This window comes from Bombina bombina, chromosome 6, assembly GCF_027579735.1.
Source record: "Bombina bombina isolate aBomBom1 chromosome 6, aBomBom1.pri, whole genome shotgun sequence".
In the NCBI taxonomy this organism is placed as follows: Eukaryota; Metazoa; Chordata; class Amphibia; order Anura; family Bombinatoridae; genus Bombina; species Bombina bombina.
In genome coordinates, this window is record NC_069504.1 from 34,471,051 (window position 1) to 34,615,229 (window position 144,179).

Genomic DNA, 144,179 nt, shown 5'->3' on the forward strand with positions numbered 1-144,179 from the left:
TTTAAGACAGTGTTTTAAAATGTCTAATATGCCTGATTAAAACAGCAATAGTGACGAAAAACGCGTTGCAATACTACACTGTTTTAAACTTCTAATTTTTAAGTTCTTTGGTATGGTTTTATTTGATTGTTGTTTTATACAATACATGCTTTTACAAGATACCACAATCTAAACTTTTACTTTTGAGCACCCTGTTACCATATGAGATGGACCGTCTCCACCTACTGTTACCTGTGATCCTGCTCCAGCACCAGGGATCAGCTAGCTGGTTAGCTGCTATAACCAGCCTGTGCCTACAAGCACATTGGTGTGCTCCTCATAAATGTGAGTACCCTGTGCTCATTTTCACATTCTTACGTTTTGATCCATCTGATACGCACATTTGGCGCCTCTCTTTGTTTTGATCTTGTTTAGATATATGGCTTTGTCATTGCTTTTTGGTAATTAGAAGGCTGCTAATTGCAGCTGCGCACCACACGTTTATTATTCCCAGCAGTTAAGGGGTTAATCAGGTAGCTTGTAGGGTTAATTTTAGCTTTAGTGTAGAGATTAACCTCCCATCTGAAACTTCCCACCCCCTGATCCCTACATGACCCCTCTCAAACAGCCTTCTTCCCTCCCCCGCCAATGGTCACCCTGATCTTAAGTAATAAATATATATATTTTTTCTATTTTCTGCATTGTAGGATCCCCCCTGTGACGGACTCCGGCTACCTCAACTGGGTAGCTCCGCCAAAGGATTCTTCCTATACCTGGAACATGCCATTATATAGCGGAGACAAGTGATTTTAGCAATCTCACCCAAATAACTAGACAGACTAGCATTCAAGGGAAAACAAGAAGTTCCTCTTTATTGGGAAAACACACAGTTTATATACACAAACTCATCTTGATAAGAGCCTTATCAGTCCTTCAAATCTCCCACCATTCCCGCAAGGATGATGCATTCTGGGTGTTCCCGGGGGAGCGGCGTCACTTCCAGGGTGTCGTTGGAAAGCCCTTGGTCTCCAGCTGCTACAGTTCAAAAAAGCTCCCCCAAAGAGTGGAGCTCTAGGACAAGGGGCCTCTAGAGCGACCTGGGGTAAAGGACACCAGGAAAACCGGGATGCGGTGCCCTACCGGCAGTTCCATGGGGCCGGCCAGCCAAAGGTGTCTCAGGTGGATAGGGCTCGGGACCCCTGGTTTCCAAGGAAGCTTCCCTCCGGCAATTGGCCAACGTCTTGCCCTCCCCAAGGGGTACCATTTCCCAAGAGAGCGGAGTTCTGGGGCAAGGAACCGCTGGAGCGCTCGGAGGTAAAGTTCCCTGGGGGTGCAGGGTTATGCGGCCGACCGGTTGTTCCAGGAGCCCGGACGGCCGAAGAAGGATGTGACAGTCAGAGACCAGCTCTTTCAAGATGATGTTCGAACACAAAAATACAACAAAGGGAATGTCTGGGAGATTGCGAACACTGGCCCTCTCTGCATCAGTAACTCATGGGGCATGCAGAAATAGGGCAATCTTGCTACTTTTAGCAAGATTGCTGCAGAGAGAGGCCCAGGACAGCAGCGTTGTACAGGGTATGACACTGGTCCTTAAGGACATAACTGGTCATTAAGGGGTTAAAGGGATATTGAACCCACATTTTTTTTCTTTCATGATTCAGATAGATCATGTACTTTGTTTGTTTTTTTACATTAGGGTGACAGAAACCCGCCAAATAATACATATGAAAAACAATACAAGGAAAACACAAAATTGTTTCCCATGTCCTTGGGTAAATCAAAATTCATAACATAGAATTAAAGCCCAATCCTCAATCTATCATCACAGGCCAATACAATTATTGTTTATCATTAACAAGTATATAATAAAACAACATGAATATGCCTGTTGCTACAGTGCTAAAGGAACTGCTGTAAATTGTTCAAACTTATGTTTTCCATAAAACAAAAAACAACAGACAAACAAGAATTAAACAGAACAACTAAAAAGTAAGCAAAAATGCAGTGTAGGGCTTAGCATAAGCCTGGAGCAGTCTAAGGGTTAAGGCTGTAGGAGAGTGGGTTAGAAGAGAGAGGGATGGTGCTGGGGTGCAACATTGTTGCTATTCAGGGTAGGCCCCTCCTTACCTGTAGAAAAGCTGAATCTCCCCTTGCAACTTCCTCTTCTTCTCCGGATCCTGGCTGAAGCAGTTTTGTTATCATCAGTGCAGACATGCATCGTTCAAGACGTTCTACTTTGCCTCCCAGACGTTTTCAGATGGATCAGGGAACTTCTGGACCTGCAAATGAGAACAGACAGATAAGTGCTCCATCTGCTAATATGGATGATGTAGATATTATTCCCCCAACTCAGTTCATTACAGTGGTTTCAGCTCAGGTTCATAATCTAGAAGAGCAAAGGCCTGTTACTAATGAGCAAGCTCAGGAAACATCCATGCAGCAAGAATTACAGGTGCAGCAATTTAATTTACCCCTTGACAGTGTGCAGGCCTCATTTATTAGTGCTGTGCCCCCCTCTGCTATGTCAGCAGTCTCAAACCTTTTACAGAATATTATTGCAGCTATGACTGCATCTTCCCCATTACCTAACATGCCACCTGCCGAACCCCCTGCCACTCCTGGGCCTCAATTAATTTCAACTCTGGCCCCATCCATTACTAGGCCTCAAATGCCATTCTCAGTACCCACCCCGCAAACCGCCACACCACCCTTGCTGGGGCAACAGGTCTTAGCGACCCCCAGCAGGCCTTACCCCATGCTTTCTGATTTAGCCCCCCATGCTTTTACGGCGCTCGGCGGCACCCGGCCTGGTCGGGACAGGGCCTTGACAGCCGCCACTCCTACCGCCACACCACTCCGCAATAATACTGCCCCCCAATTGATCGCAGGGCCTCCAGCGGTGATAGCTGGGCCTAGCGGCCTACTCACACACCAGCCGCGTGGTCCGGGCCCTTCTTCAGGTGAAAACGCCATGTCTGTGACGTCACCGGAAGTGGCCAGCTGCACTTCCGGTTCGGCGATAACCCATGCGGTCACAAGGACTACGGGTCCCGGTGTTACACAGGATGCAGGTGAGCACCGAGAGTCGTCCTTGGCCGTCTATGGTTTACCAGTAGGGGGCCGGATGGGTGATAGCAGAGCCAGCAGTCAGCGCAAGCGAGCAGTACACGTTGAGGTTTATCCTCAAGGGCCTCAAAGGGGTCGCTCCCATATTAGAGGTGGTAGTACCAGGCACACAGCCAACGAACGGGGAAGGGGCGCTCGTAGTGTTAACCCTTCAAGGGCAAAGAGGCCATTACAATTTGTGCAAGGGGGAAATAAAAAAAGTTCAATACCGCCTCAGACAGCCAATCAACAGGCTGGTCCCATTAGCACTCAATGGTCAGAGGGTACCTTACATATACCGCACCCTCAGCATGCCGTATTTAACATTAACCCCCAAAGGGCTGATTGTGGTTTGCATGGGATTCAGGGCAGGGAATATCATGTATCATCTTCCATTGGTGTGAATGCAGTTATGCAGGGTGTGAATGTATAGACAGAAAGTCAGGGACATCATACCCCCACTGCAGGAATGCTTAGTGTGAATGTGCAGGCATCAGGCCAAGGACAGCATACCCTCATGACAGGCATACATGGTGTGAATGTACAAGCAGTAAGTCGGAGACTTCATACCCCTATCGCAGGCATGCATGGTGTGAATGTACAGGCAGGTGTGAATGTACAGGCAGCAAGTCAGGGACATCAGATCCCTATAGTTAATGCTGCAAACAGTACACATGTTGCCAATGTGCTTCAGACTGCTAATGTTATTGCACAACCTCCTGCTACTGATAATCCAGACACAACCATTGGACAAAGTGCTCGCGAATTGTTATCTATTTTGCAGGGAGTACTTGGCTCAAAAAAATCAACAAAGGCCCAGCAACCCACCGCCACAGTAATGGACAAGGGTGATGCAGGAGCAGTAGCAACCACTTCCAATGGACAGCAGGGGTCACCCGACACCATCGCTCTCCAAAATCAACAACCAGGCCAGGGCGTTACCACCGTGGATCAGGGACCTCCCGCAAATATTCATGGTGAGAATGCTTTATTTACACACAATGTCCATTCTTCTTCTGACTCATCCACCTCTGACTCAGGGTCAGAGAGTGACTCTTCCATGGGTTTGCAGGGGTCAGGGCAGAAGAAAATGTTTAAAATGAAAGAGGGAGGTTGCGCCAGATAGCAAGCAGGATAGCGCGAAAACTATTGCTCCGCCACTTCCAGCCACCTCTACAGAGGTAACAGCTGAACCCCTTCCCCCCAGGGCCATTTCAGAAAGGCATGTGGCCCTTTATGGGGATGCAAGCCCAGGTAAAATCTGTTCTCTGCATAGGCATTTATGCAAAAAAGTGGTGAGCAGGATACACCGTGGCAAACATGTTAATATATTTGATCTTTCGGTGGAGGCTTATAGGCAGAGGGAGAAGAGCGCCGATGGAATAGGGCCTAAAAAATGTAAGCGCCCTGACACTTTCGATGAATGGCTACAGTGCTTCAGAGTGTTCTCCTCCTGTTATATAGAGAAGTACCCCTCTCAGAGTTTGGCCATTCTGAAATACACTGACACCATTCATTGGATTCAGCGTAACCACAGTGACGGAGTATGGAGGGAATATGATGCGGAGTTCAGAAGGAAAATGGCAGGGAACCCTACCTTAACTTTTGACTCCACAGACAACCAATTATGGCAACGGATGGACCCCAAGGTGGGCGCATCCGCTGCTGTAAGCACACCGCAGCAGTTATTTCGCCCCAACAGAAGTAGGAAAAGGGGGGAACATGCTGGCCCTTTCAAGATAAAAAATGTGACAAGGGTAGCGCATGCGCCTTCAGACATGTCTGCAGGTCCTGCTCTGGTCCACACCCGGGCAGTGAATGCAATAAGTGAAGGGACAATACCACAACCAATAAACCCTCTACCGCCAACATGGGCCAAAAAGGCGGAAACGCCAGTTAAAGTTTATGCGATGACACCCTGGTTGCGGGCCTACCCAGATCAAGCTTCTGCTCGTATGTTATGGGAGGGGTTTTCATTTGGCTTTAAAATGCCAACTGTCAGGCTCATTAGGGGTAAAAAATGTAATAGAAATCTCATTTCAGCATATCAGCACCCTGACGTAGTGAGGGAAAAAATGAATAAGGAGGTGGCTTTAGGCCGCATGGCCGGACCCTTTCCTTCCCCTCCTTTAAGCAATTTGGTGATTTCTCCACTGGGGGTGGTTCCTAAAAAAGATCCAGGGAAGTTTCGGCTCATTCAGCACCTGTCGTACCCTAAAGGTAGCTCAGTCAACGACTCCATTGACCCACAACTAAGCTCGGTGTGTTATCAATCCTTTGATAGCGTGCTCGATCTGGTTAGGAGGGCGGGTCCAGGTGCTTTATTAGCGAAACTAGACATTGAGGCAGCATTTAGGCTTCTGCCACTTCACCCTTCAGTTTTCCACCTTATGGGTTGCAAGTTTTCAGGTTTGTACTATGTGGATCGTTGCCTGCCCATGGGCTGCTCTTTGTCATGTGCTTTGTTTGAAGCCTTTAGCAGTTTCCTTCACTGGGTTGTGGCTTCAGAAGTGGGTAGCGATTCCATAGCACACTACCTGGATGATTTCCTCATCATGGGGAGGGCAGGTTCTGATGAATGTATATCCATAATGAACAGAATGCGCAGCATTATGAGCCATTTCGGGGTGCCCCTGGCAGAGGACAAATCTCAAGGCCCCACTTCATGTTTAGTTTTCCTTGGGATCGAAATCGATACCCTGGCTATGCTCTGTAGGCTGCCATCTGATAAAGTTCAGGGCATGTTAGAGTCGGTTAGAGCGGCCGTCTCTAACCCGGTCATTTCCCTCAAACAGTTACAATCGTTGTTAGGTCTGCTTAATTTCACCTGCAGAGTTATCCCTATGGGTCGGGTTTTTAACCGTAGACTAGAGAGACAGCTTAGCGGTAGGTCCAACCCAAACTCAAAAATAACACTAGGGGGTGATTTGCTAGCAGATCTGGTAGTTTGGGAAACATTTCTCACTTCTTTAACGGGGTACGGGTTTGGCGGACTCTTTCCATGTCGTGCCAGTTATTGCATCTTTTCACAGACGCAGCTGGATCGCACAGCTACGGGGCTTACTTCCAGGGAGAGTGGAGCGCTGAGCCTTGGCCTAGTTCCTGGGCCCCAGCGGGCCTTACCCGCAACTTAACTCTCCTGGAGCTATTCCCCGTGGTCTTGGCGGTCGAGCTGTGGGGAAGAAAATTAGCAGACAGGACGGTTGTGTTCTGGACAGACAACATCAGTGTGGTATACGCAATCAATAACTTGTCAGCCACCTCTGCGAAGGTGATCACTTTGTTGCATCACTTGGTGTTGCGCTGTCTGGAATTTAACATCCAGTTCCAGGCTCATCACGTCCCCGGGGTGAACAATGTAGTGGCTGACGCCCTGTCACGTTTTGAATGGGTGACCTTTAGGCAGTTAGTTCCCAGGGCAGCCGCAGTAGGTTTACGCTGTCCTGATTTCCTTTGGCAGCTCGTCCTTCCTGGATAGCCTTACTTCCGTTGGTTCTCTCCTCCTTAGCACCATCCACTTGGCACGCTTATGTCCGCATGTGGTCCGAATGGGACAATTTCTGTGCATCCAGGTGAGTCAATGCTGCTCGGGGGTCTCAGGACACGTTACATGATTGGCTGGTGAGTTTACACACTTCTGGGGTTCGTCAAGGGGCAATGCAGTCCATATTGGCCGCTCTATCATTCTTCTACAGGGCCTTATCCATTCCAGACCCAACAAATTCCTTTTTTATCAGACAGGTAGTAAAAGGTTGGGGCAGATCCCAGCAGCGGAAACATGACACTCGCAAACCCATTACTCGCGAGCGCCTGGGGTGTTTGGCCCTGGCGCTTGACAAGGTTTGTATGTCAGATTTTGAAGCTCTGCTCTTCAAAACTGCATTTTCTTTGGCCTTTGCCGGCACACTTAGAGTTAGCGAGTTAGTAGCACCCTCTAAGCAGAAGTCCAGATCAGGGATTCAATTACAGCACATCAGGGCAGCCCCAGGGTCCCTCCTTCTTTTTCTCCCACGTTCCAAAACGGACCAGGAAGGAAAGGGTACCTGGATCCCCTTACAGCCTCAGGTAGACAGCGCATGCTGCCCAGTTAAATGTGTTAACCTTTATTTGACACGAAGGCCGCAAGTCCCGGGACAATTTTTGGTCCACGCGGATGGCAGATCCCTTTCCAAATTTCAGTTTGGTAGGGTTCTGAAGTTGGCGGCAGTTCAGGCAGGGCTAGACGCTAGCAGACTGGCTCCACACTCCTTTTGCATAGGGGCAGCGACAAATGCGGCGCAAGCAGGTTCCTCGAGCGAGGATATAAAACGTATTGGGCGTTGGCGCTCCAATTGTTTCAAAACCTATGTCCGCCCAATTGTTTAATGTTTATAATGTTTATTCCAAATACTAAAATGTTTGTCTCCATAGGCACTACCCCCGGAGTGAAGAGAATTGTGATGTCCTGTTTTATGCAGGAACTTTTGCAGTGTTATTGAATTAAGGGTTTGTTGCTCTTTTAATGAATAAAACAGGCAGTATGATTTGAACTACCTGTTAGATCACTGGTGAGACTTTTACTGGTAGAAAACTTCATAGATGCCAAATAGAGGCAAGGAATATTTAGGTAGAAACAATTGTTGCAATATAAGTAAGGAACATAAAGCAAACAGTTCTGATTAAATGATAAAAGAATTATGTATTTTGATACACTTTGTGAAAGCGTCAGTAATTGATTCTTGTTGTAGCAATGGTCAGATATGGCTTCACGCACTCACACACTCATTCATAAAATATATATGTCACAGACAGGCTATGGTAATAACCGGAAGATTCAGCAAGGTAATGCGGATGGTTTCCAGAGAGTAACAACGTAAGAACAATCCTTAGTAAATGGATTAAATATTACCTTGAGTTTGAAGAGAGCGGTTTTACCTCTGTGACCGGTATATAGCTTCAGTGAGAGTGCGGCTTCCAGACGCTGCAAGTAGTTCCGGTGCTCCTTGATTCAGTTTGTTTGTTAAATTAGAAATCCGAAAGAAAGAGTAAATACTTTGAAAGTAAAATGTGCAACAAAAGATTCTAGCTTACTAGTCCTGTTTAGAGAGAAGAAATTAAAGCAAGTTAGGAATTTTCAAAGTAGAATCACAGCAATAGGGATGCGGTCAAATAAGCTGCAAAGGGAAAACAATTTTCAGGCAAGGAATAATGGTTCAGGTGTGCCTGATATAGGGTGGAGGAAAGGTAGGCGGGATATACCTTAAAGGTATATCACACACTCCCCCCACTAAGGGGTCCCCCAAGTGACGAGAGGGATGGCTTCAAAGGATATCTGCGATGAAAGGATCTAATTAAACGGGGAGCAGAAATGTCCGTGCTACGATGCCAAGAATTGTCCTCAGGACCAAAACCTTTCCATTTTAATAAGTACTCTAAATGATGATTCTTGATCCTAGAATCCAGAATATGTTCCACCTCAAATTCATCGTGGTCATCTATTTGTAACGCAGTAGGAGTCTGAAGACTGGATGGTACGGTAGAAGTATAAGGTTTAATTAGAGATACATGTATAGTGGGATGAATCCTATAAGCTGCAGGAAGAGTTAAACATACTGTCATAGGGTTCAAAATTTTATTGATTACAAAAGGTCCAATGTATTGATTTGCCAATTTCTTAGAGGGTACATGGAGTTTTAGATTCTTTACAGATAGTAATACTTTGTCACCCACTTTATATACTGGACTGGGTCTGTGACGTTTATCATAATAAGCTTTCTGGTAATTCTTTGCGTCAGATAAATGTTTTTTGACTAGGGCTAGTCTTGCTTCTAGTTGTAAAGAATAGTCTTTAGCAGCTGGAGAATTTACATCAGTTTTAGATAGAGTCAAAGTTGTTGGATGATAGCCATAGGTTATATAGAACGGTGTCATCTTTGTTGAAGATGATACTGAATTGTTGTAAGAGAATTCCGCCATTGATAAATAATCTATCCAATCATCTTGCAAATGGGAAATGTAACAACGAAGATATTGTTCTAATGTTTGGTTTAGTTTCTCAGTCATCCCATTGGTTTGGGGATGGAAAGCTGTTGAGTATCTTGGTGTAATTTTTAATAATTTGCATAATGATCTCCAAAAGGATGAGGTGAATTGTGTACCTCTATCTGTTATAATATCAGTGGGTAGTCCATGAAGTTTTACTATGTGATTAAGAAAAACATTAGCTGTAATAAAAGCGGAAGGTAACCTTTTTAGAGGTATAAAATGTCCCAACTTTGTTAGATGATCTATTACAACTAATATAGTGTTAAAGTTCCTTGATTTTGGTAGCTCTACAATAAAGTCCATCGAGATCATGGACCAGGGTTTATCCGGAACTGGCAATGGGGTCAACAATCCGATGGGCCCTTTATGATCTATTTTATTTCTAGCACAAATGTCACAGGAATTGACATAATCTTGAATGGTTTGATTCATGTGGGGCCACCAAAAGTTTCTTCTTGTTTTTTCAATGGTTTTTTGTATTCCGGTATGACCGGATAAAGGTTCGTCATGAGTGTGTTTCAATATTTGTTTCCTTAATGAACTGGGTATATACAATTGATTTTTATGATTTATCAAACCAGTATTTAAGTTTTTGTGACAGGATTTAGGTGTATTGGTTTCTTTTTCTTGTGCCCTTTTAATCTCCTCCTCTAGAGGTGTTAGGGCTCCAATAAATTTTTCGATTGGTACTATTGGAGTCATGGTCTCTTGAGGTGTCATTTCCTGTACTCTGGATAATGCATCAGCCTTGGTATTCAGACTTCCTGGTCGGTAAGTGATCAAGAAATTGAACCTATCTAAGAATAGAGACCATCTTACTTGTCTGGAAGTTAGAGTTTTACTTTTCTTCAAATATTCCAGATTCTTATGATCTGTGAAGATTTTAAATGGTTTTTGTGTACCTTCCAGTAAGTGTCTCCATTGTTCGAGGGATACTTTGATAGCAAGGAGTTCTTTATCTCCTATGCTATAATTATTTTCAGCGGGTGTGAATCTTCTTGAATAATAAGCTACAGGAAATAATTCTGATTTGTTATCTACTTGTTGAGATAGAACTGCTCCTATACCTGAACTTGATGCATCTACCTCTAATACATATTGCAGCTCAGGATCTGGCATGTGTAAAATGGGGGCTTTGGAAAATTGCCCTTTTAAGTAGTCAAAAGCTGATTGGGCCTGTTCGGTCCATTTATATCTTTGTTTCTTACTAGTCAACTGAGTTAAGGGCTTTACTATATCAGAAAAGTTTTTTATAAACTTTCGATAGTAGTTGGCAAAGCCAATAAAACGTTGTAGTGCACGAACTGATTTTGGTGTAGGCCATTCTAATACAGATGAAACTTTATCTGGATCCATTTGGATCTTATTAGGAGTTATTATGTATCCCAGAAATTTAATTTTGTTAACATGAAATAAACACTTTTCATGTTTGGCATATAACTTGTGTTCCTTCAATCGCATTAAGACCCAACGTACATGTCTTTCGTGTTCCTCTTCTGTCTTGGAATAAATCAGAATGTCATCTAAATACACTATAACACAAATATCCATTAAATCTCGGAAGATTTCATTAATAAAGTGTTGGAAAGTGGCTGGAGCATTGCTCAATCCAAAAGGCATTACATTGTATTGGTATAACCCATATCGAGTCCGAAAAGCGGTCTTCCATTCGTCACCTTTCTTTATTCTGATAAGGTTGTATGCCCCTTTTAAATCTAATTTAGTAAATATTTGTGCTCCTTTTAACCGTTCTATTATCTCTGGTATTAGTGGTAATGGATACCTGTTTTTTATGGTTATAGAGTTTAAAGCCCTGTAGTCAATTATAGGCCTTAGAGTGCCATCTTTGTTTTTTACCAAAAACATGCCTGCAGCAGCAGGGGATGTGGAGTGAGATATAAATCCCTTTCTCAGGTTGTCATCCAAATAGGATCTTAAGTATACTAACTCATCTTGTGATAGAGGATAGATCTTCCCATGCGGTATTGGTGACCCTGGAATGATATCTATAGGGCAATCGAAGCTTCTGTGGGGTGGTAAATTTTCTGCTTCTTTCAAATTGAAGACCTCTGCCAAATCCTGATATATCCCTGGTATCCCTATCTCAGATGATGAAAGAATGCTATGAGGGTAACAGGTGTTCATGCAATATGTTGAGTCTAGTTTAAGCTTTGAATGTTCCCAATCTATTTTTGGATTATGTTTTTGCAGCCAACTATATCCTAAAATAATAGTATGTAATGATATGGGGATCACATCAAATGTAATATATTCTGTGTGCCCCTTGTTTATCATTGTGAGCAAAGGTATTGTTTGGTGTGTAATGGGTCCCTTATTTATTAAAGTACCATCAATTGATTTAACAAACACAGGGTTCTGCTTGCAAACCAGAGGAATTTTATTATTTACAATATATACAGAATCAATATAGTTCCCAGATGCACCTGAGTCAATCAATGCCTTGGAGTGTATATTTTCCTGATCCCACTGCAAAGAGAGAGGTAAAGTCAATTGCATTGTATCTGAGATATGATATATGTTTTGATAACCTGTTTTCTTACCCTTCTTTTGTCTTTGTAATGAAGGACAGCTTGAGACGTTATGTTCTTTTTGTCCACAGTATAAACATAAGTTTTCTAATCTTCTTCTCATTTTTTCCTCATTACTTAGTGGCCCCTTGATAGTGCCTATCTCCATAGGGGTTACACTTCCTTGATGTTTCTCAGATGTTGTAGTGTAAGTAATCTGGCGCCTGGGTATTGTGTCTGAAGTAAATCTCTCTGCTCGCCGTTCCCTGAGTCTTCTATCTATGGATGTGCTTAATTTTATAAGTGCTGGAAGAGTATCAGGCATTTCCTGGCGAGACAGTTCATCCTTAAGGTTTTCAGATAGGCCCAGCCTAAACTGATTTTTAAGGCTAACTTGGTTCCATAGTGAGTCTGTTGCCCACATTTGAAATTCAGTTGTGTACTCCTCCACCGTGCGCTTACCCTGTTTGAGTGCGCGTAGTTTAGATTCTGCAGTGATTTGTGTATCTGTGTCTTCATATAAATTAGACATAGCTTGAAAGAAATCCTGTAGTGACTCCAAAATTGGGTCATTATTTTCATAAAACCTGTTAGCCCAGGTCCTAGGCTCTCCTTGTAAAAATGAAATAGTGGTGCAAACCCTGATGCGGTCTGAATAATATGTGCGGGGTCTCATGGTGAAAAGAAGTTTACAAGCAGTCTTGAAATCTCTGAATTCATGTCTTTTGCCAGTGAAAGGTTGAGGATATTGAATATGGGGTTCAGGTACCTCAGTACTTTTATGAGACATATATTCTTTAACAATAGCTTTTAATGCGGTATTATCTGCTTGTACTTCTGTTAAACCTTGTGCAAGATAATCTAATTTTCTTTGTATGTTAGAGAACTCAGTTTTAATTTCATTTGCATCCATGATATTAAAGTTTTGTTTACCAGTAACAAACCCTTAGAACACTGTGGCCTGAAAATTATGTGATGTCCTGTTTTATGCAGGAACTTTTGCAGTGTTATTGAATTAAGGGTTTGTTGCTCTTTTAATGAATAAAACAGGCAGTATGATTTGAACTACCTGTTAGATCACTGGTGAGACTTTTACTGGTAGAAAACTTCATAGATGCCAAATAGAGGCAAGGAATATTTAGGTAGAAACAATTGTTGCAATATAAGTAAGGAACATAAAGCAAACAGTTCTGATTAAATGATAAAAGAATTATGTATTTTGATACACTTTGTGAAAGCGTCAGTAATTGATTCTTGTTGTAGCAATGGTCAGATATGGCTTCACGCACTCACACACTCATTCATAAAATATATATGTCACAGACAGGCTATGGTAATAACCGGAAGATTCAGCAAGGTAATGCGGATGGTTTCCAGAGAGTAACAACGTAAGAACAATCCTTAGTAAATGGATTAAATATTACCTTGAGTTTGAAGAGAGCGGTTTTACCTCTGTGACCGGTATATAGCTTCAGTGAGAGTGCGGCTTCCAGACGCTGCAAGTAGTTCCGGTGCTCCTTGATTCAGTTTGTTTGTTAAATTAGAAATCCGAAAGAAAGAGTAAATACTTTGAAAGTAAAATGTGCAACAAAAGATTCTAGCTTACTAGTCCTGTTTAGAGAGAAGAAATTAAAGCAAGTTAGGAATTTTCAAAGTAGAATCACAGCAATAGGGATGCGGTCAAATAAGCTGCAAAGGGAAAACAATTTTCAGGCAAGGAATAATGGTTCAGGTGTGCCTGATATAGGGTGGAGGAAAGGTAGGCGGGATATACCTTAAAGGTATATCACAAGAATCTGGATTGTGGGCCATTCCTTTGTCCACTGGGCCTCCCTCCGCTGTGCGTCCCTCCCAATTGGCCAATCCCTAGGCTTCCCTTCCAACAAAGCATCTATTAGGTGGTTGGGTGATAGGGGGATGTGCTGGCCACAGTTAGCGGGGACAATATCTGAGGCCCTGGTACATTGGGGTAAGCCTCATATTCTAATCCTTCATCTAGGGGGTAATGATGTGGGGGCCATGCCAGTTTTCCAGTTAATAAAAGTTATGCAGGCAGACATTGGGTGGCTGAGAGTTTGCATCCCGGGGGTCACAATAGGGTGGTCCCATATAATCCCCCGTCTCCACTGGAGGCATATGTCTGCCCATATGGCGGCATATCGGGTTAGGAAGAAGATCAATGCGTCATTGGCAAAAACTGTCACAGGGTTACGTGGCTTTGTGGTACGGCACAAAGCCATTTCGGCTGATAGAACTGAACTTTATAGAAGGGATAAAGTTCACCTTTCTGATGTGGGGCTGGATTTATTCATAGGGGACATTCAGAGAGCAATTTCACCCCTCCTTTAAATCGGGCTGTGGGTCATGGCAGCAAGGGTACCATTAAAATGCTTCCTTGTGGCGGGAGATCCCGGTCCTGTTGCGTAGGAGAAGGTCGCTAGGGGTGAGTGATGACCAGACTTCCGGGGAGGAGTTGTAGGCCCTCACGTGCACGTGACGGTAACCCTCCTTCCTCCCTTTTGAGGGATGTTCCCGTGATCTCTGCAACCTCTCAGCGTCATCCCCTTAGGGCAGAGATCCCTCTGCTGCTGTTCCCGTTGGGCCGTGATCTCCTTGCTGTTCTGGGTTAGCTGGTCTCTATGCCGCCATATTCATTTCTATTGGTTCTAAAAGTTTATTAGGTTAATAAAATTTTCTGACCTGTGACGGTCAAAAATTTTCCCATACAAAGTTGTCTGTCTTTATTTCGCACAACATGCACATGTACATAGTTATTTATGTCAAGTTATGGTAAATCCCCCTCCTCTGTTGGGAAGGATCCGGTAAGCGTTTAATCCCTTAATGCAGTGTAGGGCTTAGCATAAGCCTGGAGCAGTCTAAGGGTTAAGGCTGTAGGAGAGTGGGTTAGAAGAGAGAGGGATGGTGCTGGGGTGCAACATTGTTGCTATTCAGGGTAGGCCCCTCCTTACCTGTAGAAAAGCTGAATCTCCCCTTGCAACTTCCTCTTCTTCTCCGGATCCTGGCTGAAGCAGTTTTGTTCCTCCTTCCCTTAGTTTAATGTTTTTGCAAATTGACGGCAATTCATTGGCAGGGCTATGGCTACTCGGCCTAGGCCCCTATAAGTCCATTGCTGTAAGATATGGATCTCCTCTCCCTGTTATGCGGTTCACACGGCTTGGTAACAGGGAATCATTATCTTAGGTGGAAGATCTTCTTGCACCCTGGCGGCGGGAGATCCCGGTCCTGTTGCGTAGGAGAAGGTCGCTAGGGGTGAGTGATGACCAGACTTCCGGGGAGGAGTGGTAGGCCCTCACATGCACGTGACGGTAACCCTCCTTCCTCCCTTTTGAGGGATGGTCACGTGATCTCTGCAACCTCTCAGCGTCATCCCCTTAGGGCAGAGATCCCTCTGCTGCTGTTCCCGTTGGGCCGTGATCTCCTTGCTGTTCTGGGTTAGCTGGTCTCTATGCCACCATATTCAGTTCTATTGGTTCTATAAGTTTATTAGGTTAATAAAATTTTCTGACCTGTGACGGTCAAAAATTTTCCCATACAAAGTTGTCTGTCGTTATTTCGCACAACATGCACATGTACATAGTTATTTAAGTTAAGTTATGGTAAATCCCCCTCCTCTGTTGGGAAAGATCCGGTAAGCGTTTAATCCCTTAATGCAGTGTAGGGCTTAGCATAAGCCTGGAGCAGTCTAAGGGTTAAGGCTGTAGGAGAATGGGTTAGAAGAGAGAGGGATGGTGCTGGGGTGCAACATTGTTGCTATTCAGGGTAGGCCCCTCCTTACCTGTAGAAAAGCTGAATCTCCCCTTGCAACTTCCTCTTCTTCTCCGGATCCTGGCTGAAGCAGTTTTGTTCCTCCCTCCCTTCCCTTAGTTTAATGTTTTTGCAAATTGACGGCAATTCAATGGCAGGGCTATGGCTACTCACCCTAGGCCCCTATAAGTCCATTGCTGTAAGATATGGATCTCCTCTCCCTGTTATGCGGTTCACACGGCTTGGTAACAGGGAATCCTTATCTTAGGTGGAAGATCTTCTTGCACCCTGGCGGCGGGAGATCCCGGTCCTGTTGCGTAGGAGAAGGTCACTAGGGGTGAGTGATGACCAGACTTCTGGGGAGGAGTGGTAGGCCCTCACGTGCATGTGACGGTAACCCTCCTTCCTCCCTTTTGAGGGATGGTCACGTGATCTCTGCAACCTCTCAGCGTCATCCCCTTAGGGCAGAGATCCCTCTGCTGCTGTTCCCGTTGGGCCGTGATCTCCTTGCTGTTCTGGGTTAGCTGGTCTCTATGCCGCCATATTCATTTCTATTGGTTCTAAAAGTTTATTAGGTTAATAAAATTTTCTGACCTGTGACGGTCAAAAATTTTCCCATACAAAGTTGTCTGTCTTTATTTCGCACAACATGCACATGTACATAGTTATTTATGTCAAGTTATGGTAAATCCCCCTCCTCTGTTGGGAAGGATCCGGTAAGCGTTTAATCCCTTAATGCAGTGTAGGGCTTAGCATAAGCCTGGAGCAGTCTAAGGGTTAAGGCTGTAGGAGAGTGGGTTAGAAGAGAGAGGGATGGTGCTGGGGTGCAACATTGTTGCTATTCAGGGTAGGCCCCTCCTTACCTGTAGAAAAGCTGAATCTCCCCTTGCAACTTCCTCTTCTTCTCCGGATCCTGGCTGAAGCAGTTTTGTTCCTCCCTCCCTTCCCTTAGTTTAATGTTTTTGCAAATTGACGGCAATTCATTGGCAGGGCTATGGCTACTCACCCTAGGCCCCTATAAGTCCATTGCTGTAAGATATGGATCTCCTCTCCCTGTTATGCGGTTCACACGGCTTGGTAACAGGGAATCATTATCTTAGGTGGAAGATCTTCTTGCACCCTGGCGGCGGGAGATCCCGGTCCTGTTGCGTAGGAGAAGGTCGCTAGGGGTGAGTGATGACCAGACTTCCGGGGAGGAGTGGTAGGCCCTCACGTGCACGTGACGGTAACCCTCCTTCCTCCCTTTTGAGGGATGGTCACGTGATCTCTGCAACCTCTCAGCGTCATCCCCTTAGGGCAGAGATCCCTCTGCTGCTGTTCCCGTTGGGCCGTGATCTCCTTGCTGTTCTGGGTTAGCTGGTCTCTATGCCACCATATTCAGTTCTATTGGTTCTATAAGTTTATTAGGTTAATAAAATTTTCTGACCTGTGACGGTCAAAAATTTTCCCATACAAAGATGTCTGTCGTTATTTCGCACAACATGCACATGTACATAGTTATTTAAGTTAAGTTATGGTAAATCCCCCTCCTCTGTTGGGAAAGATCCGGTAAGCGTTTAATCCCTTAATGCAGTGTAGGGCTTAGCATAAGCCTGGAGCAGTCTAAGGGTTAAGGCTGTAGGAGAATGGGTTAGAAGAGAGAGGGATGGTGCTGGGGTGCAACATTGTTGCTATTCAGGGTAGGCCCCTCCTTACCTGTAGAAAAGCTGAATCTCCCCTTGCAACTTCCTCTTCTTCTCCGGATCCTGGCTGAAGCAGTTTTGTTCCTCCCTCCCTTCCCTTAGTTTAATGTTTTTGCAAATTGACGGCAATTCAATGGCAGGGCTATGGCTACTCACCCTAGGCCCCTATAAGTCCATTGCTGTAAGATATGGATCTCCTCTCCCTGTTATGCGGTTCACACGGCTTGGTAACAGGGAATCCTTATCTTAGGTGGAAGATCTTCTTGCACCCTGGCGGCGGGAGATCCCGGTCCTGTTGCGTAGGAGAAGGTCACTAGGGGTGAGTGATGACCAGACTTCTGGGGAGGAGTGGTAGGCCCTCACGTGCATGTGACGGTAACCCTCCTTCCTCCCTTTTGAGGGATGGTCACGTGATCTCTGCAACCTCTCAGCGTCATCCCCTTAGGGCAGAGATCCCTCTGCTGCTGTTCCCGTTGGGCCGTGATCTCCTTGCTGTTCTGGGTTAGCTGGTCTCTATGCCGCCATATTCATTTCTATTGGTTCTAAAAGTTTATTAGGTTAATAAAATTTTCTGACCTGTGACGGTCAAAAATTTTCCCATACAAAGTTGTCTGTCTTTATTTCGCACAACATGCACATGTACATAGTTATTTATGTCAAGTTATGGTAAATCCCCCTCCTCTGTTGGGAAGGATCCGGTAAGCGTTTAATCCCTTAATGCAGTGTAGGGCTTAGCATAAGCCTGGAGCAGTCTAAGGGTTAAGGCTGTAGGAGAGTGGGTTAGAAGAGAGAGGGATGGTGCTGGGGTGCAACATTGTTGCTATTCAGGGTAGGCCCCTCCTTACCTGTAGAAAAGCTGAATCTCCCCTTGCAACTTCCTCTTCTTCTCCGGATCCTGGCTGAAGCAGTTTTGTTCCTCCCTCCCTTCCCTTAGTTTAATGTTTTTGCAAATTGACGGCAATTCATTGGCAGGGCTATGGCTACTCACCCTAGGCCCCTATAAGTCCATTGCTGTAAGATATGGATCTCCTCTCCCTGTTATGCGGTTCACACGGCTTGGTAACAGGGAATCATTATCTTAGGTGGAAGATCTTCTTGCACCCTGGCGGCGGGAGATCCCGGTCCTGTTGCGTAGGAGAAGGTCGCTAGGGGTGAGTGATGACCAGACTTCCGGAGAGGAGTGGTAGGCCCTCACGTGCACGTGACGGTAACCCTCCTTCCTCCCTTTTGAGGGATGGTCACGTGATCTCTGCAACCTCTCAGCGTCATCCCCTTAGGGCAGAGATCCCTCTGCTGCTGTTCCCGTTGGGCCGTGATCTCCTTGCTGTTCTGGGTTAGCTGGTCTCTATGCCACCATATTCAGTTCTATTGGTTCTATAAGTTTATTAGGTTAATAAAATTTTCTGACCTGTGACGGTCAAAAATTTTCCCATACAAAGTTGTCTGTCGTTATTTCGCACAACATGCACATGTACATAGTTATTTAAGTTAAGTTATGGTAAATCCCCCTCCTCTGTTGGGAAAGATCCGGTAAGCGTTTAATCCCTTAATGCAGTGTAGGGCTTAGCATAAGCCTGGAGCAGTCTAAGGGTTAAGGCTGTAGGAGAGTGGGTTAGAAGAGAGAGGGATGGTGCTGGGGTGCAACATTGTTGCTATTCAGGGTAGGCCCCTCCTTACCTGTAGAAAAGCTGAATCTCCCCTTGTAACTTCCTCTTCTTCTCCGGATCCTGGCTGAAGCAGTTTTGTTCCTCCCTCCCTTCCCTTAGTTTAATGTTTTTGCAAATTGACGGCAATTCAATGGCAGGGCTATGGCTACACACCCTAGGCCCCTATAAGTCCATTGCTGTAAGATATGGATCTCCTCTCCCTGTTATGCGGTTCACACGGCTTGGTAACAGGGAATCCTTATCTTAGGTGGAAGATCTTCTTGCACCCTGGCGGCGGGAGATCCCGGTCCTGTTGCGTAGGAGAAGGTCACTAGGGGTGAGTGATGACCAGACTTCTGGGGAGGAGTGGTAGGCCCTCACGTGCATGTGACGGTAACCCTCCTTCCTCCCTTTTGAGGGATGGTCACGTGATCTCTGCAACCTCTCAGCGTCATCCCCTTAGGGCAGAGATCCCTCTGCTGCTGTTCCCGTTGGGCCGTGATCTCCTTGCTGTTCTGGGTTAGCTGGTCTCTATGCCGCCATATTCAGTTCTATTGGTTCTATAAGTTTATTAGGTTAATAAAATTTTCTGACCTGTGATGGTCAAAAATTTTCTCATACAAAGTTGTCTGTCGTTATTTCGCACAACATGCACATGTACATAGTTATTTAAGTTAAGTTATGGTAAATCCCCCTCCTCTGTTGGGAAGGATCCGGTAAGCGTTTAATCCCTTACAGAACAAAGCATAACTTAACAAAGCATAACAACAACAGAAAACAAAACTTAACAACAACAAATAAAAATAATACATAAAAAAAAAACGGAGATGCATGGAGACGGCAGGTTACCACAGGCCCAGCAAGACCAGATCTGTTTCTAAATGGATAGACTAGATAGTCGATTTCATTAGGTGGAAGGACTTTGATAAAGACCGACCATTTAATAAAAAAACTCCATTATGTCCTGATCATCATTTAGTTTAGTGTCAAGCTGTTCTAAGATACATTGTTTCTTCAAACAGTTCTTAATTTCTAGTATGCTGGGGATCACTCTCCCTTTGCATTTTTTAAAAATTAGATATCTAGCAGCTAATATAACCATATTAACAATTTTGTTGTTAACCTGCTGCTTCCCTGAGTCAATCCAAAGAAACATTATATTTATCAATGTCAGAGTCAGAGGGGAGATACCCGGTGTCTTATTAAGCCAGTACTGTATTTTAAGACAAAAGTATCTGATTTTTGGGTAATCCCATAACATATGAACAAGATTGACTGATACAAGCGAACATTTAGGACAAGTGTTAAAATTGGCATTTCCACATTTGAAGCCTTTATCAGGCGTGAAATAAGTCATAAGAAGTATTTTGATTTGTTGTTCTCTCCAAGAAGAAGAGAGAATAACTCACATAATTTCTTGAATTGATGATTGGGGAAGCCTGGTATCTAGACAGTTTTGTAGTGTTGCTGCAGCCCATTTGGACAAAATATTTTCCAAATTAAGAGCACCCTTGGAAGAGCTCAGAGATTGATAACAAAAGGAGATTGACATATGCCCGTTCTTAACTAGTACGAGCCAATTCTCAATGCTCCCCAGAGACCAATTCCAGCCAAAGTCACTTATTAATTTAAGTGCAAAGTGTCTTGCTTGTAAATAAGCGAAAACATTTTTTTGAGGGAGATTGAACTCCCCCCTAAGGAAGTCAAAAGTTTTGATACATCTCCTATCAAAGTCTAACATCTGAGAAACATTGCCAAGACCTAGATTATTCCACTTTTGAAAAAGTGTTGAGTGTAGCCCCACTTTAAATTGGGGGTTACCCATCAGCGGAATGTGTTTAGAAACCCTATGTTCTACATGTAAAGAGTTACAAATCCTCCTCCATGCCTGTATAGGGTTGTAAATAGTTCTCAATTTTTTCACTTCACAAGGAATTAAACTATAGTTACAGTGAATTAACGTCAGCAGAGAAAAAGGATGTTATACTTTTTTCCAGCTCGTTATCTGTGACATAATCTCTGGAGAAAATCCAATCTGTTACTATAGCACAAGAAAAACCTGGTTGTAGAGCCGAAGATCTGGGAGGACAAACCCACCATATTTCCTAGGGAGAGAGAGTTTAGGTAGTGAGATTCTAGGTTTTCTATTTTGCCAAATAAAACATCTCAATGCAGTGTTGAACAGCATAATATCTTTCCCCTTCAGAATCAATGGAGTGTTCTGAAGAATATAAAGAAGTTTAGGGAGAAGAATCATCTTGTATAGGGCTATACGCCCTGAGAGAGAAAGTGGGAGGTTTTGCCAATTTTTCAGACTTACTTTCATTTTATTTAGCACCGGGAGAATATTTAGCCTGTACCAGCTATCGGGATTAGAGGATATTGTAATGCCGAGGTACCTGAATGAATCCATGACTACACTAAAGGGTAAATTTAATGGTGAATCTTTGGTTTGTTTAATTCACAGGAGTTCGGATTTTGCAGTATTAACCCTGTATCCAGAAAAAGATCCAAACTGGTCTATAATTGAAAGGAGCTTCGGAATGTTAAAACGAGTATTTGTGATATAGTTAAGAATATCATCGGCGTAAAGTGCTATTTTAAGCTCCTTTCTGCCTATCTTAATACCTTCAAGTTGCTGTCTAATTAAGATAGCAAGGGGTTCAATGGAGATATCGAAGAGAAGAGGAGAGAGAGGGCACCCCTGCCTAGTTCCTCTTCTTAGTACTATATCATGAGACATAAAACCCATTTACTAGCATCTTTGTAGAGGCCTTCCTATAAAGATTATCAACAACATTAAGAAAATTACCTCTAAGGCCAAAACGATGTAGAGAGAATAATAAGTGGTCATAGTGCACCGAATCGAAAGCTTTTTCAGCGTCAATAGAAATAATTGCTAGATCCAGGGTGTCTCCCCCCCCCCATATCCCAAACTCTCTATGGTTTTAAAATAATATATGGTGAGAAAGACTTCCCTTATTTTAGCTGACGAGTTCCGTTTAGACATGAATTCAGCTTGATCTTTGTGAATGATACTAGGAAGAAGAGATTGGAGACGTGCTTAAATAAAGCTAAGTCATTTATAATCTGTATCCAACAGGGCTATAGGTCTGTAAGATTCTTTCTTACCCGGGTCCTTCCTTTGCTTTAATATTAGGGTGGTATAGGAAGCTGCAAAATTAGATGAGGCCACATTTCCCTGTTTGTATATATCATTGAAGAGTGTAGTTAAGTAGGGTACAATTAAAGGAGATAGTAGTATTTTATAAAATTAGTTGGGGAGGACATTTGGGCCTGGAGCTTTGTTTAAAGAAAGATCCTGAATTGTGCTAGACACTTCTAACTCAGAGATGGGAGAATTAAAAGTTTTGGCTAAATCGGGTGTAAAGGTTGGATAGGAGATTTTACTCCAGAACTCCTCATGCTCAAGGTTATTTGAGATCCTGAGGGAGTATACATCTTGATAATAGTCTGAGAAGGCCTTCAGAAGCTCTTCTGCTGTCTTCAGAGTTTTACCTTCACTTTGAAGGGAGTCGATCAGAGGTGAGCCTTTATCTCTGTTAACTAACGCCTAGATTTAGAGTTTGGCGTTAGCCATCAAAACCAGCGTTAGAGGCTCCTAACGCTGGTTTTGGGCTACCGCTGGTATTTAGAGTCAGTCAGGAAAGGGTCTAATGCTCACTTTCCAGCCGCGACTTTTCCATACCGCACATCCCCCTACGCCATTTGCGTATCCTATCTTTTCAATGGGATCTTTCTAACGCCGGTATTTAGAGTCTTGGCTGAAGTGAGCGTTAGAAATCTAACGACAAAACTCTAGCCGCAGCAAAAAGCCAGGAGTTAAGAGCTTTCTGGGCTAACGCCGGTTCATAAAGCTCTTAACTACTGTGCTCTAAAGTACACTAACACCCATAAACTACCTATGTACCCCTAAACCGAGGTCCCCCCACATCGCCGCCACTCTATTAAATTTTTTTAACCCCTAATCTGCCGACCGCACACCGCCGACCCCTATATTATATTTATTAACCCCTAATCTGCCGCCCCCAACGTTGCCTCCACCTACCTACAATTATTAACCCCTAATCTGCCGACCGGACCTCACCGCTACTCTAATAAATGTATTAACCCCTAAAGCTAAGTCTAACCCTAACCCTAACAAATTAACTCTTATTAAATAAATTATTCCTATTTAAAGCTAAATACTTACCTGTAAAATAAATCCTAATATAGCTACAATATAAATTATAATTATATTGTAGCTATTTTAGGATTTATATTTATTTTACAGGCAACTTTGTATTTATTTTAACCAGGTACAATAGCTATTAAATAGTTAATAACTATTTAATAGTTACCTAGTTAAAATAATTACAAAATTACCTGTAAAATAAATCCTAACCTAAGTTACAATTAAACCTAACACTACACTATCAATAAATTAATTAAATACAATACCTACAAATAAATACAATTAAATAAACTAACTAAAGTACAAAAAATAAAAAAGAACTAAGTTACAAAAAATAAAAAAATATTTACAAATATTAGAAAAATATTACAACAATTTTAAGCTAATTACACCTACTCTAAGCCCCCTAATAAAATAACAAAGCCCCCCAAAATAAAAAAACCTTGCCAGCCCTTAAAAGGGCCTTTTGCGGGGCATGCCCCAAAGAATTCAGCTCTTTTGCCTGGAAAAAAAAACATACAATACCCCCCCCAACATTACAACCCACCACCCACATACCCCTAATCTAACCCAAACCCCCCTTAAATAAACCTAACACTAAGCCCCTGAAGATCTTCCTACCTTATCTTCACCACACCGGGTATCACCGATCCGTCCAGGCTCCGATGTCTTGATCCAAGCCCAAGCGGGGGCTGAAGACGTCCATCCTCCGGCTGAAGTCTTGATCCAAGCCCAAGCGGGGGCTGAAGAAGTCCATCCTCCGGCTGAAGTCTTGATCCAAGCGGCGGCTGAAGAAGTCCATCATCGGGCAGAAGAGGACATCCGGACCGGCAAACATCTTCATCCAAGCGGCGTCTTCTATGTTCTTCCATCCGACGACGAGCGGCTCCATCTTCAAGACCTCCGGCGCGGATCCATCCTCTTCTTCCGACGACTAGACGACGAATGAAGGTTTCTTTAAGGGACGTCATCCAAGATGGCGTCCCTTGAATTCCGATTGGCTGATAGGATTCTATCAGCCAATCGGAATTAAGGTAGGAAAATTCTGATTGGCTGATGGAATCAGCCAATCAGATTCAAGTTCAATCCGATTGGCTGATTGGATCAGCCAATCAGATTGAGCTCACATTCTATTGGCTGATCGGAACAGCCAATAGAATGCGAGCTCAATCTGATTGGCTGATCCAATCAGCCAATCGGATTGAACTTGAATCTGATTGGCTGATTCCATCAGCCAATCAGAATTTTCCTACCTTAATTCCGATTGGCTGATAGAATCCTATCAGCCAATCGGAATTCGAGGGACGCCATCTTGGATGATGTCCCTTAAAGGAACCTTCATTCGTCGTCTAGTCGTCGGAAGAAGAGGATGGATCTGCGCCGGAGGTCTTGAAGATGGAGCCGCTCGTCATCGGATGGAAGAACATAGAAGATGCCGCTTGGATGAAGATGTCTACCGGTCCGGATCTCCTCTTCTGCCCGGATAGGATGAAGACTTCTGCCCGAAGATGGACTTCTTCAGCCGCCGCTTGGATCAAGACTTCAGCCGGAGGATGGACGTCTTCAGCCCCCGCTTGGGCTTGGATCAAGACATCGGAGCCTGGACCGATCGGTGATACCCGGTGTGGTGAAGATAAGGTAGGAAGATCTTCAGGGGCTTAGTGTTAGGTTTATTTAAGGGGGGTTTGGGTTAGATTAGGGGTATGTGGGTGGTGGGTTGTAATGTTGGGGGGGGGTGTTGTATGTTTTTTTTCCAGGCAAAAGAGCTGAATTCTTTGGGGCATGCCCCGCAAAAGGCCCTTTTAAGGGCTTGTAAGGTAAAAGAGCTTTTCTATATTAATTTTAGAATAGGGTAGGGCATTTTTTTATTTTGGGGGGCTTTGTTATTTTATTAGGGGGCTTAGAGTAGGTGTAATTAGTTTAAAATTGTTGTAATATTTTTCTAATGTTTGTAAATATTTTTTTATTTTTTGTAACTTAGTTCTTTTTTTTGTACTTTAGTTAGTTTATTTAATTGTATTTATTTGTAGGTATTGTATTTAATTAATTTATTGATAGTGTAGTGTTAGGTTTAATTGTAGATAATTGTAGGTATTTTATTTAAGTAATTTATTGATAGTGTAGTGTTAGGTTTAATTGTAACTTAGGTTACGATTTATTTTACAGGTAATTTTGTAATTATTTTAACTAGGTAGCTATTAAATAGTTATTAACTATTTAATAGCTATTGTACCTGGTTAAAATAAATACAAAGTTGCCTGTAAAATAAATATTAATCCTAAAATAGCTACAATATAATTATAATTTATATTGTAGCTATATTAGGATTTATTTTACAGGTAAGTATTTAGCTTTAAATAGGAATAATTTATTTAATAAGAGTTAATTTATTTCGTTAGAATAAAATTATATTTAACTTAGGGGGGTGTTAGGGTTAGGGTTAGACTTAGCTTTAGGGGTTAATACATTTATTATAGTAGCGGTGAGGTCCGGTCGGCAGATTAGGGGTTAATACTTGAAGTTAGCTGTCGGTGATGTTAGGGAGGGCAGATTAGGGGTTAATACTATTTATTATAGGGTTATTGAGGCGGGAGTGAGGCGGATTAGGGGTTAATAACTTTATTATAGTAGCGGCGAGGTCCGGTCGGCAGATTAGGGGTTAATAAGTGTAGGTAGGTGTCGGCGACGTTGAGGGGGGCAGATTAGGGGTTAATAAATATAATATAGGGGTCGGCGGTGTTAGGGGCAGCAGATTAGGGGTACATAGGGATAACGTAGGTGGCGGCGGTGTACGGAGCGGCAGATTAGGGGTTAATAATAATATGCAGGGGTCAGCGATAGCGGGGGCGGCAGATTAGGGGTTAATAAGTGTAAGGTTAGGGTTGTTTAGACTCGGGGTACATGTTAGGGTGTTAGGTACAGACATAGGAAGTGTTTTCCCATAGGAAACAATGGGGCTGCATTAGGAGCTGAACGCTGCTTTTTTGCAGGTGTTAGGTTTTTTTTCAGCTCAAACTGCCCCATTGTTTCCTATGGGGGAATCGTGCACGAGCACGTTTTTGAAGCTGGCCGCGTCCGTAAGCACCGCTGGTATTTAGAGTTGCAGTGGCGGTAAATTATGCTATACGCTCCCTTTTTGGAGCCTAACGCAGCCCTTCTGTGAACTCTAAATACCAGCGGTATTTAAAAGGTGCGGGGGAAAAAAAGCCAGCGTTAGCTACGCGGGTCGTTACCGACAAAACTCTAAATCTAGCCGTAAATTTGCAAGGATTTTCCCTGTTCTATTTCCATACCTATGTAATTTATCCTGGAATCTTAGATCTTTCTGGGTAGCCCTATATAGAAGGAAATAATCTCTTTCTTTTAACTCACGAGTGTATCTTGTCCAGTTCTCTGATGTTTTCTCCAGTAAGTATTGATTATACGAGTTAGATACTGATCTCAGGACTTCTCTTTCCCTTAATTTTAGTTTGTTGTCCTATTAATGCTGTAGGCTAATATCTCCCCTCTGAGGATTGCTTTTGCAGGTTCCCAGAAAAAAGCGGGACGACCGGTATATTCCTGATTAAAAAAAACATACTCCTCGAACTTGGAATTGAGCCAGTTTTTAAACTTAAAATCTGACGACAAATATACGGGGAAGAAGAACCGGCGTTTCCTGTTTACAAGATCACTAAACTGAAAATCAAGAAAGATAGGAGCATGATCCGAGATACAAATAGGAAGAATCCCTGCCGAAACTCTCATTTTACACAGCCTTTTATCCAGGAGCAATAAATAAATTCTAGAAAGTGCCTTATGTGCCTTAGAGAGGCATGTCAAATATCTAATATTAGGATTTTGTGATCTCCAAAGGTCACAAACCCAAGATTCCGAAAAAGCCTGGTAAACAATTTTGATTCCAGATCATCTCTTTTTCTTTTGGGACACAAGGGGCTCTGTCTTAATCTATCAAGAGGGTGCTGTGGTGCCATATTAAAGTCACCCCCTGCATAAGAGGTAATTTTAGCTTGCAATGCTTCCAAAAAGGCTAAGTTAAAGACATTAGGCGCATATATATTACATAATGTATAAAGTGTTTTAGCAAGTTTAATTTTTACCATTAAAAATCTTCCCTCTAAGACCTCTAGTTATCAAGCCGTCAACCTCAAATACGCTGGAATTCCGCAGCATATTTGTGGCGAGGCTGATTTGCCTAAGTTATCAAGCCCTACACACCGGCAAAAGTAGAATATAGTGACGTAAGCTTCAATCCGCCGGACTCAGTCCAACACAGATCGATTCTTACGTCACTCCAGATGTTCCGAACGCAAGTTCGGCACAATCTGACTACTTTTGCTAGTTAACAAATTCCTACCAGGTACGCTCGGCACTTTTCCGGCCCAGCGTACCTGGTTTTCAATCCGCCGCCCTGGAGGGGGCGGATCCCATAGGAATCAATGGGAGTTTGACCATAGCGAAAGTTCATGTTCGCTGCTGCCCGACATCCCATTGATTCTTATGGGAGATGTCTGCACCTAACACCCTAACATGTACCCCAAGTCTAAACACCCCTAATCTGCCCCCCCTACACTGCCGCCATCTATATTAAACATGTTAACCCCTAAACCGCTGCTCCCAAAGCCCACCGCCACTCTAATAAACTTATTAACCCCTAAACCGCCGCTCCCGGACCCCGCCGCCACCTACATAATACCTATTAACCCCTATACCGCCGCCACCTATAATAAATTTATTAACCCCTATCCTGCGGATCCCGTACCCCGCCGCAACTAAATAAATTGTTTAACCCCTAAACCGCCGCCCCCAGACCCCGGCGCCACCTATATTAAACGTATTAACACCTAATCTGCCCCACCTACACCGTCGCCACCTATAATAAATTTATTAACCCCTATGCTGCCGCCCCTATACCGCCGCAATCTATATTAAACTAATTAACCCCTATCCTGCCCCCCTATACCGCCGCAACCTATAATCAAATTATTAACCCCTAAACCTAAGTCTAACACTAACCCCAACACCCCCTAACTTAAATATTAATTAAATAAATCTAATTAAATATTACTCTTATTAAATTAATTATTCCTATTTAAAACTAAATACTTACCTATAAAATAAACCCTAAGATAGCTACAATGTAATTAATAATTACATTGTAGCTATTTTAGGATTTATATTTTTTTTACAGGTAACTTTGTATTTATTTTAACTAGGTACAATAGTTATTAAAAAGTTATTAACTATTTAATAACTACCTAGCTAAAAGAAATACAAAATTACCTGTAAAATAAATCCTAACCTAAGTTACAATTAAACCTAACACTACACTATCATTAAATTAATTAAATAAATTACTAGCCAATACCTACAATTAAATACAATTAAATAAACTAAACTAAATTACCAAAAAAAAACAAACACTAAATTACAGAATATAAAAAAATAATACAAGTTAATATTTAACTAATGTTTGCGAGGCGGGAGTGCGGCAGTTATGGGGTTAATATATTTATTATAGTGACGGTGATGTCTGGTTCGGCAGATTAGGGGTTAAAAATTAAATTTTAGTGTCTGCGATGTGGGAGGGCCTCGGTTTAGGGGTTAATAGGTAGTTGATGGGTGTTAGTGTACTTTTTAGCACTTTAGTTAAGAGTTTTTGCTACAGCGTTGTACCAAAAAATTCTTAACTACTGACTTTAAAATGTGGCACCAGTCTTGACAGGAGAGGGTCTACCGCTCACTTTTTGTCAGACTTGTAATACCGGCGCTATGCAAGTCCCATTGAAAAAAGAGGATACGCAATTTACGTAAGTGGATTTGCGGTATTTCCAAGTCTGGCCAAAAAAGTGAGTGGTACACCTGTACCTGCAAGACTCGTAATACCAGCGGGCGTTAAAAAGCAGCGTTAGGACCGGCCAACGCTGCTTTTTAAGCCTAACGCAAAACTCATAATCTAGGTGTAGGTTTTTTTCACTATAGACATCAATGGGGCTGCGTTACAGAGCTTTTGTTTCCGCGATCGTAGGTGTTAGGTTTATATTTAGCCGGCTCTCCCCATTGATGTCTACGGGGAAAGCGTGCATGAGCACGTCAAAACACTGCTTGTTTTTGGTGCGGTATGGAGCTCAAAATCTCCATATCGCCCGCGCAAGCCGAGTTTTGAAAAACTTGTAATGGCAGCGCTATAGGGGATTAAATAACGCAACTTTTGTTGTGTTCTTTATTTTCCCTATAGCGCTCAAAACTCGTAATCTAGCTGTTATTTTTTAATAAAAATATGATTTTTTTCACACTTTGTATTGTAGATTTCTCAAGTCATGATATACACATATAGCAATTGTATAGTTTTATTCTGCTGAAGAAAAACAAAATATAGTTTGTGTGGATTCCTCACAGACAAATTTCTTTCTGTTGTGCCTAAATTTGAGCAACTTTTAAACAGCTCAGCAGGGCTAATGGGGCTTTATACATACAAATATATCATACATATAGATTTACAAAATATTGTGTGTGTATATATACTGTATATTACAGGGAAAAATAGAAAATATATACAATATACATATGTACCTTTGTATAACTGACTATCTACACAGGAGCAAAGAGAAAACATGGAATATGAGTGGACATTAACAGACTTGTGTGCTATTTCTTTAAGATTTTGGCTGCCATGGACTAATGTGTAAACAGACAGGGTTTCTGTCATGCCCATATTTACATATGTACATCTTGTTTGTGTTTTTCTTAGTTGTTAGTGCTCCCTCTAGTGTTCTGTTTTATTTTTGCATTTATGCCTTTGGGCATGGCCATCTCAGAAAATACACTGACAAGTGGGTGTTTAAGCTTGAATAAAAAGAGCATGAATTCCATCTAGGGGAACACTTGTCCCTCTCTTGCACCCCTTTTTGGACCATCCATGGTTTTTGGTAGTGTAGGAGGCCCATTTATCAAGCTCCGAACGGAATTTGTGGGCCCGTGTTTCTGGAGAGTCTTCAGACTCGCCAGAAACAGCAGTTATGAAGCAGTGGTCTAAAGACCGCTGCTTCATAACCCTGTCCGCCTGCTCTGATGAGGTTGACAGGAATCGCCGGAAATCAACCCAATCGAGTACGATCGAGTACACTAACACCTCCTTGCTGGCAGCCGATTGACCGCGAGTCAGCTCTTGTGAGCTGCTGGTGCAATGTTAAATGCAGAGAGCGTATTGCTCTCCGCATTCAGCAAGGTCTTGCGGACCTTATCCGCACTGTCGGATCAGTTCCGCAAGACCTTTGATAAATAGGCCCCTAAGTGTTCAAGATGTGCAGCCAAAAGAGCCAAGTGTAAGAGGCAAGCTGAAGTCAAACCATTCAAGTCCACAGATTAATGGCAGTGTTACAGCTCTGTACTATAGTTGAGTGACCCAATCATAGCCTGCAACCCTGAGATTTTGCATAAAATAAATTTCTATTATATAGGTCCTTTTAGACAAAAATACTCAGATTTAAGTGTTTTTGTAAAAATAAGATATATATGTCAGGTGTTTGTTTTGGTGTCTTCTGTAAGAAAACAATCTTTGATATAACTGGATCCAGGTAGTTTTCAGTTAATAAGAAATGGATCCATAAGTGCTTTGCTTATGTGATATTTAGATATGGGTCTGTATAAGTGTAAGAATATTATGTTATCTAGGTATCATATACATACATTGTATCATTATGTATATCTCATTACCTTTAATTACAAATGTATCTGATGTATTTCTTGTATCTTTATTGTATCAAAATACTATAACTTTTTTATAGTATTTCTTGTCAATTCTGCAAATACTACATAAGTACTTTTGAACCCTTGAGCTATGTGCATAAATAGGGGCCTATCTATCAAGCTTCGAATGGAGCTTGATGGACCCTGTTTCTGGTGAGTCTTCAGACTCGCCAGAAACAGCAGTTAGGAAGCAGCGGTCACAAAGACTGCTGCTTCATAACGCCTACCGCCTGCTCAGCCGATCGAGTACAATCGGGTTGATTGACACCCCCTGCTGGCGGCCCATTGGCCGCGAGTCGAGCTGCTGGTGCAATGTTAAATGCGGAGAGAGTATTGCTCTCCGCATTCAGCGATGTCTTGCGGACCTGATCCGCACTGTCGGATCAGGTACGCAAGACATTTGGTAAATAGATGCCATACTGTTCATGTAAGCAATTTCATTAGGTCAAATGTAGCTATACATCTAATTAGTGTATTTTGAGATTTTTACATTGTTCCTTTGTCATGTCAGTCATAAATGTAAAAGAATATCAGACAAGGATGAAATACAACTTACAGGACACATCTGTACTTCTGTATCTTAAAATTAGCTAATGATTATGTGTTTCAATGTATGTCTGAAATGTATATAAACTGGCAATCTTGACATAATAAATCAGAGCTGTTTTGCAAACCCATGTCTCAATGTGTGTTCTGTAGGACGGTTCTCCAAGCGTTTGTCATTTAATTTGCAGTGCTATATCAGAGTCCAGAGGGAAAGGGAGACGTGGATAGCTGCAGGTGTTTAAAGGGTCCTGGGTCCTGAAAAATTGCCTTATCAATAAGTAAATAAGAGTAAAAAATACTTGGTCCGTAAAGAATAAAAAAGATACATCTTTTACCCACTGCTCTAACATATGACATTTCTCTTTAATCAATTTCCTTCTTTAAATGAATCAGGGTTTCCATAAGGGGAATATTTTCATTGTCCTGTTCTTTTAGTTCTTCTTGAAATTCGTGTAGAAAGTTAAGGATCCATGTCTTGTTATAAGGCTTCCACCCACCATTGGTTAATTCTTTAGCTGTCTCAAGTAAAAAGTTATAAAATCCCTTGTCTTCAACAATAGACAACACCACCTTCAAGTCTTTCCGTATTTGTTTTAATTCTTCAATGGCTCTCAATCCTCTTTCAGAGAATCTGTTCATGCACAACCTATAAAATAAATAAGTATTAAGTGAAAAGTGATATTTGTAGCAAAATTTAACAGGATTAAAATATAATTTAACATATATCATGGTGCGGACAGACATGATCCGCTATAGCGAATCATGTCCGCCGCACATCGATAAATGCCAACAGCATAGGCTGTCAACATTTATCATTGCACCAGCAGTTCTTGTGAACTGCTGGTGCAATACCGCCCCCTGCAGATTCACGGCCAATTGGCCGCTAGCAGGGGGTGTCAATCTGCCAGATCGTATTCGATCGGACTGATTGCTGTCTGCCACCTCAGATGTGGAGAACGAGTTAAGGAGCAGCGGTCTTAGGACCGCTGCTTCTTAACTTCCACTTCAGTTGGAACGCTGCTTCATAAATCGACCCATAGAGCTTTATTTTAAAAATGTCAAATACAGCGTTGGAGCACCTTTGGCTGCAGGAAAACTACCCCTAACCCATTAACCCCCTAACAGCTAACCCCCTAAGACATCTAACCAAAGACTCATTTAGTTACAAAAGAACCCCCCAAGACCCCTAACCTAAGCCCACTAAATAACAGAAGAGTATCAGAGCAATACACCTCAAGGCATCAGTAGCCTTAAGAACAGTATCTGAGCAGTACACCTCATGGCATCAGTAGCCTTAAGAACAGTATCTGAGCAATACACCTCAAGGCATAAGTAGCCTTAAGAACAGTATCTGAGCAGTACACCTCAAGGCATCATTAAAGAACAGTTTCTAAAAAAAATATCTCAATGCATTAATAGCCTACAAAAGAGTATCAGAACAGTATATCTCAGAATATTAGTTTTCTACAGAAGAGTATATGAACAGTACACCTCAAGGCATCTTTAGCCTACATACCAGTATCTGAGCAGTACAACTCAAGGCATCTGTATCCTACATACCAGTATCTGAGCAGTACAACTCAAGGCATCTGTATCCTACATACCAGTATCTGAGCAGTACAACTCAAGGCATCTGTATCCTACATACCAGTATAAAAGCAGTACAACTCAAGGCATCTGTATCCTACATACCAGTATCTGAGCAGTACACCTCAAGGCATCTTTAGCCTACATACCAGTATCTAAGCAGTACAACTCAAGGCATCTGTAGCCTACATACCAGTATCTGAGCAGTACAACTCAAGGCATCTGTATCCTACATACCAGTATCTGAGCAGTACACCTCAAGGCATCTGTAGCCTACATACCAGTATCTGAGCAGTACAACTCAAGGCATCTTTAGCCTACATACCAGTATCTGAGCAGTACAACTCAAGGCATCTTTAGCCTACATACCAGTATCTGAGCAGTACAACTCAAGGCATCTGTATCCTACATACCAGTATCTAAGCAGTACAACTCAAGGCATCTGTATCCTACATACCAGTATCTAAGCAGTACAACTCAAGGCATCTGTATCCTATATACCAGTATCTGAGCAGTACAACTCAAGGCATCTGTATCCTACATACCAGTATCTGAGCAGTACAACTCAAGGCATCTGTATCCTACATACCAGTATCTGAGCAGTACAACTCAAGGCATCTGTATCCTACATACCAGTATCTAAGCAGTACAACTCAAGGCATCTTTAGCCTACATACCAGTATCTAAGCAGTACAACTCAAGGCATCTGCATCCTACATACCAGTATCTAAGCAGTACAACTCAAGGCATCTGTATCCTACATACCAGTATCTGAGCAGTACAACTCAAGGCATCTGCATCCTACATACCAGTATCTGAGCAGTACAACTCAAGGCATCTGTATCCTACATACCAGTATCTAAGCAGTACATATCAGTGTATCAGTAGCTTACATACCAATATCTGAGCAGTACAACCTAAGGCATACATTGCCTGCAGAACAGTATCTGTGCTTAAGAGTAATATTTAAAGCATCAGTATCTTACAGAATAGTACTTTTCACAGCATCAGTATGCTACAGAATAAAACTTGAGCAGCACATACCAGCAGCCTACAGAACAATACCTGTAACAGTACACTTCAGAGCAACAGTAGTCCAAAGAATAGTATCTGAATAGCACATCTGACGATATCAGTACCCTAAAGAACAGTGTATGAGCAATACAGATTTAGACAGCAGTAGCCTACAGAACAGTATCTGAACAGCACAACTGAAGGTAACTGTAGCCTGCAGAACAGAATCTAAGCAGTACACCTTAAGAAATCAGTAGCCTACAGAACATTATGTGTTCACTACACTTCAAGGCATCAGTTTCCTACAGAATAGAACTTGAGCAGTACAAATCTGTAGCCTACAGAACAATAGCTGTATAGTAAACTTCAGGGCAACAGTTGCCCAAAGAAGAGTATCTGAGAAGTACAGCAGTAGCCAACAGAATAGTATCTGAGCAGCTGGCATCAGTAGCCTATAGAACATTAGATAAAACAGAGCAACGCTCTAGGAAGAACACCTTCCCCTCAGTAGGTAGCCACTAAGATTCAGCCGCCTTCATGGTCAAACGCAGCTCAGACACATCTACCGTACGCTCATAACAAAAATGGTCCCCATATGATGACGTCATTCACTGGTGCTCAAGTAAGTGCTCCATCAAACACTTTGAAAATATAGGAGGCAGCATGCAAGGAAAAGCACCCAACATCAGACGACTCAAGAGTTATAAAAACATATTTTAATTAGCTTACACCAAACGTGATACACTTCACAACAGGTCAAACATGTTTCATATATTCCATACTGAACTTTCTCAATGACCCTTGAGTCCTGTGATCATCTGGTTTCCTTGGATATTGCCGCCTACAGAACATTGTCTGGACAGTACACCTCAAGGAGTCAGTAGCGTACAGAACATTATCTGATCAATATAACTCATGGTATTAGTAGCCTAAAGATTATTATCTGAGCAGTACACCTCAAGGAGTCAGTAGTATATAGAACATTATCTGAGATATACATCTCAAGGTATTAGTAGCCAACAGAACATTATCTGTTCACTACACCTAAAGGTGTCAGTAGCCTACAGAACAGTACCTGAGTAATACACCTCATACCATCAGCAGCCTATAGAATAGTATGGGAGCTGTACCCTTTAAGGCATCACTATAGACATCAGTAGGTCATGGAACAGTATCTAAGTATACCTACATAGCAATAACTGAGCAGTACACTTTAGGGCATCATTAGCCAACAGAAAAGTATCTGAACAGTACACCTCAAGGCATCAATAGCCTATAAAACATTATCTAAGCTCTACAATTTAAGGCATCAATAGCTTACAGGACATTATATAAATGGTAACCCTCAAGGCAGCAGTAGCCTACAGGAACAGTATCTGAACTGTACAATTTAGGGCATCTATAACTAATAGAACAGATAATGTATCAGTAGCATACATAATAGTATCTGAGCTGTACAATTTAAGGCATCAGTAGCCTACAGAACAGTATCTGTGCTCTATAATTAAAGGCATCTGTAGCTTACAGAAAAGTATCTGAGCTGTACAATTTAAGGCATCAGTAGCCTACAGAACAGTATCTGTGCTCTATAATTAAAGGCATCTGTAGCTTACAGAAAAGTATCTGAGCTGTACAATTTAAGGCATCAGTAGCCTACAGAACAGTATCTGAGCTGTACAATTTAAGGCATCTGAAGCTTACAGAACAGTATCTGAGCTGTCCAATTTAAGGCTATAATACCTTACAGAACAGTATCTGAGATATACAATTTAAGGCATCACTAGCTAACAAAACATTATATGAGATGTACAATTTAAGGCATCAGTAGCCTACAGAACAGTATCTGAGCTGTACAATTTAAGGCATCAGTAGCTTACAGAACAGTATCTGAGCTGTACAATTTAAGACATCCATAGCATACAGAGCAGTTTTTGAGCTGTACAATTTAAGGCATCAGTAGCTTACAGAACAGTATCTGAGCTGTACAATTTAAGGCATCAGTAGCTTACAGAACAGTATCTGAGCTGTACAATTTAAGGCATCAGTAGCTTACAGAACAGTATCTGAGCTGTACAATTTAAGGCATCATTAGCTTACAGAACAGTATCTGAGCTGTACAATTTAAGGCATCAGTAACTTACAGAACAGTACCTGAGCTGTACAATTTAAGGCATCAGTAGCTTACAGAACAGTATCTGAGCTGTACAATTTAAGGCATCATTAGCTTACAGAACAGTATCTGAGCTGTACAATTTAAGGCATCAGTAACTTACAGAACAGTATCTGAGCTGTACAATTTAAGGCATCAGTAGCCTACAGAACAGTATCTAACTGTACAATGTAAGGCATCAGTAGCTCACAGAACAGTATCTGAGCTGTACAATTTAAGACATCAGTAGCTCACAGAACAGTATCTGAGCTGTACAATTTAAGACATCAGTAGCCTACAGAACAGTATCCGAGCTGTACAATTTAAGGCATAAGTAACTTACAGAACAGTTTCTGAGCTGTACAATTTAAGGCATCAGTAGCTTACAGAACAGTATCTGAGCTGTACAATTTAAGGCATCAGTAGCTAGAAGAACAGTATCTGAGCTGTACAATTTAAGGCATCAGTAGCTAATAGAACAGCATATGAGCTCTATAATTAAAGGCATCAGTAGCTCACAGAACAGTATCTGAGCTGTATTATAAACAGCATCTGTAGCTAATAGAACAGTATCTGAGCTGTACAATTTAAGGCATCAGTAACTTACAAAACAGTATCTGAGTTGTAAAATTTAAGGCATCTGTAACTTACAAAACAGTATCTGAGTTGTACAATTTAAGGCATTAGTAGCTTACAGAACAGTATCTGAGCTGTACAACTTATGGCATCACTATCTCACAGAACAGTATCTGAGCTGTACAATTTAAGGCATCAGTAGCTTACGGAACAGTATGTGAACTGTACAATTTAAGGCATCAGTAGCCTACAGAACAGTATCTGAGCTGTACAATTTAAGGCATCAGTAGCCTACAGAACAGTATCTGAGCTGTACAATTCAAGGCATCTAAAGCTTACAGATCTGTATCTGAGCAGTACAATTTAAGGCATCAGTAGCCTGCAGAAGAGTATCTGAGCTGTACAATTTAAGGCATCTAAAGCTTACAGATCAGTATCTGAGCAGTACAATTTAAGGCATCAGTAGCTTACAGAACAGTATCTTAGCTGTACAATTTAAGACATCAGTAGCTTACAGAACAGTATCTGAGCTGTACAATTTAAGACATCAGTAGCCTACAGAACAGTATCTGAGCTGTACAATTCAAGGCATCTAAAGCTTACAGAACTGTATCTGAGCTGTACAATTTAAGACATCAGTAGCCTACAGAACAGTGCCAGAGCTGTACAATTTAAGGCATCAGTAGCTAACAAAACATTATATGAGATGTACAATTTAAGGCATCAGTAGCCTACAGAACAGTATCTGAGCTGTACAATTTAAGGCATCAGTAGCTTACAGAACAGTATCTGAGCTGTACAATTTAAGACATCCATAGCATACAGAGCAGTTTTTGAGCTGTACAATTTAAGGCATCAGTAGCTTACAGAACAGTATCTGAGCTGTACAATTTAAGGCATCAGTAGCCTACAGATCAGTATCTGAGCTGTACAATTTAAGACATCAGTAGCCTACAGAACAGTACCAGAGCTGTACAATTTAAGGCATTAGTAGCCTACAGAACAGTATCTGAGCTGTACAATTTAAGGCATCAGTAGCCTACAGATCAGTATCTGAGCAGTACAATTTAAGGCATCAGTAGCCTACAGAACAGTATCTGAGCTGTACAATTTAAGGCATCAGTAGCCTACAGAACAGTATCTGAGCTGTACAATTTAAGGCATCAGTAACTTACAAAACAGTATCTGAGCTGTACAATTTAAGACATCAGTAGCTCAAAGAACAGTATCTGAGCTGTACAATTTAAGGCATCAGTAACTTACAAAACAGTATCTGAGTTGTACAATTTAAGGCATCAGTAGCTTACAGAACAGTATCTGAGTTGTACAATTTAAGGCATCTGAGGTTGGCGACCGCTGCCTTAAATTGTACAGCTGAGATACTGTTCTGTAGGCTACTGATGCCTTAAATTGTACTGCTCAGATACTGATCTGTAAGCTTTAGATGCCTTAAATTGTACAGCTCAGATACTGTTCTGTAGGCTACTGATGCCTTAAATTGTACTGCTCAGATACTGATCTGTAGGCTACTGATGCCTTAAATTGTACAGCTCTGGCACTGTTCTGTAGGCTACTGATGTCTTAAATTGTACAGCTCAGATACAGTTCTGTAAGCTAATGATGCCTTAAATTGTACAGCTCAGATACTGTTCTTTAGGCTACTGATGCCTTAAATTGTACAGTTCACATACTGTTCCGTAAGCTACTGATGCCTTAAATTGTACAGCTCAGAAACTGTTCTTTGAGCTACTGATGCCTTAAATTGTACAACTCAGATACTGTTCTGTAGGCTACTGATGCCTTAATTTGTACAGCTCAGATACTGTTCTGTAAGCTACTGATGCCTTAAATTGTCCAGCTCAGATACTGTTCTGTAGGCTACTGATGCCTTAAATTGTACTGCTCAGATACTGATCTGTAAGCTTTAGATGTCAATTACTAGAATACTGGTGGGACATGGCTAATCTGATGGATGGCCATTACTGGAGTTCAGGTGGAATGGCTTTGTGCATGGGAAAATTATTAGAATGAAAAATAATTAATATTTAATTTAAAAAAAGAAGATGGAGGGGAGGAAGACAAACAGTGATTTAAGTCCATCTGAAGGAATTAGGAAAACTACAAAGAGACAGGTAAAGGGAAGAAAATAAATGAAATATGAGAAAAACATTTTTAAGATTTACTTTTTGTATATACTTTACTTCCACTATTTCAAGCCAAGACTATACCAATCTCTGCTGGCTTTAGAATGGAAGCATCTTCCTCTGAACAGCCTGCCAGACAGGAGGAGTTAAAAATACAATCTAGCAGTACAACGCAACGTGCGTAGGGAGATTGTAATTTAACTCCTCCTCCATCAGTTTTCACTGATGTCCAGCCAGGGGGTGACACCATCAGAGGAGATTAATTCCTGCTTGATTATGTCAAGGACCACCAACATCTTCTCATGGACCAGAGCTGTACAATTTAAGGCATCAGCAGCCTGCAGATCAGTATCTGAGCTGTACAATTTAAGGCATCAGTAGGCTACAGAACAGTATCTGAGCAGTACAATTTAAGACATCAGTAGCCTACAGAACAGTATCTGAGCAGTACAATTTAAGGCATCAGTAGCCTACAGATCAGTATCTGAGCTGTACAATTTAAGACATCAGTAGCCTACAGAACAGTATCTGAGCTGTATAATTTAAGGCATCAGTAGCCTACAGATCAGTATCTGAGCTGTACAATTTAAGACATCAGTAGCCTACAGAACAGTATCTGAGCTGTACAATTTAAGACATCAGTAGCCTACAGAACAGTATCTGAGCTGTACAATTTAAGGCATCAGTAGCCTACAGATCAGTATCTGAGCTGTACAATTTAAGACATCAGTAGCCTACAGAACAGTATCTGAGCTGTACAATTTAAGGCATCAGTAGCCTACAGATCAGTATCTGAGCTGTACAATTTAAGACATCAGTAGCCTACAGATCAGTATCTGAGCTGTACAATTTAAGGCATCAGTAGCCTACAGAACAGTATCTGAGCTGTACAATTCAAAACATCAGTAGCCTACAGAACAGTATCTGAGCAGTACAATTTAAGGCATCAGTAGCCTACAGATCAGTATCTGAGCTGTACAATTTAAGGCATCCGTAGCCTACAGAACAGTATCTGAGCTGTACAATTTAAGGCATCAGTAGCCTACAGAACAGTATCTGAGCAGTACAATTTAAGGCATCAGTAGCCTACAGATCAGTATCTGAGCTGTACAATTTAAGGCATCCGTAGCCTACAGATCAGTATCTGAGCAGTACAATTTAAGGCATCAGTAGCCTACAGAACAGTATCTGAGCTGTACAATTTAAGGCATCAGTAGCATACAGATCAGTATCTGAGCTGTACAATTTAAGGCATCAGTAGCCTACAGATCGGTATCTGAGCTGTACAATTTAAGACATCAGTAGCCTACAGAACAGTATCTGAGCAGTACAATTTAAGGCATCAGTAGCCTAGAGATCAGTATCTGAGCAGTACAATTTAAGGCATCAGTAGCCTAAAGATCAGTATCTGAGCTGTACAATTTAAGACATCAGTAGCCTGCAGATCAGTATCTGAGCTGTACAATATAAGGCATCAGTAGCCTACAGATCAGTATCTGAGCTGTATAATTTAAGGCATCAGTAGCCTACAGAACAGTATCTGAGCTGTACAATTTAAGACAACAGTAGCCTACAGAACAGTATCTGAGCAGTACAATTTAAGGCATCAGTAGCCTACAGAACAGTATCTGAGCTGTACAATTTAAGGCATCAGTAGCCTACAGAACAGTATCTGAGCTGTACAATTTAAGGCATCAGTAGCCTACAGAACAGTATCTGAGCAGTACAATTTAAGGCATCAGTAGCCTACAGAACAGTATCTGAGCTGTACAATTTAAGGCATCAGTAGCCTACAGAACAGTATCTGAGCTGTACAATTTAAGGCATCAGTAGCCTACAGAACAGTATCTGAGCCGTACAATTTAAGACATCAGTAGCCTACAGAACAGTATCTGAGCTGTACAATTTAAGGCATCATTAGCTTACAGAACAGTATCTGAGCTGTACAATTTAAGGCATCAGTAACTTACAGAACAGTACCTGAGCTGTACAATTTAAGGCATCAGTAGCTTACAGAACAGTATCTGAGCTGTACAATTTAAGGCATCATTAGCTTACAGAACAGTATCTGAGCTGTACAATTTAAGGCATCAGTAACTTACAGAACAGTATCTGAGCTGTACAATTTAAGGCATCAGTAGCCTACAGAACAGTATCTAACTGTACAATGTAAGGCATCAGTAGCTCACAGAACAGTATCTGAGCTGTACAATTTAAGACATCAGTAGCTCACAGAACAGTATCTGAGCTGTACAATTTAAGACATCAGTAGCCTACAGAACAGTATCCGAGCTGTACAATTTAAGGCATAAGTAACTTACAGAACAGTTTCTGAGCTGTACAATTTAAGGCATCAGTAGCTTACAGAACAGTATCTGAGCTGTACAATTTAAGGCATCAGTAGCTAGAAGAACAGTATCTGAGCTGTACAATTTAAGGCATCAGTAGCTAATAGAACAGCATATGAGCTCTATAATTAAAGGCATCAGTAGCTCACAGAACAGTATCTGAGCTGTATTATAAACAGCATCTGTAGCTAATAGAACAGTATCTGAGCTGTACAATTTAAGGCATCAGTAACTTACAAAACAGTATCTGAGTTGTAAAATTTAAGGCATCTGTAACTTACAAAACAGTATCTGAGTTGTACAATTTAAGGCATTAGTAGCTTACAGAACAGTATCTGAGCTGTACAACTTATGGCATCACTATCTCACAGAACAGTATCTGAGCTGTACAATTTAAGGCATCAGTAGCTTACGGAACAGTATGTGAACTGTACAATTAAAGGCATCAGTAGCCTACAGAACAGTATCTGAGCTGTACAATTTAAGGCATCAGTAGCCTACAGAACAGTATCTGAGCTGTACAATTCAAGGCATCTAAAGCTTACAGATCTGTATCTGAGCAGTACAATTTAAGGCATCAGTAGCCTGCAGAAGAGTATCTGAGCTGTACAATTTAAGGCATCTAAAGCTTACAGATCAGTATCTGAGCAGTACAATTTAAGGCATCAGTAGCTTACAGAACAGTATCTTAGCTGTACAATTTAAGACATCAGTAGCTTACAGAACAGTATCTGAGCTGTACAATTTAAGACATCAGTAGCCTACAGAACAGTATCTGAGCTGTACAATTCAAGGCATCTAAAGCTTACAGAACTGTATCTGAGCTGTACAATTTAAGACATCAGTAGCCTACAGAACAGTGCCAGAGCTGTACAATTTAAGGCATCAGTAGCCTACAGATCAGTATCTGAGCAGTACAATTTAAGGCATCAGTAGCCTACAGAACAGTATCTGAGCTGTACAATTTAAGGCATCTAAAGCTTACAGATCAGTATCTGAGCAGTACAATTTAAGGCATCAGTAGCTTACAGAACAGTATCTGAGCTGTACAATTTAAGACATCAGTAGCCTACAGATCAGTATCTGAGCAGTACAATTTAAGGCATCAGTAGCCTACAGAACAGTATCTGAGCTGTACAATTTAAGGCATCAGTAGCCTACAGATCAGTATCTGAGCTGTACAATTTAAGACATCAGTAGCCTACAGAACAGTACCAGAGCTGTACAATTTAAGGCATTAGTAGCCTACAGAACAGTATCTGAGCTGTACAATTTAAGGCATCAGTAGCCTACAGATCAGTATCTGAGCAGTACAATTTAAGGCATCAGTAGCCTACAGAACAGTATCTGAGCTGTACAATTTAAGGCATCAGTAGCCTACAGAACAGTATCTGAGCTGTACAATTTAAGGCATCAGTAACTTACAAAACAGTATCTGAGCTGTACAATTTAAGACATCAGTAGCTCAAAGAACAGTATCTGAGCTGTACAATTTAAGGCATCAGTAACTTACAAAACAGTATCTGAGTTGTACAATTTAAGGCATCAGTAGCTTACAGAACAGTATCTGAGTTGTACAATTTAAGGCATCTGAGGTTGGCGACCGCTGCCTTAAATTGTACAGCTGAGATACTGTTCTGTAGGCTACTGATGCCTTAAATTGTACTGCTCAGATACTGATCTGTAAGCTTTAGATGCCTTAAATTGTACAGCTCAGATACTGTTCTGTAGGCTACTGATGCCTTAAATTGTACTGCTCAGATACTGATCTGTAGGCTACTGATGCCTTAAATTGTACAGCTCTGGCACTGTTCTGTAGGCTACTGATGTCTTAAATTGTACAGCTCAGATACAGTTCTGTAAGCTAATGATGCCTTAAATTGTACAGCTCAGATACTGTTCTTTAGGCTACTGATGCCTTAAATTGTACAGTTCACATACTGTTCCGTAAGCTACTGATGCCTTAAATTGTACAGCTCAGAAACTGTTCTTTGAGCTACTGATGCCTTAAATTGTACAGCTCAGATACTGTTCTGTAGGCTACTGATGCCTTAATTTGTACAGCTCAGATACTGTTCTGTAAGCTACTGATGCCTTAAATTGTCCAGCTCAGATACTGTTCTGTAGGCTACTGATGCCTTAAATTGTACTGCTCAGATACTGATCTGTAAGCTTTAGATGTCAATTACTAGAATACTGGTGGGACATGGCTAATCTGATGGATGGCCATTACTGGAGTTCAGGTGGAATGGCTTTGTGCATGGGAAAATTATTAGAATGAAAAATAATTAATATTTAATTTAAAAAAAGAAGATGGAGGGGAGGAAGACAAACAGTGATTTAAGTCCATCTGAAGGAATTAGGAAAACTACAAAGAGACAGGTAAAGGGAAGAAAATAAATGAAATATGAGAAAAACATTTTTATGATTTACTTTTTGTATATACTTTACTTCCACTATTTCAAGCCAAGACTACACCAATCTCTGCTGGCTTTAGAATGGAAGCATCTTCCTCTGAACAGCCTGCCAGACAGGAGGAGTTAAAAATACAATCTAGCAGTACAACGCAACGTGCGTAGGGAGATTGTAATTTAACTCCTCCTCCATCAGTTTTCACTGATGTCCAGCCAGGGGGTGACACCATCAGAGGAGATTAATTCCTGCTTGATTATGTCAAGGACCACCAACATCTTCTCATGGACCAGAGCTGTACAATTTAAGGCATCAGCAGCCTGCAGATCAGTATCTGAGCTGTACAATTTAAGGCATCAGTAGGCTACAGAACAGTATCTGAGCAGTACAATTTAAGACATCAGTAGCCTACAGAACAGTATCTGAGCAGTACAATTTAAGGCATCAGTAGCCTACAGATCAGTATCTGAGCTGTACAATTTAAGACATCAGTAGCCTACAGAACAGTATCTGAGCTGTATAATTTAAGGCATCAGTAGCCTACAGATCAGTATCTGAGCTGTACAATTTAAGACATCAGTAGCCTACAGAACAGTATCTGAGCTGTACAATTTAAGACATCAGTAGCCTACAGAACAGTATCTGAGCTGTACAATTTAAGGCATCAGTAGCCTACAGATCAGTATCTGAGCTGTACAATTTAAGACATCAGTAGCCTACAGAACAGTATCTGAGCTGTACAATTTAAGGCATCAGTAGCCTACAGATCAGTATCTGAGCTGTACAATTTAAGACATCAGTAGCCTACAGATCAGTATCTGAGCTGTACAATTTAAGGCATCAGTAGCCTACAGAACAGTATCTGAGCTGTACAATTCAAAACATCAGTAGCCTACAGAACAGTATCTGAGCAGTACAATTTAAGGCATCAGTAGCCTACAGATCAGTATCTGAGCTGTACAATTTAAGGCATCCGTAGCCTACAGAACAGTATCTGAGCTGTACAATTTAAGGCATCAGTAGCCTACAGAACAGTATCTGAGCAGTACAATTTAAGGCATCAGTAGCCTACAGATCAGTATCTGAGCTGTACAATTTAAGGCATCCGTAGCCTACAGATCAGTATCTGAGCAGTACAATTTAAGGCATCAGTAGCCTACAGAACAGTATCTGAGCTGTACAATTTAAGGCATCAGTAGCATACAGATCAGTATCTGAGCTGTACAATTTAAGGCATCAGTAGCCTACAGATCGGTATCTGAGCTGTACAATTTAAGACATCAGTAGCCTACAGAACAGTATCTGAGCAGTACAATTTAAGGCATCAGTAGCCTAGAGATCAGTATCTGAGCAGTACAATTTAAGGCATCAGTAGCCTAAAGATCAGTATCTGAGCTGTACAATTTAAGACATCAGTAGCCTGCAGATCAGTATCTGAGCTGTACAATATAAGGCATCAGTAGCCTACAGATCAGTATCTGAGCTGTATAATTTAAGGCATCAGTAGCCTACAGAACAGTATCTGAGCTGTACAATTTAAGACAACAGTAGCCTACAGAACAGTATCTGAGCAGTACAATTTAAGGCATCAGTAGCCTACAGAACAGTATCTGAGCTGTACAATTTAAGGCATCAGTAGCCTACAGAACAGTATCTGAGCTGTACAATTTAAGGCATCAGTAGCCTACAGAACAGTATCTGAGCAGTACAATTTAAGGCATCAGTAGCCTACAGAACAGTATCTGAGCTGTACAATTTAAGGCATCAGTAGCCTACAGAACAGTATCTGAGCTGTACAATTTAAGGCATCAGTAGCCTACAGAACAGTATCTGAGCCGTACAATTTAAGACATCAGTAGCCTACAGAACAGTATCTGAGCTGTACAATTTAAGGCATCAGTAGCCTACAGAACAGTATCTGAGCAGTACAATTTAAGGCATCAGTAGCCTACAGAACAGTATCTGAGCTGTACAATTTAAGGCATCTAAAGCTTACAGAACAGTATCTGAGTGGTACAGTTTAAGGCATTAGTAGCCTACAGAACAGTATCTGAGTGGTACAGTTTAAGGCATTAGTAGCCTACAGAACAGTAGATAAACAATACACCTTAAAGCAATTGCCTACAGGACATTGTTTGAGCTGTACGCCTCAGGCATTAGCATAGAGTTTAAAGTTTCCTTTCATAACTTAAATTTATTTGTAACAAACCATTTAGTACACTATTATTACTGTAATCAATCTTCACCCCATCTCCACACATACAACTTTTATAGACTTATGGATTAAGCTTTATAAATAAAGCTCACACTGATGTTTTGATACATTGAATACTCACAATAATCTCTTCAGAGTTGTGTTCTTGTTTAGGCTCTGAACCATCTCTTCAGTTCCTTCATCACTTATTCCATTGAGACTCAGGTTAAGGGTCTCAAGGCTTTTATTCTTCTCAAGAGCTTTCCAGATTTTCTGAGCACCATATGATCCCAATTCGTTGCTGAAAAGACTGCAGTGAAAAAATATAGTATAAGAAACCTGTACAACCCATAATTCTTCTAATTGAATTTTAAGTGGTAAAATTTGTATCATAAGGATTATTATGCAACAAAGTATCCTAATATTTTTTTTTTTTAGATATGTCTTTATTTTTTCTCAATCTAAACAAAGCTGTATTATTGGTTAGAACTGAATGTCCACGACTAATGTTCAATAGAAAGTGGGGCTTAGTAAAAAATTAAACTACTGTTATTTTTAATCTACACTCAAAGTAATGTTTATAGAAAAAAGTGTCTAACCTTTTAACATGAAAAGCCACATTTTGGGCTTGATTAAAAGTGGAGTCCAAAAAATATTAGCAAGGTTGTGCGCTAACACAGCTCAAGTGAAATAGCGCTCATTTTCTTGCATCATATTTCAATATGAAAGTGAAACATTTGTGCTTGAGTGAAAGCCTCAGCCACTCTAACACAGAAAGATAGATAATAGATAGATGTTAGATACATGATAGATAGATTTTTTTTTTTATAAGTAAATTTTTATTGAGGTCGAAAGTCATAAAAATAACAAGGTAATGATCAAACATCCAAAATGAAATTAGCTATACCGATGCTCACTGTACATAGCAAAGCGATGCAAACAATACATGAAAGCATACAGATTGGAAATAATAAACAACAGACGACCTCAGCTTTTTCAGTAATATTGCGGTGTATCATATATCTGTGAATAAGAAGGACAAATAACAATGTCAACAAGTTATTTAATGTACAGTAATTACTGATGATCTAGATGACCCAAACAGGGGGTGGTAAGGAGTGAGGAGGGAAAGGAAGGAAATGGAAGGGAGAGGGTGGGAGAGAAAGAGAGCCAGGGGAAAAAAAAAAAGGGGGTTATATATTTTCAAAGGCTTCTAGCATAGGAACCCAGTATTAATCACTGATTAGTTATACTTAAGGTACATATTGATTATTCCAGACTCCTGGAGGATAGGGTACTACCTTAGGGCCCTCTCGGTGGGTCTGTTAGCAATCTCCAGGAGTCCCAAATCTGGGAGTGTAGGGCTACCTTATTCTGTTGAGTGAATATTGGGCATTCCATTTGCTCAAAGTAGGACATGATCTTGACTACGTCTGCCCATCTTGGGGCTGTCTTTTGTTTCCAGAGTCTAGCAACTGCCAACTTGGCAGCCGAAAGTAGGTAAATGCTCAGGAAAATGTTAGAGATAGAGCGTGACTTAATGCCTATATGAAATAGCAGAGTTTGCGGGGAGTTGCCAATCAGGGGGTCAAGCGCCAAGCACTTGTTTAGGATAGTGGTCCAAAAAGGTTGTAATGTCGGACAATCCCACCAAATGTGGGCTGGCGATCCCACCATCCCACATTCCCGCCAGCACAGCGGGGAGTTATAATGAGAAATTTGGAATAACCTAAGCGGAGGTGCCATTGGGTGCAAAGTTTAATATAAAGCTCTAAAAGGGTTACGCAATGAAGCGCTTGTTTAGTTCGCGTGGCCGCTTTGGCCCAATCAGCTGGGTCAGCATGGAATTTTAAGTCTCTTTCCCAAGCTATAATGTAAGCTGACTTGAAGAAAGGAGGAGGGTTCAGCAGGTCCCTATAAGAAGTCGCGAGCGCCCCTGGGATTTTGCTCGCCCATCTTTTTTCCCATTCAGTGACTTCCCGAAGGGGGGAGTCGAGAAAACCCCAGGATTTTAAGAGGCTACGGATCCTCCAGAATTCAAAATGCAAGAGGGGAGATGGGTTGTAGACCGAGATGAAATGAGATGTGGCTATAAATCTGCCTCTGGGAAACAAATCAGCTATGCAAGTAATACCGCACTCACGCCAGGATTGTGGATGTGAGTCTCTGAGGGCTAAAAGGAGTGCCGATAGGGAGTGTATGGGAGAGGGATGTGGGGCAATTTGCTTCAACGAGCGTAGTCTATCCCAAAAATGCAAAGAGTGCATTATGATAATATTATGTATGTTATATAGCGATCTAACATGTTTGGGAAGCCAAATGAGATCTGGAAGTGATATAGACTTAGGCAAGGTAGCTTGCTCCAATGTACGCCAACCACAAGCAGTGGAGGCGACATTCCAAGCGAGGATATGTGCTAGGCGTGAGGCCTCATGGTAAGTAGCAAGGTTGTTGCATGATGCGGGTGGCTACTCTAGGGCGTTTGTTTCTCCAAATAAACTTATTGCAGACCTGTTGAAATTTACTAATTAGGGATTTAGGTATCGGGATAGGGAGTGAGCGGAAAAAGTAAGTCAATTTATGAAGTAGTACCATCTTAAAAGCCGCTATCCGGCCTAGCCATGAGATGCAAGGTACACTCCATGTATTCACGCTCTTCTGGAACTGCTGTAATAATGGATAAAAATTGGATTCGATAACGGTAGATATGTTAGAAGAGAGATAGACTCCTAGGTGTTTGATTTTCTGTCTAGACCAATTGAACGAATATATCGCTTTTAAAGACTCAAGTACTTCGTCCTTGTATAAGCTTCGGTTTTGTTTAGGTTTAGCCTATAGTGGCTCAGTTGACCGAAATAGTCCAGTAATCTAAATAGGGCAGGGAGAGACCGAACAGGGTCGTTGAGAAAAATAGTTAAATCATCTGCAAACAGTGCAGTCTTTTGTACGGTTCCCTCAATCTCAACTTCACCTATCTCTGGGTTGCTCCTAATGGCCTCCGCAAGCGTTTCCATTACCAAAGCGAATATCAACGGAGATAGAGGGCACCCTTTTCGGGTACCGTTTGTGATCTGAAAAATCGGACCTGGTGATTTATTAGGCTTTAAGGATTTGATCGTTAAGGCCACTTCATCAATAGTGACAGGAGAATCCAGCATTAGTTTTTGAGGGTCAGATAAAACTGGTAGGGACAAGGATTTAAAAAAATCCTGGATGTGTTGAGAAGACGGGGCTGGGGTGTCTGAGGAATTTTGTAAGTTATATAGGGAGGAGTAATAGTGTGCGAAAGCATTACCGATATCCATTGGAAGGCGGACAATACCCTTTGATGTTACTAAATGAGAAATACGGGCTTCCGCGGTGCGTTGTCTAAGCCTGTTAGCTAAAAGTCGGTCAGCTTTATTGCCTTTGGCATAAAAAGTTTGTTGAAATCGGCGAACCTGTGACTGGTATCGCTTAAGCTCTATAGCCTCTATTTTTAGTTTGACGTCCTCTATTTGGGAAAGGGTCTGCGGGTCTAAGGAATTCATATGAGAGACGGTTAGCGAGCGGAGGTTTAAGTGTAATTGGGACAGAGATCCCCCTAATTGCTTATTGTGGTCTGCTTTCAATTTGAAGAACAATCCTCTAGTGAAAGCCTTTAGCGTATTCCATAGGCAGAAATCACTAACAGAGCCATTATCATTTATCTGGAGAAACTCGTTAATGTTTTTCTGGAGATACAGAATCTGCTCCGGAGAAGAGAGTAAGTGCTCCGGGAGTCTCCATGAGGGCCTAGAGGACATACAGGATGGAGCATTTAAGGAGAACTGAATCGGGGAGTGGTCAGACCAAGGACATCCCGGCATAGAGACCCGCTGAACAAGATCAAGAAGCCTAGGCTCACAATAGACCTGGTTAATTCTGGTATATGTATTATGCACCGCGGAGTAGTAGGAGTAATCTCTAGATGTAGGATGATGGGACCGCCAAATGTCGAACAAATTATACTGTGCAAGAAGGCTGTTGAATTGCCTAGCCGAACGTGAGGTTTGAGGGTCACATGGTTTAAATTTAGGAGAGCGTCTATCTGATATGGTATCTGTAATCATGTTGAAGTCACCTGCAAGAAGGAGGTTTTGGGACCTCTTGGAGGCTAAGAGTTTTAGAAATGTTCTGAGCATTTTGGTTTGACCCGAATTAGGAGCGTAGTAACTAGCCAAGGTGTATGGAATGTTGTCCAATTTGCAATTCAAAATTAGGTATCTGCCCTTACAATCTGAATAGGAGCTGATTTTTTTCATATAGCCCTGACTTATGGATCATGATTGCCACGCCTCGAGACTTAGAGTCAAAGGAGGCTGTTTCTATTATTGGAAAATGTTTACAGTGTAAGGGTATTGGCGTTCCTTGAACCCAGTGGGTTTCTTGCAAAAAGACCACTTTAGATTTGGCATGATAGAGGTAGTTTAACAATCTGCTTCTTTTGTTAGGGGTATTAAGACCCCTAACATTCTGAGAGGTGCAGATGAAGGACATCCTGTAGTTTTGATTAACTTAGGAGGGAGGGGAAGAGGAGAAAGAAAAAAAAAAGGGGGGGAGGGGGAGGAAGGGGGGGAAAGGGAGAGGATGAAGGGAAGAGAGAAGAACAGGGGAAAGGGGATAGGGAGGGGAGGTGAATAAGGAGTGGGATACTGTGCAGCTGTAGTGTGGGTCAACTAGTACTTAAGAACAACAGAAGAGAGTAGGCAAATTCAAATATAGTAGTAGTACTTCTAAACTATTGATTGCGGTATAAACAAGAAAAACCGCTCAGGTAAACCCCCTTCAAGAGGGGGTATTTTGTATATGAAAGGATAGAAAAGGATGTTTCAAGGAGGAAAATAAGGGGGAGGAGGAGGAGGGCGGAGGTGGGAAAAAATGGACAGTGTTAGTTATATTATCGTGTATTTGTGGGAAAGTAAAATAAGAATATAAAATAGGGGCAGGGTTGCTGTTGGTAGAAGAGAGGAGTATAAATCAAGGCGGCCATGTGGCCTGCCTCCTGCTATATATGACTAAAAAATTGTAAATGTGTCAGTGTATCTACCAGTTAAATAGGGAGAGAAAGCAAATAGGGAGTACTATTAATAACCTCTGGCTGGGGAGGAATGGTACAGCGTAGAAAAAAAGAACATAAATAAACAAATTGCTGTCAGTAGCAGGACTAGTGAGGAATACATTAGTGTAAACACAAAATTCAACAATAAACAATTTAACATTCAATTGGTAACCAATACAAACTCTACCAGGGCCCTACATAGTTAAATGTGCACCTGGTAATGAGAGCGTTCATCTAGAAACACCGCTACATAGGGGTGTATACACTGTAGGAAAGCTTTAACCTAAAGGGTGTGAGGAAAAGGATGCTTGGCCAAAGGGACATAATACAATACTGTAAGGCTAAACTCAGTTAGGATGAACCTCAACTATAGCATCAGTGGACGGACGTCTACATCCACTGTAACAACCGGTCAAGTAAATTCTTGAGGTGCGAGTCTATCTAGGCACTATGGTCTTTATATAAATTACTGGCGAACCCCTATGGAAGTTAGAATAGAACTAGGGATGTGAACTTAAAAGTATAGCTCTAAGTGCGTAGACACATTGTCGCACAACAAGCAAGAATGCTGAGGGATATATAAGGGGTGTCAACAGTTCTGGCTAAGGGGACCAGGGGGCAAGCAATATTATTAGTGAAGGGGGCAGTTGTAGAGCATCTAAAGAATCACCTTTAGGTTGGGAAATAGGGGGAACAACCAGTATCCTTGAGGGTAATCTATATATGTGTCATTGACATAGCATGGGTCGGTATACAAACAGGCATCAAAACAATTTAGAAAGGATCATCAAGCTATCATATACATACAGCATCTCAGGAGGCAGTCCATAGGAATGAAACTTACAGGTGTTGAAAACATAGGTAATAATAGAATGTCAAAAGGTAACACATGTAGTCAATAATCAAAGCAGATACGGATTTATCAGGATGGGCCAAAATGTCCATAACTAAAGACTAATGGGTCCCCTCATGATTTAGAGTCTGAAAGGCATATACAGGGGGTGTCAAAAGTTCTGGCTAAGGGGATCGGGAGGCAGGCAATATTAGCAAACTATATTAGTGGGGGGGAGCAGTTGTAAAGCTTCTAAACAATCACATTTAAGTTGGGGAATTGGGGGAATAGCCAGTATCCATGAGGGTAATCTATACATGTGTTATTGACATATCATGGGTTGGTATACAAACAAGCATCAAAACAATTTAGAAAGGATCACCAAGCTATCCTACACATACAGCATCTCAGGAGGCAGTCCATAAGGATGAAACTTACAGGTGCTGAAAACATAGGTAATAGTAGAGTGCCAAAAGGCAACACATGTAGTCAATAATCACATCATTACATATACTTATCTGTCACCAGGTGGGCTCACACAGATAGAGTTCAGGGTAGACAGCTAGCAGATGAGGATTTATCGGAAAGGGCCAAAATGTCCATAACTAAAGACTATTGGGTCTCCTCAGGATGCAGAGTTTGAGCTGTGTCTTGGTGGAAGAACCCCCCACTCATGCCTGTCAAGCGGTTGTCTGTGGCGAGCAGGGCCATGGGGGTCTGTAGTCGGCCACTCTGGGTCAGCAGGTCTGTGCGACTGCTGGGAGGACTGTCGATGTGGTGAGGAAGGCGCTGATGACCATTCATCAGAGGAAGCTCGAAGTTGGGTGTGTTGAGGCTTGGGTTTCTCCTTACCTAGAGGGAGTAGATTCCACCTCTGAAGAAGTTCATATCCTTTGGCTGGTTGAAGAATTGTAAACATTTGGTTGTCCTTAAAGATCAAAAGCTTAATGAGGTAGCCCCATCGATATCTGACATTGTTCTTTCTGAGTGCATGTGTGATTTCTGTGAAAGTTTTCCTCTTTTGCAAGGATCTTGTAGATAGATCGGGAAAAATTTGAAGGTTTTTAAACTTGTCAGGCAATGCAGCTTTAAGAAAGAGTGCCCTTTGGATGCGCTCCTTATAAGTAAAGTAGTGGAGGCGTACTATGACGTCTCTGGGTACATCATCAGATAAGCCTTTAGGTTTGAGTGACCTGTGCGCCCTGTCAACTTGATCTTCTGACTTTGAAGTTGGAGGTGCTAAGGTGTGGAATAACTCTTGGAGGAATGGTTGTAGGTCTGCAGTGGAGACAGACTCAGGCACACCCTGGATCCTAAGGTTATTGCGCCGAGATCTGTCTTCCAGATCCGCAATTTTATCCTTGATGACATCAAAATGGTCAGATAGACGTTGGGCAAAGCAGAGAAGATTGGATTGCTCTGTAGAAAGGTCTTCTTGTCTCCTCTCTAGAGAGTCAATGCGTTCATTTGTAGAAGATATTTCTTTTTTGAGCTCCGCTGTAGATGCTGCAAGTTTAGCCGTAAATGAGGCATGATGTTGATCTAATAGATGTTTCAAGGAATCCATGATAAATGAAGGAGTAACTTCCTCTGTTGGGAATTGCTGAAAGTTCTGTATAGCAGCTGAGGTTAATTCAGAAATGTCAGATCTTGGTGAATCAGGTGCCTCTGTCTCAGTTAGGGGCGGCGTACCTGTGGGGCCAAAGTGATCCATAACTGTTTTTTTCAGAGGGAAGGTCTGCTTGTTCTTTTTTCTCGCAGATTGTGACATTGCCGGAAGTCAGTAGGCAAGAATGCAGTAAAAACAATGGGAGTAGATAGATTGGTTTCCCCAATTACATAGATAGATTAGGACTTTGATAGAGGTCAATGTACACTGAGTGGTAGGCAGGGATTATAGGCCTAAAAGGGCTTACTCCATCTCTCAGTTAGATGTGCAACCCTAAAAAGGGCAGAGTATAAGGAGAAATCTGTGATGTTTCACCCCTGGATGTAGCCAGCTGTATGTTAGAATAAGGATGTATGTGTGACTGAAGTAACAGCGGCCAGCTGGGTCTCAAAAGTGTCTCTCTGAGTTTAAACACCTAGAATAATTTATTGTATTGCACCATGAGGACTGTCATAAAGTATTCTGGCTATAGCTCCCAATGGACCATAAGCAGCAAGAGAACCTTATCAAAAACACCCAGGCTGGCTTAAGATAGGAGTAGCGCCATATCTAGAGGTATGTAACCTTCTGCGGCAAATTGAGCAAAATTAGTGCCAGAAAGTGACTTGCCGGAACAGCAAACAGGGACCAGATGCTAGAAAACACACAAATATGGCTGTAGCGATATGTCTCAGCAAAAGCCCGTGAACAATATTTACTGTCTTGTTGGTAGGTGTAGAGCTTACCTATTATGAGTGCTCTATGCTAACGTAGTAGTGAAAGACAGCACCTTTTTCTGTCTGGGGCACAGGAAAGGGTTAGCCAAAACCCAATATCGAATCCAAAGAAGTAATTATCCAGCCTTCAGTAAAATTTAAAAGACCTTTATTGTTTCCTTGCAGGGTCCATCATACAAACAACGTTTCAAACCATAACTTGGTTCTTAATCATGTCTATTGAATAGTGTACAGGTGTGCCTTTATTCCTGACTAACATTTATCAGACTACACAATTGCGCCATCTTATGGTTGAAATTTAAAATTACATGTGATAAAATAAAATATTCAATTTTTGTAGCTTCAGACTTTTGTGAATCTGTGTCTTCTTAATATTCCATATTTATCACATGAACATTAAAACCAAAATTATATACATATTCAAATAAAACCAATACACATAAATAAATCAGAATCAAAATGATGCTACAGATAATGCTACAACCTTCAATCAGAAAAATAATGACCAATCAAAATCTTTGTTAAGACCTTCAGGTATTAAAGTGTTTAATTTATTTATCCAAAACATCTCCCTTCTTTTTAGCAATTGGTCCCTGTCACCTCCCCTCCTGGGTCTGTCAACTTGTTCAATAACTTGAAATCTAAGTTGACTGATGTTATGACCCATGGAGAGGAAGTGACAGGAAACAGGAGCTTCTGTGTTATTATTCCTGATGTTGGATTCATGTTCAGTTATCCTAGTTCTGACTTCCCTACTCGTTTCCCCTATGTAAATTATGGCACAAGGACATTTGATAAGATATATAGCATATGTGCTTCTACATGTTAGATATTTCTTTATTGGGTATTTGGTCCCCTTAGTGGGATGAAAGAAATTTTTCCCTTTTATCATGGTGCTGCAATGACTACAATGTAAGCAGAGATAACACCCTATATTGTCAGATCCTATTATTGTTTGTGATACCTTCTTTTTACTACCAATATCTGCACGTACTAATAGGTCTCTTAAATTTTTAGTTTTTTTGTAAGCCACCATCGGTATGTTTCTAAAATCCTCAACTTGGGGATTGCAATCCCTAAGTATATGCCAGTACTTATTTATGATGTGTGATATTTTAGATCCTAGGGTGTTATATTGTGTTACAAATATCATCCTGTTTTCTTTTGTATTGTCTTTTTTTTTTTATCTTCCTTGTTTTTAAAGTATTTCAATTGTTTTGTAATTAATTCTTCTGGGTAACCTCTTCTTTTGAATTTGTCATATAGACATTTGACATATAGATCGGTTTTTAAAAAACCTTGTTCAATATAGACAAAAGTGTCTAAAAAGGCCACCCCTGTTTCTTCCATATAAAGTGTGAATTTTAGCCCAGCAACAGATGAATTGAGATGTTGAACAAATTGCAATAGGCTACCAGCGTCTCCCCACCATATGCCAAATATGTCATCCACAAATCTCCACCATGCTGCACCATATTGTAAAAATAATGGATGTGAATATACAAATTTTTCTTCTATGTGGGACATAAAAATATTGGCATATATACAATTTTTAATAGATTTATTATCTATCATTCTATATCATAATTATTTTCTCTTTCAAGACACTTTTGTTTCTGAAAAAGCAAGGCACGGCAATGGGCTCCAGCGTCGCCCCAACATATGCCAATATTTTTATGTCCCACATAGAAGAAAAATTTGTATATTCACATCCATTATTTTTACAATATGGTGCAGCATGGTGGAGATTTGTGGATGACATATTTGGCATATGGAAGAAACAGGGGTGGCCTTTTTAGACACTTTTTGTGATGAGAGCAGGATGTGATGTCACTAGTTTGGGGGCGGGGCTTAGGTCCGGTAGTCTGTGTCGCAGTTAGTTTAGTACAATCAACCTGACTAGATGTGTATTGCTATGCTCTGCAATAAAATAGAGTTGTACCATCATTGCTGTGACCTGCATATGTCCTGCATCTCATGACATGGTGTCAGAAGTTCTGGACTGCGCTTCTGTTCCTGATCGATTGCAATGTCAAAGTTTACCCCACCTGAGCCTTTTGACTTCTCTCAGCCTGCAGCTTGGCCCACATGACGTCAGCGGTTTCAGCACTTCAGGATTGCATCCAAACTGAACAAAGAGAGTGGTGAAGTACAAGTTAATTCTCTTTTATACTCTATGGGGAAAGATGTGGAGCCAGTGTTCAATGCTTTTACTTTCCAAGAAGGGGAAGAATTTAACTTTGATATAGTTATGGATAAACTTAGTGCCCACTTTGTGCCCAAAAGAAATGTGATTCATGAGAGAGCTTGTTTTCACAAAAGTAATCAGCGTGTGGGAGAATCTGTGGAGTCATTTGTGCGCAGCCTGTATGAACTAGCTGAATTCTGTGAGTTTGGTGTTGCTAAAGAAGAGCAAATCAGAGACAGAATAGTTATTGGAATTGCAGATGCTGAAGTCTCACTAAAGCTGCAGTTAGAGCCTGATTTAACGTTAGATGGGGCTATTAGGATGGCCCGCCAGAGTGAACTGGTGAAAAAGCAAAGTGCTGATCTGAGGTCTGAGAGTATTGTGGATGAAGTGCAACAGTCTAGGAAAACTGCTAGTGAAAGGCACAGTGTGAGCGGTAGATCTAAAGTACTGGAAAGGCCTAGAAGTGGATGGGCGCAACATGCCCGATGCACACGGTGCTACCGGACCCATGATCAGAGTGTTATATGCCCGGCCAGGGATAAAAGATGCAGAAAATGTAACAGAATGGGCCATTTTGAAGTGGTGTGTAAAACTGAATACATTAAGGAGATGCAGGTGGACGGTGACCAGGAGGGTCAGGAAGTGTCTTTTGTGGGGTCCGTTGTGGAACGGCCAAGCTCAGAGGAAGATTGGAAAGTTACTTTTACTGTAATGGGAGACAAAGTTGATTTTAAGATTGACACAGGAGCAGATATCACTGTAATGTCTTTTGCTGAATTTATGAAACTGCCTCGACAGCCCCAGCTGGCGAAGGTTACTACAAATGTCCATAGTCCTGGTGGCCGCATTGATTGTGTGGGGAAATTTCTTGCCAGCTGTGAGTACAAGCAAAGAAAGTTCACCATGTGGGTGCATGTGATTCGAGGTCAGTGTGTTAACAATTTATTGAGCAGAAAAGCAGCCTGCGACTTGGGCCTCGTGGCCAGGGTGAATGAGATTTCCGAAGATATGTTTGACGAATTGGGCCTACTGAATTGCAAACCAGTCCGTATAGCACTTAAAAGTGACCCAGTCCCATACAGTATTTCTACTCCTCGTAGAATTCCGTTCCCGCTCATGCCTCAAGTGGAGAAAGAGCTTATGCGCATGAAGTCTATGGGGGTTATTGAAGAGGTTGTTGAAGCGACTGATTGGTATGCCCCCATTGTTCCAGTTGCAAAGAAAAACGGAAAGGTGCGCATCTGTGTGGACCTGAAAAGGTTGAATGAGGCAGTGAAGAGAGAGAGATTTGTGCTGCCGACATTAGAAGATATAGCTCCAAAGTTGGCTGGGGAGAAGTTCTTTTCCACATTAGACGCTTCTAGCGGCTTTTGGCAGATCCCCCTGGATCCAAAGTGCCGCAAACTGACTACCTTTATCACCCCGGTAGGTCGGTTCTGCTTCTGCAGACTCCCCTTTGGGATATCCTCCGCTCCTGAAATCTTTCAAAGGGAAATGAGTTCTCTCCTGAGTGACCACGTGGGCGACATTCTAGTGTATGGGTCTACAGTGGAGGAGCATGATCAGCGTTTAAGTTGTGTGCTACAGGCTATCAAAGAGTCTGGGCTGAAGCTGAATAAAGAAAAATGTCATTTTAGGAAAACTGAATTATGCTACTTTGGGCATATCATCAACGGGGATGGCATCAAGCCAGACCCCGAGAAAATTTGTGCTATTGAACAGATGAAAAGTCCTTCTGATGTACATGAGCTGAGACAGATATTGGGCCTTGTAAATTACGTGGGCAAGTTTCTTCCAGATTTATCAACAGTTTTACACCCTATCACAGAGTTGCTTAAGAAAGACGTTGCCTGGGTCTGGGGACCTTCACAAGAAAAGGCTTTCATGCAGGCCAAGTCCCTGCTGGGGTGTGCCCCAGTGCTGGGGTTCTACAACCCTTCAAAAAAGACTGTGGTTAGTGCCGATGCAAGCAGTTATGGGTTGGGGGCTGCACTCCTGCAGTTAAATGAGAATAAACTACAACCCATCGCCTACTGTTCCCGCACACTGACGGCTGCGGAGTCAAAATATGCTCAAATTGAGAAAGAGTGCCTGGCTGCAGTTTGGGCCTGTGAGCGCTTTCAGCGTTATCTAGTGGGTTTGGAGAAATTTAGTCTGGAAACTGACCACAAACCGCTAGTCCCTCTAATCAACTCTTATGACATTGACAAAACACCCTTGAGATGCCAGAGACTTTTAATGAGACTGTTCAGGTTCAATGTTCAGGCAGTGCATGTGCCGGGGAAACAACTGGTTGTGGCAGATACACTATCCAGGCTCCCGCTGGCTGCTGCTGAAGAATCCTCCACAGAATCGGATGTGAAAGTGTATGTTGATTCAGTTCTGGCCTCTAAGTCCATTTCTTCAAGGAAACTGGAAGAGATAAAGAAAGAGACATATTTGGACACAGATCTGCAAGAGGTTATAAAGTACATAAAAGAAGGCTGGCCCTAGAGCCGGGCAGCCTGGATGTCTTTAAGTGCTTACCAGCCAGAGAGGTCACAGCTCACGGAGCTGGAGGGGTTGGTGCTGTTCCAAGACCGCATTGTAATTCCTGTCAGCATGAGGAAAGAGATGTTAAACAGGATTCACGATGGCCACTTAGGCATTACAAAGAGAAAGGGCAGCTACAGCTGTGTGGTGGCCTGGGATCAGCTCCGACATTGCACATCATGTGTCTAAATGTGCCTTTTGCCGGGAACGCCGGCCTACTCAGAGAAGGGAGCCCTTGATTTCTACTCCGCTGCCTGCGGGGCCGTGGCAGAAAATAGCTGCTGATTTGTGTGAACTGCACGGGAAAAGTTTCTTGTTGTGATCGACTACTATTCCAGGTATTTGGAAATTGCACCCCTGAATGATATCACAAGTCAGGCCGTTATCATTCGCCTGAAGAGCTTGTTCGCCCGCTGGAGCATTCCAATGGAGCTGGTGAGTGATAATGGTATGCAGTTCGCTTCTACAGAGTTCAGTGCTTTAAGCAGGGAATATAATTTTGTACATTAAACATCAAGTCCACATCATCCGCAGGCCAACGGAATGGCTGAAAGGGCAGTTCAAACAACAAAATTCATTCTAAAGCAATCTGAGCCGTACCTAGCCCTCTTGTCATACAGGGCGACGCCCATTCAAGCCACCGGGTTTAGCCCGGCACAGCTGATGCTAGGACGCCAGATTCGCACCACTTTACCCTCAGTGGGTGTCTTCAAGCCGCCTGGCCCTGTTCCTCGGGACGAAGTCCTTAGGAGGGATGAAGAGGCCAAAAAGGGTTATTGTTTCTTCTACGACAGGAGACATTCTGTCAGGCCTTTACAGGAACTGAAAGCGGGCCAAAGTGTCAGAATTAAACTGGATGATGAGAAGAAATGGAAGACGCCTGCTACGGTAGTTGGCCGCTCTCCAGAACCAAGGTCTTATACGGTCCTTACTGAGGGAGGGACGGTTACACGCCGTAACCGAAGACATCTTCAGCCTGTACCTGAGAGTCTGGAACTGGATGCCTCAGTACCACCGCCAGTGGGATCCCCTGTTCTAAGAGAGGTGCCTTCCCCTCAGCAAGATCACAGCGGGGATATATCTTTGCCTCCAGCAGACTCTAATTCACCATCCTCTGTATCAGAGGACAGTTCATACAAAGTTACATCAAGCGGAAGAGTGGTGAGACTTCCGGCCCGATATAGGGACTGACTTTAGCTAGAACAGTGACCGGAAGTATGGGCACAATAATCCCATGGTCACTGTGGACTAGGGTAGTCTACCCCGATGTCCAAGTCAGGATGTAATTTATTTGTTTATATATTGTTAAAAAAAAAAAAAAAAAAAATGTTGTTGTATACTATGTTCGTATACCTTGTTATTTATTATATTTTAATGTATGCTTCGCCTTTGAAAAAGGGGAAGATGTGATGAGAGCAGGATGTGATGTCACTAGTTTGGGGACGGGGCTTAGGTCCGGTAGTCTGTGTCGCAGTTAGTTTAGTACAATCAACCTGACTAGATGTGTATTGCTATGCTCTGCAATAAAATAGAGTTGTACCATCATTGCTGTGACCTGCATATGTCCTGCATCTCATGACACTTTTGTCTATATTGAACAAGGTTTTTTAAAAAACGATCTATATGTCAAACCCACAGACAAAAACAAAATATTGCAATATCATAGCTTCCATTCAAATAAAACAATAGAAGCCATACCCAAAGGTAAATTTGAAAGAGTGAAAAGAATAGTGACAGATAAAGACAAATGGGAAGTAAGATTAAATGAAATGGCAGACAAATTCAAAAGAAGAGGTTACCCAGAAGAATTAATTACAAAACAATTGAAATACTTTAAAAACAAGGAAGATAAACCAAAAAAAGACAATACAAAAGAAAACAGGATGATATTTGTAACACAATATAACACCCTAGGATCTAAAATATCACACATCATAAACAAGTACTGGCATATACTTAGGGATTGCAATCACCAAGTTGAGGATTTTAGAAACATACCGATGGTGGTTTACAAAAAAACTAAAAATTTAAGAGACCTATTAGTACGTGCAGATATTGGTAGTAAAAAGAAGGTATCACAAACAATAATAGGATCTGACAATATAGGGTGTTATCCCTGCATACATTGTAGTCATTGCAGCTCCATGATAAAAGGGAACATTTTCTTTCATCCCACTAAGGGGACCAAATACCCAATAAAAAAATATCTAACATGTAGAAGCACATATGCTATATATCTCATCAAATGTCCTTGTGCCAGAATTTACATAGGGGAAACGAGTAGGGAAGTCAGAACTAGGATAACTGAACATAAATCCAACATCAGGAATAATAACACAGAAGCTCCTGTTTCCTGTCACTTCCTCTCCATGGGTCATAACATCAGTCAACTTAGATTTCAAGTTATTGAACAAGTTGACAGACCCAGGAGGGGAGGTGACAGGGACCAATTGCTAAAAAGAAGGGAGATGTTTTGGATAAATAAATTAAACACTTTAATACCTGCAGGTCTTAACAAAGATTTTGATTGGTCATTATTTTTCTGATTGAAGGCTGTAGCAGCATTTTGATTCTGATTTATTTATGTGTATTGGTTTTATTTGAATATGTATATAATTTTGGTTTTAATGTTCATGTGATAAATATGGAATATTAAGAAGACATAGATTCACAAAAGTCTGAAGCAACAAAAATTGAATATTTTATTTTATCACATGTAATTTTAAATTTCAACCATAAGATGGCGCAATTGTGTAGTCTGATAAATGTTAGTCAGGAATAAAGGCACACCTGTACACTATTCAATAGACATGATTAAGAACCAAGTTATGGTTTGAAACGTTGTTTGTATGATGGACCCTGCAAGGAAACAATAAAGGTCTTTTAAATTTTACTGGAGGCTGGATAATTACTTCTTTGGATGCTCTATGCTAACCCTATTTCCCAGCACCACTTATAATCAGATGGTGTGTAATCTCCGTGCAAGTTAGAAAGTCTTGTTGCTGTAAGGTATGTCCCACGTGGGAACAGTGTAGCGATAGACTGTAGTGCGGGCTGATAGGAGAGGCACAAAAAGCATCCAAAATATAGTTTATAAGTGTTGAGCCAGCTTGTATCAGGTAATGTTCACACTGAAAGACCTCTGGGCTTATATGGAAAACTTTAATGCCTGTAGCTATGGATGTTACACGCTGCCGTGAGTGGCCAGGAGTTAGAAATAAAGATGGCGTTTTCGCGCCACAGCCCAGAGAGCAACAAATAGTAATACCGCCACAGGTTTGCTTCACAGTGTCCCCAACTTAATCCCTTCTAGGATGTGGAGGTCTAGGTGTAGTGTATTGGACCTTGACCAGTGTCCGTCTGGTGCGTACTTACTATCGCCTTTTTAGATGCGGTCCTGGGGGACTTGCAGTGTCACTGTCTCGGGAGCAGACCTTCTCCTTGTGATAAGATGCGCAGCTGAACTCAGGAGCGGAGCCCCGACCCTCCAGAGTCAGATGCGATATGGAATTTGGAGCTTTTCGGGTGTTAGTCAGGCGGATCGTAGGTAATAGACGGCCCCAACATTCTGTCCTGCTTGCGATCACAGGGCCTGTAGATATTGCAAGTTCGGCGTCGAACCAGCCTTAGCCGAAAGCAGCACAGTGTGGTCAGAAATTTTGGTCAGCGCAGACCAAACAGTTAGAGAAGTTCAGCTAAGCCCCCTAATAGGCGAAAGTTTCTTATTAAGCAGTTGCAGATAGAATCTATACTTTGTAAGGCCCAGGAGCTCAGTGAAGTGGCGTCTGCTCTGTTTGATAGTTGGCTCCGCCCCATGATAGATAGATTTAAAAATAAAAATACATGCTATCTGATGTATTCCTATAAAAAATGTGTTTGACAGGGAAGGGTCAAATGTGTATATATATTAAACTACAAATTAAATTAACTATATTATATATTTAAACACCTAACCCTACTCAAATAATTTAAATCTACAATAAAACATTACTGTTACAAAAAATAACAAACACTAAGGCCTAGATTTGGAGTTTGGCGTTAGCCGTGAAAACCAGCGTTAGAGGCCCCTAACGCGGGTTTCTTACGGACTCCGGTATTTAGAGTTTATTTACCGACACTCAAAAATCACCTAACGCTCACATTTCTACCGACACCTCAGACCCAGTAGTAAACATATACCGACAAAATAAACATCGACGAATCAAATTAAAAATATTACACAAAGTACACTTACACTCATACAAACACTACACTATGTTTATTTTTCATATTTAATAATTTTTAAGCAAAATACTAAGGATTAAAGTTGCGAGATCTCGGGTGTTAGAAAAAAAACAACACAAATCCATTTTCCCATTGACTTACATTGACACACGGGAAAAGACCCTCATATACCTACATCTAACTAATAACATTATCACAAATATACACTCATCGATGCATACAAAAAATATACATCACATGACATACACAAAATATTTATTTATTACATAAAGAACACGATTTAGTTACTTTTTCACACAAGCTCATGACGTCACTCACTTAACGAGGAAAACCAGTCTTAGAAAAAAAAAATGACAAATTTTATGAGCCTCCATTGACTTCTATTGGGAAGACGTGCTCGTGCACGCGAAACCCACATTTCCCTAACGCACGCAAATAGCGTAGACAGAAAAACTCCAAATACCAGCGCTAGAAAATACATGATTTTATGCGTTAGACCTAGCGATGATAAATAGATCAAGAAATGACTATTTCCCTATGGTGGATTTATGGATTTTACAGTTTGAATATTCACAACACCATTAAATTGTTTCACACTTTTAGATTACATCAACTACAAATCAACATCACTAGTAACAACATTTTATTAAAATAAAATTACATTTAAACGGACAAATAAATTATTTAAACTTTTCTGGATTCACAAACAGTACACAATGGGAAACACCTCTCATTTACATTTATTATTGCATTTCAGTTATTCAACTCATATTCTTGCAGCAACTGCATATCTACATAGGCTTAACACATGATCAGTCATGGATGCACATACATTACTTTTAACATTCACTCATACATGTGCATTCAAATGATGGGGGAAAAACACATTACATTCTCTAGAGGAATCACAAAACACAACATATGGATTTTACTGTAATTTTAACATCATGATTCCATCACCAGAAACCATTAGGAATTACGTACAACAAGAACATCATTACACCAGATTACACATGTCACTTTATGGGAAGGAACAACAATGCCACACCGCTATATAGAAGTCAGCATATGTGGGACACAATCACAATATATATGTACATGTACACGCATCACCCATCACGCAACCACAAAGCACACATTTAGATTTGATTCAGCACACAATAACAATGTAGCACAATACAACAACACAATCAGGATTTCTGAACTACATAGGCAGGTTAATAATATCATGACGTCATTAGAAGATTCAACCATACACATTACAGATTCACCCACTGTACCGCCCCTTTCGGAACTTTAACACTCAATACTACAATACAACATATACGTAAACAACACTTTGGAACAGCATTATTAGGGAGATTTCAATGGGACAATTAAGAAATATTGTCAGATCGCAAATCACTTATATATACAATACTACAGATGGCAGCCGGAAGTTATTCAGTATTATTGCGATTTTAAAGGGACGCATACAATATTGACAGCTCGGCAATCACTTATATATACAATACTACAGATGACAGCCGGGAAGTTCGGAATTATTATTGCGATTTTAAAGGGACGCATACAATATTGACAGCTCGGCAATCACTTATATATATAATACTACAGATGACAGACGGGAAGTTCGGAATTATTATTGCGATTTTAAAGGGACGCATACAATATTGACAGCTCGGCAATCACTTATATATACAATACTACAGATGGCAGACGGGAAGTTCGGAATTATTATTGCGATTTGAAAGGGACGCATACAATATTGACAGCTCGGCAATCACTTATATATACAATACTACAGATGGCAGATGGGAAGTTCGGAATTATTATTGCGATTTGAAAGGGACGCATACAATATTGACAGCTCGGCAATCACTTATATATACAATACTACAGATGGCAGACGGGAAGTTCGGAATTATTATTGCGATTTGAAAGGGACGCATACAATATTGACTGCTCGGCAATCACTTATATATACAATACTACAGATGACAGCCGGAAGTTATTCAGTATTAGTGCCATTTGAATGGGACACATACAATATTGACAGCTCGGCAATCACTTATATATACAATACTACAGATGGCAGCCGGAAGTTATTCAGTATTATTGCGATTTTAAAGGGACGCATACAATATTGACAGCTCGGCAATCACTTATATATACAATACTACAGATGACAGCCGGGAAGTTCGGAATTATTATTGCGATTTTAAAGGGACGCATACAATATTGACAGCTCGGCAATCACTTATATATATAATACTACAGATGACAGACGGGAAGTTCGGAATTATTATTGCGATTTTAAAGGGACGCATACAATATTGACAGCTCGGCAATCACTTATATATATAATACTACAGATGACAGACGGGAAGTTCGGAATTATTATTGCGATTTGAAAGGGACGCATACAATATTGACAGCTCGGCAATCACTTATATATATAATACTACAGATGACAGACGGGAAGTTCGGAATTATTATTGCGATTTGAAAGGGACGCGTACAATATTGACAGCTCGGCAATCACTTATATATACAATACTACAGATGGCAGCTGTTACTTTATCGTTTACAAACAATATTGCAGCAACATTGATCGATCACATTCGATGCACATTATACACAACTATGCACTTTCATTCATGTTAGCCTGGACGTGTGCTTGTTACTATAACATCGCGTTTAACAAATATTGATAACGCATATGATCAAACATTACAAACATGCACTGTATGTGTGATATTTGACACTTTCACATTGAGATTCATTGTTGGAAAACAACATTTCAGCAAACAACCAAAAAACGCCCACTGTGAAAGCATTCGCGCCGCTCACATACAAACAAGTGAATACAATTAGCAATCATTACAAACTCACTACCATTGGACTAATTGTACTATAAATCCCCCAAACAACATGGCCAAAGCATCACTTGTGATCCACATCAGATCAAGTGCTTACCTTGTTACGCTGTTTTGAAAGATGGATGACGATGACATGGTAGACGCTGCTGGTGCTGCTATTGGCGAACTAGCTGTTGGTCGAATCAGGCAGCCTCGGCGGCTCAGACTGAGACGAAGGGGTCGTCTGGTTCGAGGTCCTCGTGTCTACAGGGTGAGACCCACCTTGGAAAACATGAGCGACTTTGAGGTTTTTGATAAGTATCGGCTCGATCGCGAACAGCTCATTGGCCTTTACGAGCTTCTTAAACCTCATTTGGAGCCACGTATACAAATAAGGACTGCTGTTCCCCCCATGAGTAAGATGCTAAGCTGTCTATACGTCCTGGCCTCCGGGAGTTTTCAATCAGGAGAACTGTACATGCATGGCCTGTCTCAAGGTACATTCTCTGTGGTGTTTGATAACTTTCTGGACGCCATGGTACGTATCAGTAAGCATTACATAGGATTCCCACAGAATGATGGTGATTGGAGGCGCCTGAAGCGGGAATTCTTTGATATTGCTCAATTGCCCAATGTCTTGGGAGCCATAGATTGTACCCACATTGCGCTGCGTGCTCCAATTGATGACTTGCCCTTCAGAAATCGCAAACATTTTCATAGCCTCAACGTGCAGTATGTTTGTGACGCACGGATGAGGATTATGCATGTGTATGCGAATTTTGGAGGGGCTTGTCATGATGCCCGCATCCTCTCTTTGTCGTCCCTGTGGAGACAGTTTGAGGAAAGACAAATGCCCCCTGGTTATCTCGTTGGTGAGTATTTGTGCTCAACATGGTTAATTATTTTTACAATTGCCCCTGTATTTTTTAACTGTTAGCGTCATGTTCAGCTATAGGATTAAATTTAACCATTTGTTATTTACCGACGCTAATGTCTAGTTTTATTTAAATGCAGATATGTAGCATGTCTTACCTTAAGTGTTCAGATAGAGAATGCAATGTAACCATGTAGTTAGCATTTTACACAAGGTTTGGTTTCAGAACAATACGCATATGTAGCATGTCTTAGCTGAAATGGGAAGATATTATCTCATGCAATTTAACCCTGTCATTGTCTCTTTCTGCTAATGTCTAGTTTTATTTAAATGCAGATATGTAGCATGTCTTACCTTAAGTGTTCAGATAGAGAATGCAATGTAACCATGTAGTTAGCATTTTACACAAGGTTTGGTTTCAGAACAATACGCATATGTAGCATGTCTTAGCTGAAATGGGAAGATATTATCTCATGCAATTTAACCCTGTCATTGTCTCTTTCTGCTAATGTCTAGTTTTATTTAAATGCAGATATGTAGCATGTCTTACCTTAAGTGTTCAGATAGAGAATGCAATGTAACCATGTAGTTAGCATTTTACACAAGGTTTGGTTTCAGAACAATACGCATATGTAGCATGTCTTAGCTGAAATGGGAAGATATTATCTCATGCAATTTAACCCTGTCATTGTCTCTTTCTGCTAATGTCTAGTTTTATTTAAATGCAGATATGTAGCATGTCTTACCTTAAGTGTTCAGATAGAGAATGCAATGTAACCATGTAGTTAGCATTTTACACAAGGTTTGGTTTCAGAACAATACGCATATGTAGCATGTCTTAGCTGAAATGGGAAGATATTATCTCATGCAATTTAACCCTGTCATTGTCTCTTTCTGCTAATGTCTAGTTTTATTTAAATGCAGATATGTAGCATGTCTTACCTTAAGTGTTCAGATAGAGAATGCAATGTAACCATGTAGTTAGCATTTTACACAAGGTTTGGTTTCAGAACAATACGCATATGTAGCATGTCTTAGCTGAAATGGGAAGATATTATCTCATGCAATTTAACCCTGTCATTGTCTCTTTCTGCTAATGTCTAGTTTTATTTAAATGCAGATATGTAGCATGTCTTACCTTAAGTGTTCAGATAGAGAATGCAATGTAACCATGTAGTTAGCATTTTACACAAGGTTTGGTTTCAGAACAATACGCATATGTAGCATGTCTTAGCTGAAATGGGAAGATATTATCTCATGCAATTTAACCCTGTCATTGTCTCTTTCTGCTAATGTCTAGTTTTATTTAAATGCAGATATGTAGCATGTCTTACCTTAAGTGTTCAGATAGAGAATGCAATGTAACCATGTAGTTAGCATTTTACACAAGGTTTGGTTTCAGAACAATACGCATATGTAGCATGTCTTAGCTGAAATGGGAAGATATTATCTCATGCAATTTAACCCTGTCATTGTCTCTTTCTGCTAATGTCTAGTTTTATTTAAATGCAGATATGTAGCATGTCTTACCTTAAGTGTTCAGATAGAGAATGCAATGTAACCATGTAGTTAGCATTTTACACAAGGTTTGGTTTCAGAACAATACGCATATGTAGCATGTCTTAGCTGAAATGGGAAGATATTATCTCATGCAATTTAACCCTGTCATTGTCTCTTTCTGCTAATGTCTAGTTTTATTTAAATGCAGATATGTAGCATGTCTTACCTTAAGTGTTCAGATAGAGAATGCAATGTAACCATGTAGTTAGCATTTTACACAAGGTTTGGTTTCAGAACAATATGCATATGTAGCATGTCTTAGCTGAAATGGGAAGATACAGAATAATATAGAAATTTATTTTTTGGATGTTTCTGACAACTTTTAATATGGATTATGGTTTTTAAAAATACAAATTTAGACAACAATATACTAGTTTAAGTATTCTGTTTGAATTATGTTCTGTTCAAAATTTATAGGTGATTCTGGGTACATGAGCCGGCCTTGGCTCATTACCCCCTTGCGTAGCCCGACTGATGTGTCTGAGGAGCGCTACAATAGGGCTCATAAGAGAACCAGGGCGGTGGTTGAAAGGATGTTCGGGCTCCTGAAGATGAGATTCAGGTGCCTGGACCGTTCTGGAGGAGCACTCCAGTACAACCCAAAGAAGGTGGCTAAGATCGTTGTAGCCTGTAGCGTCCTGCATAATATTGCACAGCGGGCTGGGATGCTGCAGGCCGTCCCGGTGGACAGAGACCTCCTCAGAGATGAGGAGGATGATCCTGTTCTAGAGGGGGAATTCCAGGACGAGGGACTTGATGTCAGAGCAGACGTCATCAACCGCCACTTTAGACGGTAAAGAATAGAAGTTACACTGGAGTATTTTCAATAGATGTGAACTCTATGGAAATGACAAGTAGAGAATTGTGCAAACATGTTAGTATTGATCAAATGTTAGAATAATCTTTAATTTTCATAATATAGGTGATGCTCTGGGCATTGGGTCCTATAGCGAGTCTTTGCCACCTGGTTTTTAAAGAGGACATCAGATGGTAAGTAGAAATGTATGGACTGTTGCTGGCATGATTTGTACACAAATACATAATATGGCATACATTTCCATAAATAGAATTTTGTTTACACATTACTTAAAATGTACATAATCAGAAAGGGATACTCTAGAATGACTATGGTTCAATGTCACACAGAGGTTTGTTCTGCTCAATATGACTCATCTTCACACTTGATAGAAAATAACACAGGTTCATACACAGGCTTAGTAAGCTAGTGACAGATATTTATTATGAAATGGGGGGTGGGAGAGGGGTACAGAACTGATTCACACACTTGTATGAATTTTTTTGATATAATTTCTTACATTAGGGAGATGACTTAATCTAAAGACTGAAAGGGAACAATTTGAAGCCTGACAGTGAAGATTGCCCAGACTGACAGTGGGGAAAAAGCCAAGATTGAAATTGAAGTATACCAATGGGATCATGTCTGGCATTATCTTTCAATTCTGCTGACCTTGAAAACCAGACAAAGACATGTTCACATGGTAAGTGCAAACTATTTGATAGAATAAGGCTGTGGAGACATCCTATTGGAGACACTTAGATGATTTTCTATTTTGTAGATGGTATTTCCCAGTCCTCTATTTAATGAACTGATGAATAAGACACCTATTGAAGATCAACTGTTTACCCCTGAATTGACTTTCAAAGACCATGCATTGTCCAGGTTGGTGTACCAATGCATGCTAGTGAAGACTGTAGAATATTAGTAGCTTACATACATTAGTCATATTTAGTTGTTAATTAGATATTTATGGATCACAATCAGACACTTAGATGATTGTACTTTTTTAGATGGTATTTCCCAGTCCTCTATTTAATGAACTGATGAATAAGACACCTATTGAAGATCAACTGTTTACCCCTGAATTGACTTTCAAAGACCATGCATTGTCCAGGTTGGTGTACCAATGCATGCTAGTGAAGACTGTAGAATATTAGTAGCTTACATACATTAGTCATATTTAGTTGTTAATTAGATATTTATGGATCACAATCAGACACTTAGATGATTGTACTTTTTTAGATGGTATTTCCCAGTCCTCTATTTAATGAACTGATGAATAAGACACCTATTGAAGATCAACTGTTTACCCCTGAATTGACTTTCAAAGACCATGCATTGTCCAGGTTGGTGTACCAATGCATGCTAGTGAAGACTGTAGAATATTAGTAGCTTACATACATTAGTCATATTTAGTTGTTAATTAGATATTTATGGATCACAATCAGACACTTAGATGATTGTACTTTTTTAGATGGTATTTCCCAGTCCTCTATTTAATGAACTGATGAATAAGACACCTATTGAAGATCAACTGTTTACCCCTGAATTGACTTTCAAAGACCATGCATTGTCCAGGTTGGTGTACCAATGCATGCTAGTGAAGACTGTAGAATATTAGTAGCTTACATACATTAGTCATATTTAGTTGTTAATTAGATATTTATGGATCACAATCAGACACTTAGATGATTGTACTTTTTTAGATGGTATTTCCCAGTCCTCTATTTAATGAACTGATGAATCAGACACCTATTGAAGATCAACTGTTTACCCCTGAATTGACTTTCAAAGACCATGCATTATCCAGGTTGGTGCATGCTAGTTAAGAATCACATGAAGAATGTTGATTATTGTTAGCTTACATACATTAGTCATACTTATTTCATCATTAGATATTTAGGGATCACAATCAGAAAAAGGAATACATATTATAGTTGATATAGAGGTATTTGAATGGACATTAAATATTACATTTATGTTCAGCATACATATATTGTTGAAATGTGATATACATTATTATGTATAATTAGAAATTTGGATATTTAAATTGAATTTTTAATCAACAATATAATGGTGTATGTTTTTTTTTTTTAAAAAAAATAAAATTTAATAAATATCTTTAATAAATGTTGAACAAAGTTAGAGCATAGACACAAGATGATTGGAAATGTATTTTATGAATATTTGACAACGTGTGTATTAACTTAGTTCAATTTTGTTTTTTATTTCAGATTGGCATCTGATGACTTCCAGGAATATTTTATTTTTTTCATAAACTTTTTTTTTTTTTTTTTAAATGTTAATAATAAACATTTTATTATTAAATACATTCTTTTGAACAGATTATAATAAATATCCATATAATCTGTCAATAAAAAAAAGTTTGACTCCCATGACTGGTAGTTGGCTATTTGACAAGCACATGCATAAGATCAAATAATGCATTCATTTTAGAAAATCAACTGATTCCGAGAATATTACATTAAACTATCTTTTTTAACATTAATTGGGGAGTGAGATCCATCGATGCTTTTCTTTGGAAATTCTTAGATGTTAAATTAATTTCGGATATGTAGTCAAAATTTCTCAAAAATTATTTAATTTCACTTTTAAGAAGGGGAAGTGGTTCAATTACATTAAAGTGACAGTGTTGTTGAATGTAAAATTAATTTTATCAGATCTTGTATCTTCCTTAGGTATCTCAAAACATTATTTTCGAAATTATTTTAATTGTTACTTTTATAAATGGTAGGTCATTTAACTTCATATTTTTCACAAGCTAGTTATTGGATGCCAGGTTAATCGATGTAATTTTCTACTGGAGTCATTTAACTATAGTTATTAATATTATGTAGTTTTTAAAATCTTACCTCTTGGGTTAGACATCAAATATCTATATATAATTTGAATTCCCCTTTAGTTTATTTTGACAATGTTAAATCTACATTACAAATGTTTTGGTCCTTAAAGGGACATTCACAAAGTATATTGTGTATAGATTTTTTTAAAAAATAATAAAAGATTTTAAACATATTTAGAAAGTAATATAGAATTACATTCAGTCTTTAAATATACTTTTAAAAAAATACATCAATGCACATATCTTAGTCAATTACATAAGGCATCTATGTGCAACCAACAATCAGCATCAAAATAGCCTATGTAGATATGTATTTAATCCAAGAATATATAATTACAATCTAATGATTGAATAACAAAACATATTAAGTTGTTCAAATATTATAATCTTATACAAAATGCATACATAAGATATAGCTTAATGTCCCTCTAAGCTGAAGGCTCCAAAATACCTCCTTTACAAAATATATTTCAGTCAGTGTGTAAAACAATCCAGAAGTTAATCTAAATTTGCTTTACTCATATGTTATACTAATTTAGCAAAAGGAAGGTGCCTATGTTTCTGATATAGTAAGCATTATTGTGAAATGTTTATTTAAAGGGACATGAAATCAAAATATACTTAAAGGGAGACAGTTAAAAAATTAATGATTTATACATTATGAATGAGTATTCTATTTTAAGCAACTTTAAACATTGTCTCGTATTATGAATGCTCCTTGTGATGTTGCTATCATTACTTTAAAAAAAAGGCATTAAATAGATAATTTATTTGCTTCAGTACTCTGGACAGAACTTGCTTTTTTTGGTTGGATTAATTTATCCAACAATCATCAAGGACAACCCAGGTTTTTTGGAAACAATTGTCCGTAATCTAAAATATAATTATTGATTTGCAAAGAAAGATAACAAGATAACTGTTAACATTTGAGAATCGGATTAAATTATAAAGTTGATTAACATTTCATGCTCAATCTGAATCACCAACGCTAAATTTGTTTGGACAGTGTCCCTTTAAGAGCTTTAAATAGTGTATTTACTTCGCTTCCTATCTTGACATACTTTGCTTGAAAAGCATATCGAGATAGGCTCAGTAGATGAAGATTGGTGGATGCACAGAGATGCCTTATGTGATTGGCTCAACCATGTGCATTTAAATTTCTTCTGTTGAGGATATATAAATACTAAGATAAATTGATTTACATTTTAAAGTCTAAACAATCTTCTATCTCTACAGATCATTTGATACAATTGTTTGTAATGTCTATTTAAAAATAAAGACGCCATTGCACAATAACATATATGAGCACTTCAGACAAATACAAGCTCAAGGTTTATTTGCTAATAACAAACAAACAAACCTGTAGTTTAACATTTATAAACAGATTATCCAAGTTACTGACCTTATAACCTGAATTTGAACATTCAGAAATATTGCGTGGGAAACGCATCTTGAAACACAAGATTACCATCTTTAAACATTAGAGTCTAATGTCACGCAATAGCACACAATCAATGTGCATTATGAAATACATTTAATAGAGCAATATCAATACTTCACAATAAGTCAATAAATGGATTTTATGAACAATAAAGACATACAATATTAAATGTGTATTTGTATTAAAGAAAAAGACCGTTATTAAACCGAGAAATGTCTACAACATTTAATAATGTGACAGTATTAGATTTTAAAGAGAATTTAATCATTAATATTTAACGGATCACGGATATTAAATCTGCGTCACACATATCCGCATGACAGGCCCATGAGTTACTAATAAGTCTACATGAAAAATGAAGTCACAGCACCACCAAGCGGTATGTGTAAGGAAGTTACTAAGATATGAAACATTAATGAACGGCCAATCCGAGTTCATCACACAAACACAACTTGAGTCAGGATGGTCTCACAGACATTCTAACAATATTTCAAACTTTTATCCAATCAGATGTACAGATAACTTGTCCCATGGTGCATCTCATGTTTACTTCACCATATAAAAGTCCATTACACGTTGCCATCTTTGTCAGTTCTCTAATGCCTGCTGGTGTATTTGTTTTTATATATTAAATATATATTATATATACGCAACCCAGCAGGCATGTCAGTTCCCAGGTTCACCAAGGAGGAGAGCGCTGCACTGGTCCACGCCGTCAAGGACTTTTATCCCCAGCTGTTTGGGAACAAGAGGAGGTTGACAGATGCGCCTGTTAAGAAGGCCCTCTGGGAGTCTATCACCAATGCGGTTAGATTGGTGTGTGACGTCCAGAGGACCCAGGATCAGATCATGAGGAGATTCGGAGATATGAGGTTGCGGTTATCCAAAAAAGTCAACCTCATAAGGGACTGGGTACAAGCCCGTAAAAGAGGGGGCCAAAGAAAGGCCCCGCGGAAACTGTACCTACTCCCTTATGAGGTGACTTTATGCGAGCTCCTCAATCTCCGGGTCCCCAAAAGATTTAGATCCTCGCCATCCTCGGCCTCCTCTTCTTCCCTCCCAGCTGCGGGATCTGAAAGTCCTGACGCGGGGGCCAGGGCAGCTGCTTCTCCGTCCGGTGGCCTGGGAGGAGATGGAGAATCTGAACCAGGTAATTATCCAACTTCATATAATATCTTAATATTTGTTATTTTTATCAAAAAATGTGTATATAGTCAGATACTAAACCTATACAGATCTCACAACATACACTGCATATGATGTTTAGATATCTGATTTTAGATTAGTGATACATGAAATAGGAATGATGTGTCTTGCGCTCTACAGAATATGCGTCACAGAGCGAAAATGGAATTGCGCATCCACGTTAACATGGCTTTGCTGTAAGTGGCATTGCTTTATACATGTTGGTCAAATGACGGATGCGTTATTCCGCTTGGAATCATTGCGCAATGATCGCGAAAATGGAATTGCGCATCCACGTTAACATGGCTTTGCTGTAAGTGGCATTGCTTTATACATGTTGGTCAAATGACGGATGCGTTATTCCGCTTGGAATCATTGCGCAATGATCGCGAAAATGGAATTGCGCATCCACGTTAACATGGCTTTGCTGTAAGTGGCATTGCTTTATACATGTTGGTCAAATGACGGATGCGTTATTCCGCTTGGAATCATTGCGCAATGATCGCGAAAATGGAATTGCGCATCCACGTTAACATGGCTTTGCTGTAAGTGGCATTGCTTTATACATGTTGGTCAAATTGAAATGTGAATTATTATATATGTGAAGAATACAGTATTCTTATTTTCAATATTATACATAATAAAATAAGAAGAATACAAATAAATTATAACATATGCCCATCAATTGATGATAATGAAATAACAACAAAAAATAATTAAAGCTACAGTAAACAACACAAGTGATTGAAAATAAGAGTACAGGATATATTTATCATGAATTTAATTGAGGAAACAATTAACTCATGGGACTACCAAAGGATTAATATTTTTAAATTGATTTGCTAATAATGTAAAGATTTTAAACATGGCATGATTTGTATTAATGATATGCAATCCTCATTTAATATATTACAGATATGGATGTTGCTGCTGGATCCTTAAGGCAGGGCTTGTCACAGTATGGTATGTCTCATTTTAATTGACATTTGTCTTAGAAACATGGACAGAACATTACATACTAAATCCACATTGTTCAATATTTATATGTAATGTCCCTTTAATAGATGAAAATTAAATAATTCTTCGGATATCCTTAAATAACATATTAGATTTGAATTGCATGCTCAATCCCATTCATTACATCAACATATGGAGTAGAGAATTCATTAACACCAACATTGTCAAATCAATAAAATTTTATATTAAAGGGATACTGAGCTAAAATTATTAATGTTGTCATTCAGATAGAGTATGCAATATTAATAAACATTTAAATATAATACTATCATCATATGTGAAATATTCTATTGCTAAATGGATTTTAAAATCAAGAATGTACGTTTATCTGCAGCTCAATTTTGGTTGACCAACCGTGGTTTTTATTGATGATTGGTGGATACCTTCAACAAACAATATTTATGGAATCCAATATTGCTTATCTGCCTTTAATATTAAAATGTAGCAACATTAAAATTATAATAGGAGTCAATGTTAAATTATTTTGAACAGTTTGAACATAGAAATCAATTATTTAAATTAATCATGTCAGTGTCCCTTTAAGACAAAATATATTCATTCATCTTTACATTCTTTTGATTAAAAAATATTGATATATAATTCACATATTCTCTGTTGGAGTTACTTTATAGATATTTGCATACTCTAACAGCACCATGATTACATATTTGTAATAATCAATTTTGTTTTGTATTGTGATAAATATGTGTTGTGTCCTAAACAAGATTACTGTACATTGCACAAATGGCTCGATGTGACACATGTGTTTGTTTAGATTTGTCAACAGATGCTCTTCAAAATGTGGTTTGTGTGTATTCTTTTAACCTCTTAAGGACATATGACAGAATTATTCCGTCATAAAACAATTGAGCAAACTGAAAGCTGTGTCCTTAAAGGGTTAAGAACATTGATCAATGGGTATATTTAGATATGCAATAGCATCGTATGAGATGATTTTGATGTCTAATATAGTCTGACATTAAACATATGTTCAATACAGAATATTTAACAGAATCCCCTTGATTCAATCAAGCATTTTCTGGTGTAATGACTGCTCTATTCTTCACATTTTAAAGTTGATTAATGGTAAAATTCGAGACAGATGTGATTTAGTGATATCCCAAATGTGTTTCCTAATATATATCTATATCATTCATAGAGAGAGTTGGTGTGGTGAGCCCACAGGAATCCAGCAGTGACATAGAGCCGCCTTTGCGGTCTCCTGGTAAGTCCATTGACTCATTTATATGTAATTGAAGGTGTATTGCTAATCAATATTATGATCATGATTCTGATGAAGCATAACATTAGAAAAAAAAATAAGATTGTCTCTTCTGATTATATATTAATTTTCTTTTAATATTGAACGATTAATAATTTCAACTTTATTAGTCTCCACATTTGTTATTCAGAAGATGTATAACATATGTTTGTTTCAATGTTCTTTTTTGACAACAGTCATCAAGTGATACACACATGAGAAATCTTAAATGTTCTATGTAATATGCTTTTATGATTTTTACATTAATCCAAACAATACATTGAAAATCAGAATCATTGAGAATAACAAATCTAATGTAATTTGTATGCTCCATCAAAATGATGTAAATCATAACTTTGGGTGTGTATATCTTTAATGCAACATTGATGTGTGTCTTTGACCAACAGTAACATATGTTATAATATCTGTTGTTAACGTGTACACAACATGTTATGTTTTACAGAGATTGATTTAACATGTGGGACGGAGGAGGAAGAGGCTGCCTTGGAGTCTAATGGTATGTGAAATATATCTATCATGTTTCCAACATGTTTGTTTATTTGAAATAATTTAATTGAAGACATTCAAAGTCTACATCTTTTGCACTTTAAAAAGGAATATTATTTGTCTGTTCAAATACACTACTGCCCCCTTTCTATATCAGGCAGCATGAAATATATTTAATAGAAAATATGTAAAATTCATGACATCATTATGTCACATGCATATTCCAGGCCAAAACACAATAATAATGTTATAATTGTACAGACAGTCATTGATATTCATCTGAGTGCCTATATACATACCATATCCTAATTTCAGAATTTTTTACAAATTCAAACACACTTCGAAGTATATTGAAAACATAATCAATTTGAAATGCGTTGATTTGATGTCAGGATGTATGAGATGTTAATATATTTTCTTTAAATTTTCAGATGGATCCACCACTTCTGGTCATCTGGTTTCCGCCCCTGCCCAGTCACAGACCCCTCCCCATGCACAGACCCCTGACCATGGCCAGACCCCTGCACAGACCCCTGACCATGGCCAGACCCCTGCACAGACCCAGACCCCTGCCAATGACCAGACCACTGCCGGCCCTTCCCATAGTTCCTATCCTGTCCCTCCCAAAAAACGCCCCTACAACCCCCTTCGCCGCTCTCCCCGTATTATGGCCCGTACAGCTGCCCAGACCCAAACTCCCCACTCCCCAGCTGTACGGCCTACCCCGGAGCGGCAGCTCACCCCTCCCCAAGCCATTAACATCCCTCCCCAAGCCACTCCCATCCCTCCCCAAGCCAATCCCATCCCTCCCCCCTGTCTCAACCTTCATTGTCCTGGGTGTCGGATTGTCCTTCCCAGGCACAGCTGTAAGTATCATTCAAAATACACGTTATAAGATACTTAAATGTACAGTGAAGTTAAATGTTGTAAATTGTGATTCCAATCCAGCATGCAATGTTAATCAAATTTATAATTTACTACTCTTATGAATTATTCTTCATTCTCTTGATATTTTTTTTGAAACAAAGAAATTCCTATAATTAGTTTAAACAATAAAATAATTCTGGCCATCATTTCTTTATTGTTGGATGAATGTATCCATCAACCAGCAGGGACAAACAAAGTTGATAAACAAATATTGGCTTCCATAAAAAGCAACATTCTTGCATTCAAAATCTAGCTATAGAATTTAAAAATTTAATGAATATGTGTAATTTTTAAAGATTTGTAATGTCATGCTCTATCTGAATCAGTCCATTAAATATTTAGGTTCAGTGTCCCTTTAATTGGATATCACTACATATACCAATCACCACTACTTGGATCCAACAATTTATGTACAAATGTTGATACATTATCTCTTATCTAACCCAGTGGGAATGTAATTTCTTCAGGTTGCTATGTTTACACAGCTTGACCTCAATGCCAAAATGTTTAAGGATAGGTGTGCCTACCACAGTATAATTTTAATTTTTTAATTGCTAATGTAAGTACAATGTAAATCCTTTAACAAGATTTTATACACTCAAGCTGTATAAGTGGATAATCTAAAACCAATTAAAGGGGACAACATGTTTGAGTTAAATGTCCCTTTAATGATTTCTGTCTGTCTGAATAACCTAATTCATGTGTAAATAATAAATGTAAAATAATTGATGTAAAGAATTATTTGTCTTTATGATGACAATGTATGTTGTAAAATTTTTTCGTCTGTTGTGTAATTATCCTTAATATTTAATGTATTCTTTATTTTAGGCTGTGACTCAGCATGGCTCATGCTAGAAAGTATAGCAAGAGTAGAGCAGGCCGTGTTGAGGAACGCAGCTGTCCTGAGAGGGATGAACGACACCATGCAGGCCCAGCTCCGGGTTCAGGACTTGACTCTGCGTGCAATTATGAGATTAAGTTCAAGGCCTGAATCTGGAGCTGGACATGCACAGGACGATGAAGAGGATGACCAGTAAGTGGAGGATCTGGAGATGCTCCATGGTGGCAGATAAGAATCCTCCGTCCACATGTTGATTTTGTTTTTTTATTGTTGCCATTTGGCCTTTTTACAAGTTTATTGTTGTGCCTGTTGCACTCTTTTACCTTGTCATATGTCTCCAATGGGGCTATGCTGGCCCTTGGCAACTCTCTTCATGGACTGTGATGCACTGTGTTACCTTGTCATATGTCTCCAATGGGGCTATGCTGGCCCTTGGCAACTCTCTTCATGGACTGTGATGCACTGCGTTACCTTGTCATATGTCTCCAATGGGGCTATGCTGGCCTTTGTCAACTCTCTTCATGGACTGTGATGCACTGTGTTACCTTGTCATATGTCTCCAATGGGGCTATGCTGGCCCTTGGCAACTCTCTTCATGGACTGTGATGCACTGTGTTACCTTGTCATATGTCTCCAATGGGGCTATGCTGGCCTTTGTCAACTCTCTTCATGGACTGTGATGCACTGTGTTACCTTGTCATATGTCTCCAATGGGGCTATGCTGGCCCTTGGCAACTCTCTTCATGGACTGTGATGCACTGTGTTACCTTGTCATATGTCTCCAATGGGGCTATGCTGGCCCTTGTCAACTCTCTTCATGGACTGTGATGCACTGTGTTACCTTGTCATATGTCTCCAATGGGGCTATGCTGGCCCTTGGCAACTCTCTTCATGGACTGTGATGCACTGTGTTACCTTGTCATATGTCTCCAATGGGGCTATGCTGGCCCTTGTCAACTCTCTTCATGGACTGTGATGCACTGTGTTACCTTGTCATATGTCTCCAATGGGGCTATGCTGGCCCTTGGCAACTCTCTTCATGGACTGTGATGCACTGTGTTACCTTGTCATATGTCTCCAATGGGGCTATGCTGGCCCTTGGCAACTCTCTTCATGGACTGTGATGCACTGTGTTACCTTGTCATATGTCTCCAATGGGGCTATGCTGGCCTTTGTCAACTCTCTTCATGGACTGTGATGCACTGTGTTACCTTGTCATATGTCTCCAATGGGGCTATGCTGGCCCTTGGCAACTCTCTTCATGGACTGTGATGCACTGTGTTACCTTGTCATATGGCTCCAATGGGGCTATGCTGGCCCTTGGCAACTCTCTTCATGGACTGTGATGCACTGTGTTACCTTGTCATATGTCTCCAATGGGGCTATGCTGGCCTTTGTCAACTCTATTCATGGACTGTGATGCACTGTGTTACCTTGTCATATGTCTCCAATGGGGCTATGCTGGCCCTTGGCAACTCTCTTCATGGACTGTGATGCACTGTGTTACCTTGTCATATGGCTCCAATGGGGCTATGCTGGCCTTTGTCAACTCTCTTCATGGACTGTGATGCACTGTGTTACCTTGTCATATGGCTCCAATGGGGCTATGCTGGCCTTTGTCAACTCTCTTCATGGACTGTGATGCACTGTGTTACCTTGTCATATGGCTCCAATGGGGCTATGCTGGCCCTTGGCAACTCTCTTCATGGACTGTGATGCACTGTGTTACCTTGTCATATGTCTCATATATTCCTTATTTTTAAAATATTATTTATAAACGTTGTGTATGTTTTCTTACATACTAATAAAATACATTTTATTTCACGAATCTTTGTCCTGATTCTTCATGTTATTTTTTGAAAGCTCTAGTTTATGTTGTTGATCCTTAAAGGGACCTACCAAATATATTTGTAATAATAAAATCATATATGTAAGACAATAGTAAATGACTTTAAGATTAACATCTCCAATGTAATCTTATTATTTGTCTTTATATATTTTTATCTTAGCTTTATCATTGCCTGATTATGATTAGCATAGTAATTGTTTTATATATGTATATATAATGTGTGTATTTAGAAACTCTGCATGAATTGATGCACCTTTACCAAATGATCTGAGTATTGATACAATGATATAATCCCTGTAAAGTGTTCATTTTATTGAAATAGTATTGTCTATGTGTATGCTCTTTTTAAAAACAAAATAATGTCCCTTTAAGTGATGGTGAGCACAATTGTTAATGAATGTATTTCCATTTCTAAAGCGTTTTTGTCCTTTTTACATGAACAAGGACATATAATCTTATTAATAAACAATCTTATTGTAATGTTGACAGCACATGTATTTCATTTTCAATTCTATATAATTGTAAAAGTGTAACCAAATAAATCTCTGTGTGTAATGCAAATAATTTAGATGATGAATATTTGTTAACAAAGATGTTAACAAAATACTTATCCTCCCATATATGGTTATAGGTAGGCTGACAATAATTAAACTTGAATAAATGACACGTTTAATCAATCCATGTATAACTATTGTTATTCCACAACAATCCAAACATATCTTAAAACATCAATGGCATATGTATTTCTCATGTGTATCTTTTAAATGTTAAAGATATACACCATAGCTATAGTTCAAGGGACAGTCAAGTCCGAAAAGATGAATCATGATTTGGTGACATTCCTAGATAGCAATCTAGACACATACTAGTTCCGAAAATATAAATACGTTTCTTATTGATATGCCAAGATGTCACTGAGTCCTTGTATTGTCTGCAGTTTTTCTGCGATCTCGGATGCGCCATGTTGCTTAAGACGTCACCTGCCAGGCTGTCCAATGATTCCTTGTATTGACTGACGTTCTTACGTGATCAAGAATGTGCCTTTTATTGGATTGCGTTTTGACGCGATCAAGGATGCGCCTTTTTTTTTGGGCGTTCTTACGTGATCAATAATGTGCCTTTCATTGGATGGCGTTTTAACGCGATCAAGGATGCGCCTTTTTTTTTGCCTTCTTACGTGATCAAGAATGTGCCTTTCATTGGATGGCGTTCTTACGTGATCAAGGAAGCGCCATGTTAAGACGTCACATGCAAAGGTAAAAAAACGTCTGATTGGATTACGTAGTCCCGCAATATTTGTGCACGTTAAAAACGTTTGTGACTGCAGCCAATTTTAAAAACCTTGCGAATATGTATTATTTGCATCAGGTTACATTGTTGACCCGTAGCTGATAAAGACCACCACATTCTCTTTTGCTGGATGTCTGGTTGAATAAACGAACGAAAGCAAAATGTTTTCATGCATATGATATTTCGAGGCAAGTGCAAATCTGTATAGTCCATGTTTAATATGTTTGTCAACAATGTTCCTTTTTCTGAAAAATGACTGTTGTGTTTAATGTTAAAGATATCTAATTAATAAATATGCGCTATTGTGTTTGAATAAAGTAATCAATATGCATTTATCTTTATCATATGCTAAATATATGATGCCGACTTCTTCTAAATGTAATTTCGTTGTATATTTTATTAAAGGTTCATTAGACACTCACATTATAAATCAAAAGCTTTGATTTTGTCTCTAGTTAGATAGTCCATTGTTTAACCAATACGTTTATTTTTTCTTCTGTTCTACGAAAATGTAAGTAATTTTCAGACTCCTCGCCAAGCCTCTGAGTTTCATGTGAGTACCATCTCCAGCTTTCTCCAGTTTGTGTAAAGGGTCTTTTCATATGTTAATGATGGGGTATTGTCTTGTTTTACGGTTGTAATGGGGGTTCATCTATATTTTCAATATAGCTAACCCTATTTTATTTTCAAGTGTTTGAAGCTTTGTAATATTGATATCAGTATATGTTAATCTTGTTGTTTGTAGTAGTGTCTATTACATACAGTTCTGTTAAAAATATAGTATACTGTCCCTTGAATGCAAATGTTGTTTTTTGTATCATGTATGAGATCCACATTGTTTAATCTTCAAATATATTATTGTTAGCATATTTCCCCCCCCCTCTCCTAAAAGGACTTTAAACCATATTCATTGTTCAAACAAATGTCTTTACAATAAAATATTAACACAATAATGTATCTTAAAGAAAATAGACTTTATTTAACACGTCAATATAAATGTGATTTCAATATTTATTTTTTCACAAAGTACATGTAGATATACCAAGAAGCTTCAAATATGTGTTAGCATATGTAATGTTGTTAAAGGGACAGTTTCGAAAACAAATAATGTTTTGCATTATTCTAAAAGTCAATTATGTAATATCAATGATATCAAATGTTTCTCAACAATTGAACATTTGTCTGTGTTTATTTAAATTTGCTAGCTAAACCTATGAGGTTGGTGTGCTCATTTCTTCGATCTTGAAGAGTGCTTGTAATCATTATACAATTTGAGCACTAGAGGGCATTTGGATAGCATTTGTATATGTAAAACCTTGTGCTCATACAGCATATTATTGACCATGTATTGATCATTGATATCTAAAATGTTGTTATGTCTGAACAACAAATAAGTGGTCATTTTTCATAGTCAGAGATACAAGGGTAAGCACATAAGTCACACGTATTTTTCCATGTTTTGTTGTTTCCAACTTGATAATGCGTAATACAGTGTTTTCTTTGTAATCAATAATTTTCTGACTGTCCCTTTAAGCTGTGTTATTGGCATTCAAACAGTAATATGCCATCATGGATAATTGTAATGGTAATTTTGTTTGCGATTCGGGAAACAGTTTGGACATCACATCACAGAAACCAATCAATATCATGAACAAGGATAGGTATGTGATGATGTGGTTTTCACACACTTATAACCCACACTCTGCAAACAATCTCCCTCCATGGACCCGGTCCCATAGAAGTCGATTATATACAGAGTGTGGTCCACAAGTGTATGAAAACCTCATCATCACATACCTATCCATTACACATTAAATAAAAAAACCAGAAACGATGGAAACAAATACTTACTTCCTCTTCCTTCCCCTCTTCCCACGGGGCTGAGGCTCTGGGAGAGGCAACTGCCGACTCCGAAGAGTTCTCCTTGGAGCTGTTGTGGGAAGAGTGGAAGGAAGAGTACTGGGACGACCAAGGTGAGGAGGAGAAGATGGCTGAGGAGGAGGAGAAGATGGCTGAGGAGGAGGAGAAGATGGCTCAGCAGGAGGAGAAGATGGCTCAGCAGGAGGAGAAGATGGCTCAGCAGGAGGAGAAGATGGCTCAGCAGGAGGAGAAGATGGCTCAGCAGCAGGAGAAGATGGCTCAGCAGCAGGAGAAGATGGCCCAGCAGCAGGAGAAGATGGCCCAGCAGCAGGAGGCCCAGCAGCAGGAGGCCCAGCAGCAGGAGGCCCAGCAGCAGGATGCAGACCAGCATGCGCCTCCCGGATGAAATTCAACATCTCTTGTTGGAGTGTAAAGGTTCTGTTTTGGCGTTCTTCTATTAGAGTAAGGAGGTGTATGATTTGGTTTTGGCCTTCTCGAATGCCACTGAGCTCTTCAATAATTCTACTTCTGCCTTCTATATTCTGTATCCGGGAGTTACGCATCTGGTCTATGTAGTCTAGTAGAACCCGCACCTCCGCTATTTCCTCTTGTTGTGCACGGCGGGGTACCCGTGCACGGCGGGGTGCGGGTCTTTGAGGGGCCTCTGGTTCTGGTTCCGCGGGCTCCTCCTCTGCTTCCGGGGCCTCTTCATCAGCTCCCGTGCGTTCTTCGTCACGGGGGGCCTCTTCCCTCCGAAGTGGAAATTCCTCCCCACCACTCTCATCCCGGGGAGATGGAGGAGGCTGTATTTGTTGTGCTGCCTCCTCCCCGGACTCTGTATATTTGAACAAAGAAAAAATGTATATATTAGCATATTTCCAAATCAAGCTTTAAATGACTTAGCTTACGATACAATTACAAATGCAGCCTCATTAATCCACTTTGAAATCTAACAATCAATACGATGTCCTTATTTTCTAAACCGTGTTTGTGATATCTGTGTTAAATCTGAATGTTTTAGCGTTTGTTTTCAGTCTGTTTAAATGCACACCTAACCTATAGCCTAGATACTGATGTAACCGCAAAGTAATTGTGAATGCGTGTAAACAGCGTAATAGCATTAATCTGATCCTTAAAGGGACATTATACCCAATGTTTTATCTTTCATGATTTAGAAGCATACATTTATAATCAACTTTCTAATGTCCTTTTCTTATCTAATTAGCTTCATTCTCTGGATATTCTTTGCTGGAAAGCATATCTAGATATGCTTAGAAGATGCCGATTGGTAGCTGAATATAGCTGCCTCCTGTGATTGTTTCACCGTGTGCATGTCTATTTCTTCATTAAAGTATATCTCAAGAATGAATCAAATTAGGTAATATAAGTACATTTGAATGTTTTGACAAATTGTATTCGCTACCTTAATCATGAAAGTAAAGGTTTGCGTATAGTGTCCATTGAAATACATTCGTATGTGAATTTATTCTTAAATGAGCTTACCGTCAGATGAGAGTGGCAGGTTCCCGGTATCAATTCCTCCGATACCGACTACTTCCACCTCGGAGATGCTGGGCCGCAACAATTCCTCCCATCGGCAGAACTCTATTTCCAGGGCAGGTCCGCCACCGGTTCCTGCGGCATGTCGGGCCTCCAGACTTAACTTCTTTTTTAGATCCATTTTACAGTCCCGGTAGCGATGTTTTATCGAATCCAGATCTCTGTTCCGGCCACCCACTGCATTGACTGCATTTCTGATCTCGTTCCAGAGCCTCCTCTTGTCAGTCGGGGTGGTCTTTTGGTGCTGCAGCATCCTATGCCTGGCCATATAGGCCTCTACGAGGGCCTCCTTCTCCTCCATCGAAAACCTCGCCTCCCTAGTCGCCTTGGCCTTCCCCTGTGACGATGCCCTCTGTTTCCCGGACTGTGATGCCCTACTCTGACCGCCACTGGGCCCAGCCACTTGTTCATCTTGAACCAAGTGGCTGGGTCCACCCACCGCTTCCACCCCCGCTTCCTGCCCCCCTTCCTGCCCCCCTTCCTGCTCCCCTTCCTGCCCTGTTCCTCTCCCCCTCCCTCTCCTCCCCCCTCTACCTGTCCCCTGCCTGGTCTCCATCTGTTCCCTAAACTAACCCCCAAATAATCAAACAAAAAGTGAGTGTGATGAAATGAAAGGGGGTCAAAATAAAGAAGTCAAAAGACAAAAAAGGTGCTTAAAGTGTGAGAGGGATGTAAAAAAACAAAGAGGGTAAGGAGTATTTAAATAAACCAAAAGAAGAATAAGACTAAAAGGAGGATATGTAAACTAAATGTAACTAGGGTATGGGTATGGGATGGGTATGGGGTATGGGATAAGAGTAAATGGGATTACAGGGAATGGGACTACAGGGAATGGGGTATGGAGTGTAGTATGAGGGGGTATGGGGTATGGAGTGTATGTAGTGTTATTGATAAGTGTATGTATGTATTGAATGTGTTTGCGTGTAAATGTGTTAAGTGTACAGAAAAAGCACTCGCACACTCACCCAAACCAACTGTCGTTCACTAACTCACACTAGCACTAACTCTCACTAACTCACACTACTACTAATTCTCACTAACTCACACTACCACTAACTCTCAATAACTCCCACTAACTCTCAATAACTCCCACTACCACTAACTCACGCTCCCACTAACTGACTCTATCACACTACCACTCACTAACAACTCCCACTACCACTAACTCACTCACACTCCCACTAACTGACTCTCTCCCACTACCACTAACTCCCACTCCCACTAACAACTGACTCTCTCACACTAACACTAACTCACAATAATGCACCAACTCTCTAATCTTCAACCTCCAATCTCCAAAGACCCACCAGCAACACAGTCAAAGAAGCCATGCTTGTGTGGTGCTTATATACCCTGTGTAAATGTTTAATGATGTACCTATTTGCGTTGTAAATTGTGTTCAGGTGTGCATTATTAGCAATTCGTATTAGTGCAATGTGTATTAGGTGTGCGAATTTGCGCATGCTCATTTTGAGTTAGTATTTGTGGAATGTGTAGAATGCGATGATGTCATAGTGGTCGTTTTCTCTAACATTGTCCAATAGTATTGTTTTTAAATGTGAATTTGCGATGGTGTGTTATTAGTGAAGTGTTGTATATGTATGTTTGTCCTAATATATAGTGATATTGAATGCGATTATTTTTCAAGTGTATGTATATATTTTTTATTCCTTGTTGTTATTTTGCGAATTTCCGCATCTTAAAGTATATGCGTATTCCCCGTATTAAATTTTGTTAAAAATGCCCCCGTTTGTGAATGTGTAATGCTTGTGTGCTTTGTTGATTGATTGTTGTTGTGACATTTGGGGCGTGTTATTGTTGTGCATGATGTGGTATGCGTCATATGACCGAGCCGTGCGTATTTCTCGCGAGATCGAGTGTTAGGTGAAAAAAGCAAATTTTATTTGCTTTTCCATTGATCTCTATGGGAGACTGTCTAACGCGGGCAGGATTACGCGTGTGACATACACGCGTTAGGAGCATCGTTAGATGGTCTTTTTTGTACTCTAAATACCGGAGTCAAACAATGCCGTGCGTTAGACATAAAACCCGCGGAGCGTTAACAGCCCATCTACCGCCAAACTCCAAATCTAGGCCTAAGTTACACAAAATAAAAAATAAATTATCAAATATTTAAACTAATTACACCTAATCTAAGAGCCCTATGAAAATAAAAATGCCCCCAAAATAAAAAAACCCTAGCCTACAATAAACTACCAATGGCCCTTAAAAGGGCCTTTTGTGGGGCATTGCCCCAAAGAAATCAGCTCTTTTACTTGTAAATAAAAAATACAAATAACCCCCAACAGTAAAACCCACCACCCACACAACCACCCCCCAAATAAAAACCTAACTAAAAAAACCTAAGCAAAAGCCAAAACCCTAATCTAAAAATAAAACCCACCCAATAAACCCTTAGAAAATCCTAACACTAACCACCGAAGATCCACTTACAGTTTCTGAAGAGCCGACATCCATCCTCAACGAAGCGGCAGAAGTCTTTATCCAAGCGGCTGAAGTCTTCATCCAAGCCCGCAGAAGTCTTCACCCAGACGGCATCTTCTATCTTTATCCATCCGGTGCGGAGCGGCTCCATCTTGAAGACATCTGACGCGGAGCATCCTCTTCTTACCACGTCTTCTTTGGAATGAAGGTTCCTTTAAATTACGTCATCCAAGATGGCATCCCTTATATTCTGATTGGCTGATAGAATTCTATCAGCCAATCGGAATTAAGGTTGAAAAAATCCTATTGGCTGTTGCAATCAGCCAATAGGATTGACCTTTCATCCTATTGGTGTCAGGGTTTTTTCCCTGCTTTGTTTACCATGTGCTGCTGGCAGCCATTTTACTCACCTCTCTTGCGGACTCTGGTGCATACTGTGTGATGCTGCTCTTTTCCTGCACCTCCTTTTATGGCCAGACTGGTGTACATCATCCATGTGAGACAGGATGCAGTCTCAGAATTGTGATGTCGTCACTTATTATTTAAAGGGCCTCTGTTCAGTATGCTTTGCCCTTGCGTTGTCTCAGACCTGTTTGTGAGAGCTCCTGTGTATTACCTGGCTGTATGACATCCCTCCTGGTTCCTGATCCCTGGCTTGTTCCTGACTCTGCTGTTCTCCTTGTTCCTGATTCCGGCTCATCTGACTACTTGCTTTGGCTCCTGATTCAGTTCGTCTGACTATGACTATTCGTTTTGGCTCCTGACTCGGCTTGTCTGACTACCATTTCTGGTTTTGATTCCTGGCTTGTTATTTGACTTGTGGACTTTTTATTATTTTTTGCTATTAATAAAGGTGTGATTATTTTTGCCTGCCATAATTTCCAGGATGAATAAACAGGATCACCGCTTGGATCAAACCCTGCTGACTCGCACTGCACATTTGGACCAAAGTGTCCCGCAAGTTATGGCTGCTCCTGTTTCCGCTGCTGCACCTAGTCCTACCAGGAGCATGTCCGGTTCTGCACCTCTACCTCAGTGATATGGAGGTGATCCTAATCAGTGCAGAGGGTTTTGAGCCAGGTGGGCATTTACTTTGAGATGTTACCTCAGGCTTTTCCCTCTGACAGAGCTAAGGTGGGATTTCTAATCTTGTTACTCTCTGACACAGCTCTTGCCTGGGCTAATCCCTTGTGGGAGACTAATAAACCTGTGATTTCAAATTACCCTGAATTTGTGGCTTCCTTTTGAAGGGTATTTGATGTTCCGGCTCGCTCCTTCTCTGTTGCTAAACGACTCATGTCCATTCAGCAAGGTACAAGATCTGTTGATCAGTATGCCATTAAGTTCTGTACGCTTGCTGCAGAGGTAGGTTGGAACAATGAAGCCCTTGTTGCCGCCTTCTTTCATGGGCTCTCTGATGCAATTAAAGATGAAGTTGCTGCCAGAGATTTACCAGAAGATCTCGAGGCATTGGTGTCTTTTTTTATCCTAATTGACATCAGACTAAGTGAGAGGCCCTCTTTCAAGGAGCGCTTGCGGAAGTCTCCTGTTCCATTGTCTCCTACATTTTCATTCCCACCCATGCCTCTCTCTAATCCCATGCCTCCTGGTCCCGAGTCACCAGGTACTGTTGAGCCGATGCAGTTGGGATTCACGCGTCTCTCCACAGTGGAAAGGGCCTTTATAAGGAGGGAGGGGCTCTGCCTCTATAGTGGGTTACAGGGCCACCTTTTGAAGTCTTTTCCTACACGGCTGGGAAACGCTCAAACCTAAAGTCCTGTCGGGGGCAGACCTTGGGTGGTTTATCCTTGTCCCCGGAACCGCTAAAGGAGAAACCTTTGGTCACGGTTGTCCTTTCCTGGGTGGACTCCTCCATAGTCACCCAGGCTCTTGTTGACTCCGGTGCTGCGGGCTATTTCATTGACAGTGCTTTTGTATCAAGGTACTCCATTCCTATTTTGCCTCAGTCTGTTCCGCTTGTTATTGAGGCCATTGATGGCAGGCCCCTTCAGCCCACACTCATTACTCACGAAACTGCTCTGTTATCCATAGCTGTTGGGGCTCTCCATTTTGAAACCCTCCAGTTCCAGGTGATAAACTCTCCGCATTTTCCGGTTGTTCTGGGTTATCTCTGGCTCCAAAAGCACAATCCCAGTCTCGACTGGCGAAGGTCCAAAATTTTGTCGTGGTCTCCGCAATGTATTTCCACTTGTCTTTGGAAACCAGTTAAAGTCTTGTGCACTTCTTCGGTATCTCAATTGCCAGAGGAGTACCGAGAGTTCCTAGACGCTTTTGACAAGGTGCGTGCCGGTTAGTTGCCTCCTCACCGGTCTTACGATTGTGCCATAGACCTGCAACCCGGAGCCATTCCTCCTCGGGGCCGGGTTTACCCTCTGTCTGTTGCGGAGAATTGTGTTATGGAGGAATATGTTGCCGATGCTCTGTCACGGGGGATCATCCGCAAATCCTGCTCTCCTGCAGGGGCTGGCTTCTTCTTTGTGAAGAAAAAGGGTGGTGAGTTAAGACCATGCATCGATTATAGGCTTACCATTAAGAATGCTTACCCTATTCCGCTCATTACGGAACTCTTTGACCGCCTCAAGGGAGCTACGGTCTTTACTAAACTTGATTTGAGAGGAGCATAAATCTCTTTAGGATCAAGGAGGGCCATGAATGGAAAACGGCATTTAACACCAGGAGCGGGCATTATCAGTATCTTGTAATGCCCTTTGGCCTATGTAATGTTCCTGCTGTTTTCCAGGAATTTATTAATGATGTCCTACGAGATTTGTCCCAACAGTGTGTTGTGGTGTACTTAGACAACATCCTCATACACTCACCCACACTTGAGGCTCATCGTTCTGATGTTACACGGGTTCTTCAGAGACTACGTGAGAATGGCCTGTTTTGTAAACTCGAGAAATGTGAGCTCCATCAGACTCAAGTTACCTTCCTTGGTTATGTTATCTCCGTTGCAGGGTTCTCCATGAATCCTGACACGTTATCTGCTGTTCTGCAGTGGCCTCGCCAAGTTGGTCTTCGGTCTATTCAACATTTTTTGGGGTTCGCCAATTACTATAGAAAGTTTCTTCCTTGGTCAAACCTATCACAGATGTGACCCGTAAAGAGAATGATCCACTCATTTGGTCATCTACTGCCATTAAGGCCTTTGATAGTCTTAAGACTGCCTTTGCTGCCGCTCCAGTTCTGGCTCATCCTAACCCTGCCCTGCCTTTCGTTCTTGAGGTCAATGCATCTGAGACTGGAGTAGGTGCCCTCTTGTCTCAATGTCCTATGCCTGATGTTTCAATGCATTTGTGTGCTTTCTTCTCTAAGAAATTGTCTCCAGTGGAGTGCAATTATGAAATTGGCGATAGGGAATTACTGGCCATCATTTTGGCACTCAAGGAATGGAGGCATCTTCTTGAGGGTACTAGCGTGCCAGTGCTCATTCTTACTGACCACAAGAATTTAACTTATCTATCTGTAGCTAACCACCGAAGATCCACTTACAGTTTCTGAAGAGCCGACATCCATCCTCAACGAAGTGGCAGAAGTCTTTATCCAAGCGGCTGAAGTCTTCATCCAAGCCCACAGAAGTCTTCACCCAGACGGCATCTTCTATCTTTATCCATCCGGCGTGGAGCGGCTCCATCTTCAAGACATCCGACGCGGAGCATCCTCTTCTTACGACGTCTTCTTTGGAATGAAGGTTCCTTTAAATGACGTAATCCGAGATGGCATCCCTTATATTCTGATTGGCTGATAGAATTATATCAGCCAATCGGAATTAAGGTTGAAAACATCCTATTGGATGTTGCAATCAGCCAATAGGATTGACCTTTCATCCTATTGGTGTCAGGGTTTTTTCCCTGCTTTGTTTGCCATGTGCTGCTGGCTGACATTTTACTCACCTCTCTTGCTTACTCTGGGGCATACTGTGTGATGCTGCTCATTTCCTGCACTTCCTTTTATGGCCAGACTGGTGTACATCATCCGTGTGAGACAGGATGCAGTCTCAGAATTGTGATGTCATCACTTATTATTTAATTGGCCTCTGTTCAGTATGCTTTGCCCTTGCGTTGTCTCAGACCTGTTTGTGAGAGTTCCTGTGCATTACCTGGCTGTTTGACATCCCTCCTGGTTCCTGATCCCTGGCTTGTTCATGACTCTGCTGTTCTCCTTGTTCCTGATTCCGGCTCATCTGACTACTCACTTTGGCTCCTGACTCGACTCGTCTGACTATTCGCTTTGGCTCCAGACTCGGCTCGTCTGACTACCAGCTCTGGTTTTGATTCCTGGCTTGTTATTTGACTTGTGGACTTTTATTATTTTATGCTATTAATAAAGGTGTGATTATTTTTACACTTCTCGTCTCAGTCTGATTCCTGGCACCCTGACAATTGGCTGATCCAATCAGCCAATAGAATGCAAGCTCAATCCTATTGGCTAATTGGATCAGCCAATAGGATGAAAGCTCAATCCTATTGTCTGATTGCAACAGCCAATAGGATTTTTTCAACATTAATTCCGATTGGCTGATAGAATTCTTTCAGCCAATCAGAATCTAAGGGACGCCATCTTGGATGACGTCATTTAAAGGAACCTTCATTCCGAACAAGACGTCGTAAGAAGAGGATGCTCCACGTCGGATGTCTTGAAGATGGAGCCGCTCCGCGCCAGATGGATGAAGATAGAAGATGCCGTCTGGGTGAAGACTTCTGTGGGCTTGGATAAAGACTTCGGCCGCTTGGATGAAGACTTCTGCCTGCTTCAATGAGGACTTCTGCTGTTTCATTGAGGATGGATGTCGGCTCTTCAGAAACTGTAAGTGTATCTTTGGGGCTTAGTGTTAGGATTTTGCAAGGGTTTATTGGGTGGGTTTTATTTTTAGATTAGGGTTTGGGCTTTTGAAAAAGAGCTAAATGCCCTTTTAAGTGCAATGCCCATACAAATGCCCTTTTCAGGGCAATGGGGAGCTTAGGTTTTTTAGTTAGGTTTTTATTTGGGGAGTTGGTTGTGTGGGTGGTGGGTTTTACTGTTGGGGGGTATTTGTATTTTTTATTTACAGGTAAAAGAGCTGATTTATTTGGGGCAATGCCCCGCAAAAGGCCCTTTTAAGGGCCATTGGTAGTTTATTGTAGGTTAGGGTTTTTTATTGGGGGGGGGGGGGCTTTTTTATTTTCATAGGGCTCTTAGATTAGGTGTAATTAGTTTAAATATTTGATAATTTATTTTTTATTTTGTGTAACTTAGTGTTTTTTATTTTGTGTAACTTAATGCTTTTTATTTTGTGTAACTTAGTTGTTAGTTTTTTTGTAACTTTGTAATTCTAAAATGTTAGTTTAATGTAATTTTAGTATTATAGTTAGGGTAGGTTAATTAATAGTTTAATATAGTTTAATGTAATTGTAGGATAATTGTTAGGGTAGGTTAATTATTAGTTTAATATAGTTTAATTTAAATCTAAACGTAAGTTTAAATGTATTATAAGATAGGGATGAGTTAATATTTAATATAAAGTTAGCGGGTTGTTAGGTTTAGGGGTTAATAGGTTAATTTTGTTTATGGCGATGTAGGGGGGCTGGCGGTTTAGGGGTTAATAGGTTTAGTAAGTGGTAGTGATGTGGGAGGCCAGAGGTTTAGGGGTTAATACCTTTAGTTAATTACCGGGAGCGGCAGGATAGGGGTTAATAACTTTATTAGAGTTGCGGTGGGGTCTGGGAGCAGCGGAATAGGGGTTAATAACTTTATTAGACTTGCGGTGGGGTCCGGGAGTGGCGGGATAGGGGGTTAATAAATTTATTAGAGTTGCAGTGGGGTCCGGGAGCGGCGGGATAGGGGTTAAAAACTTTATTAGAGTTGGGGTGGGCTCCGGGAGCGTCAGTTTAGGGGTTAATAACTTTATTTAGTTGCGGCGGGGTCCGGGAGCGGCGGGATAGGGGTTTAGTGACAGTATACAAATAAAGCTGTGAAAAAGCCGAATAGCAGCGAGATCGATGACTGTTAGTTAACAACAGTCCGCTGCTCATCGCCCCGTACTTGGTGCGTGGCTTTTTGACAGCTTTTTTGTTAAATATTGAGAGCGTATTCAGGTCCGCGGCTGCGATATTAGGTGATGTTAGGCGAGCATATTGGTGCCGTTGAATGCAAGTAAGTTGACGGCTTAATAAGTAGTCCTCATTGTCATGTTCAAGAGACCAGTTTGAGATGATTTGAGCTTTGTGACATGGTGCATTATCCTGCTGCAAGTAGCCATCAGAAGATGGGTACACTGTAGTCATAAAGGGATGAACATGGTCAGCAACAGTACTCAGGTAGGCCGTGGCATTTAAACAATGCTCAATTGGTACTAATGAGCCCAGAGTGTGCCAAGAAAATATCCCGCACACCATTATACCACCTCCAGCCTGATCTGTTGATACAAGGCAGGATGTATCCATGCTTTCATGTTGTTTATGCCAAATTGTGACCCTACCATCTGAATGTTGCAGTTGAAATCGAGACTCATCAAACCAGGCAACGTTTTTTCAATCTTCTATTGTCCAATTTTGGTGAGCCTGTGTGAATTGTAGCCTCAGTTTCCTGTTCTTAGCTAACAAGAGTGGCACCCGATGTGGTCTTCTGCTGCTGTAGGTTTGATGTGTTGTGCATTCAGAGATGGTATTCTGCATACCTTGGTTGTAACAAGTGGTTATTTAAGATACTGTTGCCCTTCTATCATCTCAAACCAGTCTGTCCATTTTCCTATTACCTCAACAAGGCATTGTTGTCCACACAACTGCTGCTAACTGGATATTTTCTCTTTTTCGGACCATTCTCTGTAAATCCTAGAGATGGTTGTGCGTTAAAATCCCAGTAGATCAGCAGTTCTTGAAATAATACTGTTTAGGGGCTGTCGCTGGGCAACATGGACTTTCAACTCCCTCCAAAGGTTTTCTATGGGGTTGAGATCTGGAGACTGGCTAGGCCACTCCAGGACCTTGAAATGCTTCTTACGAAGCCACTCCTTCATTGCCCAGGCGGTGTGTTTGGGATCATTGTCATGCTGAAAGACCCAGCCAAGTTTCATCTTTAATGCCCTTGCTGATGGAAGGAGGTTTGCACTCAAAATCTCATGATACATGGCCCCATTCATTCTTTCATGTACACAGATCATTCATCCTGTTCCCTTTGCTGAGAAACAGCCCCAAAGCATGATGTTGCCACCCCCATGCTTCACAGTAGGTATGGTGTTCTTTGGTTGCAACTCAGCATTCTCTCTCCTCCAAACACGACGAGTTGTGTTTCTACCAAACAGTTCTACTTTGGTTTCATCTGACCATATGACATTCTCCCAATCCCTTCTGGATCATCCAAATGCTCTCTAGCATACTTCAGACGGGCCCGGACATGTACTGGCTTAAGCAGGGGGACACGTCTGGCACTGCAGGATCTGAGTCCCTGGCGGCGTAGTGTGTTACTGATGGTAGCCTTTGTTACGTTGGTCCCAGCTCTCTGCAGGTCATTCACTAGGTCCCCCCGTGTGGTTCTGGGATGTTTGCTCACCGTTCTTGTGATCATTTTGACCCCACGGGGTGAGGATCTTGCGTGGAGCCCCAGATCGAGGGAAATTATCAGTGGTCTTGTATGTCTTCCATTTTCTAATTATTGCTCCCACAGTTGATTTCTTCACACCAAGCTGCTTGCCTATTGCCGATTCAGTCTTCCCAGCCTGGTGCAGGTCTACAATTTTGTTTCTGGTGTCCTTCGACAGCTCTTTGGTCTTCACCATAGTGGAGTTTGGAGTGTGACTGTTTGAGGTTGTGGATAGGTGTCTTTTATACTGATAACAAGTTCAAACAGGTGCCATTAATACAGGTAATGAGTGGAGGACAGAGGAGCCTCTTAAAGAAGAAGATACAGGTCTGTGAGAGCCAGAAATCTTGCTTATTTGTAGTTGACCAAATACTTATTTTCCACCATAATATGCAAATAAATTATTTCCAAATAAGACAATGTGATTGTCTGGATTTGTTTCCACATTTTTTCACTCATAGTTGAGGTATACCTATGATGAAAATTATAGGCCTCTCTCATCTTCTTAAGTGGGAGAACTTGCACAATTTGTGGCTGACTAAATACTTTTTTGCCCCACTGTATAGATATATGTGAAGAACGTTGGAATGTGAAATATTAATAACTCTTGTCTGCTTAGCACACAAGTGGGATGTGTCAGGTTTATTTATTCTGCACTTTTTATTAAGGTCTATGGGAAGAATAAATTACCGCAGTCCCGATTACCAAAGTCCTGAAGTTAGCCTATGTGCGCAAAAGTTATACTTTTTACTTGTAATATGCGCGCCTACCAGCGCACAATGTTTACTTCTGGCGGTGTTAATGATAGTTCAAAGGTGCTAAGTAGCGCACCACTTGTAATCTATATATATATTTCTGTTGCTGTCATACTATAGTCTACTCTCATTTTATATCTCAGTGCAGTTTATTATGACATATGAAGCTGCTGGGGCATAATATAAAAAAGTAAAAACAAAATAATAAAAACAAAGAAAGACTAAACGTACAGCCTTGCACACCCTTACCCCATTACACTGCAGTAGATCTGTTTATAGAGAGATGTTAGTGCATTTTATTACTGCACTGTCGCTTGCAGAGGGATTACTATACAGTTTAAAGGGACATGAAAATTGATTTCTTGTTTTATTACTCAGATAAAGCATAACATTTTATTATAATACTTTTTATTGAGGTTCTTAAGTTAGGCATACAAACAGTAAAAACAAAAATGAAATTGCCATTCAGTACAAAAGAAAACATGGACAATCTAACTTAGTTCCATAACGGTTTGGTAAATCTTCTGCACCGCTCACCAATGAAATAAAAAGTTATATATGGCAAAATTAAATACATAGTGCCTATGCATAAGGAAACCTTCCGTAACAAATCTAATAGGCCGCTCTTGGGCCTTAAATAAGGAAACATATCTAACAGTAAGGAAAGGTATATTGGAATGGAGAGACCACTCTTGGATCTCACTATGCTTAACCTCATATTTTATTTTCTAGATAATAGCACGGGATACCCCCTTATTCATAGCTATCTTATTTTGCAAAACTATAATCCCCAAAAAAGATAAACACTGGCCTCTCTTGGACCTTAACCTTTGGTATTTGTTGATAGGGGAGCTTGGTAAGGAGTATGGAATAATAATGAAACACATAGGGCTGCTCTTGAACCCTTAAACCAATAGTTGCACTCTTGGACTCTTGTTAAGCAGATATTTATATGTATAGCTATACTGTATGGCCTCAAAATTAACTGTAAGCTGTATGAGGCAATCAGGAATAATGCAGGAAGTAGAGACTAGCAGCTGAAGGAGCTTAAGAGCCATGCAATAACATATGTGTAGTATAAAGATGGTAATGAAAATTACTGTCTGGGAGGGTCATGATTTTAAATGGGGCTGAGTCTAGTTTTTCAGAGCCAAATCAGACGGTGTAACCTATATAGTACATTTATAATGCTGCACCCAGACGTATACCGCAAGGTGCAAAGCTCAACAGTCGCAGCAAAAAAATAAAAAAAAAAAAAGGGAAAAAAAGTTAACTCAACATTAAAGCAATGAAACAAATATAGCTCATAGATAAACCAGATAAGACCCGGACTGAGTTCCAAAACACCACTTTGTCTTAAGATTAATAGTCTTGGGCAGAGCCGCTGTCCCTATCCCTGTTCTCACTCTAGCCCACACCAGTTGCCAGTAGAGAAGAGGAGGTAATGATAACTGTGAGCAGAGCGGCACTGGCTTCGGGTGTAGCAAGGAGACTGCTCATATTATGTTTTCCCTCTAGACCTATGCATATAAAAATACTGTCCCAGGGATGCTGAAACGGGTTAAATTAAGGCATGTTTTTAACTCTTGAGTGTGGGGTAAAGAGTAAGCAATGTGTACTGTCCTTTATATATTGTGAACAGTTGTGACTTTACAGATCGCGTCTGTAAATTCCTTTTCTTTTGCTTAAATAAGGTTGTGTCTCTATTTTGATCCAACTAGCAAGACAGTTCTAGGTGCTTAGTTACACAGTCATCAATCATAGCAATGTCCCAGACTAGAAAATCAGTTCTGTAAGAAAGGCTCTAGCCTACCCCTGTTTTCGGAATTTGGCCATCTGGAAAGTGTCGGTGCAGCCGAGAACAGGAACATCGCTTCTGAGGAGCGCAACCCCCACAGCTCTCTGCCTCATCTGATGAGAGTTCCACGCATTGCTGTCCTGAGATTTGCAAGACCGATAGCCTCCATGCAGTCGTGGGATCCTCCCAGCATACCCATCTTGTTAAGGTAATTCCGGTCTGCAGCGTTAGGTCAGTGAGCTCATATGAACGTCCCTCTGTGTTGTTACCATCCAAAGGCAAGATAGAGGCTGGCGCAACACCAGTTGCTGGAATCAGAGTCCCCCGGTCAGTTGGGCACAGCGTCCCTTTTCTAAGAGGTTTTCTAAGAGGTAAGTCCACCGGGGCGGGTATGAGTGCGTTAGGCAGGGAAGTCATCACGTCTACTGCGTTGAGATCTAGAGAGGGGCTGGGTAGGTTATGTACCTGTGGCTGCTCCTCCATTGCTTTGCTGCGGCATGAATCAGCATGGGAAGCCCTCTCTATGGCCTCAATTTCACTTTGCAGCCCAGTCGCGACAGGCTTTGAATCCCCCACAGATTCTGTATCTGATAGGTCTAGTTTTGCGGGGTGAATTCCTTTTGTGTGCCGTGAAGATGTAAGGAGCCTGCAGAGTTCCTTCTCTAAGTTCCGGTAGCTGTCATGGATCGCCTGGGCCACTGTTTGCTCCCACTTATCCAGAGCCTCCATCTTTCTGGTGTAGTGGTGTTGTGCTGTTCCAATGATAAAACTCCCGCTTATTGTTGTATTGTGAGAATAGCAGATTCCCACTTTAGATGTGGAGCGCAAGCTATTGTGGGTTGAGGCTGCGCACTTAAGGCACAGCTAGTTGTGGGGACAGGCTGAGGCTTCTATTATAGGGGAAGGCCTCAAAAATTTAAAAGTCCGGTACTGAGGGCAGCAAAGCCCAGTCACCATCCAAAACCCTATATCTGGATTGCGGACCTCTTCAGACAAGCCTCTCTACTATTTTAGGCAGGGTATTGCCCAAATATGATGATAAATTTAGAAACAATGGAGAGAGCTTGAGGAGCTGAAGCTCAGTGCGACCTAAGATGGCCGCCGCCCGGATGTCCCTCAAGCATAACATTTTAAACAACTTTCTTATTCACTTCTATTAACTATCGGCTAGATTATGAGTTGTGCGGTAAGCTGAAAAAGCAGGTCCTTAGGTTTTTTTAGTTAGTATTTTATTTGGGGGGTTGGTTGTGTGGGTGCTGGGTTTTACTGTTGGGGGGGTGTTTTTTTTTACAGGTAAAAGAGCTGATTACTTTGGGGCAATGCCCCACAAAAGGCCCTTTTAAGGGCTATTGGTAGTTTAGTTTAGTTTAGGCTAGGTTTTTTTTTTTTTTTTGGGGGGGGGGCTGTTTTTTTTATTTTGATAGGGCTATTAGATTAGGTGTAATTAGTTTAAATATCTTGTAATTTGTTTTTTATTTTCTGTAATTTAGTGTTTGTTTTTTTGTGATTTAGCTAATTTAATTTAATGTATTTAATTGTATTTAATGTAGGGAATTTATTTAATTATAGTGTAAGGTTAGGTGTTAGTGTAACTTAGGTTAGGTTTTATTTTACAGGTAAATTTGTATTTATTTTAGCTAGGTAGTTATTAAATAGTTAATAACTTTTTAGTATCTATTCCAGTGTTTTTCAACCAGTGTGCCGTGAGAGATCCTCAGGTGTGCCACGGCAGACTGACAACAGTGTGACATATTTTTTAAACTTTGCTTGTTTTTTACTCCCAGTGCAGGGGTAGTTTGTAGGAGGCATGGCATAACAGCACAATACATACAGTATGTTTGTGTGTGTGTGTATGTGTTTATGTGTGTATATATATATGCTGTATTAGGCTACAATGTGTGATTTTTTTTAAATTTTGGGATGGTGGTGTGCCACAGGATTTTTTAATGTAAAAAAGTGTGCCACGGCAAAAAAAAGGTTAAAAATCACTGATCTATTCTACCTAGTTAAAATAAATACAAACTTGCCTGTAAAATAAAAATAAACCCTAAGATAGCTACAATGTAACTATTAGTTATATTGTAGTTATCTTATGGTTTATTTTATAGGTAAGTATTTAGTTTTAAATAGGAATAATGTAGTTAATGATAGTAATTTTATTTATATCTATTTAAATTATATTTAAGTTAGGGGGTGTTAGGGTTAGGTTTAGGGGTTAATAAATTTAATATGGTGGCGGTGACGTTGGGGGCGGCAGATTAGGGGTTAATAAATGTAGGTAGGTTGCGGCGACAATGGGGGTGGCAGATTAGGGGGTTAATAAATTTAATGTAGGTGTCAGCGATGTTGGGAGCAGCAGATTAGGGGTTCATGAGTATAATGTAGGTGGTGGCGGTGTCCGGAGCGGCAGATTAAGGGTTAATAAATATAATATAGGTGTCGGCGATGTCGGGGGGCGGCAGATTAGGGGTTAATAAGTGTAAGATTAGGGGTGTTTAGACTTGGGGTTCATGTTAGGGTGTTAGGTGTAAACATAAAATCAATGGGGCTGCATTACTGAGATTAACGCTGCTTTTTTTCAGATGTTAGACTTTTTCTCAGTCAGCTCTCCCCATTGATGTCTATGGGGAAACCTGCACGAGCACGTACGACCAGCTCACCGCTGACTTAAGCAGCGCTGGTATTGAAGTGAAATATGGAGCTAAATTTTGCTCTACGCTCACTTCCTGCCTTTTAACGCCGGGTTTCTGAAAATACCAGCGCTGCAGGGAAGTGAGCGGTGAGATTAAACTGCTCGATAGCACCGCATAGCTCCTAATGCAAAACTCGTAATCTCGCTGTATTTTACTACATTCTTTTGGTATCTTTTTTTGAAAATAATACCTAGGGTCCGGGTGAAGAGCAGCAATATACTACTTGGAGCTAGCTTCTGATTGGTGGCTGCACATACATGTCTCTTGTCATCGATTGTGGTCATTTAGTTCCCAGTAGTGCATTGCTGATTCTTTTATAAAGGATACCAACAGAATGAAATACATTTGTAAAACTGGAAGTTGGATTATATTGTAGGTTTTATCTCAATCCTGAAAGAAAAATGATACGTTTTATGTCTGAGTTCTAGAGCAGCAATGCACTACTGGGAGCTAGCTGAGTACATAAGATGAGCCAATGACAAGAGGCATATATGCATAGTCACCAATCAGCAATTAGCTCCCATTAGTGCATGGCTACTCCTGAGTCTACCTGGTTATGTTTTTCAACAAAGGAAAATTAAATACATTTGATAATACTTTACAATACTGTATTCTTATGATGCAATGTTATTATTTCAAATATTTAATTGAGCAAACAATTAAGTCTCTTTATACTGCAATAAAAAATGGTGGGGGGGGGGCATATGAGGTGGGTGGAGCAAAGGGGATGGGGGTTGCTGCCACACTTTTGCAGGGGGGGGCTGGTTGGTCTCAGTCTGCCCCTAAGTGTAGGTTCTGCAAAACTGGGGAATGGGTAATAAAGGGATTATATATCTTGTTAACCCCTTTAGCCAAAAACACGTATATATACTTTGTGCGGTACTTTTTCTATCGTACCGCACAACATATATATATACGTCGGAGCTGCAGGAAGCTCCAGCAGACTTGGCTGTTATGTCACAGCCAAGAGCTGGAGTTCCTGAGCTCATAGCATCTTCCTGCATATGGAACCGGAGCGCAATTGGTGCTCTCCTATGGTTTCATATGAGGACAGATGTCAGATCGTTGTGTCACCGTCTGTAATGATCATCTGCTGGTGCCGGCGGGAGGGGTGGGAGGAAATTCAGGAGGCGGTTGGGTGGTCCAGCAGTGGAGGATGGAGGAAATGGGAAGGCCCTACACTGCAGAAAAAAAAAATAAGGGGCAGAGAGGGATGGGGCAGTTACACTACAGAAAAAGAGTGGGGGCTCCCTAAGTAATAATTGCTAGAGGGGGAGAGGTAGGGGTCCACTGCACTACAGAAAACATTTAAAACCTTTTAAATAACAAAATATATATATATATATACAAAAGTGTATTATAGATACTGTCAGACAGCTGCCAGTAGCTAAGATGGTGGACACTAGATAGAGGGGGGAGGGTTAAAGAGCTGTTTGGGAGGGATCATAGAAGCTGGAGGGTAAGGGGAATCCTACAATGCAGATCATAGTAAAAAATATTGAAAATATTTAATAAAAAAAAAAAATTGGCTTAATACTTCATACTGGCAGACTGTCTGCCAGTACCCAAGATGGTGGTGACCAGTGGGGGTGAGGGAGGGAAGAGTGCTGTTTGAAAGGGATCAGGTAGCGATCGGGGGATGGGAAATGTCAGTTGGGAAGGTCATCTCTACACTAAAGCTAAAATTAACCTTAGCTATCTGATTAACCCTTTCACTGCTGGAAATAATAGAAGTGTGGCGCACAGCTGCAATTTGCAGCATTCTAATTTAAAAAAGCAATGGCAAAGTCATATATGTCTGCTATTTCCGAACAAAGGGGATCCCGGAGAAGCTTTTACAACCATTTGTGCCATGTTTGCACAAGCGGTAATTAAATAATTTCAGTGAGAAACCCAAAGTTTGTGAAAAAGTTAAGATTTGTTTCATATAATAGCATTGGACAGGGAAATGGTGGCATGAAATATACCAAAATGGGCCTCGATCAATACCTTGGGTTGTCTACTTAAAAAAAAAAAAAAATATATATATATATAGTTTTGACAGGTAAATAAAAAAAAAACAAGGCTCTTTTTCTGTTCAAATGGAGTGATAGCAAAAATGCTATCATTCATCTCTGAAAGTCCCAGTAGTGAAGGAGTTAAACAATAACAATTTCATTAAGACTGTCCCTTTAATAGTATTTTTACCTTCTAATTCAGCAATACAGAAGCTGAAGAGTTCATTTTAACCTGCATGAATTCTGCATCAGACCTTTACAGAACGAGTGGATTTCTCATTAGCATCTTATATTAAAATCTGAACAATTTAATCTGAAATAGAAATTCTTTACCCTCAGATATGTTTGTAACTTGCATAGATTATGATACTCACTCAATTTGTTTTATTTTACAGAGTTGATGCTTAAGAACATTTTTCATAGTTCTTCCAGACTTCTGAGTCAGTTTATTTGACATCAGCCTTAAATGACAAAATGAATTGGATTAGCATAAAATGAGATATGAGATAATGAGATAATGAGATAAACATTATTGCTACCATTTGTACCTGAGGTCTAAAAATCATCAGGAATTGGAGACAAATCTGCTAAACCTACAGATTCTGCACTTGCTAATGTGGTGCTACAGTCAGTATAGACACATGGGGGCCGATTTATCAAGCTCTGTATGTAGCTTGATGTCCCTTGTAAAGGCTCGCCGGAAACAGAAGTTATAAAGTTATGACCACTGCTCCATAATTTGTCCGCCTGCTCTGTCTGTGGGGTCAATTTATCAAGCTCTGTTCAGGCTTGCAATCCAATATGGCGTCCCTTGCATTCCTATTAGCTGAAAAATTTGATTCAGCCAATAGGAATTAGGGCTGCTAAAATCCTATTGGCTATTCAAATCAGCCAATAGGATTTATGCAGCTCTCATTCTATTGGCTAAATTAAGGGTTTATTGGGTGGGTTTTATTTTTAGCTTAGGGTTTGGGCAATGTAAAAGAGCTAAATGCCCTTTTAAGGGCAATGCCCATCCAAATGCCCTTTTAAGGTCAATGTTAGCTTAGGTTTATTTAGATAGTATTTTATTTGGGGGGTTGGTTGTGTGGGTGGTGGGTTTTACTGTTGGGGGGTTGTTTGTATTTTTTTTCAGGTAAAAGAGCTGATTTCTTTGGGGCAATGCCCCACAAAAGGCCCTTTTAAGGGCTATTGGCAGTTTAGTGTAGGCTAGGGTTTTTTTTTTATTTTGGGGGCTTTTTTATTATAAATAGCCCTTAAAAGGCCCTTTTAAGGGCTGGCAATAGAGCTGATTACTTTGGGGCAATGCCCCGCAAAAGGCCCTTTTAAGGACTATTTGTAATTTAGTTTAGGGTAGGGAAATTTTATTATTTTGGGGGGCTTTTTTATTTTATTAGGGGGCTTAGATTAGGTGTAATCAGATTAAACTTCTTGTAATATTTTTTTATTTTTTTGTAATTTAGTGTTTTTTTTTTGTAATATAGTTTAGTTTATTTAATTGTATTTTATTTTAGACAATTGTAGTTCATTTATTTAATTAATTTATTGATAGTGTAGTGTTAGGTATATTTGTAACTTAGGTTAGGATTTATTTTACAGGTAATTTTGTAATTATTTTAACTAGGTAGCTATTAAATAGTTATTAACTATTTAATAGCTATTGTACCTAGCTAAAATAAATACAAAGTTACCTGTAAAATAAATATAAATCCTAAAATAGCTACAATGTAATTATTAATTATATTGTAGCTATCTTAGGGTTTATTTTATAGGTAAGTATTTAGTTTTAAATAGGAATAATTTAGTTAATAATATTAATATTATTTAGATTTATTTAAATAATAATTAAGTTAGGGGGTGTTAGGGTTAGACTTAGGTTTAGGGCGAAATATATTTAATGTAGGTGGCGGCGGTGTAGGGGGGTCAGATTAGGGGGTAATACATTTAATGTAGGTGGCGGCGGTGTAGGGGGGTCAGATTAGGGGGTAATACATTTAATATAGGTGGCGGCGGTGTAGGGGGGTCAGATTAGGGGGTAATATATTTAATGTAGGTGGCGGCGGTGTAGGTTGGTCAGATTAGGGGGTAATACATTTAATGTAGGTGGCGGCGGGGTCCGGGGGCGGCGGTTTAGGGGTTAATACTAGGATAGGTTTATTGCTGTGTGGGCTATGGCGGTTTAGGGGTTAATAATTAGGCTTATTGCGTTGTGGGGGGTTGGTCTAGGGGTTAATACAGATATGGGAGATTTAATATTTTAGTTAGTTTTTTAAGGCGCCGGCAGTTTCTAAAGTGCCGTAAGTCACTGGCGATTCCAGAAATTTGTAGTTACGCTCATTTCTGGACATCGCTAGTTTGTCCGACTTGCGGCACTTTAGCAACTGCCGGCGCCTTATATGTAATAGCCCGATGTGCGAGGTGAAACTACGGGTGGCGTGAGTTACCTCGCTTGCGCCGAAAACTACTCCGTATATCGGATCGCGCCCTAAGCCGTTAACTATGCTGCATTCACCAATACGCTAGCCTAATATCGCCTAACATCGCGGCCACGGACCTGAATATGTTCTCCTTATTTATCAAGAAAGCTGTCAAAAAGCTGCGTACCAAGTATGGGACGATGAGCAGCGGACTGTTGTTAACTAACAGTCATCGATCTCGCTGCTATTCGGCTTTTTCCCAACTTTATTTATACCCTGTCACTAAACACCGCCACTATAATAAAGTTATTAACCCCTATCCCGCAGCTCCCAGAGCCCACTGCAACTCTAATTAAGTTATTAACCCCTATCCCTCCGCTCCCGGAACCCACTGCAACTCTAATAAAGTTATTAACCCCTATCTCTCCACTCCCAGAGCCCACCGCAACTCTAAAAAAGTTATTAACCCCTATCCCTCCGCTCCCGGACCCCGGACCCCTCCGCAACTAAATAAATGTATTAACCCCTAAACCCCTGGCCTCCCATATCACTACCACTTACTAAACCTATTAACCCCTAAACCGCCAGCCCCCCACATCGCCATAAACTAAATTCAGCTATTAACCCCTAAACCTAACAACCCGCTAACTTTACATTAAATGTTAACTCATCCCTATCTTATAATAAATTTAAACTTACCTTTAGAATTAAAATAAACTATATTAAACTACTATTTAACCTACCCTAACTATTATACTAAAATTAAATTAAACTATATTAAACTATTAATTAACCTACCCTAACTATTATACTAAAATTACATTAAACTATATTAAACTATTAATTAATCTACCCTATTATACTAAAATTACATTTAACTAACAATTAACTTAAACTATATTATATATTTAAAAACCTAACCCTACTGAAGTTATTTAAATCTACAATAAATAATTACTTAGTTACAAAAAAATAACAAGTAAGTTACACAAAATAAATAACAACTAAGTTACAAAAAATAAAAAAACACTAAGTTACAAAAAATAAAAACACTAAGTTACAAAAGAATAAAAAAGAAATTATCAACTATTTAAACTAATTACACCTAATCTAATAGCCCTATCAAAATAAAAAAGCCCCCCCCCAATAAAAAAAACCCTAGCCTACAATAAACTACCAATGGCCCTTAAAAGGCCCTTTTACAGGGCATTGCCCCAAAGAAATCAGCTCTTTTACCTTTAAAATAAAATACAAACAACCCCCCAACAGTAAAACCCACCATCCACATAACCAAACCCCCCAAATAAAACCCTATCTAAAAAACCTAAGCTCCCCATTGCCCTGAAAAGGGCATTTGTATGGACATTGCCCTTAAATGGGCATTCAGCACTTTTACTGCCCAAAGCCCCTAACCTAAAATTAAAACCCACCTAATAAACCCTTAAAAAAACCTAACACTAACCCCCGAAGATCCACTTACAGTTTTCAAAGACCAGACATCCATCCTCATCAAAGCGGCAGAATTCCTCAGTGAAACCAGCAGAAGTCTTCATCCAAGCGGGTCGAAGTCTTCATCCAAGCCGGCAGACGTCTTCATCTATCAGCCAATAGGATTGAGCTTTCATCCTATTGGCTGATCCAATAGGATTGAGCAAGCATTCTATTGGCTATTCCAATCAGCCAATAGAATGCAAGCTCAATCCTATTGGCTGATTGCAACAGCCAATAGGATTTTTCCACCTTAATTCTTATTGGCTGATAGAATTCTATCAGCAAATCGGAATCTAAGAGACGCCATCTTGTTGAGAAGACGTCGGGAGAAGAGGATGCTCCACGTCGGATGTCTTGAAGATGGAGCCACTCCGCGCCGGATGGATGAAGATAGAAGATGCCGTCTGGATGAAGATTTCTGCTTGGTTGGATGAAGACTTCGCCCCGCTTGAATGAAGACTTCTGCTGGCTTCGCTGAGGTCTTCTGCCTCTTCATTGAGGATGGATGTCGGGTCTTCAGAAACTGTAAGTGGATCTTCGGGGGTTAGTGTTAAGTTTTTTAAGGGTTTATTGGTTGAGTTTTAATTTTAACTTAGGGACTTTGGGTGGAAAAAGAGCTAAATGCCCTTTTAAGGGCAATGCCCATACAAATGCCCTTTTCAGGGCAATGGGGAGCTTAGGATTTTTAGATAGGGTTTTATTTGGGGGGTTGGTTGTGTGGGTGGTGGGTTTTACTGTTGGGGGGTGCTTGTATTTTATTTTACAGGTAAAAGAGCTGATTTCTTTGAGGCAATGCCCCGCAAAAGTCCCTTTTAAGGGGCATTGGTAGTTTATTGTAGGCTAGGGTTTTTTTATTTTGGGGGCTTTCTTATTTTGATAGGGCTATTAGATTAGGTGTAATTTTTGATAATTTCTATTTTTTTGTGTAACTTAGGCCTAGATTTGGAGTTTGGCGTTAGCCGTGAAAACCAGCGTTAGAGGCTCCTAACGCTGGTTTTAGGCTAACTCCGGTATTTGGAGTCACTCAAAAAAGGGTCTAACGCTCACTTTTCAGCCGCGACTTTTCCATACCGCAGATCCCCTTACGTCATTTGCGTATCCTATCTTTTCAATGGGATCTTCCTAACTCCGGTATTTAGAGTCGTGTCTGAAGTGAGCGTTAGAATTCTAACGACAAAACTCCAGCCGCAGAAAAAAGTCAGTAGTTAAGAGCTTTCTGGGATAACGCCGGTTCATAAAGCTCTTAACTACTGTACTCTAAAGTACACTAACACCCATAAACTACCTATGTACCCCTAAACCGAGGTCCCCCCACATCGCCGCCACTCGATTTATTTTTTTTAACCCCTAATCTGCCGACCGCAAAGCGCCGCCAGCTAAGTTATCCCTATGTACCCCTAATCTGCTGCCCCTAACACCGCCGACCCCTGTATTATATTTATTAACCCCTAACCTGCCCCCCACAACGTCGCCGCCAGCTACCTACAATAATTTACCCCTAATCTGCCGACCGCAAAGCGCCGCCACCTACATTATAGCTATGTACCCCTAATCTGCTGCCCCTAACACCGCCGACCCCTATATTATATTTATTAACCCCTAATCTGCCGCCCTCAACGTCGCCTCCACCTGCCTACACTTAATAATCTGCCGACCGGACCGCACCGCTATTATAATAAAGTTATTAACCCCTAATCCGCCTCACTAACCCTATAATAAATAGTATTAACCCCTAATCTGCCCTCCCTAACATCGCCGACACCTAACTTCAAACATTAACCCCTAATCTGCCGACCGGAGCTCACCGCTATTCTAATAAATGTATTAACCCCTAAAGCTAAGTCTAACCCTAACACTAACACCCCCCTAAATTAAATATAATTTTAATCTAACGAAATTAATTAACTCTTATTAAATAAATTATTCCTATTTAAAGCTAAATACTTACCTGTAAAATAAATCCTAACCTAAGTTACAATTAAACCTAACACTATACTATCATTAAATTAATTAAATAAAATACCTACAATTACCTACAATTAAACCTAACACTACACTATCAATAAATTAATTAAATACAATATGTACAAATAACTACAATGAAATAAACTAACTAAAGTACAAAAAAATAAAAAAAAACTAAGTTACAAAAAATAAAAAAATATTTACAAACAAGAAAAATATTACAACAATTTTAAACTAATTACACCTACTCTAAGCCCCCTAATAAAATAACAAAGACCCCCAAAATAAAAAATGCCCTACCCTATTCTAAATTACTAAAGTTCAAAGCTCTTTTACCTTACCAGCCCTGAACAGGGCCCTTTGCGGGGCATGCCCCAAAAAGTTCAGCTCTTTTTCCTGTAAAAAAAAAACATACAATACCCCCCCCCCAACATTACAACCCACCACCCACATACCCCTAATCTAACCCAAACCCCCCTTAAATAAACCTAACACTAAGCCCCTGAAGATCTTCCTACCTTGTCTTCACCCTGCCAGGTTCACCAATCGGTCCAGAAGAGCTCCTCCGATGTCCTGATCCAAGCCCAAGCGGGGGGCTGAAGATGTCCATGATCCGGTCGAAGTCTTCATCCAAGCGGGGCAGAAGAGGTCTTCCATCCGATTGAAGTCTTCATCCAGGCGGCATCTTCTATCGTCATCAATCCGGAGCGAAGCGGCAGCATCCTGAAGACCTCCGACGCGGAACATCCATCCTGCCCGACGACTGAATGACGAATGACGGTTCCTTTAAATGACGTCATCCAAGATGGCGTCCCTCGAATTCCGATTGGCTGATAGGATTCTATCAGCCAATCGGAATTAAGGTAGGAATATTCTGATTGGCTGATGGAATCAGCCAATCAGAATCAAGTTCAATCCGATTGGCTGATCCAATCAGCCAATCAGATTGAGCTCGCATTCTATTGGCTGATCGGAACCGTCATTCGTCGTTCAGTCGTCGGGCAGGATGGATGTTCCGCGTCGGAGGTCTTCAGGATGCTGCCGATTCGCTCCGGATGGATGACGATAGAAGATGCCGCCTGGATGAAGACTTCAATCGGATGGAAGACCTCTTCTGCCCCGCTTGGATGAAGACTTCGACCGCATCATGGACATCTTCAGCCCCCCGCTTGGGCTTGGATCAGGACATCGGAGGAGCTCTTCTGGACCGATCGGTGAACCTGGCAGGGTGAAGACAAGGTAGGAAGATCTTCAGGGGCTTAGTGTTAGGTTTATTTAAGGGGGGTTTGGGTTAGATTAGGGGTATGTGGGTGGTGGGTTGTAATGTTGGGGGGGGGTATTGTATGGTTTTTTTTTACAGGAAAAAGAGCTGAACTTTTTGGGGCATGCCCCGCAAAGGGCCCTGTTCAGGGATGGTAAGGTAAAAGAGCTTTGAACTTTAGTAATTTAGAATAGGGTAGGGCATTTTTTATTTTGGGGGTCTTTGTTATTTTATTAGGGGGCTTAGAGTAGGTGTAATTAGTTTAAAATTGTTGTAATATTTTTCTTATGTTTGTAAATATTTTTTTATTTTTTGTAACTTAGTTCTTTTTTATTTTTTGTACTTTAGTTAGTTTATTTCATTGTAGTTATTTGTACATATTGTATTTAATTAATTTATTGATAGTGTAGTGTTAGGTTTAATTGTAGGTAATTGTAGGTATTTTATTTAATTAATTTAATGATAGTATAGTGTTAGGTTTAATTGTAACTTAGGTTAGGATTTATTTTACAGGTAAGTATTTAGCTTTAAATAGGAATAATTTATTTAATAAGAGTTAATTAATTTCGTTAGATTAAAATTATATTTAACTTAGGGGGGTGTTAGTGTTAGGGTTAGACTTAGCTTTAGGGGTTAATACATTTATTAGAATAGCGGTGAGCTCCGGTCGGCAGATTAGGGGTTAATGTTTGAAGTTAGGTGTCGGTGATGTTAGGGAGGGCAGATTAGGGGTTAATACTATTTATTATAGGGTTAGTGAGGCGGATTAGGGGTTAATAACTTTATTATAATAGCGGTGCGGTCCGGTCGGCAGATTAGGGGTTAATAAGTGTAGGCAGGTGGAGGCGACGTTGAGGGCGGCAGATTAGGGGTTAATAAATATAATATAGGGGTCGGCGGTGTTAGGGGCAGCAGATTAGGGGTACATAGCTATAATGTAGGTGGCGGCGCTTTGCGGTCGGCAGATTAGGGGTTAATTATTGTAGGTAGCTGGCGGCGACGTTGTGGGGGGCAGGTTAGGGGTTAATAAATATAATACAGGGGTCGGCGGTGTTAGGGGCAGCAGATTAGGGGTACATAGGGATAACTTAGCTGGCGGCGCTTTGCGGTCAGCAGATTAGGGGTTAAAAAAAATAAATCGAGTGGCGGCGATGTGGGGGGACCTCGGTTTAGGGGTACATAGGTAGTTTATGGGTGTTAGTGTACTTTAGAGTACAGTAGTTAAGAGCTTTATGAACCGGCGTTAGCCCAGAAAGCTCTTAACTACTGACTTTTTTCTGCGGCTGGAGTTTTGTCGTTAGAATTCTAACGCTCACTTCAGACACGACTCTAAATACCGGAGTTAGGAAGATCCCATTGAAAAGATAGGATACGCAAATGACGTAAGGGGTTCTGCGGTATGGAAAAGTCGCGGCTGAAAAGTGAGCGTTAGACCCTTTTTTGAGTGACTCCAAATACCGGAGTTAGCCTAAAACCAGCGTTAGGAGCCTCTAACGCTGGTTTTCACGGCTAACGCCAAACTCCAAATCTAGGCCTTAGTGTTTTTTATTTTTTGTAACGTAGTTGTTATTTATTTTTTGTAACTTAGTAATTCGTTATTGTAGATTTAAATAACTGGAGTAGGGTTAGGTTTTTAAATATATAATGTAGTTAATTTAATTATTAGTTTAATGTAATTTTAGTATAATATTTAGGGTAGGTTAATTAGTAGTTTAATATAGTTTATTTTAATTCTAAAGGTAAGTTTAAATTTATTATAAGATAGGAATGAGTTAATATTTAATGTAAAGTTAGCGGGTTGTTAGGTTTAGGGGTTAATATCTGAATTTAATTTATGGCGATGTGGGGGGCTTGCGGTTTAAGGGTTAATAGGTTTAGTAAGTGGTAGTGATGTGGGAGGCCAGGGGTTTAGGGGTTAATACATTTATTTAGTTGCGGAGGGGTCCGGGGTCCGGGAGCAGAGGGATAGGGGTTAATAACTTTTTTAGAGTTGCGGTGGGCTCCGGGAGCGGAGGGATAGGGGTTAATAACTTTATTAGAGTTGCGGTGGGCTCTGGGAGTGGAGCTGGATAGGGGTTAATAACATTATTTAGGTTGCAGGGATGTCAGGGAGCGGCGGGATTGGGGTTAATACATTTATTTAGTTGCGGCGGGGTCTGGGAGTGGTGGAATAGGGGTTAATAACATTATTTAGGTTGCAGGAATGTCAGGGAGTGGCGGGGTAGAGGTTTATAACTTCATTTAGTTGCGTGGGGTCCGGGAGTGGCTGAATAGGGGTTAATACATTTATTTAGTTGCGGTGGGCTCCGGGAGCCTGCTGAACTCCCTCCCTCCCTCACATGCTATGGTCCAGGAGTAACCGAAACATAAGCCATATCCCCTTATTACACTATGGTTAACTTAGATTATACAGAGGTTTCCTTCTGTCGTTTTGGGGAACATATGCTATATATTAAACTATAAAAGTGAAGTTCAATTTTGATTCGTCCATGCCTTCTCTCATGCTCCATAGCCATCCTAGCTCCATGATTACAATGTGTATAAAATAGCTCCCTACTCTTTTGTAACAATCTCTGCGAGTATTTGCCCCTCTATAGATGGGACGCCTATAGTTACTACAATTCATTATATGCAGTGACTGATTATTATTATATATCATCTGTTGTGTACTGATGCCCTTGGTTTAATAGTAGTGTATACTAATATGCTTGGTTTAACAGTGGTCTCTCAGTTTTTATATGTTAATGATGCTGGATATTTTGTTGTATCTTATTCACCCATGCCACTCATATCATTTGTCCCCATATCACTTCCCTTTATTCTTCTATTCATTTACTGACATACCTTAATAGGCTCCGCCCCTCCCTTCTCCTTCCCCCTCTTTAATACGATCGGCTCTCACCCGCTGAACTCCCTCCCTCACATGCTATGGTCCAGGAGTGACCGAAATATAAGCCATATCCCCTTATTACGCTATGGTTAACTTAGATTATACAGAGGTTTCCTTCTGTCGTTTTGGGGAACATATGCTATATATTAAACAATAAAAGTGAAGTTCAATTTTGATTCGTCCATGCCTTCTCTCATGCTCCATTGGAATATGATATGCTATTGTAATTTGAACCTAACTCGGATGTAATTACCTGCCTTTGGATAAATTATGCTTGTTTCTCTTTTGTTTGTCAATCTCACAACTTCAATAAAAATGTATTTAAAAAAAAATAAATAAGAATTTGAATTACAAAATTATCACATCAGGTAAACTATAGAAAAGGGTTTAAATCTATTTAACGATTCATAACTTTTGGATACATTGCATCCAATTTAAAGATCCACATTGCCTCCTTCTTTTTGAGTAATAGCTCCCTATCACCCCCTCGTCTAGGTATAGGGATATGATCAATAATTTGGAATTTCAGTTGGGCAATAGTATTACCAGAAGTTAGAAAGTGTTAGATACAAGGGGAGAAATATCCTTACATCTAATATTAGATTTGTGTTGTGTAATCCTATCACTCACTCTCTGAGTGGTCTCACCAACATAAACCCACCCACATGAGCACTTAATGAGATAGATCACTTAGCTGGTATTACAAATATAAAATCCATTAATTTTAAATTTCTTCCCTGTTGACGGATGCAAGAAAGTACAACCTTTTGTCATGTTATTACAGTTTACACTTCCTAAACAAGGATAACAACCTAAATTTTATTTAGAAATATAACTTTGACTCTGTACTTTCTGACTACCTATATCAGCCCTAACCTACTTATCTATCAAACTAGCCCCTCTCCTATATGCAGGCATAGGGGTATGTTAAAAAATTGGAACATCAGAATGACAGTCTCTTAAAACAAATCAATATTTGCTAATTATTCTCTGTATCTTTTCACTTAGGTTATTATGTTCAGAAACAAAAATAATTATTTGTTGTTACTTTCTGGTTATTTGCTCTGAGGTATTTCCTTCTTCTTTAATCCTTACAATCTCCTTATTAATTAAATCAGATGGATATTCCGTGTCCTAAACTTCATACCGATTTCCTCCAATCGTTGTTCTGACAACTTTCTGTCTGACACTATCAGGCCCATTTATCAAGCTCCGTACGGAGCTTGAAGGGCCGTGTTTCTGGCAAGTCTTCAGACTCGCCAGAAACACAAGTTATGAAGCAGTGGTCTAAAGACCGTTGCTCCATAACCCTGTCCACCTGCTCTGAGCAGGCGGACAGGAATCACCGGAAATCAACCCGATCGAATACGATCGGGTTGATTGACACCTCCCTGCTGGCGGCCGATTGGCCGCGAGTCTGCAGGGGGCAGCGTTGCACTGCAGCTCTTGTGAGCTGCTGGTGCAATGTTAAATGCGGAGAGCGTATTGCTCTCCGCTTTTAGCGAGGTCTTGAGGACCTGATCCGCAGTGTCGGATCAGGTCCGCAAGACCTTTGATAAATTAGGGCCTTAATGTTTCACTCTCGTCATTTGACTCCTTCAAAATGATTTAATAAAAGAAGGAGGATTAACGCTTGTGTAATGCAGTAAACTATTCTTATCTGTACTTTTCCTATAAATGACTGTTTAATGCACACCCCTTCCTTATATACCAATGTGTCGACGAATTGTCTATATATCTATATAGTGCCACCAAGTGGCACCTAATAGAAAACTATTTATTTTGATACACAAATCTTTCTTCAAATATTGTCATAAACAAATTTGTGTATGTCGGGCCGATATTGGATCCCATGGCGGTTCCTTTTGTCTCCATATAGAAACTGTCCAAAAAAAAGAAAATAATTACAGTATAGAATTATATTTAACAACTCCATCAGAAATTCTTGTTGTTGGTCAGTGTATAAATTACTTGGAGCCAATATACTTTCGACTGCTCCCAGACCACTTTCATGATCTATTGAGGTATATAAACTGACCACATCAAGACTGAACAGTTTTCATCTCTCTGACATCTCTAGATCCTATATTTAAACAACGTCATTGGATATGTTTAGCAAAATTCTACAAATACCTGGTACAACCAGCATTTTACACAAAAGGATATCAATTCATCACTTACCGCACATTTGTACAGTTCCTTATTATGGTTTCAAGCTGCTGTAGTTTCTTGTCTCCTAATTCACATAGAGATAAATCAATTTCCTCCAGTTGACGAGATTCTAAGCTGTACTGCAACGCTTGTATGTCCAAGGTATTAAGTGATTTATAGGCTAAAGATAATGATGATAATGGCATATTTTTAATTAGGAGGGAATTATGAAATTCATAAAGATAATGATATATATTTATAGATGTGTCAAGCTCCTGCCACTGAAAAAATAATCTGTTTATACGAAGTATCAGTTCATCGCTCAATTTCATCTCTTGTAGATTATCAATATCTGTGTAGCCCAGCAGGCCAAAAAAAAATCTCAAAAAGTTCTGAAATGTGGAAATGTTTATTTGAGGCAATTCCCCTGTCAAAAATCTGTTAAATGGCTGTAGTGGGATTCTGCCCTCAAACCAAGAATTGAGGCTTGTCACGATATCATCTGGATGTTCATCTTGTAGTTGCCACACACAGTATAGAGCAGCAAACATGTTTCGGAAGCTTGAGTGCCGATACTCCAATACCTTCTCACTGGTGGGTGGTTTAAAAAAGAACTCACATAAATGACTAATCAGCAACTTTGTATGCACACAGACTTCCCCAAGATCTGACACATGGATCTTTTTCACTCCATCTATGAGATTCTCATAGGATAACTTGGCTAGCGTATAAATGAATGTTTTGACGTTTGCTGAAAGCTGCCCATTTGTAACCATTTTAATGCAACACGTGTCATCTTCTGAGTCAGTCATAGATATTATTTTATTTAAGCAACATTTAAGCAAACTGACCATCATTCTGCTGGGAGTAATGAGCTTTTCTTTGCATTCAGGTAAAATGTTATGCTTGGATAATTCACATAATGCAGAGCTTAAAAGCGGAATTGAGGCCAAACTGGACAAGTTATGCTCTTTTATAAAGTTAAAAACTGACTGAGAGATCTTATCTTTAGAGCCAAATGATTTACAGTATTGTTTGACCTGCTCTTCAGAAAACTCCTGCATTATTAATGTCACATCAAAATACATATTGATAGAGTCCAATTTTTTAACATCAAACGTCACCAGAACATCAGTGTTAGGAAGAAGATCTTTGGATAAAATGTTTATAATCAGACTCTCTATATCAAATGCAGTATCATGGTCAATGTTTTTCACTTTGTGATTTGGTTTCTCCAGCAGATTCATCTCATCCAAACCATCCAATATAATGAGAAGTCTGTCTGACTGTAGAAGCTGTGGAAGAACAGGTTTCAGCTCCTTACACTTGTTCCCCAGAAGCTCATTGACACTTATTGGGTTTCTTATGGATTTTAACTCAGCAGCAGGAAAATAAATGACACATTCATAGAACAGCTCTGGGTCCCTGAAAGCCCATTTCTTCTGCAGCCCTTTAGTGAAGCAGCTCTTTCCTATTCCAGCTTCTCTTGCTATCAGCATCCTCCGGGCAGTCAGTGCCATATTTTTCTTAGTGCATAATGTTTCTGAAGGAATAACAGCTATTTTATCATTGGATTTAACAATGTATGAGGATTCTCCAGGTTTAGTGCATTGGCTCCTCCATTCTGGAATTATGAGAGTTCGGGGTAAACAGTCATCTGAACCATCCTGAGCAGATGAAATTGATTTACAACATGGCTTGGATATTTTCAGAATAGCTTCTCTGTAACGTTCAATATCAGCTGCAAAGGCTGTAAAATAATTGCATGTTTAGATTCAATAATAACACCAATATAGTTACAGTAAATGAAATCCTTTAGTGCTGCTATTTAAATCATGTATATATATATATACCGTATATATATATATATATATATATATATATATATATATTACAAAGGGCAAGTGTCACCCTTGTTTGTATCTCAGTGTGTTGGGTTGAAGGCATGCAATTGTGTGGCTGTAGGTTAGGGGCCCAGGGAGGAAGAGACCTTGACCTGGTCCTGGGCCTATCACCATTTGGCCAAATGCTGTAACTAACTCCTCCATTTTGCTTTTAATCTAACTGTAGCTTGCAAGAGAGTGCTAAACTTTCTATGTGTTGTATTAACAATCGTGGGCTTTGTACCAAGGCTTGTCTGGGGTTCACTGCCTGAGTCCCTGAAAGTGCTGGTGAGCATCCAGGGCTGTGAGTTTTACAGGGTCATAGGATGTACATAATTTATCTCCTAATTTAATCCTCGTGGTTTGAGTGCCATTGGATTGAAGATCCATTGGAATTCCTCCTGCAATAACATTTTATCTAAATGTCCACCTCTTTCGGCAAGATCTATTGTTTTCAAACCCATATATCTTGAACTTTCAGCATCACTTTGTTGCGTTAATAGTTAATCTTACTTTGAGGAAAACTCCATATTTATTTACCCCGCCTCCTGTTTCTCATCATCCTACCCATCTAGATTGTAAATTCCCACGGGAATAGGAAACTCAATTCCTCCTGAATGTGTTTGTTACATTTTGTCATATTTTAATGTTTCACCGTTGTACTTTTATCTTTGTACCCATGGACTGTGCTGCGGAATAATAATAATAATAATCTGCAAAATATCCACTTACTACATATTGCCACAAACTGAACACGTGTGACACTTATTGTTTCTTTCTCTATTACTCATGCAATTTAGCCAATTACCCTTGCCATATTCTATGCAATAATAACTGCGTACCAATTTATCTTTATTAGTAAGTGCCCTACTTGCACTCATTAATTTTCTATCACCTACATACTTTATTATGTCTTTATTTTCCCAGTGTCTCTCTAATATGGCCTTTATATCATTACACTTATTATTGTATTTTTGTAATGAATCTTAATATACAATGTAATAGACTATATGAAAGTATTGTATATTACAAAAAACATTTGCAACCCAGAGACAGCATTAAGTCCAGTTGTTAACGTGTTCATTTTCATTTCAAATGTTTTTCTTTCTATGGTGTTTTTGAAGTTGTACTAGAAGTACTTTATATTTTTTATAGCTGTTTTAGAGTTCTCAAATTCTAATATTTTTACAATAAAACACCACATTGATACAGTGTAATACAGTGAATGGATGACAATATTACCACAATTTGTTCACAATGGTAACCCGGCAGCCTTTCCAACAATTTAATCTATAGCATAGTGATGCTGGCATTGAGGTAAAGGTATAAATATTTATATATATATATATATATATATATATATATATATATATATATATATATATATATATATATATATATATATATATATATATATATATACACACACATATATATATATATATATATATATATTTATTCTACAGTTTAGTAAAACTTTCTGTGTTCTGAACATTCATCTCAAGTTGTAGTTAAAGGAATATACAGGAAATAGTTACCTTTTGTATAATCATTTTCAAGCAATGGCGCACCTGTTAAAAATGATATATTAAGAAGAAATTATTTACTATTTAGTGTCTAATACATAATTAATAATTCATTTTACATAGATTACATAGATTGTTTGGGTGTTTGCATCATGTGGGGGGTAAGTTAGTGGGGCTGGGGTAGAAATGTGGGCAAGTTCTATAACTGAGCTAGTGGGACTGGTGCAATGTAGGTTACTATCCAATAAGGAATTAGATCAGCTAGGTTGGGGTTAATAATAGTATCAGCAAGAAGTATGGTTGGGGCACATTGAATTGAGTGTCACAGTTAGGTTTAACTTAGGCAGAGGGGTACTGGAAAACTAGTGCTCATATACAGGGACTACACGTTGGGTAGTGCTCTTATTACAAGTTAGAAGTAAAAAGTTTTTACGTATAAAAAGCCAAACTTGGAATATCACGATTGCATTAGCATATTCCCCAATAGACTTCAACCTAACAACCTACATGCACACAAACCCGATCGCATATTCTCAAGTGTGCTAACCTGACATGAAAATATGAACATTTCACATTCCAATGTTCTTCACATCACAGAATATGTTCTATTTATTCATAAGTACATATTTCTATATATCTGGTGTTTTTTTTGTACAATCTATACCTATTTTATATATATATATATATATATATATATATATATATATATATATATATATATATATATATATATATATATATATTAGGGTCCCAGGAAGGGGGAGACCTTGACGTGGTCCTGGGCTTGATCCTTTGGCGCCAAAAGTTACTGACTTCCCCAGTTTTCTTTTAAACATTACTGTGAATCTGCTGGCTAGTGCCAGGTGTTCTGTGTGTTGTGTTGATAATATTTGTAATGCTTCCCTGCGGGCCTGTCACCCAGGCTGCTCAGGGGTTAACTGCCTGGGTTGCTGGGAACTTTGCAGCTGTCTGTCAGTGTTCAGGGCTGTTGAGTTTACAGTGGCTTAGGATGTGTACTCGGTCCAGTCTGTGAGTGTGGTCCATTCCTGTGTTTTGTATTTACATAGGGGAGGTTACAAAAGCGTGTGACACCCTGGAAGGTTCCCAGTTGGTTTGTTTGGAAGTATGCATTGTGTGGGTGCTGGTTTAGGGTCTCAGGAAGGGGGAGACCTTGTTGTGGTCCTGGGCTTGATCCTTTGGCGCCAAATGTAACTGACTTCCCCCAGTTTTGCTTTTAAACATTACTGTGAATCTGCTGCCGAATGCCAGGTTTTCTGTGTGTTATACCTAATATATATATATATATATATATATATATATATATATATATATATATTTACAGATATATATAGGAAAATCTATTTATAAATACATAGAACATATTTCTTTATGTGAAGAACATTGGAATGTGAAATAGGTACAGCAAATACACAGTTAAACACTTTATTAAATTTGAATATTGCATAAATATGCATTTACATGTTTTCATCTACTTGACTGCAAATGGCTCCAATGTACACACACACACATATATACACACACACACACATATATACACACACATATATATATATATATATATATATATATAGCACTTGCAAAGATAGAATTTTATAATATGTAATAAGAACCAAAGAAGGACAAGGCTGCACAGGATAACACATTAAACCAAGCGTTTATTAAAGAGGTGGTAAAGATACTGGGTCTGCCTTCACTAAATTATCAATGTTATATACCAGATAAAAGGTCAACCAGATGATAGTACGTCACAATATCATACAATTCAACCATTACCCCCTACATGCTAGCATGTTATAAAGCTGGCCAGCAAACAGTCCATATTGTAATCCGGGCACATCGTGAAAAAACATGCTCCAGTAAGATAGAACAGGTACCGTCCCTTTACTCTGCTGCAATCCGGGCACTTAGGTGTAAATACACGCTCCGGTAGCAAGATGTAAGTCCGGTCTCCTATAGACCAAACAGGACTGAGAGAGGATTTCCAGCTGAGCAGTGTAATCAAAAACAATGCTGATGGGATACTACTGGTTGCAAGACTTTAACCGCACGGCTTACCTTCACCTTCCTTGATTCATGGGGGTACCATACATCCGACGAAGCCTCAAGTCCAACCCAGAAAGGGGAGGGGTGAAACGCGTAATGTGTGGATTGTAACTTTGCAGCGTGGAGAACGCCATCAGGTGAAGCGGCTCTGATTGTACATGTTCACAACATTCATCTCTACCAAAGCTTAGCAAGTAAAGACCGCATCGGCAAGTGCATCATGAAATACAGGATCATGGAGGTATACTGTAGCCGGATTGCAATCACCCCATGAATCAAGGAAGGTGAAGGTAATACCTCCATGATCCTGTATTTCATGATGCACTTGTCGATGCGGGTCTTCACTTGCTAAGCTTTGGTAGAGATGAATGTTGTGAACAAGTACAATCAGAGCCGCTTCACCTGATGGCGTTCTCCACGCTGCAAAGTTACAATCCACACATTACATGTTTCACCCCTCCCCTTTCTGGGTTGGACTTGAAGCTTCATCAGATGTATGGTACCCCCATGAATCAAGGAAGGTGAAGGTAAGCCGTGCAGTTAAAGTCTTGCAACCAGTAGTATACCATCAGCATTGTTTTTGATTACACTGCTCAGCTGGAAATCCTCTCTCAGTCCTGTTTGGTCTATAGGAGAACAGACTTACATCTTGCTACTGGAGCGTGTATTTACACCTAAGTGCCCGGATTGCAGCAGAGTAAAAGGATGGTACCTGTTCTATCTTACTGGAGCATGTTTTTACACAATGTGCCCGGATTACAATATGGACTGTTTGCTGGCCAGCTTTATAACATGCTAGCATGTAGGGGGTATTGGTTGAATTGTATGATATTGTGACGTACTATCATCTGGTTGACCTTTTATCTGGTATATAACATTGATAATTTAGTGAAGGCAGACAAAGGGGGGTAGTTATCAACGTGTCAACTTTCCTGCCTTCGCCGGCCCAATACGCCCGCCTAAGCTTGCCTACCATCGCCGCCGCGGACCTGAAAAAATTTGCCTAAGTTATCAAAAAAGCTGTCAAAAAGCCGCGCACCAAGTACGGGGCGATGAGCAGCGTACTGTGAGAGTTATCACTCATCCGATCTCGCTGCTCTTCTGCTTTTTTTACAGCTTTCTTGCTAGCCTGTCACTAAGCACCCACACTAAACTACACTGTTCTACCCCCTATACCAGCGCCCCCGGAGCCCCCGCAACTAAATAAAGTTAGTAACCCCTAAACCGCCGCTCCTAGACCCCGCCGCAACTCTTATAAATGTAATAACCCCTAAACCGCCGCTCCCGGACACCGCCGCAACCTACATTATACCTAGTAACCCCTATCCTGCCCCCCCTATACCGTCGCCCTCTATAATAAAGTTATTAACCCCTATCCTGCTGATCCCGCACCTCGCCGCAACTAAATAAATAGTTTAACCCCTAAACCACCGCTCCCAGACCCTGCAGCAACCTATATTAAATTTATTAACCCCTAATCTGCCCCCCCTACACCGTCCCACCTATAATACATTTATTAACCCCTATCCTGCCCCCCACTACACCGCCACCACTGTAATAAATTTATTAACCCCTAAACCTAAGTCTAACACTAACCCTAACACCCCCCTAACTTAAATATTAATTAAATAAATCTAAATAATATTTCTATTATCAACTAAATTAATCCTATTTAAAACTAAATACTTACCTATAAAATAAACCCTAATATAGCTACAATATAAATAATAATTATATTGTAGCTATCTTAGGATTTATTTTTATTTTACAGGTAACTTTCAATTTATTTTAACTAGGTACAATAGCTATTAAATAGTTATTAACTATTTAATAGCTACCTAGCTAAAATAAAGAGAAATTTACCTGTAAAATAAAAACTAACCTAAGTTACAATTACACCTAACACTACACTACACTTAAATAAATGATTCCTATTTAAAACTAAATACTTACCTGTAAAATAAACCCTAAGATAGCTACAATGTAATTAATAATTACATTGTAGCTATTTTAGGATTTATATTTATTTTACAGGTAACTTTGTATTTATTTTAGCTAGTTAGAATAGTTATTAAATAGTTATTAACTATTTAATAACTACCTAGCTAAAAGAAATACAAAATTACCTGTAAAATAAATCCTAACCTAAGTTACAATTAAACCTAACACTACACTATCATTAAATAAATTAAATAAATTAAATACAAATAACTACAATTAAATACAATTACATAAACTAACTAAAGTACAAAAAATAAAAAAAGCTAAGTTACAAAAAATAAAAAAATAGGTTACAAACATTTAAAAAATATTACAACAATTTTAAGCTAATTACACCTAATCTAAGCCCCCTAATAAAATAACAAAGCCCCCCCAAAATAAAAAAATTCCCTACCCTATTCTACATTAAAAAAGTTCAAATCTCTTTTACCTTACCAGCCCTTAAAAGGGCCTTTTGTGGGGCATGCCCCAAAGAAAACTGCTCTTTTGCCTGTAAAAGAAAAATACAACCCCCCCCCAACATTAAAACCCACCACCCACATACCCCTAATCTAACCCAAACCCCCCTTAAAATAACCTAACACTAATCCCCTGAAGATCATCCTACCTTTAGTCGTCTTCACTCAGCCGAGCCACCGATGGAACTGAAGAGGAGATCCGGAGCGGCAGAAGTGATCCTCCAAGGGGCGCTGAAGAAATCTTCCATCCGATGAAGTGATCCTCCAGGCGGCACTGAAGAAGTCTTCCATCCGGGCGATGTCATCTTCCAAGCGGCGCTGAAGAAGTCTTCTATCCGGGCGATGTCATCTTCCAAGCGGGGTCTTCAATCTTCATCCCACCGACGCGGAACATCCTTCTTTCCCGACGGACTACCGACAAATGAAGGCTCCTTTAAGGGACGTCATCCAAGATGGCGTCCCTTCAATTCCGATTGGCTGATAGGATTCTATCAGCCAATCGGAATTAAGGTAGGAAAAATCTGATTGGCTGATTGAATCAGCCAATCAGATTGAAGTTCAATCCGATAGGCTGATCCAATCAGCCAATCAGATTGAGCTCGCATTCTATTGGCTGATCCGATCAGCCAATAGAATGCGAGGTCAATCTGATTGGCTGATTCAATCAGCCAATCAGATTTTTCCTACCTTAATTCCGATTGGCTGATAGAATCCTTTCAGCCAATCGGAATTGAAGGGACGCCATCTTGGATGACGTCCCTTAAAGGAGCCTTCATTCGTCGGTAGTCCGTCGGGAAAGAAGGATGTTCCGCGTCGGCGGGATGAAGATTGAAGATTGAAGACCCCGCTTGGAAGATGACATCGCCCGGATAGAAGACTTCTTCAGCGCCGCCTGGAGGATCACTTCATCGGATGGAAGATTTCTTCAGCGCCCCTTGGAGGATCACTTCTGCCGCTCCGGATCTCCTCTTCAGTTCCATCGGTGGCTCGGCTGAGTGAAGACGACTAAAGGTAGGATGATCTTCAGGGGATTAGTGTTAGGTTATTTTAAGGGGGGTTTGGGTTAGATTAGGGGTATGTGGGTGGTGGGTTTTAATGTTGGGGGGGTTGTATTTTTCTTTTATAGGCAAAAGAGCAGTTTTCTTTGGGGCATGCCCCACAAAAGGCCCTTTTAAGGGCTGGTAAGGTAAAAGAGCTTTGAACTTTTTTAATGTAGAATAGGGTAGGGAATTTTTTTATTTTGGGGGGCTTTGTTATTTTATTAGGGGGCTTAGATTAGGTGTAATTAGCTTAAAATTGTTGTAATATTTTTTAAATGTTTGTAACCTATTTTTTTTATTTTTTGTACTTTAGTTAGTTTATGTAATTGTATTTAATTGTAGTTATTTGTATTTAATTTATTTAATGATAGTGTAGTGTTAGGTTTAATTGTAACTTAGGTTAGGATTTATTTTACAGGTAATTTTGTATTTCTTTTAGCTAGGTAGTTATTAAATAGTTAATAACTATTTAATAACTATTCTAACTAGCTAAAATAAATACAAAGTTACCTGTAAAATAAATATAAATCCTAAAATAGCTAAAAAAAAGTAATTATTAATTACATTGTAGCTATCTTAGGGTTTATTTTACAGGTAAGTATTTAGTTTTAAATAGGATTAATTTATTAAAGTATAGTGTAGTGTTAGGTGTAATTGTAACTTAGGTTAGTTTTTATTTTAAAGGTAAATTTCTCTTTATTTTAGCTAGGTAGCTATTAAATAGTTAATAACTATTTAATAGCTATTGTACCTAGTTAAAATAAATTGAAAGTTGCCTGTAAAATAAAAATAAATCCTAAGATAGCTACAATATAATTATTATTTATATTGTAGCTATCTTACGGCTAGATTTAGAGTTTTGTCGGTAACGACCCGCGTAGCTAACGCCGGCTTTTTTCTGGCCGCACCTTTAAAATAACTCTGGTATTGAGAGTCCACAGAATCGCTGCGTTACGCTCCAAAAAAGGAGCGTAGAGCATTTTTAACGAAACTGCAACTCTCGATACCAGAGTTGCTTACGGACGCGGCCAGCCTCAAAAACGTGCTCGTGCACGATTCCCCCATAGGAAACAATGGGGCTGTTTGAGCTGAAAAAAAACCTAACACCTGCAAAAAAGCCGCGTTCAGCTCCTAACGCAGCCCCATTGTTTGCTATGGGGAAACACTTCCTACGTCTGCACCTAACACCCTAACATGAACCCCGAGTCTAAACACCCCTAACCTTACACTTATTAACCCCTAATCTGCCGCCCCCGCTATCGCTGACCCCTGCATATTATTTTTAACCCCTAATCTGCCGCTCCGTAAACCGCCGCTACTTACATTATCCTTATGTACCCCTAATCTGCTGCCCCTAACACCGCCGACCCCTATATTATATTTATTAACCCCTAATCTGCCGCCCACAACATCGCCATCACCTGCCTACACTTATTAACCCCTAATCTGCCGAGCGGACCGCACTGCTACTATAATAAAGTTATTAACCCCTAATCTGCCTCACTAACCCTATAATAAATAGTATTAACCCCTAATCTGCCCTCCCTAACATCGCCGACACCTAACTTCAATTATTAACCCCTAATCTGCCAACCGGAGCTCACCGCTATTCTAATAAATGTATTAACCCCTAAAGCTAAGTCTAACCCTAACACTAACACCCCCCTAAATTAAATATAATTTTAATCTAACGAAATTAATTAACTGTTATTAAATAAATTATTCCTATTTAAAGCTAAATACTTACCTGTAAAATAAATCCTAATATAGCTACAATATAAATTATAATTACATTGTAGCTATTTTAGGATTAATATTTATTTTACAGGCAACTTTGTAATTATTTTAACCAGGTACAATAGCTATTAAATAGTTAAGAACTATTTAATAGCTACCTAGTTAAAATAATTACAAAATTACCTGTAAAATAAATCCTAACCTAAGTTACAATTTAACCTAACACTATACTATCATTAAATTAATTAAATAAAATACCTACAATTACCTACAATTAAACCTAACACTACACTATCAATGCATTAATTAAATACAATATTTACAAATAACTACAATGAAATAAACTAACTAAAGTACAAAAAATAAAAAAGAACTAAGTTACAAAAAATAAAAAAATATTTACAAACATAAGAAAAATATTACAACAATTTTAAACTAATTACACCTACTCTAAGCCCCCTAATAAAATAACAAAGACCCCCAAAATAAAAAATGCCCTACCCTATTCTAAATTACTAAAGTTAAAAGCTCTTTTACCTTACCAGCCTGAACAGGGCCCTTTGCGGGGCATGCACCAAGAAGTTCAGCTCTTTTGCCTGTAAAAAAAAACATACAATACCCCCCCCCAACATTACAACCCACCACCCACATACCCCTAATCTAACCCAAACCCCCCTTAAATAAACCTAACACTAAGCCCCTGAAGATCATCCTACCTTGTCTTCACCTCACCAGGTATCACCGATCCGTCCTGGCTCCAAAATCTTCATCCAACCCAAGCGGGGGCTGGCGATCCATCATCCGGTGGCTGAAGAGGTCCAGAAGAGGCTCCAAAGTCTTCATCCTATCCGGGAAGAAGAGGCGATCCGGACCGGCAACCATCTTGATCCAAGCGGCATCTTCTATCTTCATCCGATGACGACCGGCTCCATCCTGAAGACCTCCACCGCGGACCCATCTTCATCCGGCGACGTCCAACTGAAGAATGACGGTTCCTTTAAGGGACGTCATCCAAGATGGCGTCCCTCGAATTCCGATTGGCTGATAGGATTCTATCAGCCAATCGGAATTAAGGTAGGAATATTCTGATTGGCTGATGGAATCAGCCAATCAGAATCAAGATCAATCCGATTCGCTGATCCAATCAGCCAATCAGATTGAGCTCGCATTCTATTGGCTGATCGGAACAGCCAATAGAATGCAAGCTCAATCTGATTAGCTGATTGGATCAGCCAATCGGATTGAACTTGATTCTGATTGGCTGATTCCATCAGCCAATCACAATATTCCTACCTTAATTCCGATTGGCTGATAGAATCCTATCAGCCAATCGGAATTCGAGGGACGCCATCTTGGATGACGTCCCTTAAAGGAACCGTCATTCTTCAGTTGGACGTCGCCGGATGAAGATGGGTCCGCGGTGGAGGTCTTCAGGATGGAGCCGGTCGTCATCGGATGAAGATAGAAGATGCCGCTTGGATCAAGATGGTTGCCGGTCCGGATCGCCTCTTCTTCCTGGATAGGATGAAGACTTTGGAGCCTCTTCTGGACCTCTTCAGCCACCGGATGATGGATTGCCAGCCCCCGCTTGGGTTGGATGAAGATTTTGGAGCCAGGACGGATCGGTGATACCTGGTGAGGTGAAGACAAGGTAGGATGATCTTCAGGGGCTTAGTGTTAGGTTTATTTAAGGGGGGTTTGGGTTAGATTAGGGGTATGTGGGTGGTGGGTTGTAATGTTGGGGGGGGGTATTGTATGTTTTTTTTTACAGGCAAAAGAGCTGAACTTCTTGGGGCATGCCCCGCAAAGGGCCCTGTTCAGGGCTGGTAAGGTAAAAGAGCTTTGAACTTTAGTAATTTAGAATAGGGTAGGGCATTTTTTATTTTGGGGGTCTTTGTTATTTTATTAGGGGGCTTAGAGTAGGTGTAATTAGTTTAAAATTGTTGTAATATTTTTCTTATGTTTGTAAATATTTTTTTATTTTTTGTAACTTAGTTCTTTTTTATTTTTTGTACTTTAGTTAGTTTATTTCATTGTAGTTATTTGTAGATATTGTATTTAATTAATGTATTGATAGTGTAGTGTTAGGTTTAATTGTAGGTAATTGTAGGTATTTTATTTAATTAATTTAATGATAGTATAGTGTTAGGTTTAATTGTAACTTAGGTTAGGATTTATTTTACAGGTAATTTTGTAATTATTTTAACTAGGTAGCTATTAAATAGTTCTTAACTATTTAATAGCTATTGTACCTGGTTAAAATAATTGCAAAGTTGCCTGTAAAATAAATATTAATCCTAAAATAGCTACAATGTAATTATAATTTATATTGTAGCTATATTAGGATTTATTTTACAGGTAAGTATTTAGCTTTAAATAGGAATAATTTATTTAATAAGAGTTAATTAATTTCGTTAGATTAAAATTATATTTAACTTAGGGGGGTGTTAGTGTTAGGGTTAGACTTAGCTTTAGGGGTTAATACATTTATTAGAATAGCGGTGAGCTCCGGTCGGCAGATTAGGGGTTAATAATTGAAGTTAGGTGTCGGCGATGTTAGGGAGGGCAGATTAGGGGTTAATACTATTTATTATAGGGTTAGTGAGGCGGATTAGGGGTTAATAACTTTATTATAGTAGCGGTGCGGTCCGCTCGGCAGATTAGGGGTTAATAAGTGTAGGCAGGTGGAGGCGACGTTGAGGGGGGCAGATTAGGGGTTAATAAATATAATATAGGGGTCGGCGGTGTTAGGGGCAGCAGATTAGGGGTACATAGCTATAATGTAGGTGGCGGCGCTTTGCGGTCGGCAGATTAGTGGTTAATTATTGTAGGTAGCTGGCGGCGACGTTGTGGGGGGCAGGTTAGGGGTTAATAAATATAATACAGGGGTCGGCGGTGTTAGGGGCAGCAGATTAGGGGTACATAAGTATAACGTAGGTGGCGGTCGGCAGATTAGGGGTTAAAAAAATTAATCGAGTGGCGGCGATGTGGGGGGACCTCGGTTTAGGGGTACATAGGTAGTTTATGGGTGTTAGTGTACTTTAGAGTACAGTAGTTAAGAGCTTTATGAACCGAAGTTAGCCCAAAAAGCTCTTAACTACTGACTTTTTTCTGCGGCTGGAGTTTTGTCGTTAGATTTCTAACGCTCACTTCAGACACGACTCTAAATACCGGAGTTAGAAAGATCCCATTGAAAAGATAGGATACGCAATTGACGTAAGGGGATCTGCGGTATGGAAAAGTCGCGGCTGAAAAGTGAGCGTTAGACCCTTTTTTGAGTGACTCCAAATACCGGAGTTAGCCTAAAACCAGCATTAGGAGCCTCTAACGCTGGTTTTCACGGCTACCGCCAAACTCCAAATCTAGCCGTTAGGGTTTATTTTAAAGGTAAGTATTTAGTTTTAAATAGGATTAATTTAGTTAATAATAGAAATATTATTTAGATTTATTTAATTAATATTTAAGTTAGGGGGGTGTTAGGCTTAGTGTTAGACTTAGGTTTAGGGGTTAATAAATTTCTTACAGTGGCGGCGGTGTAGTGGGGGGCAGGATAGGGGTTAATAAATGTATTATAGGTGGCGACGGTGTAGGGGGGGCAGATTAGGGGTTAATAAATTTAATATAGGTTGCGGCGGGTTCCGGGAGCGGCGGTTTAGGGGTTAAACTTATTATTTAGTTGCGGCGAGGTGCGGGATCAGCAGGATAGGGGTTAATAACTTTATTATAGAGGGTGGCGGTATAGGGGGGGCAGGATAGGGGTTACTAGGTATAATGTAGGTTGCGGCGGTGTCCGGGAGCGGCGGTTTAGAGGTTAATACATTTATTATAGTTGCGGCGGGGTCAGGGAGCGGCGGTTTAGGGGTTAATATGTATAGAGTAGCTTGTGGTGGGCTCCGGGAGTGGCGGTTTAGGGGGTAATAACTTTATTTTATAGTTGCGGCGGTGTAGGGGGGACAGATTAGGGGTGTTTAGACTCGGGGTACATGTTAGGGTGTTAGGTGTAGACAGCTCCCATAGAAATCAATGGGATGTCTGGCAGCAGCGAACTTGTACTTTCGCTATGGTCAGACTCCCATTGATTCCTATGGGATCCGCCGCCTCCAGGGCGGCGGATTGAAAACCAGGTACGCTGGGCCGGAAAAGTGCCGAGCGTACCTGCTAGTTTTTTGATAACTAGCAAAAGTAGTCAGATTGTGCCGCACTTGTGTGCGGAACATCTGGAGTGACGTAAGAATCGATCTGTGTCGGACTGAGTCCGTTCATATCGATCTGATCTCACAAATTTAAATATTTATTTTTATGATCATTACGAATTGATTCCCCCCCAGGGCCGTGTTTAGGGGCAACCAGGCAGCTGCCAGGGGCACCAGCCACACAGCAGGGCTCCTCCTGAGAATGAGATCTGAGCTTAAATCCTGTTGATAAGTGTACAGTCATATGCCATTCAGGTATAGCTTACCTCCCCTATAATAAAAAAACTGCTTCCTTTATTTTGAGGGATGGGTGGGGGTAATGAAGAGAGGGGGTACTTATAAATGAAAAGCCTAATCAAGGGGTACGGGAGAGAAAAAAGGTTGGGAACCGCTGAGATACAGCATGCAATTTTAAGCAACTTTATAATTTACTCCTACTATCAATTTTTCTTCATTCTCTTTGCATCTTTATTTGAAAAGCAAGAATGTAAGTTTAGATGCCGGCCCATTTTTGGTGAACAACCTGGGTTGTCCTTGCTGAACCAAAAATGTGCTGGCTCCTTAGCTTAGATGCCTTCTTTTTCAAATTAAGATAGCAAGAGTACGAAGAAAAATTGATAATAGAAGTAAATTAAAAAGTTGCTTAAAATTGCATGCTCTATCTGAATCATGAAAAAAAAATTTTGGGTTCAGTCGTGTCCCTTTAAGAAGCAACGGTCTTAAGACTGCTGCTCCTTAACTGGATCTGCCGCCTCTGAGCGGCGGACAGCAAACAACCCGATCTAATACGATCAGGTTGATTGACACCCCCTGCTAGCGGTCTATTAACCGTAGATCTGCAGGGGGCGGCATTGCACAAGCAGTTCACTAGAACTGTTTGTGCAATGCTAAATGCCAACAGTGTATGCTGTAGGCATTCAGTGATGTCTGGCGGACATGACACGCTACAGCGTATCATGTCTGCCAGACATTGGTAATTCGGCCCGATGCCTCTTACAGATAGATATTAGCAGACAATTTTAATAACAAATAATGCAATAAATGACAGTACCATATAAAATAAATAATAAAACATATAGAAGCAATTTCATTAACTTAATTTATTTTGAATAGTTTTTATTTAATTGCTGAACAAATTTGACTAAACTTTGGACGTTTATGTATTGACAATCTCTACAAATCCTCAATATTTTAAAGGGACACTGAACCCAAATTTTTTCTTTTGTGATTCAGATCAAGCAACTTTCTTATTTACTCCTATTATCAGTTTTTCGTGCTATCTTTATTTGAAAAAAAAGGCATCTAAGCTAAGGAGTCAGCCAATTTTTGGTTCAGACCCTGGACAGCACTTGTTTATTAGTGGGTGAATTTATCCACCAATCAGCAAGAACAACCCAGGTTGTTCACAAAAAATAGGCCGGCATCTAAACTTACATTCTTGCTTTTCAAATAAAGATACCAAGAGAATAAAGAACATTTGATAATAGGAGTAAATTAGAAAGTTGCTTAAAATTGAATGCTCTATCTGAATCACGAAAGAATAAATTTGTGTTCAGTGTCCCTTTAAGTAAATTCTATATTTTCAATATTTATTAAGCTGTGGAATAAAGGGCATATTTTCCACAAGGTTTCTTATATCTTAGATTATTCTAGTCTTCTGATACAACATTTCATACAGGAAAGTTGAGACTGCAGTTAAAGGGATATGCAACTTTTTTTTTTTTCTTCGAGATTCAGACAGAGCATCCATTTTAAAAAAAAGTTTGCAGTTTACTTCTGTTATCAAATTTGCTTTGTTCTCATGAAATTCTCTGTTGAAGAGATACCTAGGTAGGAATCTGGAGCACTACATGACAGGGAATATGGAACTGCCCTCTAGTGCTCTTGTAAATCGATAACATTCTTACAAAACCGCTGCCCTCTAGTGCTCCAGATGTGGATGCTTCTGACTTTACATCTCTGCTTTTTAACAAAAGATTCCAAGAGAACAAATTAAAATTGATAATAGAAGTAAAATAGAAAACTGTTTATAATACTGTATTATGCTCTATCAAAATCATGAGGGAAAAAATGTGGGTTTCATGTCCCTTTACGAATAAGATCTAATAAGGAAGTAAAAGGATTTATACTTATTGTTGAAGAACAAATAAATCTCTAAAAACTTTACACACTCATATATACAGCATGTTAGGGAACACATTCTACCTGTGCTTAGCCGGTACTTTACACACTCATATATACAGCATGTTAGGGAACACATTCTACCTGTGCTTAGCCGGTACTTTACACACTCATATATACAGAATGTTAGGGAACACATTCTATCTGTGCTTAGCCGGTACTTTACACACTCATATATACAGCATGTTAGGGAACACATTCTACCTGTGCTTAGCCGGTACTTTACACACTCATATATACAGCATGTTAGTGAACACATTCTACCTGTGCTTAGTCGGTACTTTACACACTCATATATACAGCATGTTAGTGAACACATTCTACCTGTGCTTAGTCGGTACTTTACACACTCATATATACAGCATGTTAGGGAACACATTCTACCTGTGCTTAGCCGGTACTTCACACACTCATATATACAGAATGTTAGTGAACACATTCTACCTGTGCTTAGCCGGTACTTTACACACTCATATATACAGAATGTTAGTGAACACATTCTACCTGTGCTTAGCCGGTACTTTACACACTCATATATACAGCATGTTAGGGAACACATTCTACCTGTGCTTAGCCGGTACTTCACACACTCATATATACAGCATGTTAGGGAACACATTCTACCTGTGCTTAGCCGGTACTTCACACACTCATATATACAGCATGTTAGGGAACACATTCTACCTGTGCTTAGCCGGTACTTCACACACTCATATATACAGAATGTTAGTGAACACATTCTACCTGTGCTTAGCCGGTACTTCACACACTCATATATACAGAATGTTAGTGAACACATTCTACCTGTGCTTAGCCGGTACTTCACACACTCATATATACAGCATGTTAGGGAACACATTCTACCTGTGCTTAGCCGGTACTTTACACACTCATATATACAGAATGTTAGGGAACACATTCTACCTGTGCTTAGCCGGTACTTTACACACTCATATATTCAGCATGTTAGGGAACACATTCTATCTGTGCTTAGCCGGTACTTTACACACTCATATATACAGAATGTTAGGGAACACATTCTACCTGTGCTTAGCCGGTACTTCACACACTCATATATTCAGCATGTTAGGGAACACATTCTATCTGTGCTTAGCCGGTACTTTACACACTCATATATACAGAATGTTAGGGAACACATTCTACCTGTGCTTAGCCGGTACTTCACACACTCATATATTCAGCATGTTAGGGAACACATTCTATCTGTACTTAGCCGGTACTTCACACACTCATATATTCAGCATGTTAGGGAACACATTCTACCTGTGCTTAGCCGGTACTTCACACACTCATATATTCAGCATGTTAGGGAACACATTCTACCTGTGCTTAGCCTGTACTTTACACACTCATATATACAGCATGTTAGTGAACACATTCTACCTGTGCTTAGCCTGTACTTTACACTCTCATATATACAGCATGTTAGGGAACACATTCTATCTGTGCTTAGCCGGTACTTTACACACTCATATATACAGCATGTTAGTGAACACATTCTATCTGTGCTTAGCCGGTACTTTACACACTCTTATATACAGCATGTTAGTGAACACATTCTATCTGTGCTTAGCCGGTACTTTACACACTCTTATATACAGCATGTTAAGGAACACATTCTATCTGTGCTTAGCCGGTACTTTACACACTCATATATACAGCATGTTAGGGAACACATTATATCTGTGCTTAGCCTGTACTTTACACACTCATGTATACAGCATGTTAGGGAACACATTCTATCTGTGCTTAGCCGGTACCTTACACACGTATATATACAGCATGTTAGGGAACACATTCTACCTGTGCTTAGCCGGTACTTTACACACTCATGTATACAGCATGTTAGTGAACACATTCTACCTGTGCTTATCCGGTACTTTACACACTCATATATACAGCATGTTAGTGAACACATTCTACCTGTGCTTAGCCGGTACTTTACACACTCATATATACAGCATGTTAGGGAACACATTCTACCTGTGCTTAGCCGGTACTTTAAACACTCATATATACAGCATGTTAGTGAACACATTCTACCTGTGCTTAGCCGGTACTTTACACACTCATATATACAGCATGTTAGGGAACACATTCTACCTGTGCTTAGCCGGTACTTTACACACTCATATATACAGAATGTTAGGGAACACATTCTACCTGTGCTTAGCCGGTACTTTACACACTCATATATACAGTATGTTAGGGAACACATTCTACCTGTGCTTAGCCGGTACTTTACACACTCATATATACAGCATGTTAGGGAACACATTCTATCTGTGCTTAGCCTGTACTTTACACACTCATATATACAGCATGTTAGTGAACACATTCTACCTGTGCTTAGCCGGTACTTTACACAATCATATATACAGCATGTTAGTGAACACATTATATCTGTGCTTAGCCGGTACTTTACACACTCATATATACAGCATGTTAAGGAACACATTCTATCTGTGCTTAGTCGGTACTTTACACACTCATATATACAGCATGTTAAGGAACACATTCTATCTGTGCTTAGCCGGTACTTTACACACTCATATATACAGCATGTTAGGGAACACATTATATCTGTGCTTAGCCTGTACTTTACACACTCATGTATACAGCATGTTAGGGAACACATTCTATCTGTGCTTAGCCGGTACCTTACACACGTATATATACAGCATGTTAGGGAACACATTATATCTGTGCTTAGCCGGTACTTTACACACTCATATATACAGCATGTTAGGGAACAAATTCTATCTGTGCTTAGCCGGTACTTTACACACTCATATATACAGCATGTTAGGGAACACATTCTATCTGTGCTTAGCTTGTACTTTACACACTCATATATACAGCAAGTTAAGGAACACATTCTATCTGTGCTTAGCCGGTACTTTACACACTCATATATACAGCATGTTAGTGAACAAATTCTACTTGTGCTTAGCCGGTACTTTACACACTCATATATACAGCATGTTAGTGAACACATTCTACTTGTGCTTAGCCGGTACTTTACACACTCATATATACAGCATGTTAGTGAACACATTCTATCTGTGATTAGCCAGTACTTTACACACTTATATATACAGCATGTTAGTGAACACATTCTACCTGTGCTTAGCCGGTACTTTACACACTCATATATACAGCATGTTAGGGAACACATTCTACCTGTGCTTAGCCGGTACTTTAAACACTCATATATACAGCATGTTAGTGAACACATTCTACCTGTGCTTAGCCGGTACTTTACACACTCATATATACAGCATGTTAGGGAACACATTCTACCTGTGCTTAGCCGGTACTTTACACACTCATATATACAGAATGTTAGGGAACACATTCTACCTGTGCTTAGCCGGTACTTTACACACTCATATATACAGTATGTTAGGGAACACATTCTACCTGTGCTTAGCCGGTACTTTACACACTCATATATACAGCATGTTAGGGAACACATTCTATCTGTGCTTAGCCTGTACTTTACACACTCATATATACAGCATGTTAGTGAACACATTCTACCTGTGCTTAGCCGGTACTTTACACAATCATATATACAGCATGTTAGTGAACACATTATATCTGTGCTTAGCCGGTACTTTACACACTCATATATACAGCATGTTAAGGAACACATTATATCTGTGCTTAGCCGGTACTTTACACACTCATATATACAGCAAGTTAAGGAACACATTCTATCTGTGCTTAGCCGGTACTTTACACACTCATATATACAGCATGTTAGTGAACACATTCTACCTGTGCTTAGCCGGTACTTTACACACTCATATATACAGCATGTTAGTGAACAAATTCTACTTGTGCTTAGCCGGTACTTTACACACTCATATATACAGCATGTTAGTGAACACATTCTACTTGTGCTTAGCCGGTACTTTACACACTCATATATACAGCATGTTAGTGAACACATTCTATCTGTGATTAGCCAGTACTTTACACACTTATATATACAGCATGTTAGTGAACACATTCTACCTGTGCTTAGCCGGTACTTTACACACTCATATATACAGCATGTTAGGGAACACATTCTACCTGTGCTTAGCCGGTACTTTAAACACTCATATATACAGCATGTTAGTGAACACATTCTACCTGTGCTTAGCCGGTACTTTACACACTCATATATACAGCATGTTAGGGAACACATTCTACCTGTGCTTAGCCGGTACTTTACACACTCATATATACAGAATGTTAGGGAACACATTCTACCTGTGCTTAGCCGGTACTTTACACACTCATATATACAGTATGTTAGGGAACACATTCTACCTGTGCTTAGCCGGTACTTTACACACTCATATATACAGCATGTTAGGGAACACATTCTATCTGTGCTTAGCCTGTACTTTACACACTCATATATACAGCATGTTAGTGAACACATTCTACCTGTGCTTAGCCGGTACTTTACACAATCATATATACAGCATGTTAGTGAACACATTATATCTGTGCTTAGCCGGTACTTTACACACTCATATATACAGCATGTTAAGGAACACATTATATCTGTGCTTAGCCGGTACTTTACACACTCATATATACAGCATGTTAAGGAACACATTCTATCTGTGCTTAGTCGGTACTTTACACACTCATATATACAGCATGTTAAGGAACACATTCTATCTGTGCTTAGATGGTACTTTACACACTTATATATACAGCATGTTAGGGAACACATTCTATCTGTGCTTAGCCTGTACTTTACACACTCATATATACATCATGTTAAGGAACACATTCTATCTGTGCTTAGCCGGTACTTTACACACTCATATATACAGCATGTTAGAAAACACATTCTATCTGTGCTTAGCCTGTACTTTACACACTCATATATACAGCATGTTAAGGAACACATTCTATCTGTGCTTAGCCGGTACTTTACACACTCATATATACAGCATGTTAGGGAACACATTATATCTGTGCTTAGCCTGTACTTTACACACTCATGTATACAGCATGTTAGGGAACACATTCTATCTGTGCTTAGCCGGTACCTTACACACGTATATATACAGCATGTTAGGCAACACATTATATCTGTGCTTAGCCGGTACTTTACACACTCATATATACAGCATGTTAGGGAACAAATTCTATCTGTGCTTAGCCGGTACTTTACACACTCATATATACAGCATGTTAGGGAACACATTCTATCTGTGCTTAGCTTGTACTTTACACACTCATATATACAGCAAGTTAAGGAACACATTCTATCTGTGCTTAGCCGGTACTTTACACACTCATATATACAGCATGTTAGTGAACACATTCTACCTGTGCTTAGCCGGTACTTTACACACTCATATATACAGCATGTTAGGGAACACATTCTATCTGTGATTAGCCAGTACTTTACACACTTATATATACAGCATGTTAGTGAACACATTCTACCTGTGCTTAGCCGGTACTTTACACACTCATATATACAACATGTTAGGGAACACATTCTACCTGTGCTTAGCCGGTACTTTACACACTCATATATACAGCATGTTAGGGAACACATTCTATCTGTGCTTAGCCTGTACTTTACACACTCATATATACAGCATGTTAGTGAACACATTCTACCTGTGCTTAGCCGGTACTTTACACAATCATATATACAGCATGTTAGTGAACACATTATATATGTGCTTAGCCGGTACTTTACACACTCATATATACAGCATGTTAAGGAACACATTCTATCTGTGCTTAGTCGGTACTTTACACACTCATATATACAGCATGTTAAGGAACACATTCTATCTGTGCTTAGCCGGTACTTTACACACTCATATATACAGCATGTTAGGGAACACATTCTATCTGTGCTTAGCCTGTACTTTACACACTCATATATACAGCATGTTAGTGAACACATTATATATGTGCTTAGCCGGTACTTTACACACTCATATATACAGCATGTTAGTGAACACATTATATATGTGCTTAGCCGGTACTTTACACACTCATATATACAGCATGTTAGTGAACACATTATATATGTGCTTAGCCGGTACTTTACACACTCATATATACAGCATGTTAGTGAACACATTATATATGTGCTTAGCCTGTACTTTACACACTCATATATACAGCATGTTAGTGAACACATTATATATGTGCTTAGCCGGTACTTTACACACTCATATATACAGCATGTTAAGGAACACATTCTATCTGTGCTTAGCCGGTACTTTACACACTCATATATACAGCATGTTAGGGAACACATTATATCTGTGCTTAGCCTGTACTTTACACACTCATGTATACAGCATGTTAGGGAACACATTCTATCTGTGCTTAGCCGGTACCTTACACACGTATATATACAGCATGTTAGGGAACAAATTATATCTGTGCTTAGCCGGTACTTTACACACTCATATATACAGCATGTTAGGGAACACATTCTACCTGTGCTTAGCCGGTACTTTACACACTCATATATACAGCATGTTAGGGAACAAATTCTATCTGTACTTAGCCGGTACTTTACACACTCATATATACAGCATGTTAGGGAACACATTATATCTGTGCTTAGCCTGTACTTTACACACTCATATATACAGCATGTTAAGGAACACATTCTAACTGTGCTTAGCCGGTACTTTACACACTCATATATACAGCATGTTAGGGAACACATTATATCTGTGCTTAGCAGGTACTTTACACACTCATATATACAGCATGTTAGGGAACACATTCTACCTGTGCTTAGCCGGTACTTTACACACTCATATATACAGCATGTTAGGGAACAAATTCTATCTGTGCTTAGCCGGTACTTTACACACTCATATATACAGCATGTTAGGGAACACATTCTATCTGTGCTTAGCCTGTACTTTACACACTCATATATACAGCATGTTAGGGAACAAATTCTATCTGTGCTTAGCCGGTACTTTACACACTCATATATACAGCATGTTAGGGAACACATTCTATCTGTGCTTAGCCTGTACTTTACACACTCATATATACAGCATGTTAGGGAACAAATTCTATCTGTGCTTAGCCGGTACTTTACACACTCATATATACAGCATGTTAGGGAACAAATTCTATCTGTGCTTAGCCGGTACTTTACACACACATATATACAGCATGTTAGGGAACACATTCTATCTGTGCTTAGCTTGTACTTTACACACTCATATATACAGCAAGTTAAGGAACACATTCTATCTGTGCTTAGCCGGTACTTTACACACTCATATATACAGCATGTTAGTGAACACATTCTACCTGTGCTTAGCCGGTACTTTACACACTCATATATACAGCATGTTAGGGAACACATTCTATCTGTGATTAGCCAGTACTTTACACACTTATATATACAGCATGTTAGTGAACACATTCTACCTGTGCTTAGCCGGTACTTTACACACTCATATATACAACATGTTAGGGAACACATTCTATCTGTGCTTAGCCGTTACTTTACACACTTATATATACAGCATGTTAGGGAACACATTCTATTTGTGCTTATCCGGTACTTTACACACGTATATATACAGCATGTTAGGGAACACATTCTATCTGTGCTTAGCCGGTACTTTACACACTCATATATACAGCATGTTAGGGAACACATTCTATCTGTGATTAGCCGGTACTTTACATACTCATATATACAGCAAGTTAGGGAACACATTATATCTGTGCTTAGCCTGTACATTACACACTCATATATACAGCATTTTAAGGAACACATTCTATCTGCGCTTAGCCGGTACTTTACACACTCATATATACAGCATGTTAGGGAACACATTCTATCTGTTCTTAGCCGGTACTTTACACACTTATATATACAGCATGTTAGGGAACACATTCTATCTGTGATTAGCCGGTACTTTACATACTCATATATAATGCAAGTTAGGGAACACATTATATCTGTGCTTAGCCTGTACATTACACACTCATATATACAGCATGTTAAGGAACACATTCTATCTGCGCTTAGCCGGTACTTTACACACTCATGTATACAGCATGTTAGGGAACACATTCTATCTGTGATTAGCCGGCACTTTACACACGTATATATACAGCATGTTAGGGAACACATTCTATCTGTGCTTAGCCGGTACTTTACACACTCATATATACAGCAAGTTAGGGAACACATTCTATCTGTGCTTAGCCTTTACTTTACACACTCATATATACAGCATGTTAGGGAACACATTCTATCTGTGCTTAGCCGGTACTTTACACTCTTATATATACAACCTGTTAGGGAACACATTCTATCTGTGCTTAGCCGGTACTTTACACACTCATATATACAGCAAGTTAGGGAACACATTCTATCTGTGCTTAGCCGGTACTTTACACTCTTATATATACAACCTGTTAGGGAACACATTCTATCTGTGCTTAGCCGGTACTTTACACACTCATATATACAGCATGTTTAGGGAACACATTCTATCTGTGCTTAGCCGGTACTTTACACACTCATATATACAGCATGTTAGGGAAAACATTCCACATCCTCCACCTGCTACGAAATATCTTCAAGTGGATCCCTATCGAAACCAGGAAAACAGTCACCCATGCCCTTTTCAGCAGCCGGTTAAACTATGGCAATGCACTCTACGCCGGCTGCACCATCAAACTCCAAAAGAGACTCCCACGTATCCAGAACACCTCAGCCAGACTCATTCTCGACATCCGTCTCCAATGCCACATCACCGAACACCTAAGGAACCTTAATTGACACACACAGATGCCGATGCTGCACGTTATAGATCAAACCACTGATTGGGTACAAATAATTTAGCTGATACAACAAGTAGATATCATGTAGCTTGTGACAAGTATAAAAAGCAGTACCGTACCAAATGTAACATATAGTCAGTGGAAGTAGTCGCTTGTAGAAACTGAGGGTAGGATTATGCAGTAATCGGGTGTGGTGGTAATAAAGTTCAAATATGCAGAGTTTTCAGTATGTAGACTGAAGTTTCAAAGTAAAACAAGTATACTCTCACCACTCTTGCCGCTAACTGGTCTCTCCCTCAGGCCGTCCCATAAACAGGTATGGATCCACTCCTCCGATATCCAAAGGCAAAAGCTCAAATATACAATAAGAATTACCCTTGATGGGACAGAATGCAGCCGCAGGATTTCATGCAGGTAAAAACAGACTTTATTGTAAGATCATTAACAGGGTGTCAAACAAACTCAGGGGTACACTGAAACAATAGCAAACGTCCGACGCGTTTCCTGCCCGGAAGCACTTCGTCAGGGACTTGTCCCTGACGAAGTGCCTCCGGGCAGGAAACGCGTTTCCTGCCCGGACGTTTGCTATTGTTTCAGTGTACCCCTGAGTTTGTTTGACACCCTGTTAATGATCTTACAATAAAGTCTCTTTTTACCTGCATGAAATCCTGCGGCTGCATTCTGTCCCATCAAGGGTAATTCTTATTGTATATTTGACCTAAGGAACCTTCACTGGCTCCCCATCAACAAGAGAATCACCTTCAAGCTCCTTACCCACGCGTTCAAAGCCCTACACAACATTGGACCCGAATACATAAACCACCGCGTAAATTTCTACACCCCCGCCAGACAACTACGATCGGCCGACCAAGCACTCACAGTCATCCCCTGTATCAGCAAATCCACAGTGGGCGGTAGATCCTTCTCCCACCTAGCAGCAAAGACATGGAACACCCTCTTGCTGCACCAAAGACAATCCACCTCCCTTACAAAGTTCAGAAAGGACCTCAAAACCTGGCTCTTCAACTGAATTTCCATCCCCTCCTCACCTCCCCCCCTCCCCTCATCTGCTTTCCCTTAGTGCCTTGAGACCCTCACGGGTGATTAGTTCGCGCTCTATAAGTACCCAATAGATAGATCTGTGCTTAGCCAGTAAAAATCTGCTACATGATATCATTATGAAATTAAAATATATAATATATAATTAATTGCTATAATATAAATATTATATAATATACAATAATTATATCAATATTGAATTAATAATATGCAATTTGTGTCAGGCATTTATTTTACATATAAATATGTTTATTGATTGATATTGTTAAATCCGTTACTGTAAATACATAGCACATTTTATACTGTCTAGTAGATAATATGGAATTGTGTATTTGCAATGCTATTCCTTTATGTGACTTATGCAGACCATTGGGCATATTCTGATAAAGGAAATACTTCTGTCTCCTCATCATATTAAAGCTTCACCGGCTTTCACTGTACCTTTTACTGTACTGTTCAGGAAATACAGTGGTCCAATTCTAAATTTACTGCTCAAGAGGAAGAAACACACACACACACACATATATATTTTACATATATACATACACACACATATATATATATATATATATACAAAGAGATCAGCACTCACCAGCATCATCAGCCACTCTGTGCACGGCCTTAACAAATCCAAACTTGAAAGTAGTTGGGGAATGAGATCCAGTGTAAATCCCACAAAATCCACAACAATATAAGCCAGCACAAGAGATTCAAAGTAACACCTTTAATAGTACAAAGACATAACGTTTCGGCCACACAAGGAGGCCTTGTTCACATGTATAAATCACACACGACAAGCATAAAACATATAGCCCACTGAGTGTCTTAATCCCCACCCCCTAACCTGATTCGCTACAAGCACCGCAGCAATTAGCAACAACAGCAGCTGAACATAATTGACATACGTTTTCGTTATGGACGTCATCATAGCAACCAAACTTGTTATAAATGTCTGTCTGACAAATAGGCCACACACACAAACATGCGTGATGACGTATTCAATATGGCGTCGGTTGTCATGGCACCACAAAATGTAAACGGTAGACTACAGCTTACGGTGAAACCGCCCACAGCCAGGCATGACACATTCAAAATGGCATCAGTTGTCATGGAACAGTAAATGTAAACAGTAGTCTACGAGTTAGAAACGGGTGAAATCGCCCATACACAAACAGAGTGCATTACCTTAGTAAACAGTAGTCCATCTAATGTCCAAATGGCTATGAATTAAACAAAATGTAGGTAGCATATGTGATCACAAAGAATTAGGAAAACGCTCATTGTGTGAATTTCAACAGTGGCTGTATTCCAAAATTGGAAATGGCCACTCCGCCCTCCGCAAAGCACTCTTAGGTCTTGCCCTTTATGCAGGGTTTATTGATGAAGGTGCCTTTAATTTTTGAAGGTAGATCCAATCTGCCCGATTTTATATTTGTTACCAAAGATACATAAGAGCTTGTCTAATCCTCCGGGGCGCCCAATTGTTTCAGCCAGGGGCTCTCTCTTTCAGCCCCTGGCTGAATATATTGATTACTTCCTTCAACCTGTAGTCAAATCCACTGTTTCATATCTGAGGGATTCTTCTGAACTTATCCATTTGTTAAATCAGTTGTCGGACATCCGTCCAACAGACATCCTTGTGACCATGGATGTCATTAATCTCTATACTATTATTCCCCATACACATGGGATGGAGATGGTCAGAAGGATCCTCTCTACTAATATATATTATACAGGGCCACTGATTGAATTTCTTCTAAGCCTACTGGAGCTTTGTCTTGGTGTTACTTTGAATCTCTTTTGCTGGCTTATATTGTTGCGGATTATGTGGGATTTACACCGGATCTCATTCCCCAACTACTTTCATGTATATATATATAGGTTTAGTTAATTGTAGTTATTTTATTTAGATTTATTTAAATTATATTTAAGTTAGGGGGGGTTAGGGTTAGACTTAGGTTTAGGGGTTAATAACTTTATTGTAGTCGTGGCGACGTTGTGGGCGGCAGATTAGGGGTAATAATAAATGTAGTTAGATTGCAGCGACATTGGGGGCGGCAGATTAGGGGTTAATAAATATAATGTAGGGTTCGGCGATGTTGGTGGCAGCAGATTAGGGGTTCATCAGTAAAATGTAGGTGGCGGCGGTGTCCGGAGCAGCAGATTAGGGGTTAATAAT